This window comes from Tamandua tetradactyla, chromosome 11 (genome assembly GCF_023851605.1).
Source record: "Tamandua tetradactyla isolate mTamTet1 chromosome 11, mTamTet1.pri, whole genome shotgun sequence".
Taxonomy (NCBI): Eukaryota; Metazoa; Chordata; class Mammalia; order Pilosa; family Myrmecophagidae; genus Tamandua; species Tamandua tetradactyla.
Window position 1 is genome coordinate 63,809,179 of NC_135337.1, and position 114,003 is coordinate 63,923,181.

Below are 114,003 nucleotides of genomic sequence, written 5' to 3' on the forward strand. Positions count from 1 at the left end.
TGGGCTCAACACAAATTTGAGAAAAGGAATTAATGAATCGTTGTTCAGCTGCATGTACCTGACAGCACTTGTGCTCCACTCGTATTTTACTCTATTTGGGTCGCCTTCCTTTCTGTGGGCAGCCCGTGCTTGGTAAATAAAGCTCCCACAGAAGCCTGTGGGACGCTCTGATTGGCAAAGGTGGGAACCCCCCCGCAGGACTCCACGATGCAGTTCCAGAGGGCAAGAAAAGGAGGTTCCAACGCGACAGAGCCCGTTACAGGGTCTGCGGCCCGGCCACGCTCACCCCCTTACTTCGCCCTCCCTGGTAGAAGTGGGGCAATGGCTATTCTAGTTGGGAAGCGCTCACGCCCCGCACCTAGCAAGGTGGGAAACTGAGGCCCGGGTGCGGCAGCGGAGAACCCTTCCTCCTCACAGTGGAGAGCCCGAGCAGCGCGCCCCCAGCCGGGACGGCGCTTCCCAGCCCGCGCGCCCCGGCTCACGTGACCGGCGCGGCGGAGCCGGAGCGGGCCCCGGATCACCTGAACAAGGGCGTCACGTGAGCGGGGCGGGTGCAGGGGGCGGGGCCGGCCCCGTCACGTGACGCGAGGTTCCTGGGCCGCCGCCGCGCCGAGCCCAGCCGAGCCGCGCTGCTGCTCTCCGCTGCCGCCGCCGCTGCCGCTCCAGCTCCCCAGCCCTGGCGCTGCGAGCATGTCCCGGGAGCGGCCGTGAGCAGCCGCCCGCCGCCAGCTCCGAGCCCGCCGCGCCGCCCCAGCCCTGCGCCATGGGAGCCACCGCCGGCCCGAGCGCCCACCTGGGGCCCTGGCTCGTGCCCGCCGCCGCTCGGGGGCCGCGCGCCCTGCTCCTCCTGCAGCTGCTGCTGCTCGTCTCGGGCCTGGGGGGCAGGCAGGTCCCTGGCGCCGCGGCCCAGGGCGTCGAGTTCCCGGAGCTGTGCAGGTGGGTGGCCGCGAAGGCTGCGGGCTCCGCTGGCGGTCCCTCCCCACCCTACCCCACGCCCTTCCCCGGACGCCCTCCTCTCCCTGCCGCACCCCAGCTGCGTCCGCCGGCCCGGGGTGGGGGTGGCGGGTTGAGGGGGGAGCTCTTGGGGTCGGGAGCGGGTCTCAGGTGCCCGGAGTTGCTTCTAGTCCAGGTTTGGAACCACTTTTTCCCACCCCCCCCACCCCAGGAGGGAAAGTTGCGCGTGCCTTGGCCAGGGGGCAGAGACTGAAGGGTGCTGTAGGTCCGGGTGGGGGGCGGGCAGCAGGACGCGCGTCCTTGGCGCTGGCCCCAAGCCCCTCCAGTCCTGACCACTTGTGGCTGTCACTAAGTCAGGGGCAGCTTTGTATGCGCGCGGCCGGCTGCCCTGACCCATCTGGGTGACAGACTGGCTGGGTCACCTCAAGCCCAGTTCTACCTCCCCACCCATTACAACCCCCCCCCCCCCGCCCGCCCGGTGTAGCTGGGAAAGTTGGAGGAGGCAGAAACTACAGCTTTGCTTTGTTCCCATTTGCACGTTTTGATTAAAGTTCCACCAGCTTTGGGGTGGAACTTTTTTTTTGGGGGGCTTTGGGGAGGTCCCTAAGTTTGGAAAGACTTACCAATGAATGGCCTTCGAATGGGGAGTTTTGGGTTTCGTTTGATGATTGAGTTCCTCTACGTGGGGTTTCCATTTTCTTTTTTAAAGTCGCTGGTGGCTTTTCTGCAGTAGGTGTGCCTTTTTTTTCCCTTGGACTGGGGGAGGGCGATGGGCCTCATCCTGTATTCTGCTTTCAAGATTTTATTCTTTACCTCTCAGATCCTAACTTCCTGTCTAGTGGATCACATGATGTCATTGTCTCCGGGGTGGATTGTTCGAGTGGTGGATTCTTTGGGAACTATCGTTGTATAACCCGTGAGTCCTGTGGGCTGCTGTTAATTTCCTGCGGATTGCTAGGAACCTGGAGCATAGGAACTTTCAGTTCTGGAATTTTCTGATCAGTCTTGTTGGGACTATTTAGGATGATGTAAAATTCAGAGTTTCATGTGTTTCTTTTTAAAAAACTTTAGTAAGAAGGAAGCAGGGTGATGAAGAATTTCGAAAGACCAGTGAACAGTCAACCCCATGCGATTTCCTCTGGCCCTGGCACATCACTTCATAGAATGCAGTGAAGTGGATCCTAGCTTGAGTTGAACTTTGAATTTGTGGGAGGGTTAGTGGGGTTCCTATTCTTTCCTTGTATCCGTGAGTCTAGAACTTGCAGGAATGATCATCCTAAGGAGAGCAAGGCTGGGATCACAACCCTCTGAAAGGCCCATGCTCTTTATTTCTTTCCCTTTTTTGGGGGAGCTGGGTAACGAGGAAGAATTTGTTGCACATGCCGTGGGTTTGTTCTTGGGTAGTCACTCCAGTAACTTGTGCTTGATAGGGAGAAAAGGGTGGTATCTCATAGACAAGGTCGCCATGAGACTGAGATTCAGAGGTAGGGTTTTGGCATACTGGCTGCTGTGACCAAAAACATCCACCAAGAATGAACTCAGCTGGTCTTGTGGTGTTGAACTCTTGGTCTTGTAGAGTAAATTTTATTTATTAATATTTACAGGCAGAGGCTGCTCAAGGGCAGATTCAAACTCTGGTCGATACAGGGGCCCTTGCTTTTGCATTAGCACAGTCACCTTGGTGCCTTGAACCTATGCTCATAACCTCATGTCTAGGAAAAATCCAGCCTCTTGGTCCAGTGAGAAATGGCCTTTGTATCTTTTGAAGACTTCTAGTCACTGTCACATGTGGGTATATCCTTGGAAATGCTGAAAAGTGTTGTGAGTCTGATAATAAAATGGGTGCTCTGTAGCCTTAGACTCTCTTTAAAATTGTTGTATTTAGGATTTCTGCCAGATTTCCTAAGGAGGACAGATCTGCCAGTCCCTTCCTGGCTGGGCTTTGTCTTTCCTTTCTCTGCTTTGTAGGCTATTAGCACACTTTGGTTGCACCTTGAGCTATCTCCAGAGCCCCTGCAGCAATCACTGTCTCTACAGCTGTGCATTCCCGCAAAGTCAAGTTCTCCCTCTCTGTTCCTGTTTTAAATTTCTCTGCTCAAATACCTTTAAAGACTTTTACTTTGGGCGGTTAAAAATCTGCACACTTTTATGAGCTAAAACCAGCAAAAAAGATTTCTGTCTCTAGTGTACCTTTGAGGAATGTGAATATGAGCTGAACATTTTATTATCCAGTTCTACCAACTATCCACAAAGCAGGACGCATCAGACTACCCTTTCGTTAGCATCCAATCGGCTGAAGTGTAAGCCAGAAAAGTAGAAGTCTCTAAATCTCACTATTTGTGCAGCTTTGTCACATGAAGGGGGTCCCAAGATACACAGACACAAGGATCACATTTCCAATGCTTGTGAATTGGTTGTTTGAAACTGGGAGCACATTTCCCTTTGAAAACAGTCTTGCTCTTTGTGGTTTGCTGCCCAGGGCAGTCTCAGGAAACCCCTCCTCCATGCAGCAGTTTCCAGGTGCCTGGAAACTGTCCTAAATGTCCAGCTTTCCCTGGAGCGCTAGTCGTAAATTCTCATTGTCTCTTTAGAAGGTGGAGTTAGAATTCCAGGGAAACTACCTCTCCTCCCAAGCTCAGCTCTGCAGAACCTAAGAGGGTCTGCTTCATCTGCTCCTTTTCAGGCCCCAGGAGAGGGCCAGTTCAGCCTGCTTCCTTGGGGGACTGGGGTGCGGCTTCAGGATGCACTTTGGCTTTGACTGCCCTTGGAATGGTGGGATGGAAACGGATTGGCAAGGGTGCAGTTACTTGTCGAGAGGGATGAAGGACAGGGTGGAGGAGCTGTTTCAGCAGTGGCTTAGCTACATTCTTGTGCCGGAGACCAGTCTCGGTGTGTTGTGCGCTGAAAGTCAAGGAAATCCCTCTGCGAGTTTCCCAATGTGTGCTTGGCCCTGAGTAGCTCTTTGAAGAAGTGCTTGTTCTTTAGAGAGATGTGGTGGTGGTGGTGGTGGTGTGGGTGTGTGTGGGTGTGTGTTTATGAGCCAGGAGTATCCCTGGGCCAGGTGGATCCTGTGCTGTGGAAAAAGTTAGTGATTCGTAATCACCGAGCTATTTCTTGGGAGGTGGCACGCTGGTGTAGAAAGAACCTGTTCCCAGAAGCCAGCATTGCAGGGGAGGGAGTGTGGTGCTGGGGAGGGCTGGCTGAAGGTCAGGGGGCACAGAGGCCAGGGAGAGAGGTGGGCAGAGGCCAGGCCTTGCAAAATCCCCGAAAGTGATCAAAAGGGGATCTGTCAGTCAGGAGCTTTACTTAGTGCCGTATAATTTGAACTTTGTAAAGTGCCATATTACATATGTAATAGGCGGGTGTCCTCCCTTTATTTAGATGTTAACAACATCCTTATTAAGCGAGGTCCTAACTTTGCTAATTATGAAATAATGTGCTGGGCTGGTTTGATTTAGGTAGTTGAGTAGCTTAAAAAATTTTTTTCTAGTACATTAAAATTTATACAGACAAGTACACCCCCCGCCATTGTTTGGGTATAAATGCTGGAAAGTTTCTGTTATATCGAGGACAGGAGAATAATGAAGCCAGCTGGGATTTGAGGTTGGTTTAGTTGCTGTCCTAAGGAGATGCTTTTCCCCGGTGATTTTTCAAAGGAACAATGCTTACATGCCTAATTTGGGCCACATGTTAAGCTTGAGCAGCATCCATTTGTGTGTATACATCTCTCTCAACAACAAATGTGTGTCGAAGCCTAAGAGTGTTAATTATGTGTACATTAGGTCTCATTTATTAACTCTTAGAGCAGCATCCTGACGTATTCCCAGGAAATGAATTCCTGATTGGGTTTCACATCTTTATCAGTGTTTTGTAGAGGTAGGAATATATATATTTTTTTAAAGATGGGGGTTGAGAAAAATACTTTTGGTGTTGTCTTCTTTATTTGAATCTTGGCAAATGAAGCTGTATTGTTCTGGACAGTGAGAATTGCCCCAGGGACCCAGAGGTGGGGCTAACGGCTGCTCTTTTTTCTTTTTTTTCCTTTTGATTGTCCAGCCTCAGAGATACCTTATGAATAGCCCAGCTGGTCACGAATAGCTGGGTGTGGCTGCTCCTGCCCAGGGGGACAGAGGCCTGCATTGGGGCTCACTCCGCTGACAGTGTCTCTTCATCTTCAGTCCTGGGCAGTGAAGGAGGCATAAGCTCATTTATTCTCCAGGCCCTCCCCTGGGGGAAGCTGGGAGGGGACAGAACTGCAGTGGAGTCAGGGCGGACTCAACACTCCCCTCTACCCCAGGGGTCCCAGAAGACATACTGGCCCTGGTGCCTCCGTCTCATTCCCTCCCCTCCATCCCAGGGAGGATTTGGGTCCTTTCACTGTCCTGTTCTGGGCTCAGCACTCAGGGCACCTTCTAGTCCTGGAGAAGGGGAGTCAGGGTGAGGATTCTGATCACATTGTGGAAGTTCAAGTAGAAGAGTGACATTGACACAATGGGGGTGACTTCCTGGAAATTCTTTGGGCACCATTGCCAGACTCACTGCCACCCTTGCCATTCCCAACCAAGAAACACCCTCTTCTGCTTATTTTTGTTAATTTAAAAGAATGGGTAATGCTAATTTTGATTTTCTCTGAACCAAGAATGAGTTAGATGTCACTCGTTGTTTTGGCTATTAAGAATAAAGCTGTTGTGAATATCTTTGTACAAGAATGTGTGTGCACGTGTGTCCTTTTTCCTTGGATAAATACTTCGGAGTGGAATTACTTGGGGAATGGTGAGTCTTTGCTTAATCCTCGAGGAACTGCTAAATTTATTCCAAAGCGTTTCCACCAGCAATGTAGGAGAGTCCGGGTGTTTTACATCCCGGTTGTACTTGGTCTTCTCAGTCTTTTAAGTTTTAGTCTTTCTAGTGGGTTTGTAGTGTTGTGTGTGGTTTTAATTTGCATATCCCTGTCATGGACTGATGTTCAGCATCTTTTCATATGTACTTACGCAGATGGCAAATGGTGTTGAACTTCTTTTCATCTGCTCATTAACTGTTTGGATATCTTCTCTTGCAAAATGTTTGTTAAAATATTTTGCTTCCATCCCCTACCTGTTGGTTTTCTTTATGTGTGTGTGTTTGTGTGATCTTATTATTGACTTTTTAAAGAGTTCTTTATGTGTTCTGGAAACGACTTGTCAGAGATATATAATGTGGCTTATGAATATTTCTAGTTTTTTTTTTTTTTTTAAGAGAAGTGTAGGTTTACAGAAAAACACGGGACGCTTCATGAATCTGCACGTCATTCTTGCATAGGGGTCCTGCTTTCTTCCAGTCTTTGGTTTGCCTTTTTATTTTCCTAATAATACCTTTTGAAAAACACATGTTTTAAATTTTGGTGAACTCCAGTTTATCAATTTTTTTTTTTAATGGTTTGTACTTTTTGTAACCTAGGAAAATTTTCCTCCCGCAGGGTAATCATGGGGTCTGTCCTGTGCATTGTAGGATGTTAAGCAGCATGTGTGGCTTCTCCCCACTAGAAATTTCTCTCCAGTCCTCAGTTGTGGCAAATAAAAATATCTCTAGATGTGGCCATATGACTGGAGGTGGGGGGCACAGGCAGCCCCAGAGGAGAGCCCCTGGCCTACTCCAAAGGCACAAAGATTTTTTCCCTATGTTTGCTTCTACTAGCTTTATAGTTTTAACTTTATGTTTGGCTCTCTGATAAATTTTTCAAGGGTAGGGTGAAAGTCAGTTTCTTTCTTTCATGAAGATATTTAGTCTGTTTGCTAGTATTTTATGTAGGATTCTTGCAGCTGTGATTTTAAGTAAGCATGGGCTATAATTTTCTTTGCTGTTCTGTTCTTGGCTCATTTTGGTATGAAGGATATGTTTGCTTTGTATAATGAGCTAGTGCACTTTTAGTATTTTTCCATGCTATGAAACAGTCTTTGCATAAGATGAAAGTTTTCTGTTCCTTAAATTTTGGTAGAGCTCACCAGTAAAACTGTCTGGCCCTGGTACCTTTGAGTCTAGCTGTGGGAGGAATTTTGATTACTGCCTAAGTTTTATGGAGTTTATTTATTCAGATGTCCTACTTTTTCTTGAGCCAGTGTTGGTACTCTCTATTTTCCTAGAAAACTTTTATTTTAATTACGTTTTCATATATAAATATGTAGCATGCTACTCTTTGAGACTTTTGAAAATATGCTTTGTATGTGCAGGTACATTTTAAAAATTCTGGTGTTTATTTATGCGCTTTTTCCCTAAATCATATTTACTAAAGGTTTATTAATCTTATTTTAGTTTTTTAAAAACTTTTTTCGTTTACCACCTCTATCACCATTTATTTCTGATTTTATTAATTTCTGTTCTCTCTTACTAACTTCAACCTCATTTTTCTTTTCCCAGTATTAGCTGAAAGCTAGATCTTTTACTTTAAATCTCTTTTACGTAATTAAGAAATGCATTTCAAGTCGTATTTCTTTTTCCTGAGCACCCTACCATTCTTATGGGTTTTGATACATAGCTTTTTCGATTTCAATTCTTAATATTTCCATTGTGGACCCAGTAGTTCTAAGTATTTTAACTTCCTGTGCTCACTATTTTTTTTTTTTTAACTTTATTTTTCAGGAAAATTTATTTTTTAAAAACTTCTTTTTTCCCCCACGGTGACTAGTAAATGAGGTGGAATTTATTGACATTTCCTTTGTGGCTTAGCACCTAGTTAAGTTGTATGTATTCTATGTGTGTTTGGAAAAAATGTTTTCCATTTGGGTCAAAGTTTTATTAATTGTGCTGGTCAGCTTTTCTATATCCTAACTTATCCTTTGTCCTTTGTTTTATCTGTTTCTTTTATATACTTTGTATCTCATTATGACACTTTGTACAGGTTTCTAAAAGGATTTATCTTGTGGCTGTCTTCTTGCTTATCAGTTCTTTTGTTCATGTGTGTTTCCATTTTTCTGTTGTCTTTTATTTCAGCAAGGTCTTCAGTTGATTTATTTTCATGGCTGCCTGTTCTTTTTGCATGGATGCTACAGCTTTCATCGTCTCACTGAATAGAGATTTGAAAGTTTTGCTCTGACTGCTCTGTTACTTCTTTCCTTGGCCCCAATTTCTTTTGTTTGCTTTTATCTTCATCACCTTTTCATGGTGCAGGAGCCCCTCTACTGACTTATTGATTGTTTTCTTTGCAGGAAAGTCTCCTTATTGGAAGTTTGCTGCCTCTGCTTGGGCAGCTGTGAGGGTGGGGCTGGAAACAGTTGTCGTAGCTTGGCTATAAATTGTTAAGGGGGAGACAGGGGTGGGCAGGGCGTGCCTTTGGCTGATGTGTCTCTGTAACTGGTCTTTGGGGTTTAGGTGCTTTTCCCTTCATTCAAATATTTCTCCCTAACCGTGAGGCCGCTGCCTGGTGTTCCCACACCCAGGCACTTCTTCCTGCCAGGAGACAGCTGCTAACCCTTATTGATTGCTTTTGGCAGAGAGCAGCGTGGCTTCCCTGCAGTCCCAGACAGGAGATATAGATTACTGAGTTGGCACTGTCAAATCATTTCGTTTCTCTGGATCGCAGTTTGCTCTTGAAGGAAGGTAGGAGTCCAGTTTTAGGGTCACTGCCCTGGTTTAGAATCTGAACTCTTCTCTATACTAGTTGTAAGGACTTGGGCAAGTTGCTGAGCTTCCCAGCTCTTAATTTCCTTAGGTGTCAGATCAGGATGCTAACCATGTCTTTAGGGTTGGTATGAGAATTAGTTAAAATGTATTTAACTCAATGTTCCAAAAATGGATGTCGTGATAGTTACCGCTTTTTATTTGAAAGTTAGAAATGCTGCATTTAGAACGGTAGGTGATTTTTGTTTTTTGAACTGTCGCTCAGTACCTTGGAGGTCTCCATTAGTGCCTTGGGGGTTTCTGCCTCCACCAGAGATGATTTCTTTCTTTATTATAAGATTCCTGTTGATAAAGAATGCTTTCACCATTAAAAAAAAAGTTAAAATAAAACAATACTGGACTATGTAATTCTTGGGATCCCTTTCACATCCAGAATTCTGGGATTCTGCGCGTCTTGTGCCTGTTTTTGTATCTGCTCTAGTAGGGCAGTTGGGGGTCAGGTCCGCTTTGCTCTTAACGGGAAAAGTGGGGGAAAATCCCAGCCCCTCTTTTTCCTGTGAGGATGAAACTGTCCCTATAAGTCAGTTAGAGACCTTTGGCTCAGTCTTGTTTTTTCCCTTTTGTGTGCTTTTAGATGCCCTGGGAACAGCTACAGTTCAGATAGCATACAAAGGGCAAGCCCAGGGGTGAAGTTGCAGATTTCTGCAGGTATCATTCTCTAGAGGTCAAGGGCGGGTGTAGGAGATAAGAGACATTGTGAAAGTTTTAAATGTTCATTTTAATTTTAGACTATGGAGGGGAAGATGAAGGAAAGTGTCAGCAGTGGAAAGCCACCTTGGGAATCAGTTGTCAGTGGGAGACCCTGAGGAGGGGGTTAAGAACTGTCTTTAATTAGCACCTTGGTGCTAATTACACCTTTAAAGGTGTAAATAGCTTTCACTGCCTCTGTGTGTGTGTGTGTGTGTGTGTGCGCGCGTGCGCGCGCGCACGTGCACTCGCAGGCCTGATGAGAGGTGAGAAGTGGGGGGTGAGTGGGTGGGCACATTCAGGAATAAATTGACTAGGGTTTTATATTTTTTGCCTTTTGGGTGATTATCTCTACCCTGAAATCAGTGATACATTTTAAACCTTTTTGTTTCTTTTTCTTTTTTTTTTACTTAAAAAACTCCCCCAACGCTCCCTGCTTCTGGCCTCTGACCTACGAATAGAAAGGAAACCACAGGAACAGAAGTGCTAAAGCAGTGGGTTACCTTCCTGGAAGCAGGGAACCTGCCTCTGCTGTGACTCAGCCCTTGCTTCCCTTGAGGGCTCCCCCACCTGTTGTCGTCACCCACAAAGCCAGCCCCTGAAAGCCAAAAAGTCTCTTTCCCTGTCTCTTTAGGATTGACCCTAGGAGGAGGCTGCACAGTGTGAGTTAATCGTTTGGCTCCATGGGCTCGGGAGAGAGCAGGAGACATGGGGCTGGGCGGGTCCTCAAGGGTGGTGACAACCCCCAGCCCCTCAACGGGAACTGGGTGGACGTGATGGGGGCTGGGCACCTGACTGGGAGGAGAAATCCCAGGCAGAGGGACCCTGTCCAGGAGCCTAATGGGCTTGAGAAATGGGAGGGGGCCTGGGGCAGGATGAGGGGCTGAGAGAAGTGGAGGAGGGCTGGGGGCAGGCCTGGCAGTTAACTGGGGCAAAGCTGCACTAGGTCACTGTAATGACTTTGGCTTTCAGTCTGAGGGCCAGGGGCCCTTGGGGGGTGTTGAGCAGAGGAAGGCAGAAGGTGGAGAAGGTCCGGGGAACGCCGGGATTTCTGGTAGACCAGGTGGGAGATGATTATAGACTGGGCCAGGCTTGTAGCAGCGGATGTGATAAGAACTGGTCAGATTCTGGATATTTTGAAGGCATAGCTGGTAGGACTTGCTGATGATTGGAGAGGCGAGGCGAGGAGAAAAGAGAACAGATGGCTCTTAGGTTTTTGGCTTGAGCAATGGAAAGGATGGAGTTTCCGTTTTCAGACATATAGGGCTGTGGGAAAAGTAAGTTTAGGGGAAGAAAAGGAGTTTGGCTTGGCCATGTTGATTTTGAGGCATCCAAAAGTTGGCAGTTAAAACTATGCATTTAACATATAAGGGAGGGGTTTGGGCTGAGGATATACATTTGGCAGCTGCCATAGTATGGAAGGAGAACCACTGGGCTGGATGGGGTTTCTTGGCTGGGAATGTAGGCAGAGACATCTGAGGTCCTTGGTGTTTGGAAGTCTCAGGGTGGTGAAGAACAGGTAGAGGGGTCTGATTAGGAGGTTCTGGGGAGGCAGGATAAGAACCAAGAGGCAGTTTTGTCCTGGAAACCAAGGGAAGAAAGTTGTAAAAGAAGAAAATGAGCAGGCATGTCACATGCCATGCATTAGTGAGATAAAGACTGAGACTCCATTACTGGGTTTTGGAATGTGGAGGTCACTGGTGACATGGACAGACATTTTGATGGGCTGGGGGTAAAAGTTTGTTTAGATTCAAGAGAGAGTGGGAGGTTGGAAAGTGGAGACAGTGAGTTTGGACAACAACTCTCTTGAGGAGCTTGCTGTAAAAGGGAGCTGAAAAATGGAATGGTAGCTGCAAGGAGAGCAGTTTTAAAAAATGGGATATATTACAAAAAGTTTGTACTCTCTTGAGTGTGGTCTAGCACAAAGAGAAAATTTGGTGATACAGGGAGAAGGGATTCAGAGAGGGGGAGGGAGACTGGGGGGAGCAGGGGGAGGGGAGAGAAGGCATAGTCCTGGGGGACATTGCTGCAAGGAGGCGGGTAGATGTGATGGTGACGTGGACATTCAGAGTGCTTCGATTTCTTCAGAGGAGCAGGAAGCAAGATTATCAGCTAACAATAGCAGTTTAGTAAAGGGCTGCGCTTACTCTTCACAGTACTTTTAAGCTAGTGATTCTTTTTCCTGTAGCAGGCAGTGGAGACACACATGCAAGGCCTCATTCAGATCCCGAATCTCTCGAATTTTGCCCCTAGGCAAGATCTGCTGACTTTTATGTCTGTGGAGAGGGAACAGCAGGATCTGCCTTGAGAGGTTGAATGACAAAGTTCAAGGCCTTTAGTTTTGCTGAGCCCCATGTCCAGCAAAGCACAGATTTCCCTCCTGTGTCCACCTGGTTGGCTTTTAGGAAGAACTTGCCTCTGACTGTGGCCTTGTTAGTGTCAACCAGCTGAGCCACCCTGCCCAGAAATTGGGAAGACGAGACCTTTCCGTTTCCAGGGCTCTAGAGGAAGGGTGTTTGGGTCTGGGAGGGTTTCCCCCAGCAGAAGGGTGGGCTCGGGCACTGGGCTTGCGCTCCAGGCCATGGCTGGGGGCACTTTAAAGGCTGTTCAGCTCGGAGGCCCTTTGCCTTTCCTCAGCCCCTTTTCCAAGGCACTGAGCTTGAGAACATCCAGATAATTCCTCTGATACTTAAAACACTGCCGTGGTCCAGGGTTTAGGGTTGACATGCTGGCCTGTCTCTGGGGCCGTAGAGTTGACCTGCACAGGGGGAGGGTGCAGCGGGGAGAGGAAGGGGCCTGGCCGTCGTGAGGCGTCAGCTGTGGATGGACACTCACTAGTGGAAGGCCCCATGCGCCGCGTTGCAGTGCAACCTCTCTGCGGAGAGTCTGTCCTGTCTTCCTTCCCCTGTTTCTCTGCCAGGAGTTTCAGGTCCATCAGGCCTCCATGCTGGTGGCAGCTGGTGGCTAGACACGCAGAATCAGGCAGGGCCCTAGGGTGCTGGGCGGGGCTGGAGGAGTCCCCGGGAAGCTGCCACTGGCTGCTGTGGTGAGTTCCGTGGGCCCCGTGGAACTGGCCTTGGGCCAGGCCCTGCCTCTCCTCCCAACTCCAACTCCGAGCGCATGCAGCTTCCCAGCCTTTCACTTTGTCTCAGAGTCACTTCCGTGGGAAGCCCCAAGCCAACATAACCTTTTTTTTTAATACTTAATTTTTGAGCCATTTGAATCCTGTTCATCCAGATGAAGCCTTAGTCATAATTTCACTAAAAAGCTCTGCTGTCGCTGTCTCTTGCAGGGTAGCTCTCCCCTGAATTGTCCCTCTTTCTGCTGTGGCCATGACACCTTTCAGAGAGAAGCTCACTGCCCTCTATTTCACGATGCTGTTTTCAGGCCATCGTTGGCTCATCCATCACTGCCACCCCCCACCTTTGGCCTCTTGTGCTGGCCCCAGTGTCAGGTGTGCTTAGAGCCTTGCTTCCAGCCTCGAGCTTCCTATCCAGCTGTGGGCTTGCTCCTTCCAGACCCTGCAAAACATGGCAGTGAGAACAGTGACTGCTGCTGGGTGCTGCCTTGCCTTTTTCTTTTTCTTTTTGCAGGCCTCTTATCTTTATACACAGCTTTGTGGTTTGTTAAAATAGGAAGTGAATTGCTTCCTATACAAGCTTTGTTCATGCCGTGGTCCTGGCCCTCAGAGTGGGGCATGGATCCGTCGTGCCAAATCTGAATTTTCTTTTTGTGTCAAAGGTAGAAAGTTGCTGACAATAGTAGTTATGTTACGAACTTGACATTCTGCTGCAGATGTTGTTAGGGAGCCTTTTTCCATGCCCACCTTTTTCCCCATCTTTTGTGCAGTTTTTTTTTTTTTGCTTTGTATTTTTCCCTTAAGTTAGGGTACTGTCCCAGATCTTTGAAGGTTAGTGGACTAGATGTATGATCTGGGAGATTGCTGGATGGTCATGAGGCAGTCATGAGCCAAATGATTTCTTGAGTCTCCTGTTAGAGTCCTTGGATACACATCAAAACTAGGAAAATCTTTTTGGATGTTCAGGTTGGAAAGACTTAACATTCTCTTAATCCCCAAAGTTTTAGATTTGTTGCTCACTCAAGACTCAGAAAAACATTTCTCCAGTCAGTGACTCTGTATTATATGTGAATTTAGCTCATATATCACAACTGGGATTTTTTTTTTAGGAAACTGAATTACAGATTCACACATGCTTGTTAATTTGGTTACTCTATCCTGTTTTACATACTGACCTTTGTAGGCCAGTAATGAAATGTTTCATAGCTGCATGACCATTACCATCAACCAAGACTCAGAGGGAGTAAGGGAACTAAGATATATTTCAAAATAATGTGGAAATGTGGCAATAAAGGAGGCACAGATATAATTATAGTTCAGGGGGTTGTTTTGTCTTAGAAGGAAGGAATCTGTTTTCTAAGATTTTCTTTAAGAGATTGGGCATTCAATAAATTTTATAATTTTATATACTTTATTTTAGTTCTTAAGTCCTTTTAAAAACAAAAGACAAAAGAAGCCAGAATTACGCCTTGCAAAGTATTGCAATTTTTTAGGTGTTCAGAAATGACGTGTATGAAAACTTGGAAAGTACCAGAGGACAATACTGTCAGAGAGTTTAAAAATATACAATTGTACCTCTGGCCTTTTCTTTTGATTTTTTTTGGGAGGCAGGGTTGAAGCTTATTACTTACTCAGTTGAGACAATTCTGCATTTCTCTTTATTAAGTAAACTTTCTGAACCGTAGGCAGTTTGTGTTGGCCAGTTAGATTTATGTAGCTAAAAACTTGACATTTTTCACTCTCAAGTTTCTTCATTGTTGCCAGTGGATTGGTTTCGTCTGGAGCAGAGCAGGTTTTAAGGGTTTTAAATGTGGCGTTCAGCTGGAGCAGTTTTGGAAAAGTAGAAATGCCTTCCTGTTCCTGAGTTGGTTGACAGTATATTACTTGTGTGCTTCTTTCTAACTGGTGATCTGCCAACACCTTTCAGGATGTTATGAAATTTAAACCAAATGAGGTAAAAATGGAACTTCTGTGCCACCCAACAGAAGTGGACTGACTGCAGTACTCCGAGGGGGTTCAGCAGAAGCAGTGAGATTCCAGTTAGGAGCAAGACAGATTTAAGCTTTCCTTAGCTAGTGGGGAGGTTCTGTCTGTAGGCTGAGCTTATACAGTTACATTAATCGGTCCCTGTCTAGGGTGTGTTTCAACCATAGATTTTACTTTAAAATCAGCGATCTCTTGAAGCCATTTGTTTGGTGTGTAACGTCTGCCTCTCCCCCACCTTCTCCTGCAGGATCAGGTGGTCTAATTGCAGGATGTTTCAGAGTTATTGATGGCGGTTTTATTGGACTTTTGGTTGGGATTTTTGAATGGCGACTGTCTGCTGAGCCAAGCAGTTATTTTAAAGGAGAATGCAAATCTGTGACGAGGAAAACAAATATAGATGTGGCAGAGTCCACACCCCAGCTGGGTACAGTGAGGAGAGGGCAGCTGGCAGGAAGGAGGGACTGAGGGAATCGATATTATTTCCATAGAAACCAGTTGAGAGTGGGAAGAAAGGTTGCACAAGGGATGCCTCTAGTATTTGGCAATTCGAACTGTGTAGGAGAGAAAGCAGAACAGGGCTGGGAGTAAAGAGGAGCAGAAGTTTAAAACCTGAGGAGGAACTGGAGCGAGCAAAACATGATGTGTTGATTAGCATTGTACAGGTTCCTCAGACACGTCAGTTACTGAAAAGTCTGCCCTGCACTACCAGAGGAGGAGTTCTTGGGATCTATGAGTTATTCAAAATGAGAAGGGAATTTGTACAACTCTCTAGTCTGACAAGGAGCTGTAAAGGGGTGACTGTAAATTTTCTGTTCTCTTAGAATTTTATTGAATCAAGTTGTACTGTAGTACAGAAGGGACTAGGAAATCTCTAAGCCATATAGAAGCTGTCATTTTAATGGCATTTATTATGACAAGACTTAAATTCTAAAGTCTTGTGAAACGATTTACCAGTATCAGTGTTGTAATTGAAAGTAAATATTTCCTGCGAAGTCAAAAGACATTAAAAAAGAGTTGAAAATAAAGAAGGCAGTTGAGCTTAGTGGTTAAGCATTTGCCCTTGGGGGCTCAGACTCACCCAGGTTGTCCCTGGCTTTGTCAGCTAATAATTGTGCAATGTTGGACAAGGTGCTTCATCTCTCAGAAACTTTAACTTCAGAGGTGGGTGTGGGGGAGCTTGTGAGAGGGAGATAATGGTGCCAGGGGCTTGGCGTAGCTTTAGGCCCGTAGCTGAGAGTTGTGCTATGATGCTCTGTTAGTCCATCAGCCTGGTTTCCTTTCCAAGTCGTCTGTAGGTACTGATTCTGCCTCTGCCAGTCCTTGTTTTGGGGGAAGGCTGTTGGGTCGTCAGGGATCAGTGACGATTCATGGCTGTCCAGGAGTGCCGCCAATCAGAGCTGCAGGGTCCAGAAAAGGGAGAGCTCACGGGTTTGCCCGAGTTGCTGTGGTGGACACGTGCGTTTAGAATGGTCGCTGAGTTTGGAAGTGCCCTTGGAATTTCTGAGAGGGGAAGAAGTGGTGGTGGCTGATTTAGCTTCACGCTCTGTGAAAAATGAGGTGGAGGGGCAGGATTCCACTTGCTTTTGCTCGTTTCCGGAGCCAAGAGCATTCTTCCACCGTTGTTCTGTACCCAGCAAGGCAGTTTGACCTGAAATATCCTCCGAGGTCACCTGGATGTCACAGTGCAGGGGCAGTGAGGGGGACTGTGGGGTGATGTTTCCCCACACGTGGGACTTTGCAGTTCTCCCTGCTCCATGTCTTCGTGTCTGTTTAGCGTCTTCCGTGCTCTTGTCTCCATCCTTGGCTGGAGCACGACATAGTTGCAGTAGCTTTGAGAACACGGATGTGTGTGTCTGAGTGCCGAGGACCTGCCCATGAGTTTCTTATCTAACCATCCTGTGGCCTAGTGATATGTAATGTCAAATATATTTAAAAGTTTTTTTTGAATGTGTGTCAAGACTACTTTCCCACCCATCTTGCAGATATTTTCTTCCAGAAATTTTTTTTTTACTAACATTTTTAATTTTAATATTACAGCTTACTTTCTGTTTGGTTTTTATGTCTGTCCCTATACTGCCAGTCAGTTTTTCATCATCTTAAGTTTTTTACTTGTGGAAGCTCAGGTAACTTAGCCTAGAATGCAGACTCTTCTGTATTTCTGTATTTTTCAGCTCAGAAGTCTCATCGTTGTGGTATTTGCCTGGCCAGGCTCCTCTGGGATACAGTCTCAAAATTTGGGCTGTACATGTTCAATTCAAGTGGAATTTTCTAGTAGACAGACTTTGAGACAAGAGTTTAGAGCTACAAAGATATGAGAGAACCTTACGTACATATTTCTAAGTGGAAGAAACCAATCTGAAAAGGCTAAATGTTGTATGATTCCAGCTATCTGACTTTCTGGAAAAGGCAAAACCGAAAACTGTAGAGACCATGAAAAAAATCAGTGGTTGCCTAGAGTTCCCAGGCAGAGAGGGGGAAGGCCAAACAGGCAGAGGATAGGATATTTTAGGGCTGCAAAACTCTTCTGTATGATACTGGAATGGGAAAGCCATGATATTGTGGGTTTGTCAAAACAGTACAACAGTACAACAAACAGTACAACAAAGAGGGAACCCTAATGTAAACTACACCTTTAAGTTACTGAAACTGTATCCATATAGGTTGGTCATTTGTTACAAATATACCACATTAATGCAAGATGTTAATAATAGGGGAAATTTGGCGGGGGAGGGGTATGGGAATTCAGTACTTTGTGAAATTTTTCTGTAAACCTAAAACTGCTCTAAAAATAGTCTATTAAAATTTATTACTCCTCAAAGGTATTAAATTTTATTTAGTCTGTAATACTTACTTTTGCTTCCAAAACCATTCTCTGGTTCTGTAATATAATATGATGGTTTTAAGTTTTATCATACATTCAATTTTAAGAATGATTTCAGTCCAGGTCGATTTTAGTGGCTTTTCCTTCAGCCTGACAAAGGATCTAGAATCCTCTAGTTTCAAACACGTTAACTTTCTTAAAAAATGCTTTTGGTTGTTTATTCTGTATAGCATTCAGGATATGAAATGGCCTTTAAAAATACTTACTTGTGAGTGGAAACATACCTAGATGATCATCTTACCTTGCCAGGGCACATGCCGGAGAACCTAATAGTCTTTGGAACATGCTGCCTGAATTTCCAGAGAAATCATTTCATCCGAGTTGCCTGGGAGGGTGATCATAAGACGTTTGTTCTAATGCAGATGTGTGAAGTCCATCGGAATCAGAATGCTTCCAGGTGCTGACAGCCCATGGTGGGCTTGGGGGTGGAGTTGAGGAATACACTGAATCCCTTTGTTGTCCAGGCGGGCGATGGCTAGGACTTCTTGCCCGCGTGCTGCCCAGGGCTCATGGCGGGGAAGCATGGCTGCCCCACAGTGAGCTGTGAGTTCAGCCCCTCGACGGCGGAGCCCCACGCGGGGCTCTAGTGGGATCCCCTCGCCACTCCCTTCAATACACCTACACAAGGCAAATATGACCGCACATAGAGAAAGAAATACAAGTGGATGGCACATTTATCTTTCTAGGAATTCTGATATCCAGATAATCAGGACAGTTTCCCTCATTCCACTTTTTAAAAAATCTTTTCTGCTCCCCAAAGACACATGTCCTTTTACAGTGACTTTATTTAAATATCATTTCGGCAGAAACAGTGGTCAATTTTGGTTTGTAAGAAAGGTATAGTGGTTCAGGTCCCATGTGGATTTCTTTACAGTTGGTTCCTACCTGTTGACTCATTCTAAAATGGTACCTTTAAGAACCTCTGTCCTATACTTAGGGTTGTAAAATGATTTAATGATGCCACCGCTGAGGTTTTACATTTGATAATCCTGGAAAAACCTAGTCAGGGCTCCCTTAATGAACTCCCTTGACAAATCCTCATTAATAATAGAAAAGTTTTACTGATGCTTTGCAAATAAAAATACGAGCTTACACATTTAAGGAAAGATTCTTGGAGACTTCGAGTGGCCTTTCTTTGCTTGGAGTATAAAATCAAAAGACTGCTTCCGTCTAGTGTGCAAGGCTGTCCCCAACAGGGGCCTCTAGCTCTTGCCGACCTCATCTCCTGCTCCCTCCTCACCTCTTGTAGCCTTTTCCCTTAATGTGCCATGCCAACTTCATCCTGGCCCCAGGACCTCTGCTGCGTCTGCTCTCTCTGCTTGGGGTGTTTGTCCCACTGTGTCTCCACCCAGGTCACTCTTCTTTGTCAGGCATGTCTCAGAGCAAATATCATCTAAGAAGACCTCTGAATTAAAGGTGCCACAACAGCCATCTTGTCACATTATACTATTTTCTTTTCTTCAGAGCATGTATTAGGAGGCAAAATTGTCCCGTATATTTGCCTCCTTATTTTCTCTCCTCCCAACTGAACGGCACACTCCAAGAGAGGAGGAACTTTTTTGTCTCGTTGGTGCATTGTTGGACCTCCCACTGCCTGCCTCATTCAGGAGTTAAGAAATATTTGTGAAGCAAATAAGTAAAGATGAAGGAAGGGTAAAGGAAAGAAACCTTTGCTGATGATCCTCTGGAAGTACTTGGGTTATTTGCTCCTACCTCTAGCAGATAAATCTAAGGTGTTTGCACCGTCCCTCCCTGCCCCCCAAAAGCTGGGGTCAGTGGTGGCTGCTTTGAAGCCTGGTCTGACCTCTGGGCCTGGCACTTGACCTACCTGGGCCTGTTTTTCAGGTTTGTGTCAGAACTCCCAGGGCAGCATTCTTCCACCCTGCCTGAGTGCTGGACTGTGCTGAACCTTGACTTCCAGACCAGGCGAATTTGCTCAGTCCCCAGATCGGGGTAACGTGTGGTGTCCTGGCTGCCCACAGGGCCATTTTGGCTTCTCTGTCGATGGCTGGGGCTACCAGGAAAGCTACTTGTAGGCAGTAGGCAGGGAGACATGGGTAGCTTGGGAGTTCTAGCTGAGATCTTGCCAGATGTCCGTGGAAGGGTAGCCCTGGGAATTGGACAGCTTGTCTACTGGGGTGTGCCCTCTGTCATCAGGATGGCCCTCCTTTGGGCAGGGTCGCTTTTGCCATGTGCTTTGGGGTTCCAGGGCTTAGAGGCTGGGAGGCTGCTCCCCCAGGTACACCCATTCTGAACATATCTGGTTGGATTTCTCTTCCTTCTTTTCAACAATACCATTGAATTAAAGCCAATACAACATTTCTGCTTTTGCAAGGAACTTGTACTTTGCAACTCTTCTCTCTGCCCTTGCTGAGAAAATGATCCCCCTTTTACAAAATGGATAAAACATTCTCCCAGGAATGTAGAGAACTGAGAGTAATTGTTTCAACAGAACTAACAAAATAGTTATTTTGTGCCAAGTATACAGGTTGACTCATTAACAGTTACTCAGTGTCTACTTGCAAGGGATTTGAACAGTGAGTTCTAAGGCATGTAAAATGCTTTATGTTGTACATTTACCTAAAGTCTCATTGCACACCTTTACCTGTTCAGATCTGTACTATAGGTGTAAAGGGTAAAACCTTTCATGCCACAAACAGTTTTTAATACAATAAGTAAGTGTAAAGCAAGCCTTAAAGCATTTCACTGTGCTTAATGAAAAGTTACTATCTGATATTAACTGGATTCTTGAGTTATTTCTTATCTAGTTGATATTCATTTTTTTTTAAAGCTGTACTTATGTCCTTTCATTAAAAAAAAAATAAATCAGGGTGGTGCAACCGTGGCTTAGTGGCAGAATTCTCGTCTGCCATGCCAGAGACTCAGGATTCGATTCCCAGAGACTGCCCGTGGCCAAATAAAATAACATAAAATTCATTAGAGAAGTTGTAGGCTTACAGAAAAATCATGCATAAAATGTAGAGTTCCCAACATCTCTTCCCCAGTTTTCCTGTCATTAACATTTAGTATTAGTGTTATTACAATCGATTAAACATATTATTGTAATTTTACTATTAACTTTAGCTCCTAGTTTATATTAGGGTCAACTGCGTTTTACAGTTAGAAAAAACTATTCTAGTAACACAGTTACAACCTAAAATTTCTTTTTGACCACACTGAAATGTGTAATTCATAAATATAATATTTGTCCTTTTGTGTCAGGCTTACCTCTCACTCAACCTGATGTCTTCAAGGTTCATCCACGTTGTCACATGTATCAGAATCATTCCTTTGTAGAACTGAGAATTATTCCATTATATATATATATATCTATGTTTTGTTTACTCATTCATGAGCTGATGGACACTGGGCTGTTCCCATGTTTTGGCAATTGTGAATAGTGCTGCTGTGAACATTGGTGTGCACATATCTGAGTTCCTGCTTTCAATTATTTTGAGTATATACCTAGAAACAGGATTTCTTGGTCATATGGTAATTCTGTACTTAACTTTCTGAGAAACTGCCAAATTGTCTTCCACAGCAGCTGCACCATTTTACATTCCCAGTAGGAACGAGTGTTCCTATTTCCCCATATCCTCTCAGACGATTTAGTTTTTTGAATAGTAGCTATTCTAGTGGGTGTGAAATAGTATCTTATTGTGGTTTTTTTTATTTGCATATCCCTATTGACTAATGATGTTGAGCATCTTTTCATGTGCTAATTGGTCATTTTTATATTCCCTTTGGAGACATGTCTTGTTGATTCTTTTGCCCATTTTAAAATTGGGTTTTTGATTTTTTATTGTTGAGTTGTAGGATTTCTTTATATATTCTGGATATTAAATCCTTATTGGATATTTGGTTTCCAAATATTTTCTCCTAGTCTGTAGGTTGTCTTCTTACTGTCATTAGGAAGTCCTTTGCTGTGCAAAAGTTTTAAATTTTGATGATGTATCACTTAACTGTTTTATCTTTTGCTGCTTTTAGAGTAAAGTCTAAGAAACAATTGCCTAACATCCTGTCCTGAAGATGCTTCTCAATCATTTATTCTAGGAATTTTATAGTTTTGTTTCTTAGAATTAGGTCTTTGATCCATATTGAGCTCATTTTTGTGCTTAGTGTGAGGCAGGAGTCCATGTCATTCTTTTCCATGTGGCTATCCAGTTTTCTCAGCATCATTTGTTGAGGCAGTTATTCTTTTCCCATTGAATGGATGTAGCAATCTTGTCAAAGATCAATTAGCCATAGATGTGAGGGTTTATTTCTCAACTCTCCATTGATCTACTTCTGTCCTTGGGCCAGTACCAAACTATTTTGGTTATTGTAGCTTTGTAATAAGTTTGAAAATTAGGACGTGTGAGTCTTCCAACTTTGTATTTTTTTAAAGATTGTTTTGACTGTTTGGGGTCCCTTACCCTTCCATTTAAATGTGATGATTGGCTTTTCCATTTCTGCAAAGAGGGCTGTTGGAATTTTGATTGCGATTACATTAAATTTGTAAATAGCTTTGGGTTGGATTGACATCTTAACAATATTTAGTCTTCCCATCCATGAACAGATTGTCTTTCTATTTATTTAGGTCTGCTCTGGTTTCTTTCAGTAGTGTTTTATAGTTTTCTGTGTACAAGTCCTTTACTTCCTTGGTTAAGTTTATTCCTAGCCATTTGTTTCTTTTAGTTGCTATTGGCTATTGATGATCGTAGAATCCTGAGGTGGCTTCAAAGCAGATTTAACTAGAGCAAAATGATATTTAGTGGTTTCTGCCCTGGCTTCTATTAAACTTAACATATTTTGGCTTTGGTATTTTTGGCTAATGACAGTATGTCTTATAGTTTGTGGTAGTTTTAAGCAACCGTGGCTTGAATGTAAAACTAGAGAGACGTTTAATTATTGGCAGATCAATGACAGTGACAAATTATTTTTCTTCCTTTCCAGTTATACATGGGAAGCCGTTGATACCAAAAATAACACACTTTATAAAATAAACATCTGTGGAAAGGTGGATATTACCCAATGTGGGTCATCAAGTGCTATTTGTATGTACAATAAGAAGTTAAAGAGCTATCATTCAGTGGGTAAGTAAAGCCACCCTTAAATTACCCTATGGGCAATATGATCCCAATTTTGCAAAAATCACTGTACGTATATATAGTTCTGTGTGTGTCATGTTTGTTTATGTTTATAATATACACATTTTATGTTTTAGAAAGTGAAAAATGGTAGCACTTTAAATATCCAGTATGTGATTAAATTAGGTTATTTCCATCTAATGGACTCTATGTAGTCAGTCATGAGGAAGAATCACATGAGTGTGTATTTATTGACAAAGATATTCCTACTGACTGTCCTTGCCTACCCATTTTTTTAACTTTTTTTTTTATTGTATAGTATAACATATACACAAAGCAAAGAAATAAAAAAGCAGTAGTTTTCAAAGCACAGTTCAACCAATGGTTACAGGACAGATCCCAGAGTTTCTCATGGGCTATCATATAATGCCTACCCACTTAAAAAATATATTTTTATTGGGAAATCTTCATACATATACAGTCCATATATGATACAGTCATTGGCTCACAATATCATCACATAGTTGTGTATTCATCACTGTGATGATTTTTAGAACATCTGTATCACTCCAGGAAAAGAAATAAAAAGAAAAAAGAACTCATACATCCCATACACCTTACACCTCCTTCTCATTGACCACTGGTATTTCAATCTACCCAATTTATTTTACCCCTTATCCCCTCTATTATGTATGTATGTATATATATACGTATGCATGTATTTATGTATGTATGTATTAATTATCCATGTTTTTTTACTCATCTGTCTATATCCTGGACAAAAGGAGCATCAGACACAAAGGTTTTCACAATCACACAGTCACATTTTAAAAGGTATATTGTTGTACAATCGTCTTTAAAAATTAAGGCTCCTGGAACACAGTTCAGCAATTTCAGGTACTTCCATCCAGCCATTCCAATACACCATAAACTAAAAAGGAGTATCTATAGAATGCATAGGGTAACCTCCAGGATAACCTCTCAACTCTGTTTGAAATCTCTCAGCCACTGAAACTTTATTTTGTCTTATTTCTTTCTTCCCCGTTTTGGTCAAGAAGGCTTTCTTAGTCCCATGATGCCAGGTCTTGGCTTATCCTGGGAGTCCTGCCCCACATTTCCAGGGACATTTACACCCCTGGGAGTGATGTCTCACATAGTGGGGAGGGCAGTGAGTTCACCTGCTGAGTTGGCTTAGGGAGAGAGACCATGTCTGAGCAACAAAAGAGGTTCTCTGGGAGGGCTCTTAGTCATAATTGTAAGTAGGCTTAGCTTCTTCTTTGCAGGAATAAGTTTCATAGGGGTGAACCCCAAGATCAAGGGCTCATCCTATTGACCTGGTTGTCCGCACTGCTTGTGAGAATATCAGGAATTCCCCAGATGGGGAAGTTGAATACTTCCTCCTTTCTTCCCAGTCCTCCAAGGGGACTTTGCAAACACTTTTTTATTCTCTGCCAAAATTACTCTGGGATATATTTGGGTATCACATGAGCTTGTCCAAACTGACAAGATCTCACACCCTATTCAAGATTCCATGTACTTATCCACCCATGTTTTTCTTAAACCCAGTGTTTTAGTTTTTTAAAGTTGTCAGAAGGCAATATGCCAGAAATGGAACAGTTTTCAAAAAGGGAATTTTTAAAATTCTAAGTTCTAAGTCTGTGAAAATGTCCAAATTAAGGCACCAACAAGAGGTTATCTTCACTCAAGAAAGGCTGGCTTCTGCTCGATCAGCTGAGGAATCATGTGGCTGGCTTCTGCTGGGGTCTCTGGCTTCTGGACACCTCTCTCAGCTGGCAGAGCACATGGCCATCTCTCTTTTTTTATAAGGCTTCCCCGGAGGTGTTTTCCTTTTGCGTCTCCAAAGGTTTCTGGCTGCATGGGCTCTGTGGCTTTTTCCAAAATGGTTCCCGCTTAAAGGGCCCCTCCAGTAATCTACCCAATCTGGAATGGGTGGAGGCACATCTCCATGGAAGCCATCTAATCAAAAGTTACCACAATTGGCTGGGTCACATCTCCATGGAAATAATCAAAAAGCTCCCTCCCAGCAATACTGAATGATTAAAAGACATGGCATTTATGGTGGTATACATTTCTAATTTAGCACATCCAGTCCTTACTTTTCTCCCTCCTTTCCCCTTGTTTCTTTTAGTGCCCATCACACCTTTCTGCTTGTGTCTTTTGGCTTTTTTCTGTGTTCGTTTGATTCTCAGGCGGCGTGTCTTCACATGGGATCAAAGTTGGTTATTGGCTTTGGGCTTACGTTAAATATTAAACTGATAATCCGAAGGATTGGCAGGCAGTCTTAGAGGCAGTACCTCAAATGGATTTCTTTTGGGTCAGAATTCCTTTCTCTGGGGAGGAAGATGGGTCCAAGTGGACTGACAGCCCCCACTTGTGTGGTGTAGGGAAGGGGCCGATGCCTGGGGGAAGACAAGCAGGGAGGCCCAGAGGCAGCCGTCATCTCTGGTGGCACAGATGTCAGTGGCGAGGTCTGATGGAGGTGCAGTCATGAAGTGGGATCAGCACATGACTGGAGACACTGTCGTAACTAGAAGAGGATGCTAGGTTTTTGGAGTTCGAAGGGGGAGCTACTTGGCAGCTCTGCCCATCATTTTGGATGGAAATTCCTAAACACAGTGAAAAGAGCTTTTGAGAAAGTTTTATTTAGAGTAAGATAAGAAGGGAATTGTAGGTCTGTTGGTTGAGGCCCAAGCTGCAGTTTGGTTTTCTTCTCGCAGTAAGATTGCCAGTGATAACACTGGCTCAGGATGGAGATCTGAAAAAGTACCAGGTGGTTCTGAAATCTTGGGTCAAATTTTATTATTCTGGGATGTACTTATAAAATTTGCAGATGACATGGCCAATTTCCTGGTTGTGATGTTTTGAAGATTCACAGAGAGAGGTTGGGAGTGGGCCTATTGGCTGTTGTTATTTGGGTTTTCAGAAAGAGGAAAAATAATTATCTGTATGATAGAGACTAGTATCAGATGAAGAGAAATCACTGGTAGGATACTTTGTGAGATCAGTTTGGCTGTGCAAACTTTTGGTCTGACCAAGTTATGGTAGGCTTTGGAGGTCAGGCAGGAGAGTTGGTATCTCCTGGATTAGACAGTGAGTCTATCTTTTTTTTTTTTTGTGATGATATGTGATGTGATAAAATGCATTTTAGGAAGCTAGGCCCTATGGAATAGGACAGGTTGGTTCAAGGGGAGAGACCAAAGGCAAGTAGATGAGTCAAAATCAAGTTACAGGCTAAGTTGATGATTTCAACCAGCAGTTTCCAATCTCATTTTTAATCCCCCAGACACACATAGCAGATAACTTTTTTTAAAACATTTTTTCTGTGTGTGTGTGAAATAAAGCATCTACTAAAAAAAGCAATAAATTTCAAAGTATGTTGTAACAAGTAGTTATAGAACAGAGTTCAGAATTTGGTATGGGCTACACTTCCACAATTTTTGTTTTTTTTTTCTTCTAGTGACTTGAAGACACTGGAGACTAAAAGAAATATCAATTTAATGATTCAGCAGTCATACTAATTTGTTATTGAGTGTCTTTTCTGTTATAACTCCTTCTCTTTTGATCTTTTCTCCCATTCTTTAGGTTAGAATTGGGTATGCCCATTCTAAGTTTTATATGTTGGGAGGGGCTGTTGATAATATAGGATAGGTGGATGAAACTAGTTGATGTTCTTGGAAAGGCTGGCACCTCTGGGTTTCAGGAACCGCCTGGACATTATTGGAAAGTAATCTTAATGCGTGAAACTTCTGTAGAATCTCAGATAGAGCCCTAGGTGTTGTTTAAGGTTAACAGAAGTGGTTTTGGTTGGAGTTTGGTAAACCCTGGTAATTAGCAATGTCTTAGTTGAAGCTTGCCTAAGGGTAGCCTCCAGAATAGCCTCTCAAGTCTATCTGAACTCTTTTAGCCACTGATACCTTATTTTGTTTCATTTTTTCCCCCTTTTGGTTAGGAAGTGTTGTTGATCCCGTGGTGCTAGGGCCAGGTTCATTCCTGCGAGACGGATAACTGCCAGGGATGGTAAATTAGATGATGTGTACTTTCAGCACAAGCAATAATTGTCCCCTTTTTTCAACACAAAAAGGAAATTAGTATGACTAAATGAGAGTAACATTAAAATAAATAGGAGTAATTTTGAGACAGATCTAATTTGCTAATTTGTGTATGTAATAAAAAATAACTAAATTTGTTGTTCACTTATGCATCAGGTCTTATCTTTTTCCTTTTTTTAAGTATCTCATTTAATTCATCCAACAAGTTTTTGAAGTAGGCAGTTTCACTTTCCCTATTGTGTAAATGAAGAAACCAAAGCACAAAATGGGTAAGCAGCTTTCCCCAGAGGTTGCATGGTTAGGTGTTGGAGCCCAGATTTGAATGCTGATATGTCAGCCTGTGGACTTATTTAGGGTTGTGTCATTATGTGATTCATAGGCCACATCAGAATTAAAATGGGAGCCATGATGGGAAATCTGAACCCATGGCTCTGACAGGACAGCAGAGAAACTACTTGTTATGAAGTTGCTAGAAAGGAGAAAAGAAAGTGAACTTTGAAAACAGCCACAAAAATGAGATACAGAGGAGCTACTATAGAAATAGATCCAAATATACATGGGATCTGATGTATGATCAGAACATTGGATGTAATTAAGCTGTTCATCTTTTGGGGGAAAAAGACCCCTCTTTCATGTCATATACAGAAATTACAGATCAGTTAAAATTTAAGTGCAAAAAGAAAAGAGAACACTGAAAAAAAATTGGTAAAATATAAATATCAGCTGGAGGAGATGTCCTGAGAGAAACCCAGAAGCCATAAAGGAGAGTAGCGTTTCTGACTGCAGATATTTTGATGACAAAAGGTATCTCAAAGGCAAAGACGTGCTAGATGGAAAAAAAATTTCAGTGTATATGCCAATGTGCTAATAGGATAAGAGCGCCTGTTAAATATTGATAAGAGTGACAAACAACTCAGGAGAAAAATGACTAAGCCTTAGAATAGGCAGTTCAACAAAGAAGAAATTCAGATGGTTAATACAACTTTACTAGTAAGCCTGGTGTAAATGCAAATCAAAGCAATTCTGAGATCTACTCTTTCTCCCATCAGAGTGGCAGAAGTTTAAAATGGTTGAAACAGAGAGGGCTGGGAAAGGATCTGAAAACTGGCATATTCCTATATTGCTTATAAGATGATGGTTAACTATAACCGTTTGGGGAAGATAATTATTGATGTTTTATAGTGCTCTCAAGGACAAGTACTGTACTAAGAAGATGATGGAGACCTCAACTTTGGTTTTAAAAATGTTATTTTTAACAAGGAGACTAAAAGAAAAAAAGTTATTTTTAATTAAGACATCATACTTAGTTCTTCCTTAGGCAAAATGATATTATTATATTATTACATAGGTGGATCTAGCAGATTTTAGCAATTATTTTTATTGAGCCTGTGAATTTGGTTTGCTTTACAACTTAATCATCTTCAGACATTTAAAAATAATGCATATATTTTATATATTTGATTTCTCTTTCAAGTACTTAAGAAGCCTGGCATCAAAACTTCAATACTAATAGTGACTCTTATAAATGCAGTAGTTTAAAGTTATAAATATGATAAACTTAAAGTTCCCTTAGATGTTCTAAAACTGTATACAACCCTAGTAAATCAATTGCTCAGTCACAAACTTTGTATTAGAGTTGTAACATTAAATATTAACATCGCAAGTATGTAAAAATAACTACGTATTTTCATTTTCTTCCTAACATTTCAAATATTAATTTTATGGGTTTAATTTGATTTCTGGGCCTCTCTGAGGGTTAACAGCTGTACATCCACTTCAGGAAGACTCAGTAACCCCTTTCACTGGGGTAATATTCCCACATTAAGGGAGGAGGCTCAATTGACGTTTCTCACCACCCAAGCCTGGGACATGACCAGCTTCTTGTTGAAGACATGGAGAGGACATAGCAAATATCTATTATGGTTGCTGTGTCCAGTGAATCCATTACCCTAAGAACTCTGGTCCATGATTTCAGGTGATATTATATTGTCTGTCTTGTGTCCATTCACAGAAATCTACAGCAGCCATTTGGGCTGATCACTGGATTGAATTTTGTATCTGGTTCTTAAGATGTAAAAGTACCTTTTCCTTTTAAACCTGATATTCTTTCATTTTCTTAAGATTATATAATTCTTTTGGATATGTCAAGTAATATTTGATTGAGTTTTGGATATAACTCTTATCTGTTTGATTTATGGTCTGTCCTGATAGTCTGGCAATATCTGTTGATATCTGGCAGTATGGTTATACCTGTGAACTATTTTTGGGAATCTAACCAATAGAAGAAATAGTACTGTACATAGATAGTCATCTAAAAACTCTTTGTAACATTGTTTATTGTAGTGGATGTGCTGAACAACTTAAGTGAACATTGTAAATTCAACACATTGTAGTGTATTTTACTCTAATTTGCTTGGTTACATAGTATCTAAGAAGACATATATAAATTATATTTTAAAACACACCAAGCACTTAATATTTATTTATTCATAACAAATATTTGAATGCCAGCTATAAGTAGGCACTGCTCTAGATACTGGAAATGACTTAACCCCCCAAACAGACAATTCCTTTCCTCATGGAGTTTACATTCTAGAGCTAGAGTCTAGGAGACAGTATAAAACAGTGACTAGTATGTTAGATTGTGCTGAATGATATAAAAAAGCAAAGGAAGGGGAGCTAGGAGTGCTTGGGCTCAAGAGTAGGTGTTTAGGGATATTACATGTGGGTAAATGTCGCTGACAGTCATTCACGGGAAGGCTGGAGCCGAGGGAGTGAGCAGTCTGTCCTGGGGGAAGCTGAGTATTGAGGTGGCGAGTAGAGAAATTGCTTTTAAAGAGTGTTCATCTAAAGAGGAGCAGAGAAAAGATTCCTTAGGTGGATGGAAAAATGGGGTAGAGGGTTAAAAAAAAATTCAGGGGCAGTGCAACAGTGGCTCAGAACCTGAACTATCGCCTTCCATGCGGGAGACCCGGGTTTGATTCCCGGTGCCTGCCCGTGCAAAAAAGGAAAAGATTTAAAAAATTCAGTAAAAAAAATACGTGTGAACAGCATATGTCTAAGAGAATGATAAAATTAAAGAAAAATGGATGACAGAAATGAGAGGGAAGACTCGCCAGGGCGAGATGGTAGGCGGCCTGAGGAGGGCTCTCCTGAGTGCGCGCACTGTGGTTGTCGGTGTGGCTGCGGTTGCCGTGTGGCCGTGGCACGAAGGGGTGACGCGCCGAGGCCTTGGCGCCTCTGCTTTGGGTCGCCAGGACGCGGTGGGGTCGGAATCGCTGGCACTCGCGGCCTTAGGGAGGCAGAGCGGGGGCCGGGCTCGGCGGGGCTCGGCCGGCACGATGGTCGCGGACTCCGCCGATCCCGCGAACCCGGCGAACCCGCGAACCCGGGCAAACCCGCGAACTTGGCGAACCCGCGAACCCGGCGAACCTGGGCAAACCCGTGAACCTGGCCGACCCCATGAACCCAGCCAACCCTGTGAACCTGCGACCCCGGCCGACCCGGCGAACTTCCGCGACACTGGCTGACCCGGCGAACCTGGCTGACCCCGTGGACCGGATTGACCCCGCGAACCCGGTGACCCCGCGAACCCGGCCGACCCCGCGAACCAGGCAAACCGGGGCGACCCCACAAGCCTGGCCAACCCTGTGAACCTGCGACCCCGGCCGACCCCGCGACCCCGGCCGCCCTCACGACCCCGCCAACCTCACAAACCCGGTGAGCGCGGCCTGGAGCCCTCACGGGGGCACTGTCTCCAGCTTGTCTGCGAGGGTGGGTGGTTCCGCTTGCTGCGATCTTCTGCGGTCTCGCCTGGAACCCCGCTCTGTTAGGAGCTGGGCGCAGGCGGCTGTTTGGCTGAGGGGGAAAGAAGGGCGGCGAGCCGAACCAGCGGGCCTGGCGCGAGGAGGGGCCCGGCGCGAGGAGGGGCCCGGCGCTGCTGGCCCGCACGTAGAGGTCGCCCGACCCTTCCGCCGTCATCTGCTTCTCAGATTTCAACTTCAGGACGGGCTCAGCAGTTTAGAAAGGCTCACTGGATCCCTGCCGGCCACCCCTAAGGGGAAAGCGGAGGTACTGCGTGGGGTCCCACCCAGGCGTTTGGGCCGCGGAAAGCTCCGCAGCCGCAGCAGCAGGTCGGCACCCCTTCCTGGCCCGCGTTTCGCCGCCGACTGCGTCTCCTAGAGCTCAGTGTCGCAGGGTGTGCTGAGGCCCGCCCTTCTCCAGGCCCCGCCCCTCTCCAGGCCCCGCCCCTCTCCAGGCCCACCCTTGGGCCCGCCCATCAAGGGGCGGGGTCTTGGGCACTGTCCGTGGTCCTGGAGACGGCCTGCTGTGCCCGGCTTCGCTGAAAGGCAGTGCGAGGAGAGAAGGGGCGATTTTAGACTCTGGAAGTTTCAGCCAGAGAAGAAAAATTCCAGCACGCTTCGTGCTCAGGCCTAAGAAGGAATCCCCGGGATTCGATGTGCTGCCAGCCCTACCTGTCGCCCACTGGTATCTTACTATTCACCCACATCCCGGCCGTCTCGGCCTCCCCCACCTTAATTAGACACCTGACTTTTTTTGGTATATTCTATTTCTTTGTCATTTCCTTTTTTTTTTCTGGGTTGTTTCCTCGGTATGGTCTTAAAGTGTCAACTTGTATCTTTTCTCCTATTTTCCATCTGCTGTATGTTTTTAGAAATTCCAACTACAATTTTTTATGTTATTTCTGCTTTTTCTGTTCTTGTTTTAAATGGAAAATAGCACCAGTAGCTTCTTTTATCTTTTAAAATTAGCTTGAGATTCTTTTGTGTTTTCTCTTGTAATTCTTTTTTTTTTTTTTTTTAATATTGTATTCCTCAAATGTCATTATTTCCCTGCTGGCCTCATCTGCCCTTGGGATGAGTGTTAGTTATTCTGTCAGGCAGTGCAGATGGGAGAAGGCAGGATCCAGTTCTCATCAGTCCCAGAGACCTCAGGGGTGTGGGAGGTAGTAGGAGTGAAAGATAGCCTCACTGGGAGAGCCTCAGCACGGTAAGCACAGCTCCCCACCAAAGCACAAACATATAGAATGCTGTATCTAATTGAAAAAAGGAAAGAGTAAAGTAATCTAGGGAGAGACTGTAGGTATTGACTAATTTCCATTTTGATCCCCTTTCCCCTTCTTTCCACATTATTAGAATTTTCTTTGACTTAGGAATTTGTATGTTAAAGCTCAGAAATGTGTATCTAAAGCCTACATTCTAGTTGGAGAGAGAAACAACAGGTGGATAAACACACAACACAGTTTCCCATAATAGCGTGAAGAAAGAAATAAAATAGAGTAATATGAAGGAAAGGGACAGCTGGGGAGCTTCTTTATGGAAATGAAGTTACAGGGAGTCAGCCATTAGAACCTGTGTTGGAAGAGCATTCTAAAGAGATGGAATAGCAAATGCAGAGATCATGGGGCAGGTTGAAGGTTGGTGTGAGGTCAGATGATTGAAGAGCAGTGAGTCAAGGGGGAGAATGTAGAAGATATGGATAGATCCACATAGTTTATCATAAAAATTAGGGCACTTTTGAGTAAAAGGGAGAGCTCTTAATTATGCCGGGACAACTGAAATACATTAGTAAGATCCCAAGCTGAGACATGGTCACTCCACTTGTGGGCCATGCCAAAGAGTTCTGATTTTGTATCATGTATGATGGGAAATTACTGAAGAGTTTCAGCAGTGGAGTTGTGTGTACTGATTTATGTCTTTGAAGATCATGCTGGTGCAGGGTGGATGTGGAAGGGGAGGGATGGGTGAAGGGTTGAATAGAAGTGGAGACAAGGGGGCCAATTAGGAGCCTGTTGCAGGAGTGCAAGTCAGAGATGATAGTGCTACTAGTAGTATCAGAAGTGGGTGCATTTGAGATACTTTTCTCGTGGAGGTTAAACCAGTAGTCCTTTCTGATGTATTGAATGTCGTGGATAAGAGAAAGCTAGGACTCAGGGTATAGTGTTTGGAGCCTGAAGAGCTTGAACCATATACTGTTCCTGAAATGGAGATTCCTAGGGGAGGGACAACTTGTAAGGGTATAAGCATTCAGATGAATTCTAGTGCCACTTTTAATTTGCTTATCCTTGGAAATAGCTTTAAGGTTCTGTTGTATATTTATATTATGCTCATTCTCTTTTCTTTACAATTAGGTGACTCTTTTTTGAAGAGCAGAACCAGATCTCTTCTGGAATTCAACACAACAGAGAGCTGTGGGCCACAAAATGCACACCACAAAGTCCAGAGTAGCATCACCTTTCTGTGTGGGAAAACTCTGGTAAGTCCACACAAAGTAACTTTTTGAATTTCATTTGTTAAAAAATACTGTGACTTTGGTGAAGAATAAGTGAGAAAAATTAAAAACAAACAAACCAAATCTCAACCATATCAATGTCATCATCAAGAATCAATAAGTAAACAAATTGCAAGGCTGTAGTTAAAATTTTTAAGTTAAAGTTTTAAGTAACACTTGAACCATATACTGTTGCACATCCCAGGCTACAGTTCAAGATACAATCTGTTAAAAGTCAAAGTATGTTTAACATTTATGCTGCAGGCATAATTTTTTTTTCTTTTCTGTCTAAAACCTCTTCTAGCATTTTATTTTGATAGGTTTTAGGGCAGTATATTTATTTAGAAAATAATGTGTTCCCCCCCACCGTTTATGTTAAATGGGAGAAACTATTTTCTTTTTAGGAGTTGCTTTCCATGGATAACGGGATTCCCAAGCCTTTTAAGTATTACCTCATGTTGAAAGGGGACTTAGTTGTATAAAGCATAAAGTTTGTTCTTATTCCTTGCATATCGTATGTAATTTACTGGATTTAATTTTTAGTCTTTAGAAAGAGCCTTTCAATAAATAGTTACTAGCTTTTAGGAGAAACAATTTGTATACAAATCATATGAGTGCTCTGTAATCAGAGTAAGAACCCAAGTATTCAGAAAAATCAGATTGACTGAAACTCACGGGGCTACCAAATTGCTTTAACATATGATCTTAGGATTTGGTGCTGTGACCACTGTGTCTTCAGGCCCATAGCACCACATCTGTAGACCTTTCAAACTAGAATTTATTTTAATTTTTGGATCAGCTGAGACCTTAGAAAGGACTGTTTGCCATGGTATGAAATACAGAGGGCTCTCTTAGAGAGTAAGCTAGTTGCTATTTTAATTTTAACTAATTTCATTCTCCCCATCTGACAAACAGAATTTTGAAGGAGAGGTCCTTGGAGGTGCCCGTGGGAGCGGAGGGGTTAGTTCCAGCCGTGTCCCTGAGCAAGGCTGTGGGTGACCCGTTTGGAACCGGCTCTTGCTGAGGTTCCAGCCCGTGGGGCTGCCCTTGTATCTGTGTGTCTGAGGCCGATGCTCAGCCCGTTGTCCTTTAGGTGTATAAACTCTAGTTGGTTCCAGATGGGCCTCTTCCCTCTGCTCACAGGAAGCATGAGATCACATTTCCTGGCTTGGATTTTGTTAACATTTGGTTAAGAGAACATTTGGCGTTGAAGGACTCCGAGGATTAAGTCCCATGAGTTTACTGTACATAGTTAGGGCAGTAGAGCTGTTTTGGACCGGTTATATTGAAATTCCAACATGATTTCGTGGAACTTTTGTCTCAGGATTTTTGAATTTGGAAACTTCTTGATGACCTTGTTCAGCTAAAATGGTTGCATTCCGTTGTATTTTTTCCCTTTCTCCCGCCCTTCTCATTGCTGCTTTCTTTATTTTCATTAGCTTTTACTATGATTGAACTTTAAACAATAAAACTACACTGTGTGGTGTAAATTATTTTTGCTTATTTATTTATTTATTTATTTTTAAATAGGGAACTCCTGAATTTGTCACTGCGACTGAATGTGTGCATTATTTTGAGTGGCGGACCACTGCGGCCTGCAAGAAGGACATATTTAAAGCCACCAGAGAGGTAATGCACAGATGTTAAGGTCACCTGTGTGTAACGGGCACTCTCGGGACCTTTAAGATTCAAAACACTGATTCCAGTCCTAGAATCAAAATTTTTTTAGTTTTTAAGTTCCAGTTGATTGTCAAAATTGTTCTGGGTGGTTCTTATTTTTAGAACTGGGCATTTTGAACATTTTCATTCAGATCAGAAACTAAATGGCTCGCCTGTCCTCAGCATTCTTGGTTTCCGACCCTCTGCAAATCAGTAAACTTGGTGCGCTTGAGCGCAGTTTATTTACTCTTGCTAAGGCAGCCCTCCGTTTTGACCCTGACTCCTTTGTTCTCCTTTGTGCTTGCCTTCCTGCCTGTGATGCACTGCGCTTTGATTAAGTTCCCTCTGCTTGTTTCAGTTGTCACATCCCCCTCAGCCTTGGAGTGGCTTCTGGAAGGATTCTGGATCCAGGCCAGGCCCTCCTACCCCTTACATTCTTTGCCAGTTTACCTCAGAGATGACTTCACTGTTATCTTTCTTTCCACTCCTCTGTTCTTATCTGGGCAGCCTTCCTTATCTTGGTCCAGTCCCTCTTGGTGATTAAGGGCGTCCTCTTCCCCAGCCTTGAGCTCATTCCTTTCTGTCAACACCCAGCCTCTGAGGTCAGTCCTGCCCTCTGACTTTCCCCAGCCGTGGAAAAGAGCTGACTGCACTTGCCTCTGTCTCTTCTCTCTTCCTGCCACCCCCATTCTTTTCTTTTTTTTTTTTGGTGCATGATCCTGGAATCAAACCCGGGTTTCCTACATGAAAGGCAGGTATTCTAGCCATAGAACCACCTGTGCACTCTACCCTGGCTCTTAAACGATGCTTCCTGGTGTTGCCTAGACAACATTCTTAATTAATTGATTATTTTCACTCCTTACCATTAGTTTTCTGTTTTAAGGATTGTGTTCAAAGACTCTTAGGAGCTAGGAACTAGCAAAAGGTTGAAAATTTTTATTGATGGACTAGTGCAAAGCAGTTTGAGAAGGACAAGAGGAGAGAAGTTGTGTGTGTTTTTTTTTTTTTTGTAAGTACAAATCTCTAATATAAAAGGATAAATTATCATTGATTTATTTTATAACTTTTAAAATTGTATAATATAACATATACAAAGCAAAGAAATAAAAAAGCAATAGTTTTCAAAGCATACTTCCACAAGTAGTTACAGGACAGATCAACAGAGTTTGTCATGGACTACCATACGATCCTCTCAGATTTTTTCCTTCTAGCTGCTCCGGAATGTAGGAAGCTAGAAGGCTTAAATATATATACTTATCATCAAATCCTATGAGAATTTGTTTTCTTTTTTGTGAAAGATAACATATACACACAAAAGCAATAAATTTTAAAGCACAGCACCACAATTAGTTGTAGAACATTTTTCAGAGTTTGACATGGGTTACAATTCCACATTTTTAGATTCTTACTTCTAGCTGCTCTAAGATACTAGAGTCTAAAAGAGATATCAGTTTAATGATTCAGCATTCTTATTCATTTGTTAAATCCTATCTTCTATGATTAACTCCACCATCACCTTTGATCTTTTTATCCCACTCTTTCCCTAAAGAAAATGGGCCATGGCCATTCTAACTTTTTCATTTTGGAAGCTGTTGATTTCTCAAGTGTGATGAATTATAAAAGAAAAGATAATCTGCTATGAAAGCAGAAGGAGCAAAATACTGCCTTCCAGAAAAGATTCTAGGGAATTTTCAATAAAAAAAAATGTTTGAAGCATGGAAAGAATAAAAGCCTAAGAAAAAGACCTAGATATTATTAGGCAGTGGTGTCAGATTGAAAGTTTAAATTTTAAACTGTTTGACCATAGACTAGTAGTGAAAGGAAAAGCATCTGAAAAAGCTGAGATCTGTCTGGGGAGGTGGGTGGATTGGCATGGTGGATAATCTACAGCATCCATTTAGCTGCACCCCCCGAGCTTCAGGCCCTGATTTGAGATGTGCTAGCCTTTTTAAGACCTGCCCACTTTAGCCCCACACATGTTCTCTCAGGCTTTGATTTTCCAACCTGACAGCAATGCTCATTTTTCCTCTTTTATCTGAGTGTCCCTTTTACCTTGCTTTGCTGAATTGGCTTTTGTATCATCCACCCACCTGGGAAAAAGTTGCGTTCTTCAAAAATAAGCAAATGAGCATCTAGTTTTTTTTATTTACTTTGTGCTGTAGATCTAAAGTCGCCAGTGCAGCCTCTCGTTCCAGTCCAGCCCGGCCTGTTTTTGTACAGCCCTGGAACTAGGAATGATTTAGATGGTTTTAAAGTGTTGTCAAAAAAATAAAGAATAATATGCGACCAGAGACCATACGTGGCTCAGCTCACAAAACCTAAAGTATTTATCGTGTGGCCCCTTGCAGGAAAAGTTTGCTTATTCCTGTTCTCACTACTTTTTGAGGGGAGGGTAGGGAAGTTTTCTTACAACCGTAAATTTTACTTTCTCTTAGAATGTGATCTAAGCATGAGAAGTGTTTGCAGTTTGGTTTTTGTAATCTGTTTAGGAATGGTCGGTGGCTAGAGTCTATTCAGTTTTCATTTTACATTTATTTAAATACTATTGTGGGCTTAGCATTAGGAATTTCATTAATTGCATTTTGGGATGATTCTTTCAGGGAGGCCAGAAACAAAAGTATGGAGGACATATCCATATTCACTACCTCAATTTAGTGAGTGCTAAGAAAAGTAGTTCTCACCAACAGCAAATAATAATAAAGCATATTTCCTCTATTCTATCTTCAGTATGATTTAATTACATCTTATAGGCTGTGGTATTAACTGTTTTAAGGTACCTGTAAAACTCTCATCATTTCTTTAAAAAAAAAATCCAGGTTTGGCTTAGTATCAGTGCAGTCTTGCTTTCCATATCTTATTGAGACCTTCTCATTTTTTTCTCTTGTTTTACTTTGTTAAATTTAGAATGATCTGATGGAAAATGATCATGATTAGTTCCAAGCAATACCTTTAAAAGTTACCTGCGTAATGCTTGCTTATTCTGTGGATTCTGGTAGGGCTTTTTCCCTTCCGATAATTGTTTCTTAAAGACATTGTGGACATTCGTCCCCTACCATAGTATTCCTGGGAGTATATCAGATTCAGAAGTGGCATGCTAGTAGTAGTCTTACCAGAGTTGGATAAATAAGATGAATATACATTAAAACAATGTTAGCAACATTAATTTTATGTGTGGTATGTGAAGCTGACAAACCACCTTCTTTCCCAGACGGCTGAATTCCTTTTTGTATGAATGTCTCCATTGCTTTGCAGGGGTGGGAGAACTTTCTCTCAGGCCACTCCAGTAGCCTTGACCATGTTTCCGATGCAGGCTGCAGTCCCGTGATGTGCTGTGTAGGCGTCTGTTTTATTCCTTCCTGCGGTAGGGAGATAGCCAGAAGTTGCTCCTGGCCCTGAGCTGGGGGCCTCCAGGCCTCACTTAATGTGAATCAGGTCTCTTAGGAAACTGAGCTGGTTTTTGAACTGTGAGTTCTTTCTCATGGGGCCCCGTCTTTCCCTCTTGGGGTATGCAGCATCCTGCTCCCTTGGCTTCCGACAGCTCTCAGTTTGCAGACCCAGAGGGTTGCTTCTTATCTCCTGTCCTAATTTAGTTAGCAAATCCCTCCCCACTTGAGTTGGTGTTCCTGACTTATCTTGCTCTGAGGTGACAGGCTTTAGATTTATGGCATGATGGATCCTTGTAGTTGCTTTTCACTGGAACCTAATTGTGGTCCACAGTGACGGTTTTGTTTTATTTCAGTGGTGTTTCTGTGGGCATGTAGGCTTGCACTCTGACCTTCTGGCTATGTTCCTCTGATAGGTTGCTTTTTCCCAGGACTGTGTCCTCACAGCAAAGACATAGTCCAGCCTCCTCCGCCATTGCTGAACCGCTGACGTGTCTGCCAGGCGTTTTGGGTGGTGGGAGGCTTTGCTTTCAGGATATGGTAAAAATGAGTTCTTGTGTCCTCCTGGGCTGTGAGGAGGTGTGGTCTCATAAAGTTGTTTGATTTAATCTGTCAGCTCTCTGTGAAGTCTCTGAAAAACAAGATTGGGGGCAAAGATTAGTAGGTTAGAACATTCCTGCAGGTTTTATAGTATCCTTCTAAGAACAATTTGGAAACTAAATATTTAGCAGTGAAATTTTGTAAATAAACCTGCCTGTGAACAGCTTCAGGCTAGAAGGCAAAATTTTTAGGAAAATTTTCCATGAAAAGCAATAAAACTAACTACTTTGAAATGATTGGAGAGAACATGAATTTTTAGAAAAGTTCTTGGCAGGAGAGGATTAAAATGAATTTATGGCAGTGATTCAAATAAAGACATAGCATTCTTATTAACTAGATGACCAGATCCTTTTTTACTCTTGGTTCCGTCCCTGGGCTTGAATCCTTTGTCTTCAGAAATAGAACTTTTTTTTTTTTAATTTTATTTTATTTTTATTTTTTATTTTACATGGGCAGGCACCAGGAAATGAACCTGGGTCTCCAGCATGGCAGGCGAGAACTCTGCCAACTAAGCCTCCATGGCCCGCCCAGAAATAGAACTTTTAAAGCATAGAGCCTCACCTACTGTAATGGGTTCCTTGACATGTTTAAAATAAAAGGCCATTAGTTCAAAGAGATAAGAGTAGTCATACATTAGAATCAATTAAGGACGGATTAAGTTGCCCACGTGAGAAATAAATCTTCATATTTTATTGCACGAGTGCTTACTGGACTTCGGTTGTGTTCTAGGCATCGTCCTCAGCCTTGGTTAGGACCACAGCAGGGACACAGCCCTGAGCTTCTGGGGGCTCGCATTCTCTTGGGAGTTAATGGACAAGCAAACAAATAGTAATACCTGGTATATTACACATCTAAGTGCCATGAAGTAAAATAAAGTGGGGTATGGGGATGGAGAGGGATAGAGACTGCTATTTTACATTTAGGTTGCAGAAGACATTAAGCAGGTGGCATTTCATCCGACACCTGAGTGAGTGAGGAGGAGAGCCATGCAGGTTTTCTGTGTGTGTGTCTACTGCCGTGGAGGGATGGCACCCCATGTAAAGTACACATTGAGTTCCAAGGTGCTAAACTGCACCACGAGGCCAGTGTGACTGTGTAGAGGGAGGGGGTGAGTGGCAGAAAACGAGGTCCAGAGATCATGGAGGGCCTCCTCTAGGTACGGACAGTGAATAACAGCAGCAGAGATAACAGGAAGTCTACTAAGAGCTTTCCATGCACTAACTCATCGAGTACCATCATTGCAACCCCATGAAGTAATTCCCACTTGACATTGTTATTCCCACTTGACATCTGGGGAAACTGAAGCATGGAGATTTTAAATTTATTTATGGCCATACAGCTACTAAGTGTTAGAGTAATCTATCCCAAGATTACTCTAGCTTGTGACCACAGCTTCTACTCTGTGTTTGGCTATCAGAGTCTGGAATTCAGGTGAGAGAGTCCAGGGCTAGAGAGATGGACTTGGGATCACTGGCAGGTTCTGAAATGCATAGCGCTGTATCAAGGCACCAAGGGAGTGAATGCAGATGGGCAAGACATCTGACAAGGAAGCTGTGGAGTGCCTTTCTGCATTTAGAGTTAGAAGGAAGATGAAGCATGTTCCCAGGAGGCTGAAAAAGAGCAGGCACTGGGGCAGAAGGGAAACCAGGAGCCCCTGAGTGGCCAGGAAGCAAAGTGAAGAGTGCGTTTCATGAAGTGGGGCATGATCAGTAGGTCACATGCCATCGTGAGATGAAGGAAGATGAAGACTAAGAAAGAAACCTCACATCTCCCAGCAAGGTGGTTTGGGTGGAATGTGTGTGTGTTTTGGGGTGTGGGGTGGGCAGAAATCTCTTCAAGAGAACAAATGTGAGGAAGAGGAGACGATGAGTATGAGAAATTCAAAGAATTTTTTATAAGTTGTAGAGTTATGGATGATTGCCGCGGAGTATGTAGGGACAAGGGAGGGCATTTTTAAGATGGTAGATAAAGCCTGCTGATGGAAGCAGTCAGCAGAGAGGGAACCATTGGTTCACAAAGATGGCAATCCCAAAGATGATTGTCAAAGCCCAGTCCTTGAACAGGTGAGAAGAGACATTAAAACAATCTAGAGGAGCTGAAATATTTATCAATCTTTGCTTCTTTGCTTTTGCCATTAGGGGATGGGGGCATCATGGCCTGGAAGACCTCATGGTGTAGAGATGGATATTTATATGACATTTTCATTGTAAACTTTGCCAGTCCGTTAGTCTCCAAAAGATGTGTGTTGGAAACTCACTTTCTCTCTTCCTGTATTCTAGGTGCCATGCTATGCATTTGATGAAGAGTTAAAGAAGCACGATTTAAATCCGCTGATCAAGAGTAGCGGTGGTTACTTGGTGGATGACTCGGATCCAGACACTTCTTTGTTCATCAACGTCTGTAGAGACATAGGTCTGAATCGTTGTCTGGTTGTGGGTAGTGGTGGTTTACAATTTCCTAAAGGGCTTCTCTGTTTTAGCCCTTCCACACGTACTGTGCCACTGCTTATGTCCTCTAGGAAAGGTTTTGTCCTGAGAGAGGCTCTCCACAGCCCACCCCATCTTTCCCAGAGAGTTCTGGCTCCATGCACACTTATTCAGGCCAGTGGTCCTGCCCACTATGTTCTCTCTGCCAGACACTTTGGGTTTTCAAGGTTCTACAAGGTTCTAAGTCAGTCTTACTTCCAGTGAGATGGAGAGGAGAATGGATTTGGTGTGCTGGGAGCTCTTAAACAGGTGGAATGGAATGGAATCAAATCTTAGAGGGCCGTAGTGGGGAGGGATCCATTGAGCCTGCGGTGCGTATCAGAGTCCCTTGGCTTGGAGTTGTGGGCCGGGTGAAAGGAAAAGAGGGATGGCCGGATCTTATCTTGAGCACTTGGGTATGATGTGTATTTTGGCCCCGCCTGACGTCTTCCCTGGCTTTCTCTGTAGATACTGTTACTGTGTGTCTGAAATAAACTGGCCTTTATATAAAAGGGTCATGAGAAGTTTTACTAACCCTCTGCTTGCTCTAACAGTGATTTCTAAAACCTAGCTTTATGCTTCTCTTAAGGGCTGTGAAATTGCTATCCCCATAGGCTTGGATTTGTCTTTCTTCAGTGCTGGTAGTGACTGTGCCATGAGTACATGTCGCTGGTAATTAATTAATCTAATTAGCTAAATTAGTTCATTAGCTACAAGCTCATTTTTAGTATTTTTCTGAAGTGTTTTTTTCCTCTCACACAATACATGATACTTTGGCCTTAGAAAAATGGGAAAAAATATAAAAATAAGTCTAATTCATGAGAGCATTGTCAGGTGTCAGGTACATAAGCGTTAATTTCCAATTATTCTTTAAATTTCACATGTACATTATATACTATCTTGTTTGTAAATTACTTCTAAATAGTTTTTAAAAATACCACACACAGGGTTCACCAAAAATGACCAGTGATAATTTAAAATTTAAAGATGGCCTATAATATTCTTTTGGAAAAAGGCAGATTGATGAAGTCTTTATGCTAAATGGGGCTCAATCAAACTTGAGAGTTTGATTACATAAGAATCTTATAGATTATTGAGTTTTGAAATGATATGCCATTCTGGTTTGGAAAACTTCTAGATTTCTAGTCTTTTGTTATTTTGAGGTTTATCTGAATTTACTGGCTGTTTTCAGTTTGCTGGCAACATGAGTCACATTTCACTGACCTGATGCTTGCAGAAATGCCCAATTTTTGCCCAGATTTTCTCCGACCCCAGGAAATCACCCAAAGCCTTAAGCCAGATTTCAAAGGGATCACTAAAACCTCATGAATAGTTTCAGGTTGCTACTGTATGTTCACCTCCTTGCCTGTTAATTGACACAGGCCTCACATTTTGCCTTAAATAAATCAAGCTGTCTGTTGAACACTGGGTGTTCCAGTTTGCTAGCTGCTGGAACGCAAAATACCAGAAACAGAACAACTTTTAAAAAGGGGAATGTATTAAGTTGCTAATTTACAGTTCTAAGCTGTGAAATGTCCCAATTAAAGCAATTCTATAAAAATGCCCAAATTAAGACACCAACAAGAGGCTACTGTCACTCGAAAAGGCTGATGAAGTTCAGGGTTTCTTTCTCGACTGGAAAGGCACATGGCAACTTCTGCTAGCTTTCTCTCCAAACTTCTTGTTTCATGAAGCTCCCTGGGGGCGTTCCCCTTCTTCATCTCCAAAGGTCTCTGTTTGCATGGGCTCTCTGCTTCATGGATCTTAAAAGGGACTCTCCAAAATTCTTCCTGTTTTAAAGGATTCCAGTAAACTAATCAAGCCCCACCCGGAATGGGTGGAGTCACATCTCCCTCTAATGAATTAATACCCACAATTGGGTGAGTCACATCTCTGTAGAGATAACCTAATCAAAAGATTCCAATGTACATTATTGAATAGGGATTAAAAGAAATGGTTGCTCCCACAAGATAGGATCAGGCTTAAGACATGACTTTTCTAGGGCACATAAATCCTTTCAAACCTGCACACTGGGTAAAGGTAAGTAGCCTCATCGCAAATACTTTATGTGGACTACTGCAGTCCATTGAGTGAAATTTCATGGTTTCACTCTATATTGGGATGGTGCAAGAGGTGAAAGTCTCCTTTCCTATCAATTAGTTTATGGCAAGCTGGAGAAGATTTAATAATCTTTCCCCCTTTGGTAAGGCAGTTAAAGCACAAGGGCAGTGACATTGTCCTCTCATTCATGTGCAAAATAGTTTTTGAACCCTGGTAAGGCAGTTAAAGCACAAGGGAGGTGACATTGTCCGCTCATTTATGTGCAAAATAGTTTTTGAACCCTAAGTGCAGACACTAATCTAGGCCCCGATAAAGGTGACTGAACACACTGAAGTTCCTTTACTGCTGAAGTTTAGAGTCAAGTGGGGGAAGATTCAAAGAAAACCAGTAAACTCAGTAGTACTTAAGGTACCAGGTGTGACGCGTGCTAAGAACATAATGAAGGGTAAAGGGAAGCTCAATTCTAATAGTTGTAGCATCATGTGTTGGCATGATTCTAGGTACCTTAATATATTCCTCCTGTTGCTCCTCCCCCAAACCTCTGGGCAGCAAGTCATCAATTTGAGGAGTCCACAGTTAGTCCAAAGTTAGACCAAATCCACAGTTAGTCCAAAGTTAGACCATAAACCAAAGAGAGAGAGTAAGGGTCGGGTCTCGGGTTTGAACTCAGAACTGTCTGAGTTCTTTCCACTAATCTACTAATCCTCCCACTAAACTATATATTCTCTGTGTTTTCTGTTCTGTGTGTGGCTTGGCTTAAGTTAGTAGATCTCTAGGAGAAGGCAGGATGCATTTCCTTAACTATAAAGGACATAATGGTCACTGTTTCTTGGCGCGCATTGTATACCAGGTGTAGCATGAGTGTCTTATTCCTTCTCCCTGAGCTTCTGGCAGCCCTGGAAGGTGGGTGCTTAACTCATTTTGTGGGTGGAAAAAACCATGCTCGGAGTGGTTCGTGATGTGCCCAGGTCTCAGAATGGGATCTAATCGTAGTGGTTTTTTTTTTTTTTTTTGCTTCCACACCTCTACTGTCTAAGACTACTTAGAGAAGCTTTTAGTGCATTCTATACTTTTTTTTCTTAAAGGGACCCTGGAGCAAAGGATAAATGGGATTTCCATTGCCAAGACAGACTCCTGTTCTAGGCGATGTGTAATTGTTTTACAGATTCCCTACGTGACTCGAGTCTCCAGTTGCGTGCCTGTCCCCCTGGCACTGCCGCCTGCCTGGTGAGAGGGAACCAGGTGTTTGATGTTGGCCAACCAAAAGAGAGGCTGAAGCTGGTGAGCAAAGATAGGTGAGTCTGGGACCTCCACTGCTGCTTGTATGTATAATCATCAGCAAGAACCTGCCTTCCCAGGGAGATGCAGAGAACATCCCTTTATTTATTTATTTTTATATTTTTATTGACAAAGCATATCTACCCACGAACATGAACATTCTTAACATATGAACACTCCATTCTTGGTATATAATCAACGACTCACATAGTTGTATATTTATCACCATGATCATTTCTTAGAACATTTGTATCACTCCAGAAAAAGAAATAAAAAGAAAGAAGAAAAAACTCATACATATCATACCCCTTACCCCTCCCTCTCTTTGATTGCTAATATTTCCATCTACCCAATATATTTTAACCTTTAGAGCATCCCTTTTCAACAAGGGCTTGCTGCAGTTAACCACAGCATTACAACTTCATATGTGTTTCTAAAATTATTGGTCATTGCTGTGAAGTCACATGGCTGGCTTGCTTATTGGTTCTCTTCTAATTGTTTGTCAATTACAGAAGTAAAACTGTATTATATTCTATTCCTGGTGCCTACCCATGCAAAAACAAACGAAAACTATATATCATAATCCCATACATAGCCTTTCTCTGTATATGCTTACTGACATAATACTTGCCTTAAGGGGCATTTTGGTCTTTTCCACAACATCTGCAGCATTGATTTTGTGCCCATAGCTACCTGTAATTCTAAAAGCGCTGTCCTGGAGGGCATGTGATAGGAGGGGCAGTTTCCTAATGATGTATGACCGGGCCCCTAAATCCCAGTGAGGGGTTATTCATTCCACGGCAGAGGCGGTGCTGTTTGCATATATTCTTCTCCTGCTGTTGTACTTTCACTTGGCCGAATCATGCTTTTCTCACTGCTCACATACAACCACGTCCCGGTCATATATCAGGGATTTTGATTGTCTCCTAATTCCGAGCGCCTTCTGCACAAGCCTCCTGTCAGGAGTTTTTGTGGTGTGTTCGGGTGTGTGTAGGAATAGTGTGCAATTAGAGATTTCACTTCTGTCCGCAGGAAACATCAGGCATAACCTAAATTGACCAATGTTTGGATGAGGTTTGTGTGTCTGTGCCAGGATTCAGGCGATTCTTAATACTGGGAGGGTTTGGGGCACTGAGTTGAAAGTTCGAGCTTTCCTTTGGAGAAAAGGCGATCCCTCTGTCTTCAGTTGTCCTTGTAGCCTGTGCACCAGTGGCAATAGGTATGTCCCATGGCAAGAGTAGGGTCCCTTGAGGGAGACTTTCCTGGCCATGGGGAGGTCCTGCTCGCCAGGTCTCTGGGCAGTGGCGGAGAGCTGCCATCCTCTGACTGTTGCACATCTTCAGGGTAAAAGAAAGATCTTTGGCTGCACTTAGAAGTTGTTGTTTAAAGAGGAAATGCTTTGCTTAGCCTTGTAGGCCAAAAATGCCTTTGACCTGCTTGTCTTTGTTTGTTTTGCTTTGTTTTGTCAGGTCATTCACAATTATTTTTCTTAGATACTCAGACAGCTTTTGTTAGTCTTGTGAATTTGCATGTTGTTGGTTTTATTTATTTATTTTTAAGACAATACTTAAGTCTTACAGAACGCATAGGGGTTGATTTTTTTGCATTCATTCTTACAAATGAAAATGAACCAAAAGTTATTTTATGCTATGGCTTCTTTATAATTTGTTTCTCTTGTTGCCAGATCCCCAAGTGAATGTGCCAGATGTTCGGGGCAGCAAATGAATCTCAAGGCAGTTGATACTTGGGAAGTCATCTTTTCTCATTTTGTGTCTTCCAGGCTCGTCCTGAGTTACGTGAAAGAAGGGGCAGGACAGCTAGACTTCTGTGGTGGTCACAGCCCGGCAGTGACAATTACTTTTGTTTGCCCTTCTGAGCGGAGAGAGGTACGTGACTTATGGTGATTTCCCACTTAAGCCTGGGCTGCCTGAGCGGACAGAAGTTTGGGCTTGGGGCGGGGTGGTGGGTGAGCTTTGGAAAGCCGAAGCTGAAGCCCAGGAGAAGACACACTTGCTGGGGTAGATTCTGCTGCCCGTGCTGGGTTCTGCTAGCGGGAGCAGTTTGGGCTTTTGCTTTTCCTCAGTAACCCAGTGCTGCCTCTACATACATTATTGTGGGGTGGTGTTCTGTTCTCATGCTTTGTGAAGGTGATTTTCAGGGGTTCATGGACACATTTTTTTAAAAATAGTTGTGCTGATTTTAATGAATATTTGAAAAATCATGAGCATCATCTTAAACCTGTGATTATTTTATAAATACTGTTGCTTTGGAGGAGGCAAGGTAAAAATTGTTAATTGGTTTAATTAGAAGCACATTATGGCATGATTAGTACAGATGGTCTGCAGACATGATAGAAAACAAGGAATGGCCATCCAGGAGAATTATGGCCGGAAGGAGGCTTTCCGCAGTCTAACTCCCCCTCCCCCCTTTTCCTATCCCACTTCTGTCCCACTCCCCTCCTCTACTGCCTGCCCCCCCTTACTTACACTCAAGGCAGATTTATTACTTCTGTCCTCTGGCTATTTATTAAATTTCTGGCACAGATATCAACTCCTTGAGGGGAGGAGTGGGTCCTGCTCAGCGGCGCCTGCACATGGCATCTTACTGCTCTTGTGCTTTCCTTTTAACGAGGCAAGGGGTTGCTGCACAGAAGGCAGGCATTCCCCAGGGAGGAAGGGGTAGGGTTTCCCTTATAGTTATTTCTGCCTTGTTGTAGGAGAATGAAGTAGGAGGAGCTGAATTCTTTGGCCAGAGAGCCACACATCTCTTCCCCCAAAGAAATGTGGAATTTGCTCTGATTTCACACTGGCATTCGGCCTATTTCAGTGTGGGTAGGATATGGAGACAAAAGCACGGTCAAGGCTTGGCTTTCCCATTTATGTTTCCAGACTTCAGTTTGATGAAGACCTGACTGAGCAAGAACTGAAATTAGCTCTATGAATGTGTAAGAATGTTTGCTTATGCTTTCTGCCTCTACCTACAGATTTGAATTGACATCTTGTAAGTCCCATGAAACATTCTTAGCTAGCAATAGTCTTCTGTGCATTCCTCTCCAGCCCACACCATATATTCAGTAAGAATCATTTTGTACTATCACACTCGGGGGAATCTCCCTCCTCTCTCCTCTGTGGGGTTGGAGGCATTTATTGTTATTAGAAGAGGAAGCCCAGCCCATTATTGGTGGAGCTCAAGGTTCCATCTCAAGCTTGACTGCTCACTGGGCAGACCTGGAGTTAGGTGATTGTGGATATCTTAATGCCCTGGAGGTCTATTTAAGCATGTATGTGGGCTTGCTGAACACTTTTAGGAGTCAGTATTTTAGTAAACATGAACTTAGTCACGTACGTCTTTCCATAAAGGTTTTATTGAATTTATGTACTATACAATTTACCATTTTAAATACAATTCAGTGGTTATTAGTGTATTTACAGAACTGTGCAACCATCACTACAATCTAATTTTAGAACATTTCCATCACCTCAGAAAGAAACTTCATGCCATTTGCAGTCACTCCCCATTCCCACCCCTAGCCCCTGGTAACCGTGAATCTGCTTCCTGTCCCTGCAGCTTTGCCTTCTCTGGACATTTCATGTAAGTGGAATCATACAGTCCGTGAGCCTCTGGCATCTGGCTTCTTTCGCTTCACGCTCTGCGTTGCATCAGTGTGTGTCAGAGGGCACTGGGCCAAGTGGCTATAAGCTTTGATTCTGAATCAGGCAGAAGAAGGTTAGACTAGTAACCCTGAAACTTAGCAATGGTGTGATCTGTTTGTTTGCAAATCTAGCACTTAGTCCCATGTAGAATGAATGACTAAGCTCTGCCTGGTACTAAGACCAGTAAGATGTCTTCCAAGGATGATAAAAAAGTAATAGTGACCTCAGTACCAGCCTTCATGGTTCACACCCACAGGAGCCTCAGAGCTCAGCAGTTTGTTGGAACAGCTCTCCAGGAGCAATGTGGCAGGATCCAGGTTTGTCGTGGGGTCATAGCTTGGGTTCACCCAGGAGCAGGAGCAGGCTTGAGCTGTAGACCTGGTGGTGCTCTTTAGCGATCTTGTGAAAGGGGTTCTGAGCCGTTTTCAGAAGCGCATACACATGGCCATTTCACTCTGTATTGGGATTCTCCTAGCCCGGCTCAGTACCTCTGATTTAAAGGAGTGAGCAGACTGTGCAGTCGTCATACATTGTGGTTGCCAAGATTGTAATGGTTGTCGGGTAACACTGAGTTCAGGATGGGGCTCTCTGGCCAAAACTGGAGTGTGTAGGTTGTGCCCCAATGGTGATAATATAGATTGTGTTAAGTCACATAATCAAAATGTATTAGGGCCAGTTACAGGGGGAAAAAACAACCAGGAACCGAAAATAGTATGTCTTCAAAAAACTTTTGTTGTGGTTACATATATAAAATATAATTTTTTTGGTACATTTTAAGTGTTCAATTCAGTGGCATTAATTATGTTCATAATGTTGAGCAGACATCACTAACTCAAAATGTTCCTATTGCCCCAAACAAAAACTTGGTACCAAAGACAATAACTGCCCATTGCCTCCTCTCTAGCCCCTGGTAACCTTTCTACCTTCTGTCTCTGTTAATGTAACTGTTCTCCAATAGTTCAACTGAGTGGGATCATACAGGATCTGTCCTTTTGTGACCAGCTTGTTTCCTTTAGCGTAATGTTCTCAGAGTTCATCCATGTTGTACCCTGTATCAGAACTTCATTCCTTTTTACAGCTGAATAATATTCCACCTACGTATACACCACCTTTTGTTTACCCTTCCATCTCCTGATGGACCTTGGGCTGCTTCCACCTTTTGGCAATTGTGAATAATGCCACTATGAACACTGGTGTGCAGACAACTGTTTGAGTCCCACTTTCATGTCTTTATATACCTGGGAATGTGATTATCAGATCATAGAATTCTGTGTGTAAGTTTCTGAGGAATGGCCAAACTGTTTTCCATAATAGCTTCCCAGAAGCCTGTCATGAGTCATCTTTGACTATGGAAAAGCATAACTAAAATTTTTTTTTATCTGAATATGTATTATTTTTGTTGTTGAAATTCAGTATAGCATAAATTTCAGTTAATTCCTCTTTAACCCATCTGTGACATAGAAGAATTTTTAAACTATCTCCAAGAAGCAAGAAATACGTATTTTTTCATTTTGATACAATAGTCAAGCCACCAAATTAAGAACTGACAAGGAAAAATAATATATTTAAAAAATAATTTACTTAAAATAGGGCAGGCCACAGTGGCTCAGCAGGCAGAGCTCTCACCTGCTATGCCGGAGACCCAGGTTTGATTCTCAGTGCCTGCCCATGCAAAAAAAAAAAAAAAAAAAAAAAAATACAAGAAGCAAACCAAAAAAACTGAAAAATAATTTACTTAAAATGGTTTTTAAAATGTTACATTTATTTTTAAATAATTTATTAAAAGTCATTACAAAAATTGAAAACAAAACAAAACCAAACCCATTTTGCTCCGTTCACATTGCTCCCAATAGGGCACCATTCCCAAGCTCACTGCTAAATCCAATTGCCGCTACGAGGTGGAATGGATCACAGAGTATGCCTGCCACAGGGATTACCTGGAAAGCAGAGCCTGTTCTCTGAACAGCGAGCAGCACGATGTCTCCGTGGACCTGCACCCGCTCATGCAGGACCCGGGTAAAAGGGCGCCCCGCGAGGGCATCGGACCGCCGCTGGGAGGGGGGACGCGGAGATGGCTGAAACCGGGGCTGGGCCTTCAGAAATGGGGATTGAAGTTTGGCAAAAAAAAAAGTGGCTGCAGCTCGTTGACACCTATTGACGTGACAAGGCCTCATCTCGTACGTTTTCTTCCTCTTTCTTCAGCTTCATTCTACACCTCAGATGAGAAAGAATATATATTTTATTTGAACGTCTGTGGGTCAATTGGAGCTCGGTTCTGTAATAACAAGAAAGAAGCGGCTGTTTGCCAGGTGAAAAAGTCGGACTCGTCTCAAGTCAAAGTGGCGGGAAAATACCAGAATCAGACGCTCCGGTATGTGAGCAGCCTCTGTGTGTTTGCTTCTCAAGACCAGCTCCCTCCCCTCGTCTTCGTCCTCCTTCCATTTTCCATTAAGTACAGGAAAACCCACATTCCTTCCCATTTGACTTAGACAAGTCGCCATTTGTCACTAAACTAGTAACATTTGGGCGTTTTCTCTGGCTCCCCACCACAAATGAAAGTGCTTCTGCTGAAACTGCTGGTCTAGTAAATTTATTGTTTGTAAGGAACCACACTGTAAGAAAGCTATTTGATTCCTTTTACAGTTGATGTGGCACTTATATTTCAAAATCTGTTTTTGAGGAATTTTGTTATTTCTCCGGCAGCTTGAGAGTCTGAAATGCCATCAGCATTACATAAAAAATTTTAATCAACTGAAAAAATGCATTCAGCAAAATTCTCGGGGTCCTTCCGTTGGTGGTTATATGCACAAAAGCATTAAGAAAATGTCGTCTTTTGAAAGTTAGATTGCCCAGAATCCCTTAGGGCAGATCGTGTTTATGGCAGTTGCCCGGAATGCCGTGTGATTCTGGGGCATTATTTGTTTTGTGTGAAATCCAAAAGTGAGGGCCAGAGGAGAGAGTCTTTTCGTGCTCACAGTAAAACCTTTAACTCTTTTTTTCTAGCCACTTATTACTTTGAAGTAAAAGGATGACAAGCCTGTACATTTGGAACTCATTTCCATGAAACATTCCCCCCTCAGCTGGCTAGAGAGTTTGCTGTTTTATGTCAGTGGTGATTTGTGGATGATATGCAAAAGTCTTAACGTAGACATTTTTAAATAATTGAAGTTTCTCTCTGTTCTACCCCTTATATGTACATGTGTATATTCACAAACTCTAGATACTCTGATGGAGACCTCACCTTAATATATTTTGGAGGAGACGAATGCAGCTCAGGCTTCCAACGAATGAGCATCATAAACTTTGAATGCAATAAAACCGCAGGTGAGTACATACTGGGGTTTAGGACACACTCTTCAAGTTGATGGGTGCATGTGGGTATGTGCGTGTGTGAGTGTGTGCATGTGTTCCTGGAAGTGGGACCCTGACTGAGGCAGTGTTTTGGAGCAATCAGATGTCCTCCTTTGGAACTGGTCAGCAGTAATCCCCAGGCCGGATTTTTCTGTTGTCATAATGGGTCCAAGTGCTCCCTCTCTCCCCATCGACACATATATCCTGTTTCCATTTTCCTCTCTTCTCCGTGTTTGTTTTGGGAATGGTCCCAATACTGGTCTTTGCTAGGAAAGGATATCTATCTTGAATTTTAGCTCACACTAAAGTGAATGCAATTACTGTGTGTTGGGTTTACTCACCAACTTTCAGGGAGTGAGTGGTCTCTTCTTTTAGGTAGTAAGTAAGATAACCCCCTATTTTTTTTTTTTGCAAAGTGGTGGTTCTTTCATGGAGTTATGATTTAGAGATTGCAAGATGTTGCAGGGCAAGTTTAAGTTAGGATTTTTTCTGCCGAGCAATTAGGAAAAGCTTCCTTGAAGTCACAGGGGATTTGGCATTTCAAAACACCCTACTATATCTTACCTTGAAGATCTTATATACCAGTTTGCATCCTTAGAGAGGTGATGTGATTCCCCCTTCATCAGAATTCCATCCCATTAATTGACCTCTAACCTGTCACCCCAGGTGCCTCCCCCATCCCCCAGTGTTGACCCAACCATGCCAGAGCCTGGGTTGGATTTCAGTCCTGGTCTATGTACCTCCTACACCACCACACCTGGCTGTCCCACCTCTGAGGTTCTTTCTGATCCTTCATTCTTTTGACAGTTTGGTCATGGGGCAGATTTCTAAATGATTCACTAGAATATACTGTAGAAGTCTGAGCCTGTGATGGTGAAGCAGAGATCACCAGGGGTTCTGATTTTAGTTTTTCTCTGTAGTAAACTTTCTAGTGGAGTCTAGGGTTATACTGATGGAAATACTCTAGGTGAAAGTGTCCCATTTCCATGATTGTTAGATCTGCCGTTAGGTGCCTTGTTTGCAGGAGTCCTTTGTGGCGGGGGTCAGCCCTCTCTTCTCCCCCAGCCTGGACTCTATGTTATAATGCTGCACCTGTTGTTAATTCTCAGTTGGTTCATTCAGCAAACACTCGAGTCGCACCTCTTAATGCTTTCACTCTGCTGGGTCCATGGATGCCATAATGGATGAAATGGCTGTCTCAGGGCATGTACAGGCTAGAAGCAGAGAGAAAGGGGAGGAGAATGGTGGTTCTAGTACAGTATGTACCAAGATAGAACTTCTGTTAAATATTATCCCCCTTGTACCTTATCAGGAGAGAGGCGTGAAGTCAGCCTGGTCTGGGAGTTGGGACATGCCATGGGGATCACAGCAGCTAAGACGGCCTTGCCAGGAGGAGTTCGTGCTTGAGCTGTGTCTCCAAGGCTTGAGTAGGAGTAAGCCAGGCTCAAGAAGGGTGGCTGCAGGGCCAGTATTCCTGGCAGAAGGAACCGCTCACACAGCAGGCATGGATTTGGGTAGCTGTGAGCAGGTCCGTAATCTGGATGTGAGAATGTGGCCAAAGATGACCCTGGAAGTGTGATTAGGGCAGCATTGTGAAAAGCTTTGCATGGCTTGCAGAGGAATTTGGAACTTGATCTCAAAATCAGTGGGAAGGATTTTAAATAGAGGTTGGACGTGAGTCTGAATAGCGAATGAGAAAAATCAGTGTGACTTTCAGATACGTGGCGGGTCTGGTACAAATTTCCCTCCACTGTGCCCGGCTACTCCATCATTCTATTTTCTTCACCTCTTCCAAGCTTGCTCCTAGGAGACCATCTCTGAATGACACTCCTACCCTGTGGAATGGAGTGCCCTTCTTACTCCAAGCCTCCAGACCTTTAGGTACGATACTTGGCCCATGACTTGCCTCTGCTTGTCTCCTGGGCTCCCGCGCTTCATTGTGTTGCTGAGAGTCAGGCTTGTGTAGGCCCCGCCACCTTTCCCTCCTTAGCCCTACTGCCCAGGGCCTGCCACCGGGGACTGGCCTGCCGTCCTGGAGAGCCAGCTGACCTACTCATGGCTCTGCATGGAGCCAGCGAAGGCCCACAGGGGCCAAGGCTTGGGAAACACGCTGAAGACCATTTTGGCCCCTTTTAAAACTTTCTAGTATAAATTTTAAAAAAATATGTGAGTAGAAAGAACATTATGATGAAAAGCCATATGCCCACCACTCAGATCAGCAGTGGTTAATGTGCTGCCAAATTTGCCTCGTTCTAGCTGTATGTCACTGATGAGTGACAGCGCCTCACCCAGCTCTAGAGACAGAACGTTCCTTCCTGTGTCCTGAGCCAGCCACTGACATTTAACAGTGGTGCCCTCACATAAAAAATCTTGTGTTTTACTAGGCTATTTTTGTGATGCTTGTAACAAGGAGACTGGACAGATAGATGTTAGGTGTTTTGTGGAAAGATTTCAAACATCCTCTCAGGCAAGAGTTGGATTATAAAATATTTAAGATTCCCTCTGGCTCTGTGGTTCAGTCCTCCAAATACATTGGAGCACCCTGTATGGACTGTAACATTATTTCATTATTGCTTCATTCAGATTTAAATTTAGAGTTTCCAGAGAAAGTCCCTGGGTGGATTCTGTGTTTATTGAGTAAATGTAACATATTTGATTGTGAATATGTGTTAATTGGCCATGTAATATAATGTAATGTGTCTTATGGTTTGTCAGGTCTCTAGGAATTATACTTATGAATTTTAAGTTCATAGGTTTTCAGAACACGTAAGTATATAAAATTATTAGTCTTTTGGCCAAAATGTTTTTTTGCCATTAGTTTCAATAACTTACATATAAGTTGATGTAATGTGATGCATTAGTTAGTGGTGATCCTGTTAAATTAGGACATTAGATAATTCTTTGAAAAAGAGTAAAATGTACTAGGATAGGCTCATAAAAACTACTTCCAAATGTAAGTGGTTCAGCGGTTTATGCCTTGCTCTGTCACAGTTCATGTGAGTCGCTGGGGTCGGGGGCCGCAGGTGGGGACATAGTCTGCTCTCTGTAGTTGTTCAGGGACTCGGGCTCTTTTTCCAACTCGTATTGCTGCCATCTTTAACACTTGCATCCGAGGTCTCTGTGGAATGCGAAAAACAATTTATTTTTAAAAAATGTAACAGAAGTGCATTGCATGGACCCAGCCTGAATACAGGGAGGCTGGGGAATGTAGTTTAGCTACATATCTAGGAAGAAAATGAAACCTGCTTGGTGAATTGGTAGCATTGATTTTGCCTTGAGAGGAGAGGGAGCCGGTGCTGCTGCTGCTCGGGCCCGGGGCTCCTTGGTTCCACTGGAAAACTCCTCTTTCCTTTGAGCTGGTCGTGGAATCCAAATACCAGGAGGCCATGCAGGTTTCCCAAGGGTGCTACCGTGGGAACGGAAGAGCCAAGCGGGGGCCTTCAGGACCGTGTGACTGAAGGGAGAGAGGTGACAAGTCCGAACTCTTTGTGTTGACGGATGGGCACTTGCCATAGGCGCCAGGAGCAGTGAGCCCGAAGGCGGAGTCCATAGTGTACAAAAACAGCCAGAAACAAATGGGGTTCACCAGAGGGAAGTCACAGCTTCCTCTTCTCCCGAAAATCTTTGAGAATTAAATAATACTGCTGAGAAGTGTGCTGAGGGGTGTTTGCAATGGACCTGCCCTGCACCAGGAGCTCCTAAACTATTCACAGTATTATTGAATGTTTTGTAATCTTATCAAAACTGTTTCAGGTCTGCAGAAACACACATCTTTTTCCAAATAGCAAAGTACGAATCCAGTAGGAGGCAACTGTATGTAAGCTGTGTGGGTGAAGAGGAAAGAGTAGAGTGAGCCACACTGCTAGTGAAATTCAGAGATTCACAGCTAAAGAGCAAGGGTAGGGGTAACGGAACTGTGTCCCTGCGAGGGAACTTAGGAGTCACTGTTTCTTAAAGAGAATGGCTCAAAGTACTTACTTAAAAAAGAAAGAGAGAAGAATATTGATAGGCAGGAGGTATTGCCTTGGGGTTGAGAGCAGGGTCTGCTGCCAGACTTTTTGGATTTGATTCCTGGTTCCTCAACTTCCTGAAACCACAGGCAAGTTAATAAAGCCACCCTAAATCTACAAGATGGGACTGAAATCGTACTAAGTCATGGGATTAAAGGGGTAAATGTACAAAAGCACTTGAAACAGTGCCGTCTTTTGAGCAGCTGCCAACCCTCGCAAAGCACTTACTTAGATGAGCCAGGGATCGTGAAGGGCTCTGTTTAATGCCAGGCTCCGATTTTGCTCAGTTCTGGGTAACTGTTGTTGCCATTATAATTAAAACAAAAATAACATCAAAGCTCTACTAGAAATTGCAATTGAAGCATCATCTACCCTTGATACGGAATAGCATTTCCCCTTCCCTTAGTACATCTGCAGCTCAGGACCCCAGACCTCAAGAATGGCAGATACTGTATGTAGGAGGTCCAGAGAAGGATTATTAAAACCATCCAGAGGTGGAAAAAGGAGCTGCAGGCCAGCACTCCATCAGCTTGGAAGAGCCAGGGGAAAGTATTTCTAGTAAGGGTGAAGTCAGTAAAGTTCACTAAATCACAGCTGTGTGAAATAGGGATGCGGCCCCCAAAGGAGCTGGTTTTCATCCTGCTTGGAGCTGAAGTGTTCCAGTTACCAGATAGGAAACCTGGTGCCCAGTCCTGGGCTGGGGGAGGAGGGGATGGCTGATTAGAGTAGGACACCAGAGACTCATTTATTGATGAACTCATTGAACGCTGGCGCCATTTGGAGTGGAGGCCTCAAGCATTTGGAGGCTGTCTTAACCTTGGCCTGAGAGAACTGGGAGAGACTCTGAGCTCTATCCACCCTTTCACTTTAATTTTAAGGATGAGTCCCAGGAACTCATCTTGCTCCAGATCACATCGTTAATCATTAGAGCTCTGGGCTCTGTCCTCCTTTCACAAATCCGTTGTCTTGTCAGGCGGTGAGTCCCTGGCCGGGCCCTGGGCTGGTGCTGAGCTGGGTGGAGGCTGGCCACAGCCTGCTGGGCTGCTCACATGCTCCTTTTTAGTACTTTTTTCCCTCATGAACTATGTGTCTTTTAGAGCAGTTTTATAGATTTATAGAGAAACTGAGCAGAAAGTACAGCGTTCCCTAAACTCATACCTACCTACTTACTTTTATTTTTATTGTTTCACGTTAATCAAGGAAGACTCTTGACTGATGCATCTTTTTTTTTTTAGGTTTGACTCTCTTTTTAAATGCGGTTTTATGGAGATATATTCACACCCCGCATCCAAAGTACACAGTCAGTGGCTCGCAGTATTATCAGAATTGTGTATTCATCACCACATCAATTTTAGAACATTTTCATTACTTCAAAAAAAAGTCCCAGACATCCCATACCTTGTTATTCTCCCCTGTTATTGATCCTTGGTATTGGTGTGGTACATTTGTAACTGTTGATGAAAGAGTATTAAAATAGTACTGTTAACTGTAGTCCGTAGTTTGCATTAGGTGCATTTTGTCCCATATACCGCCCTGTTATTGACACCTTGTAATGCTGACATGGATTTGTTCTGGTTCATGGAAGAACGTTCTCGTATGTGTACTGCTAACCTCAGTCCATCATCCGCAGCAGGGTTCATGTGTTAGACAGTCTGTGTTTCATCCTCTGGCTTACCGTCCAGTGCATACCCAACCTTAGACTTCCCCCGTTCACCCACAGTCACACCCACCATGCAGTGCAGCTTGTCACACTCAAAGTAACGTGCACCCCGACCCTAACATCCTGTGCTCACGTGGTGCGTTTGTTACAGTAGATGATTTGGTGTCGGTGTGGTTTTAGTAACTAAACTCTGTGGCACCTGGAGTTTACATGAAGGTTCACTTTCTATGTCGGGCAGTTCTCTGGGTTTTGCCAAATGTGTAATGCCATGCACGCACCATTGCAGTAGCGAACAGAGTATAGTTCCACTGCCCTGAAGGTGCCTCCTCTTCTTGCTCCCTCCTCTGAACCTCTGACAGCCACTCTCATTCATGTTCTTTTCATGGCTCCCCCGAACGTGTTTTAAACAATCTCCCAACTGGCAGGATGCCATTTGTCCTTGCCATCCTGGAGTTTGGGAGTGCGTGTCTGAGACCCATAGACTGGTCATGTCTCTTACCTCCAGAGGTTTGGGACTTTGAATTCTTTAATTGGACCCTTGGCATTGGTGTCCTATTTACTGTTTTTTTCCTTTGCTCCTTTGATGTCCTGAGGTTTTTGTCACATAAGGAAGTTTTTGTTTTTCTTTCCTTTTCACACTCCACAGGCAACAATGGCAAAGGAGCACCTGTCTTCACTGGTGAGGTAGACTGCACCTACTTCTTCACGTGGGGAACCAAGTACGCCTGTGTCAAGGAGAAGGAAGACCTCCTGTGTGGGGTCTCCGATGGGAAGAAGCAGTACGACCTGTCCGTGCTGGCCCGCCACTCAGGTGTGTCCCCAGGCCTCGGGGATGTTAAGGCTGTGTGCTGGGGGGAATAGTCTCTTGTCTCCATCCGTAAATCATTTTGGAAATGCTGTCACCATTTTCTTCAACACTGTCAACTAATTGTGTCCTGGCCTTTTTCTTTCTTTCTCCTTTCTACATGGCGATACAGATGATGAGAAAGCTCTGAACTGAGAGGCCAAGTGAATTTGAGGCCGGCACTACCCTTTTCTAGTTGTGTTACTGTGGGTTGATCTTACAATAGTTTAATAAAAAATGCCAAGTGTCTGCTGAGTGCCAGGCCTTGTGCTTTGTGTTTAGATATATGTGCTTTTAATGAAGACTCTTATGGTGGCCTTCAAGTAGGTGTTATTACTCAATTTAACTTGAGTTAAATGTTACACATTTAACTCATAGGCTCAAGAGGGTTAAGTAACCTGGCATTAAGGTTGGCAGAGCTGGATCCAAATTTGTATCTTTAGGACCCTGTGTGTTTCTGACTTCGTCTCACTGCTTTGTGTCTGTCTCTAAAATGGGCTTGGCATTTCCTTTCCCGCCTCACCGTGCGCTGTGATTTTATGAGGATCACTGGTGCATGTGGAGGTGAGAGCTCTGGGGACACCCTACCTTGCCACATGAGTATAAGGTGAAGTTTTTCCTGGAGAGTACAGACCACGGCACGTGCCTGCTAAACTGAGCTCCTTTATTTTGTTGAACAAATGCTTATAGTCTTCTTTTGTGACAAGTACTCGACCCCTGCGCTCACAGGGCTTATAATTCAGCAGGAAACAGAGAAGGTTGACCAGTAAGTACAGATGCTTCTAAGGGGGCCAACCAAGTCCAGCTGGGGAATCCTCGATTTACCCTTGGATGGCTCCTAAACTAGGTGGATAGATGACAGTGGCGTCTGCTGAGTGGAGCTGGTACCTAGGGCAGGGAGGGTGACCTGCATGAAGGCACGTGGCTGCCAGCTGTGACAGCGATGTTGTTTTCTCCCACCTGGTTCAACATGTACAGGAGTAAAGCCCTGCCTCCTCTGGAGAGCATTTTCAAGCCCTCGTGGTGCGTGGGCCCCCACTGTGATGCACGGCCTCGGCGGACTGCCCCCTAAGCAAAGGCCCGAACAACGCCATGCTGCCCTCTGGCACGTGTGCTCCTGAAGAGGGGGGGTTCCTGCGAAGTGGAAGGAGCTCTGCCCTCCGAGGCTGAGGCCTGGCTGAGGGCAGCTGGCCGTTCAGCTGCGTTTTCTGGAGGAAGGCACTTGCCTTCTCCAGCTCCCCTCATCACAGTAGCCCGAGTTGTGGTCCTGGACCCCTTCATCCAGTACATTTGACCCGGACAGTCTCTGGCTTTAGGGCTGCACGAATCCATCCGTTTGTCGGCAGACTTGTGGCATGGCTCGGCCTGTCCAGGAGCCTGTGGCATCTCCGTAGCCCCATCCCCAGCCTAGCTGTAAAGAAGCTAGGAGGTGGGGGGCTAGATCCTGTCCTGCTAGGCTAGAAAGTCCCTCGTCCCCGCTGGCTTAAAACATTTCCTCCTCTCAGGATGGTAACAACAAGCTGGCCCCACCCCAACCAGAGCTTTCAAAGCGGTGCTTAGAGTGCATCCTGCTTACACACGCACAGCCTCCTTTATGGCATTTAAGTCAGTAGTTAGTTCTCTAAAAGAAATTGTATTACCCGCGTGAGCCGAGGATTTTACCTTCTAGCCCCCAGCCCTTAGTCTGTAAAGGGGGCGTTTTCAGATAAGGTTTTTCCCCAGATATGTTTTTCTGTCTTCACCTCTGCCTCCACTCACACACACTCCTTCTAATTTCTGCCTCTTGCATCTGCCTGGGGGGGGTGCATTGCTTCTCGCAATCCCTCCTCTGATGTGCTGGGGTGCTCTTAGCATTCAGCCTGCGCTCCCGCTATTGAGTTTTGACCCATTTCAGTTCCTGGGGGACTGGCTTCTGGGCCTTCTTGGAGCAGGGACCGCTTCCTGTCCCCTGCATGGGACCCCAGGCTCATGCCTGCACCTGAGCTGCTGTGAACGTTGGGGAGCTGGGTGGCAGCCTGGAGCTGGAGTGTGCTCAGCGCTGGCCTTTCCCCCAGGTCCCCAGCCATGTGCTGGCCTCCCGAGCTGCCTTAAGCATCTGACGTCATATGACGGGACTTGGGAGAATTTGGCCGTTTAATTCTCTGTTCCCCTTTTAAGCCTCCTCTTCTGCAGAAGTACTAGAGGATGCTGGAAGTGTGTGTGTGTGGGGTGGTTCATTTCTGTTGCATTAAATGAGGACCCTGAGAGTCTCAGGGCATTCCTGTGCCTTTGGCCTGCTCGGAGATGGGGAGGAGAGTGCCAGGAGCTTGGGGCATTTGCCTCCCCCTCCCCCTCATCGATGCTGTGATGCACGGAGGCATCATCTTTGCCCTTGGCTAAAAGAAACTTTTTCTGTTTTAGAGCCAGAGCAGAATTGGGAAGCAGTCGATGGCAGTCAGGCAGACACGGAGAAGAAGCACTTTTTCATTAATATCTGCCACAGGGTGCTGCAGGCAGGCGAAGCGAAAGGCTGCCCCGAGGACGCGGCTGTGTGCGCTGTCGGTGAGCTGTATCGAGGCCCAGAATCTGGGACGGGTTTCCCACAATAAAAAACTTAGTGGACCCTTCTTTCTGGGATGATTTAAAAAAAAATTAAAAAAGCTTTTAATGCCTCAAATGCAGGTAACTGCTTGGTGCAATTTGGAAAATGTAGAACTAAGGTTGTCCTGAAATGGGCCAGAACCTCCTGGCATTGGCTGAAGCTGGCCTGGGACTTAGAGCATAAGAACTACCTTGGAAAGTACTGGATTATCTTTCCATTTTGTGGCCCAAAGACTGACTTTACCAGTGCTCCTGAGTAAAACCGAGTTTACTCTTTTGATAACTGCCTGGACTTATTGTGAAGTTGCGACAGAGTCTTGACAGGAAACCCCCTGTCATAGCCTTCCTAGAGGAGTCCTTGTACTCTCTTTTGACTCCGTTTGCTCCCCTGGGTCATGTGGGCCTGCAGAAACTTCTCCATTTATGTAGATATTTAGCATGTTAGCTCTTTGTCATTTAAATGCCTTTGAAAATGCTAGGAGATTAGCAGAATTAAAATCTGTTATAAACATTAAATACGGAATTGTGGACCTTGGTTGGATTTTTTTTTTTATTTTGCATGGGCAGGCACTGGGAATCAAACCCGGGTCTCCGGCATGGCATGCGAGAACTCTGCCACTGAACTGCCATCACCCCCCTACCTTGGTTGGATTTTAAGACTGTTTCCAATTTTTAGGATCAATTGTATCTCTTGTTCTTTATGAAAGTCTCTCTTACTTGTATAAACCACCACACGGTCCTTTTAAGAACATGCTCAGAAGCCTACTGGGGAGGGGCTTTTGGCGGAGCGTTAATACATTACTGTAGAAAGCAGCTGAACCAAGCATCAAGTGGTCAGCTGCTTGGGTTGCTGAACAGGTTTAGTCAGTTTCCACTTTATTCATAGGACAAACTATAATCTCTTGGTTATGCTTCCAGAAGAACTTCTGTCCAGGGTTACTGAGGCTCCTGAAAATAGGGGAATGGTATAACTTTACAGGGCCAGCATGCTTGCCATTTCTCTTTCCCTTGTTTGCGTGGAGGATGCACTTACTGTCAATGGCTCTTTCTCATACTGAGCCTGGACATGGCCCTGGAGCTTCCTCACTGTGGTCCTTACTGCCTGGTCACATGTGCCACTTAGAAAAACCCAGTGTCATTACTGCCTGGTCACACTTAACCCACCCGGCCTGGCGGGTGGGCTGGGTGGGTCTCAGCACACAGGCTAGGCGTTAGCTGGTATTTGGTACCTCTTCATCTGCAGCCTGACCACTTTTAACCATGTCTTCTGGTCCCTGACCTGCTTCCCCTTTTTCCTTCTCTTTTCCAGATGATAACAGAAGTAGAAACCTGGGAAAATTTATTTCTTCTCCCACTAAAGAGAATGGAAACATTCAGCTCTCTTATTCCGATGGTGACGATTGTGGTCAAAACAAGAAAATAAGCACTAATATAACGCTTGTGTGCAAGCCAGGTACAACTTTTTTTTTTAACGCATGTTTGCCAGAGGTATGCCTTCATTTTTCATTTCTCTGTTCTTCCTCGGACATTGTGAAGATCAAGTGGGAAGTGGGTGAGGTTGAGTATTTGAGGTCCCAGAAATCTTTCATGCTGACAGGTGGGTGAGGTGGATTTGTCCGTCATCTCCTCTTTTCCAATCCAGAAACGGAAACACCACAGGGCAGTTGTGTTGTAATTTTCCTTATGAGTTACATGGCTTAGCACCGCTTCCCTTTCCTTACGGCTGATATGAAGTTAGTTAGGGGGGTTGCTTAACTTCCTCCAGAAGGAAAAAGAACATCATGAATAGTTTTAAAATGTTGCCCATAATTTCACCACTTAAACACAATGTTCATTTTCACTCTTCTTTATGTGTTAGGTATGCATTGTTTTTATAGAGTCAAAATCAATCCATCTGTCTGTCTCTATGCTCATGTATTTTTGTTTCCTAAAATGTACTTTGTGACTACTCTTCTGTATTTCATAATTATATGATTTTTTAAGGAATTCCTTGCTCATACGGCTTGGTTTCATTATTTTTAAACCTTTTTCCTATTGTTGGGTGATTAGCAAGAATCCAGTGATGGGGATTATGCTTTTTGTGTTCCCTGTCTACCTCACATTGAAATGTTTCCTTTGGATAAATTCCCAGCTGTGGGGTAAGGTCAGAGGGCATGACCATCTTTTGACTCCCCAATGTGTCTGACCTAATTTCCTGTCCCCCTGCCAAGTCTAATTTTAAACAGAGTAAGAAAAAGTGGAGGTTTTCAGGAATGGATTAGTAATAGGTCTTTTCCCCCCATAACAGGTGATTTAGAAAGTGCTCCAGTCTTGAGAACCTCTGGGGATGATGGTTGCTTCTACGAATTTGAGTGGCACACGGCTGCTGCATGCGTGCTGTCTAAGACAGAGGGAGAAAATTGCACAGTGTTGGATTCCCAGGCAGGTAAGTATCTCAGCAGCACTTTTGTGGTTTAGTGTAATTGGAACTGCTTACTATATATGTATTTTTTTTTTTTGTATGCTGTATGGTGGGGTCACATTTCATTCTTTTTCATGTGAGTTTCCCATTATTGCAGCACCGTTTTAGTTGAATTTTTTGTTTGCTGGTTTATTTTTGTTGATTTCATTGTTAGTTTTGAGAAGTGCATGGGCCAGGAATCGAACCCAGGTCTCCCACATGGCAGGCAAGAATTCTACCACTGAACTACCTTTGCATCCCTATATATGTATTTTTAAACACTTTCTATGAACGTTTACCGGTTACCTCCATTAGGATTATGTTACTACCTTTTGACTAAAATTCTGAATATCTGATGTTTGGGGCTTGTTTTAGATACTGAAAAAATTTTCTTAAAATTGTCGTTGAGATAGCTTTGACAAAACCTGCAGGCCACAACGAGACCCGTTGAGAGACTTTATAAGGTCGTTGTACTGTGGTCAGCCTGTAAACATTGAACATTCTGGTTGTTTATTAGACCAGCAATTATGGGCTTTGAATAGAGTTTTTGGTTAACACAGTAAGAGGACTTGGTGGTGTGGAGTCCACTTCTAAGGATGGTCAGCAGTGGCAGCTCTGGTGGCCGGAGGGAACTGTTGGATCTCCTCCTGCTAGGAAGCACGTCTGTCTCCTTGAAACAGCAGGCTTCGCTTGTTGGTCAGCTGCATTCCAGTGGACACATGCTAATGGCTTTTATTCTTGCTTAGGGTTTTCTTTTGATTTGTCACCTCTCACCAAGAAAAATGGTGGCTACAAAGTCGTAACGGACAAGTATGACTTTTATATCAACGTCTGTGGCTCTGTGTCTGTGAATTCCTGCCAGTCTAACTCAGGAGCATGCCAGGTAGCAAAAAGGCAAGTAACTGCTTCCAGTTATAGATTGATGCTTTGGGGTTTTGCTAGTAGATAATGTTCCCCAGAAATAGGTGTGTCCTCTCACTGCAATGTCACTGTGCTAACGATGAGGATTCAAATGCTAAGAAGATCTGTCTTGCACACTGCTGTGGAGGTGAGTTTCTCAGAGAAGGGGCAAGCCCTGCTCCCCAGGAAAGAAAAGATCACATAGTGCTCTGAGCCTGTGTGTTTTGGGCTTCGTGTTTGTTGCCTCCGCATCTGTGTGCTCATTTCCCCAGTCTTGTGGCATCTGTGCAGTTGTAGCGAGTTGTACCTCCAACAAGCAGTCCCTCTGAGGGGCCTCAAAAGCCCTCTTACCCCCTGCAAGAATGGCCCAGTTAGACACCCTCACACGATATCTGCCTGATATGCAGCATGGTGTGTGCTGGCAGCAGCAGCCCCAGAGCCCCCCATGCTGTTTTCTTCCCTAAACATGGTATTTGAGTATTTCTGGTCTTGGGGTCTTTTTAAGAGGCATTTATGCATTTGTTTTAGGGACATGAAAGCTTGGAACTTGGGACTGAGTAATGCTAAACTTTCATATTACAATGGCATGATCCAGTTGAATTACAGAGATGGCACACCCTACAATGACGAAAAGCGTACGCCCAGATCCACCCTCATCACTTTTCTCTGTGACCGCAACGCCGGCGTGGGTTTCCCTGAATACCAGGTAGGAATTCTGTGTGCGTGCAAGGGCGTGTGTGCCAGCGGGGACAGAGAGGACAGGACGTCAGCCTCTTCCAGGCAGGGGAGAAGACACACCCAGTTGCCTGCAGGCCTGTGACTGTCTTCAGTGCGAAGGGGTATTCCCAGCGGGCGAGGGGCGAACGTGACGGTTCCCAGGGTGGATGGCCCCTCCTCTGGCTGCCTGCCTCCCCCTCCAAATTGACACCCGAGCCTGCCGCAGACCTTTTATTTAGAAGAAGAGCTGGTTGTCTGGTTCCTGACCAGGCCTTCATCTCTGCGTTCACAATTTTCATTATGATTTTAATGATTCCTTTTGGGTTTGCCAGGAGACACGGGCAGTGTTCGTTCCCAAAGCTGTAATGTCTCAGCAGTAAGCCCTCAACCTGGTTGGTTTCGCGTGCAGCACCGACAGGAACTTCAGAAATCATCCCTCACCCTCACTTTGCAAAGGCTAGAATTCCATCGTGATTGGTTGCTGGGCCATCTTCCTTTTAATAAAATGAAGGAGATGGGCAAAGAAAATCAACTCTGATTACTTTAACTTAAAATGCCACTGTCCATATTTTCTTCCCTTTTTCTTTGGGATGCGCATGGGCTGGGAATGGAACCTGGGTTTCCCTCACGGCAGGCGAGAATGCTACCATTGAACCACCCTTGCACCCCCGACCATCCGTTCTTAAATGCCGGCTCTGTGTGACATTTCCCTTTCATTTTGCCATCCCTTCCCGTTTCTCTCCTTGGCATGCGATCAGGAGGAAGACAACTCCACCTACAATTTCCGGTGGTACACCAGCTACGCGTGCCCGGAGGAGCCCCTGGAGTGTGTGGTCATTGACCACTCCGCGCTGGAGCAATACGACCTCTCCAGGTGAGGCCAGCGTGACAGCTGATCACGCTGTGGTCAGCCCTCCCTCATCCCTGCTTTGGGTCCAGCATAGCTGCCGATGCCGTCCGGGCGCCGTGGTGAGCATGCCTCTGGCTGTCACGTTAGCTTGGGGTTGCATACCAAGAAGGGGAGCTTTAGGTAGAGTAAACTCTAAGCAGGAAAGGTTGGTAGCCTTTGGGATAATGATCTGTATCTGCAGCAAAGCCTCTTCTTCACCGTCATCACTGAAGACAGTGAAGGTCAGTACAGAGGTTGCCAGGGATGGCCTTTGGGTCTGTTGCATGCTGAGTTCAGTGAAGTCACTTAGAATCCTGGCGAGCGAGCGGGTTCCCGTAGGTTCATTGGTAGGTAGGTCATGTTTCATTGGCTGAGCCTGCGTAGGAGTGAATCATCAGGCTGAAAACATGGGAGTTGCTTAAAAGTGCGCACTTTGTTTTGCACTTTCAGTCTAGCGAAATCTGAAGGCAGTCGTGGTGGAAACTGGTATGCGATGGATAATGCCAGGGAACATAGCATGCGGAGGAAATATTATATCAACGTCTGCCGGCCCCTGAATCCAGTGCCGGGCTGTGACCGATACGCTGCCGCTTGTGAGATGAAATATGACAAAGTTCAAGTGAGTCTGCCTGCTGCAGCTGGCCTGCATTTCCTTGGTGCGTGGTGCGTAGGTGGCGGTGGTTATTTTGGGGCTCCCAGATCCAGGATGGGCTGGCTGCTGGATGAAGTCCTTGGGTCAGCACGGGACCCACATGGTAAACTGATCTGCCTCCCGCAGATCCTTAGCGTGCTTGAATCATCGTTCAGGTTTAGCACCTCTCCCCCATCCCCCAAATAAATTCCTTATTGTTGGGGACCTTTGACTTTAACTGGGCAGAGGAGCCTCTTCATAATTTTGTCTACCCTGAATCCAGAAGTGTCTGTGAGTGATTCAACACACATCTCTAAAAATAGAGATTGGATTTTGGATTAATTAGGAAAAAAATTTTGACTTGGGAGCGCTGCTGTGGTGGAGCTAGATCCAAGCATTAGCCGCACTCTGGGTTGCTGAGCTGAACTTAATCAGATTGAATTCGGTGACTGCCAGGAGATTCGCATGTTCCTTGTGGTGGTTGTAGGTGGCGAAACCGTAAAGACATGCATGTGTTCTAGAAACCTGCTGCTTTCAAAACCACCTGCGGGGAATGCAGTTTTTCAGGCATGCGTTCCACGCTGTGCGGACAGCTGCTGAGAAGGAAGGTGGAGGGCGCGCTCTGCTGGTGGAGAGCCGTGCTCCCTGCTGTGAGCTGATGCCGTGGGTGTGATTTCTTCATCAGAGCTGTGACCTCCACCTGCGAGTAATGGAGGGCGTTGGACCCTGGCTGTCCAGAGGGGAATGTCTCACAGGATGCTCCTTTTTCCAGGATTCATTTTCCGAAATCGTCTCCATCAGTAACTTGGGCGTCGCCAGGACGGGTCCCAGGATCGAGGAGAGCGGCAGCCTCCTCCTGGAGTACACCAATGGTTCGGCCTGTAGGACGAGCGACGGGAAGCTCACCACCTATACCACGAGGCTGCATCTCATCTGCACCCGGGGCAGCCTGGTAAGGCGCGTGGGCTCGTCTGTGACCCAGCACTGCCTGCCTGAGCTGTCTCGCAACAGAAACGAATGAGTCTTGGGGTGGGTAGAGGAGTCACGCAGCTCAAGGTCAGCGTGACCTTGTTCACGGGAGCAGATGAGGAGCACCTCGTGGCTCTCATTTCTGAAGCTTCCTCCTAATCTTTTACTGCTGAAGTCAAGGCTTGAGTGTGTAACATGCAGCTGTGAAAGTGGTGTTCCACAGACTTGAGCTTTCTCTCTGCAGTGTGAGACCTCCATCCTACCCCTCTGTGGTTGGGGTTGGATACAGCTAGTTTGGGGAAGACAGCACCCTGGGAGCAGGCCTTGGGGGGTGGTTTGTCCAAGCCTCATGTATGAGCCTCATGGTCTCAGCTTCATGTATGAGGAAGCTGAGGCTTTGATGCATCTCAGGCCTGTGGGCAAACACTGACAGACAGAAGTATAGTAAGATGGGAAAACAGGAGTGAAAAATTAAGGCCAGAGAGGAGAAAAGGCGACTGAGGTTGCTTTTGGTCCTGAATTCCTTAGCCAGGGAAGGACAGAGTAGAAAACTCCAAATAAAAATAGCTTGAAGTACAATCTCAGTTACTTTCTTATCTGAAATTTTTTGCGGATATCAGGGTCATGTGCTTTGAATAGTTACCATAGTGTTAGATAAATCCATAGTGAAGATCCTAGAAGTCATGATAAGTATTTCAAACTCCACTTTTAAGAGTCTGTCATAGTTTCCTCTAGGTCCATTGAAGTAGCAGGATGTATTCGTTGTGCACTAACAGTTCAGTGGGCTCATTAAATCACTTAAATTCCAGAAATCTTGCAGATTCCCAGTTATGTGTGTTGTTTGTCAAGATACTGTTTTTTGCAAAGCATGATTAGAGTTCAGGAAGATCTCTGATGAGTGGAGGGCATTATTGGCACATAAGCACAGGGCCACATCATACCACACAGGTGTTAATGAGCGTGAAGTCATAAACCCTGAGCTCTGGATTCCCATCGGCTTCTTGGCCTTGGGAAGGAATTGCAGACTCTTGGATTCTACAGAAACATGCTCCGATAACCCACCAAGCCAAGCACTTCCTGGATTTAAGCCCACCCCTCCTTGGAGTCTCACCCATGGATGCCTCTTTCTCCTCTCTGGCTTCCTCTTGTCATCAGGATATTGGGTAGTTCCAGGAACTTCTCTTGGCTCCTTAGGTTTTCACCTCTTCTTTGACACTTTATTTTGACCATGTTTGTCTGTTTTCAGAGTAATTTCACTGACACTGTGTCTCTCAGTGCTTGGGCAGGGCCCAGAAAGTTCCTAGCATGAGCTCAGTAAATGCTCATGAGGTGAATAAAGTATGTCACATTTGTAGAGGTTTTGTATGTCACAGAACTTTCAAAGGTTAAAGCTCATTTTATTTTTCTTTCTTTATTAGAAAAAGTTGTGGGTCTACAGAGCATGCATTAAATACAGGATTCATGCATCAAAAACAGGATTCATGCATCAAATTCAGGATTCATACATCAAATACAGGATTCCCACACACCATCCACTACCGATGCCTTGCACGGGTGTGGAACATTTGTTACAATTGACAGCAGCACGTTTTTCTAGCTGTACTATTAATTGAAGTCCATCGTCTAACTTGATTGTCACAGCCACGTTGTGAGGAAGAATCGATGGGTGTATTTGTAGTTCACTCTCAGGGAAGGCAAGACCTAGTCCAGGAGGGGATTTACCAGGTGGAGGGCTCATCAGTGGGTGTGGGCTCCTGGGCCGAGGACCGAATGGGAGCCACGGTTTTATCATGTCCGTAACTTTGTGACCTGGTAGGTGTCCTAACTGCTCTGTGCCTCACGTTTTCTCACCTGTGGAACACAGATAATTGCAGAACCTGGTCCAAGGGCCCTTATGTAGGTTAACGGAGTGCAGCACTGCAGTGAGCTGCTATTGCACCGTAGCGGAGGTGTTGCATGTGTGGGCAGGCAGCACGGAGTGCTCTGGAAGAACTTTTTTGAAATCTACACGCACACATTACAAGTTAATAAGCTTGATGGATTTTCAGGAATTGAACACACCTCTATAAACAGAATCCAGATAAACCCAGATTTGCAGCCCCGGAAACTCTCCCTGTGCCCCCTCTGGTCACTTGCCCACCCCTGCCCCAGCACAATCACCACCAGGCTCTCCGGCACCGTAGACGAGGTTTGTCCGCTTTCTAATGTACCGAAATGAAATCATATGCTCTCTCACCTTGGCTGTCTGGCTTTCTGCATTCAATTTTTGTGGTGGAGCTTTTTTTTTTTTTTTTCTAAAAAGCAATTTTGTTGCGCTATAGTCACATATAATACAATCCATCCTAAGTGTACAGTCTGTGGTCTACAGTATCATCACATAGATGTGATCATCACCATGATCAATTTAGAACATTTTCATCACTTACTCCAAAAACAAACCATCCAACCCAAACATTCCGTACCCCTTGTCCCCCCACTTAGTACATTTTTTACTGTTGATGAAAGAATATTAAAATGTAACTGGTAACTCTAGCCCGTAAATGCAATTTTCCCCATATGTACGATGTACCTTTGTCCTTGTCCGTGAAAGGTCATTTTTGTATCTGTTCTGGTGATCGGTCATCTTCTACCACAGGGTTCACTGTGTCAGTCCCATGTGTTATCCTCTGGCTTTCCTTCTAGTGGCATACTTAGCTCTGAACCTTCCCTTTCACCCACAGACACCCCTGTAATTCAGTTCTGCTAATTACAGCCACCATAATGTGCTTCTGGATGGAGTGTTTTTTAAAAGCACCAACTTAGGGCCAAACCTTGGTTTGGAGCCGAATTAGATTGCTTACTTTTGGCACGGTCTCCAGTAAATTAATGTCCAAGAATAAGAGAGACTAATTCCTTCATAGGATAATGAGGACATTAAGTTAACCTGGTAACCTTAGTATTACGTGTCATTACGTGGTAACCTTAGTATTATGTGTATTAACCAACACATAGTAAACAGTAGATTTCAGCTGCTTTTGTGTATCAGGCTGATGTTTTGATTACATCTTGTGCCATGGCATTATATTGACCATCATCCTGAATTTGACTTTTCAGAATACCCATCCCATATTTTCTCTCAACTGGGAGTGCGTGGTCAGCTTCCTGTGGAACACAGAGGCTGCCTGCCCTGTCCAGATCACCACAGACGCGGACCAGGTACGTGTGCTCGGCCAGCACCAGACCCAGCTGTGCCCTGCCTGAGGGCACGACGGCACCCGGCTCTCAGCTGACCGCCTCCCCCAGTGTCTCCCATCTGTTACAGCATCGCCATGTGCCCTCTGTTTGTTTGCTAAATGCAACATACCAAAAATGGGTTGGCTTTTCCAACAGGGAGTTATTAGGTTACAGATTTACAATTCTAAGGCCATGGAACCTCTGAATTAAGGCATCAAGAGGAAAATACCTTCTCTCAGGAAAGGCAGATGGCACCCAGGGCCCTTGTCTCCTGGTTCTGGTTTCACATTGGCTCTCTTGGCCCCTGTGGGTCCTTCTGGCTTCCCCTGGGGCATTTTCTCTCTAAATTCTCTGGATTTTACTGCCTCTTATCCTCTCACAAAGGTCTCCAGTGAAGGATTAAAACCTACCTTGAATGGGCTGGGACACATCTCAATTGAAATCGCCTAATCAAAAGGTCCCCCCCCACAACAGGTCTGCAAACACAAATGTGGTCTTTTCTGGGTACATAACAGCTTTGGGCCAGCACACCGTCCGTCTTCCTCACAGCTCTCCTGCCCCACCCCTGCTCCAGCTGCCACCCCCCAACCTGTGAGAAGCAGTGCTTTCAAGTTCACTCCGAGCCTGCTCTCACGTCCTGCCTCTCCCTCCCACGGCCCTGTCGCAGTGGCATCCCCGGCAGAGTTCTTCCTCTGCGTGGTAGACGTGAGTGGTGCATGTGTCACTCTGATATTCAGAACATTTCGGTGGCTCCTGTCACCTAGAGGGTAAAGCTGTAAGTTAAGGTGACAGTCGAGGCTCTTGATCCGATTCCAGGCACATTTTCTGATGTCTTTTCTGCCTCCACCATATGAAGCTGCTCATGCCCCCTGAGTATGTGGGCCCCTCCACCTGTGGCCCCTGCTGCTTCCCACGCTCTGTGAGCCTTGGTAGCTGTTCCTTCCCCTGCTTGGGTCCTGGCCTGCAGATTGTTCCCTTGCTCCCCTGAGCTATCTTCTCTGACCTCCCGAGGGTAATTAGTTTTTCCCATAGCACTGTGCACATTCTCTTCTGCTAGCACTGGTTTCCTTCCCGCACACCCTGCCTCCTGACAGATCTCTGCTGGCTTGCAGCCTCTGGTTTACCCAACTGCAGTTCCCAGCACAGGGCTGGCTCGGCAGGCGCAGGGTGGGGGTGGGGTTGTAGGCTGTGGCTGTGCTCTCCATGGCCCTTGCTCCACTCCCTGTCTCTGGGGGACAGACAGCCCCAAGGGAAAGGCTAATTACATCTTCCAGAAGAGGAAGGAATAGTTGGTGAGTTAGCTGATTATTCTTCCCATCATGACCTTTGAGAGAGGAACTGACACCAAAAACTGGGTGTGAGATTTAAGCTTTGTGTGTGTGTGTGTTTTAAATTAATTCTGTTCTCTCATGATTCCTGCCTAATTTTCCCCTTAGAGGTTGGCAGTCCCTTTCTTGTTCAGGTAAACGCAGTAGCCATGGGCGCTGCCCTGTAGATTTCATCCCTGCGCTGACACCACATGCGTGGGGGCTGCATCAGCTGCACCGAGGGCATGGAAGGCGGCTCCGCGAAGGGTGCTCTGTGCTCGGACACCAGCACTCAGGGCCTGGGCACAGGTTCTCAATCCTTCTGTCTCACCAGAAAAAAACATTAACTTATAGAAGTTTTTAAGATAAATGAAGAAACAGCTTTGTGAACGCACATGTGCCGCTGTGGAGGGCTTGTGTTCACTGCGCACTTGTGGAGTTCGTTCGAGTGCACTTGTCCGTGTCTCCCTCCTGGTGTCTCGCAGGCCTGCTCTATCCGGGATCCCAACAGCGGATTTGTGTTCAATCTCAACCCACTCAATAGCTCGCAAGGACATATTGTCTCGGGCATCGGGAAGACGTTTGTGGTGAGTTACCGGAAGCATGCCCAGTTTGCTTTGAAGCGAGCGTAAGGGTGCCTTCCTGACCAGGAGCACTTACTCATCTTGTAAGTGCCCAGGGACGCTGATGGCTGTGGTCACTTAGGAGAGAAGAGAACTGTGCCTGAAGAAAATGAAATCAAGCCATCATCACCCTCCTGGTGCTGTTCAGGTGGGAGGGTTGCTTATATTCTGCAGAAAGCAGGTGACCCCTGCACTCTCGCTGGGTGTGGGGAGCAGTGTTCTCTTTATTAGCAGCTTCGGCATCCTTGGGGAGCTTGTAGAAGTGCATGTTCTTGGACCCCGCCCCAATCCACCGAGTCAGAAACTCGGGTGGGACCATCCCTCTGCGGTTCAGTGAACCCTCTCCACACTGTGGAAGTCCCTGTGTTCACTGTCTCTGCAGGGGTCTGGATGCCCCAGATGGGAGAGATATTCAGAGGTTGGGCAGCCAATTTAACCCGTGCCTGCAATGTGACATAGCAGCTCATATTTCTCTCCAGTCCGTGGAGACCAGACTTTGAAGGAAAATGGGACACTGATCAGATTTCTATCACCAAGGACTCCTAAACACAGCTCATGTGACTGAAAACTTTTGTGTGGGGTTTAGTCCGCATTGGCCATTTCTTTAGTAGAAAACTTTGGCCTTTAAGACTAACACTTGTTTTATATACTTTGTCCATTAACACTTAACAGATACAGGGAAGCCTTTCCTTCATATTTGCTGCAAAGATATGGAATGGAATGGAATGATATCATTGATAGTGTCTTCAAGAAATATAGGGGCATCACATTATATTTACCTTTGTTTTTTTTTTACATGGGCAGGCACTGGGGACTGAACCCAGGTCTCCAGCACAGCAGGCGATTACTCTGCCACAGAGCCACCGTTACCTGCCCTAAGTTATATTTACTTTTAATTAATAGGATGTCTATAATATAATTAAAAGCATTGTAAAATTATGGCTTACATATATCCCTTCTTTTATATATGGTGCCTTGCTATATACACAAGATACCTTACACATTTATCATTCATTTTAATTTACAGGCCTGAACAAAGAAAGCCATATTTACTGAACCTTAGAGCGATTACAGATATTTCTAGTTGGCCCCTGTGGTTTTTGCTTTATGTACTAGCTTTAGGACTTAATTGCCAGAACATGGCTAGTTGGTAAACTGAATAATAAATAGCAGATTTTTAAGTGAGCGAGGATTTGAGTTGCTGTGGATTTCGCTTGTGGTGAATTCTGCAGCCTCAATGAGTTTGTGTTGGTTCTGACCTGCAGTTTAATATCTGTGGAACAATGTCTGTCTGTGGGACCTTTGATGGAAAACCAGCTTCCGGCTGTGAGGCAGAGACCCATATAGAAGATCTCAAGAATCTAAAGCCAGAACGGCCAGTTGGACTTGAGAAAAGCCTTCAGCTGTCCACGGAGGGCTTTATAACTCTCACCTACAGAGGACCTCATTCCCCTACCAAGGGTGAGCTCAAAGCCATGCTTCTTTAGCAGCCAGAAAGTGTCCTGGGGAGTCTCTGCATAGCATATATTTGGCTTTTTTGCCTTCTCAAAGGGTCTCCTCACCACCAGCCATCTGAGTTGCATATGCTCACTCTTACTTTTTGTGTTTTGACCACGTAAAGGTCCTTTCAAATGTCATTCTTTAACTCTAGGGAAATTGCATCACATTGCTGGTTCCCATTTTTGCTCTCCTCTTACCTTCCCTCCTCCATGCATTCTTGCAGTTTAGTTGTTTCTCTGACTCAGGATGTTCTCCCTTGGCCTTTTATCTCCTTTCTTTTATATATTGAAGAAATGATGAGTGACGGCAGTAAAAGTTATTTTTGTTTTTTGTAAATTTCCTTCTTTCCTCAAATCTTCCACTCAATCTTTATTGTATCTTTTTTGTAAACAATTTTGTATGTATACTTCTTGCATGTATGCAGTTGTTTCTGTATATGTTGTGCATATACAGTGCTGCTGTGTCATACAGCAGAAACATAGTTGCCATTTTCTGTATCCTAAAGTGCAAGGTCAAGTGCAAGCCCTATCTGCTGAGGGTGCAGTGTAATAGCTGCCCCATGTTCAGAGCTTCCCATGTGCTGTATGTGCGCTATCTGGTTGATTTTCACACGAAGCCTCAGAGACATAGATCCCTCTTTAGAGCTCATGCCTTCCTGCTCGGCTGCTCCTCGGTTTTGCAGGTGAGGTAGTGAAGGCACAGAAAGTCGTTGTGCCTGGTGATAGAAAGCTCTTTAGTTGGCAGAGCCACGGTTAAGGTCTGGGGCTCTTGTTTTCTAGTCCTGGCTCTGCCAGTGAATGCTTTTTCTCTTTTGCAGATAAGGAAACTGCAGACCAGAGAGATTCAGTAACTTTGCCTAGGGTCACTCCTGGTAGGCAGCAAATCTGGAAATTGAATCCACGTTACATAACTTTACAGCCTATACTCCTTCCACTGTGTCGTGGTGAAGCCACAAGAGGCGGTTGTGTGATGTGGTTGCCCAAAATACTCAACACTTGTGTTGACCTGTTCATGGAGGCTTAGCGTCTGAAACAGAGGGGGTGATGGTTCTGCTGTCCTGGGTTTGTTAGACCAAACCCTACAGGCATCTGTTAATTTTGTGCATCATGCCTCAAGCTAACGGCTAATGAAAATTTTGTAGGACATCAGTGGGAGAACTAGAGGTGGTAAGGGATAATTTTAAGGATTCCTTTGAGGACAGAAAGCACAGGTCCAGGTGCTGCCAGAACTTTGAAGGGCTGCTGTTTAGAAAAGGAATTAGAGTTTTCTGTGTTGGATTTGGACCAAAGGGTGGTAATTTTAGTTCATTAAAGAAGAACATTTTAGGTGAGCTGATTAAAGATGGATGTGTTGGTTGCCTTTGGAGGAAATGTGCAGCTGCCTGTAAGCAGAGATGGAGGAGAGAGGGGGTGAGACTGCTGGTTCCTTTTCACCCCCTGTGATTATAGTGCACGTTCATTACATCTTAAAGAACTTTATAAGCATATTGTCTTCTTTTAGTGAGTACTGATGCAGAGGAGCTTCCTTAGCTGAGCTCTGATTTAGTCCTTTCTTCTGATAGTACTGACAATTGGATGCCAAAGCCAAGGGGAGAAGTAGTCCGGAAGGGAACTCTGACATGGGAACGTTCCTGATCGGTGTTGGTCAGGGTGGAGATGGGGTGGTGATAATCCTTTTGGATGGAAAGCTTTTAAAACTCATGGTCATACTGTTTAACCTCAGTATCCAAAAGGTGACTTGCTTCATTTTTTTTTTTCCCAAATAGTTCTTTTGCTTTCCACTTTCAAAGCACTGCATTGCAAAAAAATGGGTTAGTCTTTATATATGATTTCTTTTTCTTGCTCTAACTTGGAAAATCATCCTCTCTTGCAGGGTTACTAATGGGGGCATGTGGTTAACCACAGTTGGCATTTATTGGCTGCTGGGTTTGAATTTAGATGCAAGCACTTATAGTGGTGCTTCCCAGGCTCCTTACTTCACTTCTCTTTGCTTCAGTCTCCTCATACAGAAATTGGGAATACAAAAATATGTAGCATGGCACTGTGCTAATGTACGTGTTTTGTGTTTTCCTCAATGACAAGAGTAGGTATGAGGCATACCTGCCATCCCCATCTCCTAGATATGGAGGCAGAGCCCCTGGGCTGCGTGCTCGGTAGCCAGGATGTAGTGCGCTGGAAGTTAATGTCCCACCACTGAACCCCGAGCCTTCCCTGCCCCCTCCGGGGCGTGCTGTACCCCCATCTACGGTGGGCGGAGCTGGGAGCAGAGACTGCTTGCTTCCTGCCTGGTGCCGTTCCAGGCCGTGGGCGCCCACCTGAGATGGCTGTGTTGTTGGAAGGCGCGCCTCCTAAGCTGCCAGCCACCGCGGACTTTACCAGTGAAGTCGTTAACTGTAATTGGACTGTAATGAGTGGTTTTAGGGACTGCCCGCGTCTCTCGTCCCCCTGTTCCTTATATGCAGTAACTTTATATGTTTTTCTCCTTTTGGGGTAATTAATTTGCTGTATAAATCAGTTGCCTCTTTCACTCTGCGCCCCTGGGGGCCTCCCCTGAGCGGCTAGGGCTGGGTCCGACCTGCTGCCCACCCTCCCCGCCTGGGCTTTAGGAGCCACCTCGGTGTTGGCGACCCCCAAATGCCCACTCCAGCTGTTCTCTAGACTCCAGACTTGTAAATCTCACACCCCACCTTGGACGCTCATAAAACATCTCGGGCCCAATACCCCAAACCAAAATCCTACCCTCTGCCCGCCAGCCCCGAGCTGCTTCCCTGCTCTGCCCACCTTGGGCCAGGGCTCACTTGGCTTCTGGTGCTCCTGCTCCACAGACACTGGCCATCAGGGACTGTCCAGCTCCCAGTCGGCCACTGCAGCCACCGCCTCCCACCTTCTGGCCTCCCCTTGCTCACCCCCTCCAGCCCCAGATTCTCCCAATTCAACAGGCAGCCAGAGCCACGGTATTGGGGCTGCTGGACGCTGCCGCCCCCAGTTCAGAACCCTCCTGTGGCCCTGCGTCGCCCTGGAGCAGGTGCCTGGACACTCAGGGGCCCACACCCCTGCACTCCTTGCCTGAATGGCCTGGGCATACCGCCAACCCCAGCCCCCCGAGCCTCCGTGCCTGCTGTTCCCTGCGGTGGGCATGGGTCCTGTCCCCTCCTCAGGTGTTGGCTCATGCCGCCCTCTCACACGGCCCCCTGCCGTCCTCATCCCCTTCCTTCTTGGTTTTCCCTTATTGCCCTCACCCCGCAGGTCCCAGCCAGGAGGGCAGGGGTTCTTCTGTTTTCCCCGCTGCCAGACGACACTTGGCTGAGTGACCCCACACACGAAGGTCTCCCTCATTTCCAGCGTGAAGGTGGGCGGGCTGACGCGGGATTGGGGTACTCTCTGGGGTAGCAAGTGCCCAGATGGATTAAGCCCTCCTGACGGGGCACCGTGGCAGGAGCTGGGCCACTGGCAGTTCCAAGCAGGTGCCCCGAGAGGGGGCTCGGCCCCGCATGTTGCCTGAGAGGACAGCTGCGGGGCCCTGTCTCCCGGCAGCAGAGCTTTCCTGCCGCGGCACTGTGCGCAGTTGCATTCCTGATTGTTCCTTGAAATCCAACCTTCTTGCTCCACAGGCACCTCTGATGCTTTTATCATTCGCTTTGTTTGCAATGATGCTCTCTACCCGGGGATACCCAGATTCCTGCATCAGGACATCGACAGCCGGCTTGGAATCAGGGACACCTTCTTTGAGTTTGAAACCGCTTTGGCCTGTGTGCCTTCTCCAGTGGATTGCCACGTCACTGGTAAGGGGCCATACTGGGAACCGGGCATGGGTCATGTGTGTGTGCTGTGTGTATGTAGAGTGCATATGTATTTATATGCATATGTGTGGTGTGTGTGTTTGTGGTGTGTGTATTGTGTGTTACACATATATATGGTGTGTATGCTGTGCAGTATGTGTGTGTGCTCTGTATACTGTGTGTATGTGATGTGTGTGTATTTGTATGTGTATGCATGGTATTGCTGTGTGTGTGCTTGTGGGATGTGTGGTCTTTGTTGCACACTGTATGTGTATATGTTGTGTGTGTTGCATGGTGTGTGTATGCGCTCTGTGTGGTATGTGTTTATGTGGTATGTGAGTATTTGTATGTGTATTTGTGTGTGTTTGTGGGATGTGTGGTATGTATTGTATGATGAGTGTATGCTCTGTGTGGTGTGTGTATATGGTGTGTGTATTTGTATGTGTGTTGTGTATTGCATGTGTAAATGGTGTGTGTGCTGTGTGTGTGTGTGACGTGTGTGTTCTGTAGGCAGCATGATGTTCCTGTCGCCTGATTTCTTCGAATGAGGTTTAGGGGTGTCATCTTTCTTTTGAAGAGAATCAGGATATAGAACCAAAGGTCTGAAACTATGTTTTGGCATCAGTTGCTATTTGAGAACAGAGTAAAAAACTCAGGAGAGAAAAATCACACATACCCTGGCGGAGCTTCTTACATGAGAAAGGAAACTAGTGCGTGCTCCGTAAGCTGTCACCCAGAAGCTCCACAGCGAGCCTCTTCTCGGCATGTTGTCCTTGCCGTGCCCACATGGGTGCTGTCTTCTGTGAAGGCATCATTTAGGTGGACAGCAGCGGGACATGGATTTCTGCGGGATGAGCCCCGGGCCTCTGTGGCGTCCTTACTTCCCGCACACCTGGGTGCCAGTTTACACATCATCAGCCCTTACCCGGCCTGGTGCCCCAGAGCCGACAGGAAAGCAGGGTTTCCAGCGGGCTTCCCTTGCTTTTCAGACCTTGCTGGAAATGAGTATGACCTAAGTGCCCTAAGCAGAGTTACCAAGCCCTGGACCGCCGTTGACACCTCAGCTGATGGGAGAAAGAGAACTTTCTATTTGAGTGTTTGCAATCCTCTCCCTTACATTCCTGGCTGCCATGGTGAGTTCAGTTTGATCTCTCAGTTTGTCTGCATTGCAGATGCCTTCGACCAGGGGCTGGCTCCCTTCTCTCCCCACCCCCCACCCCAAAACGGATCCTCCTGTTCTTCCAGGCCTTGCGTCTGGGTCCTGTTTAATCACTGAAGACGGTAGCTTGAACCTGGGTGTGGTCCAGGTTAGCCCTCAAGCTGCAGCCAATGGGTCCCTGAGCATCGTGTATGTCAATGGTGACAAGTGTGGGAACCAGTGGTTCTCCACCAGGATCACGTTGGAGTGTGCGCAGACCACGGTAGGCGTTGTGGTGCCCGTGTTGCCGTCGGCCACGTCCTTTCCCTTCCGTTGCCCTCGTGTAAAGCTGGTCTGCCTGTGCAGGGGTTTGGGGCTGTGGATATGGCTTGACCAGCACATACTGTTTCCCCCCAGGCTTTAGGGATTTAATAACAGCTGGTCATTTTTGCTCATGGAGGCTAAACATTGGGTATTATTAGAGACTATCTTTTGACTGGTTTTTTTTCTTTTTTTTTAATAAATGAGAGCAAATATAGAAAAAGCTCTTGGCTTATGTTCTAGGGATCACCAATGTTTCAGCTTCTGGATGGTTGTGAGTATGTGTTTCTGTGGAGAACAGTGGAAGCCTGCCCGATTGTCAGAGTGGAAGGTAAGTGTTGTGCATGCACCAAGTAGCAGAAACTCTGCGCATGAAACCTGGTGACAGCGCGCTCTGCAGCCTTGGCAGTCACTAGTGGACTGACCATGCTTACGCTTTTGGTTTTTTTTTTTAAACTCCACTGTAACGTTCATTTTTTCCAGCAAAATTTTCCTCATGTCCCTGTATAGGTTTTCCACATTTGAAAACAGAGAGGTGGGCTTTTGTTGTTTCTGATTATGCAGATCTTAATCAGAGTCTAACCTAGGCTTTTCTTTTCATCCTGTGACCTAGGCTTTTCTAGAAAGCTGTTTTGTCAAGTCAGGCAATTTGTATTATATATAAATAAAATGGTGTGGAAATAGTTGTTAATGCCTACTGTAAGTAATTGATGTGGAAATAATTGTTAATGCCTACTGTAAGTTATTTTAAGCCAGTCCTTACTTGAATAAAAATTGTAAAACTTCTTTCTTGAACATGTGAGCATTTGCAGTTGTCTGTAACTTCTTGTTTATTCCTGAAGGAGATAACTGTGAAGTGAAGGATCCGAGGCATGGCAACTTATATGACCTAAAGCCTCTTGCTGTGAATGACACCGTCGTGAGTGCTGGGGAATACACCTATTACTTCCGCGTCTGTGGAAAGCTCTCCTCAGATGTCTGTCCAACTGTTGATAGGTCCAAAATGGTCTCGTCATGTCAGGAGAAACGGGCACCCCAGAGTTTTCAAAAAGTGGCAGGTACCAAAGTTTGTTCTTCTGCTTTTGGTGCAAAAGAATGGAATTATGTATTTAAGATATTATGCTAAAAGATAGTCTCTTTCTTACATGGGAAGGACTGCTGTATTCTGGTGAAACAATGTCCTAGTGACATCTCTGTTTTCGCTTGACTCCCTTAATCAGAATACAGACTGCAGATTGTTATTAGGGTGTGTTATTTTATTTTTATTTAGCAATACCTGCAACTGACTGTGGGATCCCATTTCTTTCCTTTATTACTTTAGGACACACTGGACTATATTCAATAATGACTGTTCTGAAATAGTCCTATTTAGAAACAAATCATAGAGGACACATCTAATTCAGGGTCTGGCTGTAAAACCATGTGCAGGCTGTGCATTGTTAATTTTGTCTAAGCATCTGAGCAAGTGATAATGAGTTTAAAACCTTCTAAAAGTGAAGTACCCGACACGGTAAGTATGTGAGGGTAACTTAGTGCCATTATCGTTGCAAACCAGGAGAGGCGTGGCTTGTCTCCATGGTTAGTCTGTGCAGCCTGGGGAGAGAGCAGGGCTGGTTTTATTCGTCCTACGGTGTAGCATGACAGTGAGCTGGTGGCACAGCGCGGGTAGACCAGGGACATGTAGTCCTTGAAACATCTCTTCCAGGTGCACAACTCAAGTGTCTGCTGCCTTGGGCCTGGCAGCGTGGGGTCATCTTGTACCCAACCATGTTTAATTGGCTTGCTGTTTCTTGAGCAGGTCTCCTTACTCAGAAGCTGACTTATGAAAACGGATTGTTAAAAATTAACTACACCGGAGGAGACACCTGCCATAAGGTGTACCAGCGCTCCACCACCATCTTGTTCTACTGCGACCGCAGCACTCAGAAGGTCAGCATGTGCCCGGGCCCCTGGGGAAGTCCACCTGGAGGGGAGGTGTTTCACACTCACTCGTGCTGGTACCGACTTTATAAAATGAGTCTACTCTTAGATCTTATGAAATCTCCTCATGTGTCGTCCCAGGTTAACTTAGTTAACGTGCTTTGTGGGAAGTATGTTGAATAATTGATCAACTAGTGTACATTTTTTTAAAGATTTTTTTTTATGAGAACAGGTGTAGGTTTGCAGAAACACCATGTAGGAAGTACAGAGTTCCCACACATATACCCTCTCCCACACACATTTTTACCTATTATTAACCCTTTGCATTAGTGTGGCACCTTTGTTCCAATTCACAAAACAATGTTGTTATAATCGTGCTGTTCACTTCAGTGCGTGTTGGTTACATTGTGTTGTAACTTCTAACTTGTCTAGAGTTTAATGAACCCAGCCTTCCCTTGCAATCTTCATGCTTAACACTCAGAGCGTAAGTAACTGAAGTTTTGCTTTCCCTCCCATATTGACATACGTTATGTCTTAATTTTTGCAGCCAGTGTTTCTGAAGGAGACTTCAGATTGTTCCTACTTATTTGAATGGCGAACCCAGTATGCCTGCCCGCCTTTTGATCTGACCGAATGTTCATTCAAGTAAGTTGAGTTATACATCAACTCTGTTGGACAATCAGATTAACTTAATGTGATTTTGCTTCAATAGTTAGTGGTCTGGGTGATGAAGGATTATGGTAGTCTGTTAACTTCTCTAGGCTTTGGCTCCCTCAAAATTAAGATGAGAGGCTGGATTAGGTTCAATCCCAAATCCTTCACATCCTTGGAATTCTATGACTGTTTTGCATTAAGATGCATATGGGGAAATAATTGGAGCTGAAGCAGAAAATTTAAACCTTATATACTTCACAAATTAAATGCAGCCACAGTGAGCCTGGAGCTTGCCTGCTTCTTTGATGTGCTGCTCAGCTTGGCTCTGGGGTACAAAGCTGAGGAAGGCTTCTGCCTTTGTGCCATCACATTGTGGCCGGGGCCTGGTAGGCGTGCATGGCACATCGGGGGCATGGGGAGGGGGCCAGAGAGCCCCATGGATGCGGCGCCGCTAGACCCCAGGTTCCTGCGTGCGCTCATGGTTTCCTTTGCTCCCCATTTGGTACCCGTGCCAAAAACCTCTCCTGGGACTGGGTAAGGGTGCAGCTCTGGCTTCAAGATGAGGCCTGCATCTAGTGTTAATTCCACCAGACATTATGATTCAGAATCAGGATCTTAGACAAAATACGCTAGTCATTATTTATTCTACTATTAGATGGGCATTAGGTGACTTCCTGATTTGGGCCATTGCAAAAAGAACCATGGTGAACGTTCTTGTACTTGTTTTTTGGCACTGGGTGGAGACCTAGGAAGGAAGCTCTTGGGTTGGAGGGTCTGCACATTTTCTGCTGAGGCAGGTTGTGCCAGTCTTCCACAGTCCATGTCCTACTTCTCCGTCCCCCCTGCACTGTGTGCTGCCCTCCCCCCAATACTGCTGTCTCCGTCGTCTTCACTCCAGTGCTGTGGAGTTCGTGAGCTTTACAAAAGTATTTATGTAAGCCTTACCAGGTAGGGGAGGAAGAGCAGCGTGGCCTAGTTTTCGTATCATCTGAGACTTTAATGGTCCAAATCTGGTCTCCTGTTAGTCCACACCCCACACAGCATCTGTTCTTCTTAACAGTGTCCATCCTTTCTCTTAGGTCCATAATAGAGACCTCCAGTTACACAGTCCATGTCTGAAGTTCTTGAGGGCCTAGTCCTGCAAACACTTGGGGCTCCCATGGATCCCTGCATCCACTCATGAAAGGAACTCTCTTCTTTGCTCCTTTCTCTCTCACTTCTCATCTCTGACCTACTTACCTTCAGATACAACTAGAATTCGATACCTCGGGACCAGTGCTCCACCTGGTTTCTGCTCTCCTCCCATGTCCTCTCTATTAGTCTCCCTGCTTCTGTCCTGGGCACACACTAGACTGTCCAGTCCGGCAAGTACTTAGAGAGGTCCCATTAATGTGTAAGTCAGATCATGCCATATTTTGGTGGAAACCTTTAGTGCAATGATTCTCCAGTCTCATTCAGAACTAACACCTAAAAGCTCTTCCCGTGTACCAAGACCCTACATGATGTGCCCGCATATTCTCTACCTATGACTGCATCTCCTGCTTCCTGGGCCTTTTGTGTTTACTCAGATCCAGCCACACTGGGTTCCCGGCTTTCCTCAAACACACCAGGCCCGTTGGTGCCTCAGGCCCTTTGCACTTGCACTTCTGCCTGCCTTTAGTGTTTTTTATCAGGTGTCTGATGGGTGGGCTGCTCCACTTCTTCCAGAACTTTCTTCTGAGGTCACCTTCTTAGTAAGACCTTCTCTGGTGACCACTCTAGCTAAAATCTCAACTCCCTCTCCCCAAACCTCTGCAGCTTATGTCCTTCTCTCCTGCCTCTTTTTCTCTCCAACTCTTCCTGCCGTCTAATATGATATACATTTGTTCAACTTTTTAACGGTCTTTTTCTTTCACTAATAATTTCTGTAAACTTCATAAGGAAGGTGATTTATTTCTCTCCTGTTGAATCAATCATCTCCAGCCCAGCATGCGGTTTTCTGAATGGCTTTTGTTACCCTCTGATACTAAGGCCTCCTAAAGAAGTGGTGTAAGCAGCTGTTCATCGCTGTGCACCTTAGGCCTGGAGCTTCTGGGGATAGGAGCTATTCATGTTGTGCCTGGTGCTTGATTGGTTCTCAGTAAGTCTCTCTGTTTGGGAATTGTGTAGTGAGCACAGCTGTAGTCTGAGCAGCCCATTCCCATTTCCATGACCATTGGTGGGCCTTAGATTCCACAGCAGGCGCCCAGCCGTTTGTGCTGGGCGCCTTCTCTGTACCTGAGCTGTTTCCTCTGGTCAGCACGTGAGCGTCCTTTCTCCCTGGCTTCAGCACAGAGGACGCTTCCTTTTCAGACATTTTCTTTAGGTTAATCCTTGATTTTGTTAAGCAGGTCTGAAGTCCCTGTCGTGTGGGTGCTGATTCTGACCGGTGTGGGAGGGATCCCATTTAAAGCTCCATAAGGACGTCAGGGGCCGGCTTTGTGTTAAAGATGTGAACGTTCTCAGTTGGAGCGCCGCATATGACGGCAGTGTTCTCTTCCCTTTAGAGATGGGGCCGGGAACTCCTTCGACCTCTCGTCCCTGTCGAGGTACAGCGACAACTGGGAAGCGGTCACAAGGACAGGGGCCACCGAGCACTACCTTCTCAACGTCTGCAAGTCCCTGGCCCCGCAGGCTGGCACGGGTGAGGGGACCCCTCGGTTCCAGGCCGTGGAGAGTTTACTGGGGTGGGTGGAGTGGAGAAGGGACTTGGTGGTGGTACATTGCTCTGCACCATGTAAGTGGTTTGGCCAAGAAGCGGGAGGAGGAGTTATTCAGAAGGTCTTGATGGCTGTCCCCGCTGTGGCCCAGGATAAATGAGTACTGCAGGCTCTGCCAAGGAGACCAGCCTTACAACGTGTTTTGAATCTGAGGAGGTAGAAGTAGGCATCTTGGAGCGACTGAATAAAATGGCCATCAGGTCCAGTAGCGTGCCTGCCCTTCCTCGCCAGATAAGGTTATAATCCTAGAGCACAAACTCCCATCGGCAGCTTTGAATTGTATCCCGTCCTGTTGCAGAGCCGTGTCCCCTGGAGGCAGCCGTCTGTCTGCTGAGTGGCTCCAAGCCTGTGAACCTCGGCCGAGTGAAGGACGGGCCCCAGTGGAAGGATGGCGCAACTGTTCTGCAGTACATTGACGGGGATCTGTGCCCAGACAAAATTCGGAAAAAGTCCACCACGATCCGATTCACCTGCAGTGAGAGCCAAGTGGTAAGAGGTGGATGTTTCTTAGCCCCCAACGCTGTGGCTTTGGAATTGGGACAGGTCCAAGGGTCCAGTCCAGGAATATCAGCATTCCTATTTGCCCTTGGGATGTAGTCGAAGAGCCCAGAATGATTGACTCAAGGGGCAGAGTCACCTTAGCCCTCGGTCCCTGGGCAGGAGTTTTCTCTGGCTCCCTAGTTGCCTGGCTGGCCTGGCAATTCTAGGTGAAGGTTAGCTGGCAATCTTGTTCAAGTTTGACTCAGTTGTCCTGAGGGCTGTGCGGAAAGCTGGCCTTTGACAGTGTGCCCGTCTTCTTGAAGGTGACCTGGACAGAGCAGGAGGGTTGGACAGAGTGGTCCCAGGGGTGGCTGCCTCTCCTCCCAGCCACATGTCTCGGTTCATCACTCACTGGCCCTGAACTATTTATTGACCCCTCGGTAGCACAACGTAGACCTGTCTTGCCAAATTGCCAGGTTTAAAGAGAATAGGTCACACCAGGGGTACATGGCAGCTGCCTGGCAAGTGGGGCTGGCCTTCCCTCGACACTTGGTCCCTCCCCCTGACCTGCTAGTGTGTGCAATTAGCAGGTTCCGATGGAACTGAAGTGAGATGCGGGTGAAGACCTGGGTGCAGTCAGGGTAGTGGTTCAGGTGGGGAATGATTGGACCAACCCCTGGCACATTGGGACAGATGGCTGGGGCTCTCTCCATTCCCTGGGGGTGGTGGGAGGAGCCCAGGGTGATGGGGCTCCGGGGCCAGCCATCCACCCTCTCGGCCTGGCCAGTGGCTGAGCCTCCCTCTGGGAAAGGTGTACAGAGAATTAGACTAAACCACTGGGTCCTGGGGCTCTGGAAACCCGGCCCAGAAATGCTTTCTCAAATCTGAACTTGAGCAGAGACTGGGAGAGGATGGGCCATGAAAGGAGGGACAGGGAGGGGAGGGTGTCTCCATGTAGATCAGTGCCTGGAGGGGTGGGGGAGCTCTGAGCTGCTGAACTCAGCTTACTGCTCTGTAACGTACTCCGAGCACTTTGGAAAGCCTGAAACAGCTGTAGCCAGTGCAAGGGGATGGCTGATAGCAGAGCTCTTTGTTTGGGCAGACTTTCCTTCATTGATTACTTATTCGATAGCCCTTTGGGCATCTGTTGCCCACCTTCTCCCCTGTCTCAGGCTTTAGCCTATGAAAACCTTCCCAGTAATGGGTAGGAGTGATGGGTAATGGAGTGAAACCCTTACACAGTCGCACTCCATTGCCACATATGTGCTGTGTCCCCGGGTGATACATATCTCCGGAACCCTTTGCTTTTCTGAAATCCTTCCATAAGGCCTGAGACAGACATTTCCACGTGCATGGTATGTTGCACAGGAGGTTCCTCTCGCTATCTGTTGAGCTTTTGTGCTCACTCTGGGGCTCTCTGTCCTTTGCTTGCAGAACTCCAGGCCCATGTTCATCAGTGCCGTGGAGGACTGCGAATATACCTTCTCCTGGCCCACCGCGGCCGCCTGCCCCGTGAGGAGCTACGTGCACGACAATTGCCAGGTCACCAACCCCGTCACAGGTCAGAGGCCAGCAGCAGCTGGATTGCCTGGGTGTACAGGCATGTGTGTGTGCTGGGGTGCATGTGTGCGGGTGTGTGTGCATGTGCAGGTGGGCGTGCAGGCGTGTGTGCAAGTGTGTATGTATGCGTGTGCACATATATGTGTACTTGGCTCTTCCTTGCATCCGCCCAGCTGCATTCACATGCAAGTCTCCTCCACTGGGAGAGGAGAAAGCCACGTTCTCTCCATGCTGCTTTGTGGGTGCTGCTGGCTTGGCTTTGCCGGTGGGGGCCCCTCCACCAGCCCTGGGCTCTCAGACCCACCGGTCCAAGCTCAGAGATCCCCTGGTGCCTTTGGAAGTTAACATGGCAGAAAACAGGGCACCTCCGCCATCCCTCTGCACTAGAAGCACAGAAATGCAGACTGGGCAGTCAGGCTGAGTCGGGGGATGCTCCCTGGTCCCCCTAGGCCCACAGGAACCTTGTGCCTGCCTGAGGGCCCACCCAGGAGGAGGAGGAGGCTGGAGCCCCACTTTGGGGGAGCGGTCTCATCTGTTTGTGGGTGGGGCCTAGTGACAAGGTTGTCGGGAGCATTTTCGGGGTTGTGTCCACGAAAGGGGCAGTGAGTTGTGGTGGGTAGGCAGAAATCCTGACACCATGACGTCATCCACATGTGGGTGCGCTACTGGGGGGCTTCCTGGAGTCACTGCATCCCTGGCCCCTTCCCTTCCAGGACACCTGTTCGACCTGAGCTCATTGAGTGGCAGGGCTGGCCACACCGCGGCTTACAGCGAGAAGGGGCTGGTCTACATCAGCATCTGCGGGGAGAACGAGAACTGTGCTCCCGGTGTGGGTGAGTCCCTCCCCTGGCGGCTCCCTCCCACCCCTGCCATCATCTTCCCACATCCCCGTGGCAGGCTGGGCCTGGGGAGACACGGTGGCTTCCTCCACTTCCTTCCCCCGTCAGGTGGGGCAGGTGATGAAAGGCCAGCGTGCAGCATGGCCTGAGATTGCCCTCGCCCAGAACTGCACATTCCCCTGCAATTTTGTTGCACTGGATTGGCAGAAGCCCCTGACGAGCACACGGGTTGCCCGAGGCCATGACTGTGTGCCTGCGTCGCTTATCCTCTCCCTTTGCCTTGGGTGCAGGCGCCTGCTTTGGGCAGACGAGGATTAGTGTGGGAAAGGCGAACAAGAGGCTGACCTACGTGGACCAGGTCTTACAGCTGGTTTATGAGGAAGGGTCGCCGTGTCCATCGAAGTCGGCCCTGCGCTACAAGAGCGTGTTCAGCTTTGTGTGCAAACCAGAGACAGGGCCGAGCGACAGGCCCGTGCTCATCTCCCTTGACAAGCAGACGTGCACACTGTTCTTCTCCTGGCACACACCTCTGGCCTGCGAGCAGGCGGTGAGTCCAGAGCTGGCCGGGCCGCATCTGAGCCCCCGGCACACACCCAGGTGCCCCTGGGCCCTGCTCTCCATCTCCCGGCTGATAACCGAGCGTGTCTCAGTTGCTCCTTGGTCTCAATAACAGAGTGGGCAGCAGGATCCAGGGTCACGTAGCCAGGCCTCTGGGGGCACCCTGCAAATTTTTGTGCTTTTTTGGGTTGCTGTTAAACTTTTAGGTTCCTAAGGGTGACTTAACAGTAATGAGGTAAATTTCATCCTGGACTCACCCAAGTCCTTTTCTCTGTAACAGATGGAATGTTCTGTGAAGAATGGAAGCTCTGTAATTGACTTGTCTCCTCTCATCCACCGCACGGGTGGTTATGAAGCATACGATGAAAGTGAGGACGGCACTTCCGACACCAACCCTGATTTCTACATCAACATTTGCCAGCCGCTAAACCCTATCCCCAAAGTGCCCTGCCCCGCTGGAGCAGCTGTGTGTAAAGTTCCTGTCGACGGTGCCCCCATAGTGAGTAGGGGGGAAATCCACAGGGCGAAACCAGTTTTACAAGATTTTTAGCAAGAAACTTCGTGTTGCGTTTCTCGGTTTTACTGGAGAGTTAGTTACTTGCACAGAAAGAACCAGTAGAGAAGCTGGGCTCTAGATGCTCAGGGTCCGCTAAGGGAAGACTAAAGTAAGGACTTTAAGTTGACTGATCAGCCTTTCGCATTAGCCAGAGAGTCTTTGAGCTTTGGGAGAAAATTTGGGAACTCGCATGTATCCGTCCACATGTGTTAGGAGCTGCAGGACTGGCTCTGATCAAGGAAAAACTTTTACTTCCAAGGGGCAAGAGAGGAGTGGGCAGAACATAGCTTCTTTCTTTGATATGCATTTCTCGGCTGATTAAAACTCTTTTGAAATGCAAGCACTTTCTTTAGTGAAGAGCTTAATCAAGGATAGGAGCAGACTTGCTAGATAGAAAGCTCAATATTTGGGCTTGAACGTTTTAGTATAATACTTACATTTTTGGTACTGATTTGAGTGTTTTAAAATTGTCTTCAATATTATACTCATATTTTTCAAACTTTTGGTACATTTGATTACTTTGAAATGCCTCTCAGAAGTCATCTATTACTCTCTTTCTATCTTATGCTTTAAATGGCGAGTCCTTTCATAAGATCCTCAGCTGCAGGTCATTTTCTGAGCGTACCCGGAACCACGTTTGCCAGATTTTCAAAACTGTAATAGTTCTTTAATCGGTGGCTGTTTTCTGAACATCAGTACTGGTCTCCCAGGGATGAATGAAGAGCACTGAGGTTGAGAAAGACATTTTGGGGCAGAGGCAGCTAAGATCCTGTTCTTAATCTCTCACCTCTTTCATGCATTTGCTTATTCACTCAAAAAGGTTATTGAGAAGCCACAGTGTATCAGGTGCTGTGCTACGCAGTGAAAACAAGCAAAGAATAAGAGCACTCTCTCCTCCAGGATGGTGCAGTGTGAGTGTTTTGATGAGTAAACAGGCGCAGTGCTGGAAATTGCAACCGAGGACAGCCCAGCGGCCGTGGGTGCTATTTTATGTCCGGCATGGTGGACTCTTGCCATCCACAGTCAGGCAACAGAGGGACCAATGTATTCTTGATAAGCCTGGAGAGAGAAACCAGTTGGTACAAAGCTGATAACCACTGACTGCCGAATTTTGGTGTAGCATCTAAGGGAAGGCTCCTCAAGTGCATTGATATTATTTCTTAGGTGTTACCTCAGTTTTCAAAAATGATGCTGTATAATTTCTGCAGTTCTACCTCAGTCCTTTGATTCCACTGATTAATTCCCTGAAATGTCATTTTCTTTTGTCTTTTGTTTAGGATATTGGACGAATCACAGGACCTCCAATATTTAATCCTACAGCTAATGAAATTTACTTGAATTTTGAAAGCAGTACTCCTTGTTTAGCAGACAAACACTTCAACTACACTTCCCTCATCGCCTTCCACTGTAAGCGAGGCGTGAGCATGGTGAGTGCACTGCCTGTGTGTCATGGTTAGTAATCAAGAGCCAAAAAAAGACTGGTTAACCCACCATAAAGAGTATTTCAGGTTTAAGGATGCCCTTATCTGGAGCATCTGCCCCGGAGAACATGGGACCTCAGGGGTGCATCTGAATGGTGTAATGCCAGTGATTTAGGAGTGAGTGGGCTCACGCTGAGTTGACAGGGCAGATTTGGCACATGCAGGCTTGCTGTCGCTTAACAGTTTATAAAACTTGATTATAGAAGTGGCGCTCGACTTTGCCTGTGATGTATGAAAGTGTCTTTTTATTTTACTGCCACATTATGACATTGTTCTCACTGGGAAGTCAGACAGGCTTTTGGCAGCTGTCACCATACAGGCCAGCGCCCCAAGTTCAGCAACACCAACAGCCTTCTGGAATCAGAAGAGCTACAACAGAGTACGTTTTACTTAACAAGGAGGTGATTAACTCCTACTTTATGTGCATTTTTAAAGTAACACCAGCTTACATTAGAATCCTGCTTCATTCTGAAGAGTTTTTGCATGTGTTTTCTCTTCCTTTAGTAGTGTTAGTAGTGGCCCATCAGTCCATGTCTGAGGCCCAGCGCCCCTTTCCCACAGAGGAGAGCTGTGTGCGGGTGCTGCTGCAGTCCTCCCTCCCCCTACAAAGGCACAGAATCTCCAAATGTGTTCCGACAGCCTGAGTCCCACAGCTGAGGCCTGGGAAGGCCCCAGGTTTCAAAAATCTCTGCTCTTCTTCAAAACAGGGGACCCCCAAGCTTTTGAGAACCAGCGAGTGCGACTTTGTGTTCGAGTGGGAGACTCCAATCGTTTGTCCCGATGAAGTGAAAACCGAAGGCTGCTCTCTGACTGATGAGCAGCTCTATTACAGCTTTAACTTATCCAGTCTCTCCAAAAGCACCTTCAAAGTAAGGCGGTTCATCCAGAACATTGTGGCTTAAGTGTGTCTGTCATGGTCATGACAAAGTTTATAACTTGGTGGAAAGCATTTTGGTATTTTTGCATTCACACATCTACTCTGGTAATAGGCTCTCTTAACCATTAGAGGACATACAAAGGTGTTGGCAGTCCATGGAGGGGGCAACGGCTCTAGTCCTGGTGTTGCATCAGGGAGCTCTCTGGGTTGTGTGGTTAACTAATCACTGCTCCTATATGCACTGTACCTTGTGCTTTTGCAGAGTGTTTGGGTACATAGGATTTTGTGAGGATTAAACAAGTTGGACAGTGGAGTCCCTTCATACCGCAGATGAAGGACAGAGAAGTGGTGGGGTGTGTAGAGATGCACGTGACAAGGTGCCTAGAAGAGAGCAGGCCAAGTCTAGTGCCCAATCCCACATCCTTTCCTTTCTCCCTAGTGGCAAGTGTTTCCCACACATCCTGGTCCACTGTTATGTGTTGGCTGAAGTGGCCCCATGAAGCAGGCTGTGCACTTGTGAAAATCATTGAGAAATGTCTTTCTTTAATGTCTCTGTTGGTTTCTACCTTTTAGTGACTATGTCTTGAGGTGTGACCCACAATGCACTTCCTTTGTTGGCCCCGAGTCTCACACGTGGAGATGAGAGGCTGTCACACATGGGCGAGGCCTCCTTCCAGCTGGGCCCACACTCTGGGCAGCGTAGGGGCTGGCAGAATTCCACATGGAATTTCCCCTCTGTCCCTAGCTTTGCTTTAAGATCAGGTAGATATTTTACCTGCCATGGAAGTGATGGATGGAGGAAGATGTAGAGCCCCACCCCCACCCCAATTGAGAAACATGGGAATGTGCATGCTGGAGACCTGGCCTGGTGGGGCCGTGGCCCTGCATTTGTGATGATGATGAGCTCTTTCATGGTTGGGAGATTTTAGACCTCAAGCCCAGTGATCTAGATATTGTCAAATTCCACCAGTGCATGAATCATGCCTGTAAGACCCCAACAACTCCGATGGACAGCAGTGGGGAGCAGTTGGTCTCAGAATTCTGTGCTCAGCTCTCTGGTATTTCTAATGGTGACCTTCATGTGGGTATAGAGTTCCCTCATGACTGGAGGGCAAGGAAGGTTTGATCCTGGCAGAGGATGGAGGGTGAAGAAGGGAAGGTCCCAGTATAATGACTGGCATTTACTCTCTATTGCTTAGCTCATTGAATCTTCAGAACACCCCATTTGACAGGTGAGGAAGCTTGGGCTTCAGTAGGGGAGGATGAGTTGCTGGAGATCTCACAGCTGGCTCCTTACAGTAGGTCCAGTGCCCTTTCTGCTGCAGCCTTGGGCCAAACTGTCCATTAGGCCAGGGTCAGTGGTAGGTGTGGCTCTTCAGTGAGGCTGAGCAAGATGCCCAGAGAGCCAGCTGGGTGGTGGTGGCAGCCCTTGGCCACCTCGGGTGGAGAGAGTCTTAGGACCCGGAGAGGATGACAGGTGTGTACTAGGGTTCTGCTACACCATGGATACGTTCCAGCCTTTCTTTCCTTCATGACCATTCCCCATCCCTTTGCTGATGGTTATTTCTCCTACCTGGCTGCAGTGCTGTTGACACCTGTGCTATGCCTATCTGTCCAGGTGACTCGGGACGCACGCACGTACAATGTGGGGGTGTGTACTGCGGCCGCAGGTGTGCAGCAGAGTGGCTGCAAGGACGGCGGGGTCTGCCTGCTCTCAGGGAGCAAGGGCATCTCTTTTGGACGGCTGGCATCCATGAGGCTGGACTACAGGCACCAGGATGAAGCAGTCATCCTAAGTTATGTCAATGGCGATAGCTGCCCTCCAGGTAAATCTTTGTAACGGATGAATTTGAAATCCCTAGCGAAGGGGGACTTGAAAATGGGAAAAAAACAAGGAAACTCCCAACACTGTGCATGCCGAGACCGTGGATTTGAACATGAGCCCTTAGGCGGTAACACTTCTGCAGGTGATGTGCTGCACACTGCGATTTACTTATAAGACTGTGGTGGGTGATCCCTGGGTGTGCTAGTATGGAATGGACGGCCTCTGTGGGTCCTGTTGGACATCCCTGGGTGGCCGCTCAGGCTTGACAAGGCGCCGCTGGTGTGATACTGTACCCGGGTTGTTGGGCTGCTCTTCTCGCTCCAGAAACGGACGAAGGAGACCCCTGTGTGTTCCCCTTCACGTACAACGGAAAGAGCTATGACGACTGCATCTTTGAGGGACGGGCAAACCTGTGGTGTGCAACCACCGCCGACTATGACAGAGACCATGAATGGGGCTTCTGCCAGCACTGTAAGTGGGGCACCCGTGTGCAGCCCTGCTGGGAAACCCCAGGGCTTGCCGCCCACCCGTGCCGTGGTCGTGACTCTCCAAACGGATGCGCATAATTCCGTTGCATGGAATCCTTTCCCAGAAAGTGTATTTAGGGTTTAGCCTATTGGCTTGCTCATCGGGGCAGTCCCCCCCTCACCATGAACGTGATTATTTAATCACCCCTTGGGATTTACCACGCATCCTGCAGGCGGAGTGCAGCAGAGCTGAGCCCACTCACTGGCCTCGGGGCCTCTTGCCCACCGGTGACGTTTTCAGCTCTGGGGATTCACATTCGGGCCTCAGCTGAACGCCTGCCCGTTGCGGGTCTGCAGGGTGGCTAGTGAGAGCACAGGAAAAGCAGTGGCTTCGTTCACTGACTTTCGGGGGCTGAGGATGTGGTGGTGAGCCTGAACTTTGCCTCCTGGTCCTGTACTGCTTCGAGCCCGGCGATGTGGGAGACTTTCCAAGGCGCGGGTCCTCAACGAGAGGAAATAAATGCCCCTGAGTTATTTAATTCTTGTAAACAACCATGGGACACGTTGTTGAATCTACAAGGAACTCCCCTAGTTTTGTTTTGGGGCCTGTAAGGGCAGAACATTTTTCCTGGTCTATATCGGAAGACACATTTTTAAACTAACAAGTATTTTGTTGTTATTAGTTTTATGTTTTTGATGTCATTAGTATATTGCTCAGAAGTCACTGAGTGCCCCTTTGTGTGCTGCAGCTGTGGGATTATTGAGAAGCACAAGTTGCCCCGGGGGAACTTGGTCTGTTTAGCATTGGCAGACAAATGAATGACACAAAGCACCGCTGGCGGGGCACCACTGGGTGGAGGAGTGGCGAGGCGACAGATGGGCCCCGTGGGTGCTGAGTGTAGCAGAGGGGAGAGGTGTGTGGAAACAAGCATCAGAACCGAGGCCGAGGTCTCACGGTGCCCATGCCACCCCTCTCCCCCCAGCAAACAGCCACCGGACCTCTACCATCATATTCAAGTGTGACGAAGAGGCCGATATCGGAAGGCCACAAGTCTTCAATGAGATTCGTGGGTGCGAGGTGACGTTTGAGTGGAAAACCAAAGTTGTCTGCCCTCCAAAGAAGATGGAGTGCAAGTTCATTCAGAACCACAGAACCTACGACCTGAGGCTTCTGTCCTCTCTCACGGGGTCCTGGCTCTTTGCCCACGAAGGCACCTCGTGAGTGCCCGTCACCATTTGCCAGGGTTGCATTCTCCTTGTGAGCTTCAGATCCACCCTTGGTGGTGGGTTCCGCGTGTGAAGGGCTGGAGCACGGCATACCCGCGGGACCCACGGCAGCTTTGGCTGCAGGGGCCGTCCTGGGAAGGGGGCCGGCTGTGTGCTGTGTGCGGCGGGGAGTCCTGGGGAGCAGAAACAAGCCCTTCCGGATCCCGAGACCCTGGGCGTCCACTGTCAGCCTGGGGGACTTGCTTGTGATGGGTCCGTGTTCCTGTCTGGGGAGCGGGGGTTGCTGCACAGGGTCTCTGGCCTGGCCCCTAGGCTGTGCCATGGCCTGAGGTTCCCGTGACTGGCTGCAGGGGAGCAGTGCACTTGGAGAGGCCCAGCAGCTGGCCTAAGTAAATGGCTTGCCAGGGTTTGAGCTCTGCCTGCCCTGCTCCGGGGCCCTGCTTTCGGCCAACCCGCTTTCCTCCCTGCGCACCTGCTTGATAAAGTCACCTGTCCCGTCGTGAAGCAGTCTCTGGTTTGTCTGTATCTGTAAACCTGTTTTGTGATAAATCACAGATGATACAGAATGCTTAATCATCAGGCTATCCTCCCCCTCCCCCCAAAAGTTAAGTATGAAAAGGTCTGTCCTCTCAGTGTGTCAGGGTGGACACTTAGTGAGGCCCTCTCCCGCCCCTCCATGTCCTCTTACAGGTACTTCATCAATCTGTGCCAGCGGGTGTACAAAGGACCCCTCGGCTGCTCCGACAGGGCCAGCGTTTGCAAAAAGGACGCGACGGGCCACGCGCAGGTCTTGGGCCTTGTTCACACCCAGAAGCTGGATGTCTCGGGTGAGGCCTGGGGGCGCCAGGCGCTCTGTGGGTGGCGGCTGGGGTGGGAAGACCAGGGGTCCGCGGGGCAGCGGAGGCTGTGGTTGGACCCCGCAGGTGGTACCCCAACAGCTGTCTTCTGGGCTCCTGGCAGCTGCAGGCGCTGAGACCCGTTCTCCTTGGCGCCACCCCATCCCCGGGGAAGGGGAGCCCCTGCGTGTGCAGGGCCTCGCCCTTGCACCTGCATGTAGGCGCCTGTTCAGGGAGCCCAGCAGGGATACAACCCTGTAATGTCGTAATTAACAATTTGGGGAAAAAATGGTTCATTTTTTAGCAGTTTTAATGGAAAATTCATCTTATAGTTGGCTGCAAGATTTTTTCTTCATTACTTGAAGGAGGCAGACAGGACTTTCTTAGTGTGAGACCAGTTGGGGTGCAGTGGGGGGCCCAGTGAAGGAAAGAATCATCTTTGCCTGTTAGACCAGGGTGGGCTTCCCTGGGCCATCCTGATGAAGCCAGAGAATAAATGTAAATTAATTTAGTCCAGGCTGTTTGCAAAGAAGTGGAGAAAGGGCCTCCTGGGAAACCACTATCGCCTGGAGTAATGCCGGTTGGCGGGCAGTGGAGGGAGGACCTCCCGGTGGGACACGGTGGCCCCACCTCCAGCCCGGAGTGTCCCGCGTGGAGAGCCTTAGCAGTCACCATGCCGTTGCCACGTTGTACCAGAGGGTGACATGGGAGGTGGTTGAGGGACGCCTTCCTCTGTTCTCTCGTGGTGTATGTATGGGCTGTTGGACGGTCTTTCCCTCAGTGTCCCATTGCCAGCTGAAGAAAGACTGAAATATTTAAGGCTTCACTAAAAGTTTGGGGTGGGAGGAACAAGAGAGGATAGTAGATCTAATGACCACCATGACACTAGATACAGATGGGGCATTAAATTGCACAGAGTTTCTGCTTGGGGAGATGGAAAGGTTTCGGCAGTGGGCACTGGTGATGGGAGCCCAGCACTGTGCAGTGATCCACAGCACTGAATCTTATATTTGAGCGTGGTCAAAGGGCAAGTTTTAGGTTGTATACATGTTACCAGGATAAAAAACAGCAACATGATACTGACAACACAAATAGTGAATCCTATTTTAAATGATGGAGTAGAGTTAACATGACAGTTATAAAAATGTTCTTTTGTGAATTTTAACAAATGTTCCGTGCCAGTGCCAGTTGTTAATAATTGGGCACTGTGTGGGAACTCTGTGTTTTTTTAATGCAGTTTTATTGAGGTATGTTCACACAGCATAGAAACTCCCCGAAGTATACAATCGCAGGCTCACAGCATGGCTCACACATGGTTGTGCATACAGCCCCATGATCACACATAGGACATTTTCATTACCCCCAAAAAGGAATAAAAATAAAAAATAAAACCCTGGTCCTCCCATAGTCTTTATCCCCCCATATTATTGACCCATAGTGTTGGTGTGATGTATTTATTACTGTTGATGCAAGAATATTAAAATATTACTGTTAATTATAGTCCATAGTTTGCAACAGGAACATTTTCCCCGTGTATATTCCTCTATTGTTAACTCCTATACCAGTGCCGTACATCTGCTGTAGTTCATGAGAGAACTTACAGCTTATAGTTAATCATGGACATCGTCCACCACGAGATTCACCGTGTTACATGTTCCCGTATCTTAACCTCCAGCTTTTTCCTGGTGACATACATGCCCCTGAACCTCCCCTTACACACCCACCTGCCACTCAGCACTGTTATTCTCACCATAGCATGCTCCCGCCACCTCTGTGCATTTCCAGGCGTTTCGGTTCACCCTAACATTCTGCTCCCCATTCTTTAACCTTTTTCTATATCATGGTAACCTATAGTGTAGATTTTGTGCCTATGGGGAATTCTGTATTTCTTCTCTTTTGAATGTTAGAAATTTCTTAGAGCTATATTTTATGCATGATTTTTCTATAAACCCACAACATCTCTAACTTTAAAAAAAAAAAAAGAGAGAACGCTGGGATTGTTTTCCAAGACAGAAATTACACACTAGACAGCCAGAAGCCCTGAGAAAGCCAGGGTGTGCTCTGTCTCTGTTTTTCTTTTCCTTTGTGATGTCTGGCACCCGCCCCCTGCGATTGCGAGGGAAAGTACCAGAAGCCATAATGAAATTGCAGGGATGTGGAGTGGCGAGTAATTGAAGTCCTGCCCCAGGCACAGAGTGCCTGGCTCTTTATGGGCTGCTGGGAGCCCTCCCATTTTGGGTAGTGTCTCCATTTTACAGATGAGAACATTGAGGTCAGCAGTGCACCCCCCATAGCCCAACCCCAGGGGGAGTGGGAGGGCGTGGATCTGAACCTGGGTCTTTCTGTGAGCTGGCAACCGTGGAGCCAGCTGTGTGGCAGTCACGGAGCTTGGTGTGCTGGGGAAAAGTGGGCCAAGGGAAAGGTCTTCATCACATCTTTAGAGAGCCACACATTTGTTCTGTCCTGGTCTTTAACATGAAATTTTTTTTATTGTAATTCATTTTATTCATTATTGATGCTAGTAAAAGCTCTAGAATATAAATTTTAGAATTGGGAAATGAAAATACTTCCAAGACCTAAATTTCATTAATAGAATACTAGGAAGATATTAAGAAAGGTTACTTCTTGCTTATACTTAGTCATTAGATTTTTTTTATTAATTTTTAAATTAAAAAAAAATAATAACAAACACAAACATTCTTATACAAAAATTCATACGTACCATACCCCTTACCCCTCCCTTTCATTGATCACTAGCATTTCAATCTAAATTTATTTTAACATTTGTTCTCCCTATTATTCATTTTTATTCCATATGTTTTACTTGTCTGCTTAACATGAATTTTGACTTATGACCTCGTGGCTTTTCTTAATGAATTAGAAATGATGCTGGTTCAATAATTTGTATGTTTCAGATGACAAGGTGATTGTAAGTTACTCAAAAGGTTACCAGTGTGGTGAAAACAAGACTGCATCCACGGTGTTGGAATTGACCTGTGCCAAGACAGTGGGCAAGCCCACATTTAAGAGGTAGCAAGGCTGTTCTGTCACAGTAGGGCTAGGGAAAGAGTGCTCTGGGAAACTCGGAATCCTCCCAGGGGCTTTCACTCGGGGCTCTGGAGAGTGTGCAGTGGGGGAGGATGCTTGTCATCATAGGGAGGGGTCCTGGTTCCTGATCCTTACGGCCTGGGGGCCAGGTTACTGATTGCCCTTTAGGGTGCAGGCTGACCCCACACAAGGACAATTTCCCAGACTTCCCTCTTGTGAAACTCTTTTATTAGACAAAAGCAGCTTCTTTGGGACTGTCTTACCTTGGAAGATATGCTTTTGTACTAGGTTTGGCACTTAGAAAATATACCCTTGAACTAGGTTTGGCACTTAGAAAATATATTCTTGAACTAGGTTTGGCACTTAGAAAATATATTCTTGAACTAGATTTATCACTTAGAAAATCTACTCTTGAATTAGATTTAGCGCTTGAAAAATATGCTCTTACACTAGGGTTGGCGCTTAAAAATATATACTCTTGCACCAGGTTTAGTACTTTGTATGCTGGCTGAGCAGTATTTAACCAGCCTTTCCTCTGAATGTCATAGTACAGTCAAAGGGGTGTTGATTGGTGCCACGCAGGGCGGTTGCTCAAGGGACCTGTTGGGACCCATGTGCAGATGGGGCCCATTCTGGGCATGCTCTTGGATTATATTAGAATTCCCCAGGCAACACCGTGCATGATGCTAGATGGAGTTTGGCCTACAGAGGGAGCATTTGAGCTGATGTTTGAACAAACTGCTTCCTTCCAGAAGCTGGACTTAGAAAAGGGGAGCTCTAGAAATTGTCAGAGGATTTAATCAGTTTATGAGTCCTAGAAGCTGGTAAAACAAAAAACATTCAGAAATCTAGGAGCAGAATTTTCCGTCGTTTAAATGTTGCACGGTTTCCAAATTAAAAGCAAACAACAAATTGCATTAAACGCTTGCTGTTTTTTCATGTTACTGATATGCTGGTTAGACCATCAGCTTCCCTATAGTCTTGGCCCAGAATTGCCTCGTCCTGTGTCGGGAAGCTCTGGGTGGGTCACAGCAGGCCTGGGAGCTGGGGAGGGCTGGCTGCAAAGGGTTTGTGGGGAAGGTGGAGCTGTTGGGGGGGAGGGGTCTCCGAGCCCCAGAATCCACTGAGCTGTTGCTGTGTCTTTATTGAGGGGGCCCTGTAAGTCTTTGCTTGTTGTTGCCTTCATCCCACACTCCCATGTCTGGCTGGGGTTGGTGACCGTGTCGCGTTCACCTTTGCTTCTTCCACTCTGTGTCTGGCTGGGGTTGGTGAGCACTGGGCCACACCCTCTGCTGTGCCCGCCATGCAGGTTCGACATCGACAGCTGCACCTACTACTTCCGCTGGGACAGCCGCGCCGCCTGCGCCGTGCGGCCTCAGGAGGTGGAAATGGTCAATGGGACCATCACCAACCCTGTAAACGGCAAGAGCGTCAGCCTCGGAGATATCTATTTTAAGTAAGTTAAATGTTTCCCTTTTCAGTGCAGAAAGGTATTTGAAATCAAACCAGCAATTCGTTTCTCTCACGTGGAGCCTTGCAGGAGAAATCAGCCTGCATGTTTTAGCGACTGTTGCTAGGGCTAGTCATCATATTTTGTTTGACCTGAGGGGGATGCATTAAAAAGTTTTAACACCAAAGATGGTGAATTCACTTGAGTGTAAGAATAAAGCTTCCCCTTCCCCCTCAACTCGTAGTAGGCTCAGGGGTTGAAGCCAAAGCCTTCTGGAAATAATGTTTGCGCTGGAATCTTCTGGGCTCATTAGATTGGGAATGGTCAGTATCCCGGCAGGGCCACAGGGCTGTGGTGACCGAACCTGGCCACAGAGTGTGGCTGGCACACAGTGAGGGGCGCAGTGACCCCTGGGCCATGGGAAGGACCAGTGAGCGGCAGAGGGCTGAGTGGAAGCACCGTGGCGTTGCAGAGCTGGGCTCCCACAGGTGCTTCCTCAGATTGGGAAATTTGGAAGAAAAGCAGCATCTGGAGCCCTGCGGGGACCCTGGGACTTCGGGGTGATGTTGTAAATGACCTTGAAGGCAGCCAGGGTCGTCACTGCGGTCTCTTCTGTCTTCTCAGGCTCTTCAGTGCCTCTGGGGACATGAGAACAAATGGGGACAAGTATCTGTATGAAATCCAGCTTTCTTCCATCACGAGTTCCTCAATCCCAGCATGCTCCGGAGCCAACATATGCCAGGTTAAACCCAATGACCAGCACTTCAGTAGGAAAGTCGGGACATCTGATAAAACCAAATACTATGTTCAAGGTAACCGTTTCCCACAAACGGTCGGTGTTTGACTTCCCCGGAGGGAGTACTTTGAAATGTTTATGAACAAACTGCCTTCAGTTGAAATCTCACATCAATTTTAAAACCAAAACCCAAGTCTAATTCAGTGTACATCCATCCAAGGGGAGCAGACAGCGTGTGCAAGGCGTGAGCCTTCCACTGTGGGTGAGTGAACGAGTGATTCTCAGGCAGATGTGTAGGGGAGAGGGCGGGAGCAATCCCAGTCATGGTTACCGTTCGCTTGCCTTTAGTCACAATACAGACTTTATCTGGAAACTTCCAAATAATATGGAAGGGAAAGAGGGTTTTGTATTTATTAAAAGGATTAAAAGAAAAGGGTGGGATGCACTGGCCTTCCACTAATAAAAGTGCTGTCATTGCTCCTTGCTGACCTTAAAAGAAAAAGGCAGCCCACTGGTTTGCTCTTTTAAACAAAGACTCACCTTAACTTTTGTAAAGTTAAATGTGCTTTTGGCCCTGTTGCATCTGAATAACGTTAGGGAAGTTAATGCTCGGCTTCCTGGGCGTGGTGGTACAGGGAGGTCAGGAAAGCTAATTTGCTTTCATAATTCCCCAGCAGTATACATCTTGTGATTCTCAATTCTTTCGCTTTCCTTAACACTTTAACAAACCCTCCCGTAATACAGAATGTCAGGCTGCGTAGAGTCAGAGCCTTTCCATTCCTAAGCTGTGCATCCAAAAGACCCTCTGGAACCCCCAAGCTTCAGTGTGTGTGTGCACATGCATTTGTAATCGCTTTTCTGATTCTTTCAGTTTCTTTAAGTATGAGCAGCAGAATGTAGCTTTAGTTTTAAGACACCTCTTTTTACATTTCACGAAGAAGTAGAACCACTATTAGATCTTTCCGTGAGGTATTCCATTCCTGCTAAGAGATCAGAAGGTAGCAGGGCCCTGTATATAGTTGAGAAATCAAGCTGCCACCTCGACTCCATCATTAGCCAAGGGCTTCGACCCACACACCAGCCTCTAAACTGCCCATCCCAGTCATGCCTCAGCTGATCACAGGTGAGGACACAGAGGCCCCTTCCCAAGCTGGAGTCCACTCTAGTGGCCATACCCACCTCCTACCAAGCTCTCTTGGTTCTCCCAGAGCCCCGCCTCAGGACCAGCCGAGGGCAGGGGCTCTAGAAGTGTGCATCGAGTGGCCTTTTACAGAAGAGTGCACGTGGGACACTGGATGAAATAGTCTCACGTCTAATCTTAGCTCTGTGGAAACTTTTTATAGCCTGCCGAGAGGAACTCAGTCTGTCATTGTCAGGATAATGGTAATAGAGCTTGTGGTTGTGTATCTTTCTTTTTTGATAGATGGCGACCTAGATGTTGTGTTTGCCTCTTCCTCTAAGTGTGGAAAAGATAAAACCAAGTCCGTCTCTTCCACCATCTTCTTCCATTGCGATCCTCTGGTGAAGGATGGGATTCCCGAATTCAGCCACGAAACTGCCGACTGTCAGTACCTCTTCTCCTGGTACACCTCTGCTGTGTGCCCTTTAGGGTAAGTGCTGCGTCCTGACCGTTGTCCTCCTTGGATGGCTGTTTACCAACTATACCGCCATCTGCTCTCTCAAAACTTTGCTCAAGCATAAGTTTTGCTTTTCCCAGTGTTTTATTATGGGAATATTCAAACATGCACAAAAATAGAGGGTAAGGTAGAATTATGCCCCACAGAGGCAGCATCCAGCTTCAACAATGCCACCACCAACTCTTCATCTAGTGGACTCGGTCATCACTCCTTGGTACACCCACTGTGCCCCCAGCAGGTTCCAGTCAGAGCACTTCCAGCACCTTCCATGTAGCTCCCTAGCTGTCATTCCTTCACTGAACATCAGCTCCTGGGAGCAGAGGCCGTGTTGTCTTTGTATTCCCAGATACCTCTTCTTGGTGTTCTAGTGCATATGATTGCATGGTAGAAAATTTTTTATTTGAATGAAGTCTTTTCTGTGTTTGAATGAACAGTTATTTCTGCAGCTCTTGGAGGTCAGCCAAGCGACCAGGTTTTCGTGGGAAACAAGGGGAAGATGTTTCTGCTCTGGGGGGTTCCCTAGGAGGGAAGGAAAGGTGGCGGCTCCTGGGTGGTCCTGGACAACTTTCCTTTTTGAGGTGTCTCACCTAGTTGTTACTTTGCCCAGCTACCTTGTCATTCTGGGGCATCTCATCGAGCGAGTCAGAAGTGCTTTCCTCTCAGATTAATTTTCTTCGTTTTTCTTTCAGGCTACCACCTCATATAAGCTTTTCATTCTCTGCCTTCAGACTTTAAGATCAGGAGAAAAAGGAATTCTTGTCATGTAATAGTTTCCTTCACTTCCTGAAATAGGGATCCTGTAGTCAGCAAAGGATAGCGGTAGGGACATTTGGGGGGGGGGGGAAAGAATTCCAGATCACACTTTTTAGCTGTTAAATTAATTTCCATTCTTTCTGACATGGACACTAGCCCAGCAGGATACAGTCAGCCTCGCTGTAAATTATTGTAAGGCCAGGATGTAAATTTTCCCAGCTGCGCAGTCAGTGAAAGGAGGCTTTTGGTTCAAGTTTTCACTGAATGGCACGTTAACTTTTGCATATTTTTGGTATTCCACTGACATAATCGGAAAATAAAAGTATTACGACTGGAAGCTCTTTGAGAAAGAAGCAGGGTATGAACCAATTAAATAAAACTAAAGTGAACTCTCTTTGCATTTTTTCTGTGTGCCATTGAGAGGCTAAAAAGGTTATAAGATAAAAATCCCATCACCTGTAGTGGGTTGACTGGACTTTTCTGTCGATGTGGAGGAGACTCACACAGGCCCGAGACCATGGCAACTGGCATTTAGAAGCCAGACTTCCTGTGAGTGGGAAGGACACGGTTTAGGGCACAATTTAAGGAACTCTAGGATAGCACTTCACAGACTGATGGGGAGATTCCGTTGGAGACCCTTGGTTTTCACAGGGAATGCAGGTAGAAAATACCATGAAACAGAAATTGCTTAAATCCTGTAATTTGTCAATAAAGCAATAAAGACTTTAAAAAGTGAAAAACATTAAAAATAATAAAACCTACCTGCCTTGTGCCTGGCGTCTCCCTCCTGCTGGCTGTTCCAGATCGTAATGTATTAAAACGGGTCAGGTGGAATAGTGGCTTAAAGAATGAAAAAAAAAATTATCGGAGTTTTGTATACTTTTAGCCAAGTGATATAATTATGACAAAGAAATAGCAGTCTTCCACTATAAAAGGTAACCTTTTAAAAATCTTAATTCTGTTTTCTGGAATTTACCTCAACATTTAAAAATTAACATTTATGCTCCTCTTGCAAAGTTAGATGAGGATCTAATTCTTTTATCTCCTCCCCCTAATTTCCTGAAATGGTTATTGCACAATTTTTTAGTTATTTGGCAGTAATCAGTGTTTGTGTAATAGGATGTATATAAGATAACATAAAGGTGTTTATCCATACTTAAAATGCATGTATCTCCACACGGGTAGAGCCCACTGTCTGACCACAGTTAACAACAACAAAAAACACCCACACAATTGTGAAGTTTCAGAATAGCAGGAATAAATAAAAGTCTGTAAAAGTTTCAGGGGAAGCATATTTGTATAGTTAAAAAATAATTCAAGAAAGATCTAAATTACTGGACAACAATTGTATGTAAGCTGGACTGGGATGTAATTAGACATTCTTATGTTGTTTGGGAGAGAGTGATTAATTTCATAACTTTTGCCTTAAATATATAGGTGACCATTTCAAGGATAACCAGTAAAATATTGGAAAGATAATATAGAACTTCTGAAATAGAAAGGGGGAAATTGAAAAAACCCCACCTAACATGCCAAAGAAAACAAAAAAGGAGAGAAACAAAACAAAATCAAAGCTAAATAGAAACCACAACATAAAATGGCAAAAATAAACCTGAACTTATTGTGACAGGCACAGAACTACACAGGAAGGAAAATACAAGTCTGTGTCTAGTGGTTGTTGGGTCAGACGGATGAGGCTTTGGGGAATCTTGGAACAACACATTTAAGAAGCTGGGTTTAATAACCCTATCAGAACACTCTTCCCAGCAATTGGAGAATACTCGGTTTTCTCAAACTCACGTAGAGCATTTACAGAACTCAACCACGAAATGGAAATTTTGAGTTGTATACATGTTAATAAATCGGTAAAAAAAATGACAACCCTGCTCCCACAAAGGGAAGTCTCAGTAAATTCTGAAGTGCTGGTATCATATAGACTAATGTACCCGATGCAGGTAAGTTAGGAATCACTAACAAAAAGTTAACTGAAAAAAATATCTGTTCATTTGAAAATGGAAACACCCTTCTGAATAATTCATGGTTAAAAGAGGAAACCAAGAGTAGAAATTAAAATCTACTTAGAACTGGGTGGTAATGAAAATATCATTAATTATAACCAAAACATTGGAATACATCTGAACTGGTGCCTGTGAGTGCCTAGGCTGGCTCTGACTCACTGGGTTTCTGGCTTTGTGGATAGAGAATCTTGGAATTCTCATGAGCATCTGTTTATCGTGGCGTTGATTCCACTGGAGCAGAGGTTTAAAAATTGCCGTGGCCGTAGAACTGAAAGCTGGAGCTCTTGCCTGCTGTCCCACGTCTTTCCCTTGTTTGTCAGGATTGTTTAGCTTAAACTTAAATTTGGCACAGAGCAATTGCCTTTTTGTGGCCAAGCCATTGGTTGTCCTTCTAACCCAATTATTTGGAGTATTTCAGGAGCCAAACGTGCCATAATTCAATGATTTTCTATTTAAAAATCGGTGCTGAATTTCATGACTCTTTGTATGGCTTTTTGAGGTTTTCACTCTTTTGTCCTCAGCATCTAAATATTTCTGCTTCCTGCCCTCTGCCTTTCAGATAGGCAGTCTGGGGGTCATGAGAGATTTTTAAAAATCTGATTATATTATGTATGACTAGTTCGTTATTAGTGATTGAGGGCCACAAAGATGAGAAACATCAAGCTGATCACACAGAAGTCTCGTTCTCTGAGCTGCAAGGGAAGTCAGCCACATTGGGGCTGAGTTTAAGTTACTGTTATTTCCATGAACTCTCTTTAAATGTTTAAATGTCATGGAAATTTGTTTCTTTGGTCCATAAGTATGTGATTAACCATGGCTCCCGATTCTGCAAGCTTGGAGGAGGCGAGCCTCTGTGGGGTGTCTGTGTCTGTGTGGAGGGTTGTCCAGGGCCTGTCCCCGGAATTTCCATAAAACCTTGAGGCTGTGTCCCAAGTGGGGATGTGGAGAGGGATGAGCCGTGGCCTGGGTTTTGCCCTCTGAGCGGCCCCTGCCCTCACCCCTGTGTGTGGACGGATGGGAGAAGCCCGTGTCCACGAGCACGGGGCTTTTGTACTGTCAGTGCTGTCTCAGTGTCATCTTGTGAGGCTGGAGTTGTTTGTCTTCTAACCTGTTTTCCAGGATGCCTGCCTTAAACTCATTATTGGGGGAGTTTTCAGTGCTGTCTTCCATGTCGCTGGACCTTATTTCACTAGATGGAAGGAGGACTCTTGCTAGCAGTTTGTGATCGAAGGCGCTTCCTGTGTTGGAGACTCTCGTGTCCCCCTGAAGCCGAGGAGCGCAGAGGGCCGTCTCAGGGCCTGTGCTGGCTGGCACGGCTTCCTGCCTACGGGTGACACTTCCTGTGCTGTGACTTCCTTCCAGGGTGGACTACGACAGCGAGAACTCGGGGGAAGACGTGCAGCAGCACAAGGGGCTGTCCGAGAGGAGCCAGGCTGTCGGGGCACTCCTCAGCCTGCTGCTGGTGGCCCTGACGGGCTGCCTGCTGGCGCTGCTGCTGTATAAGAAGGAGAGGAGGTAGGAGCACAGCCGGCGGGCTGTGGCGAGCGTGTACCCTGAGTGGCTGTGTTTGTCTGGATCAGGAACCTGTCCCCGGGCCCCAGGTGCCTCCCTCGTTCCCCACTGCTGCTGCCTGTGGCGTCCTCAGCCCAGCCTCCCGGTTTCTGGGACGCGCGCCCCTCAGGGTGGCTGCAGATACATAGGAAATTAAAACACCTCTTCTTAGTGAGCAGATACTCTTGTGATCAGCTGGCTTCTCAATAGCGAGCATGTATTAGGCGCCTACTGTGTGTAAGGTATGACACCAGCCTTTTGGCTCCACTTCGCTGGGTGGAAGGACTTGGTGCTCTTCCCGCGCAGCTGTCAGGGAGGCCTGAGGCCCAAGGACACGAACATGGTGGGCACTGGCAGGAGCCAGGTGGGCTCTTCATTTGCACGTGCCTGATGGGCCATAGGCGAGAGAGAGCAGCAGAGCCAGGCTGCAGGGGAGGTGCCGGGGTGTTGTCACCGAGGCCATCCAAGACCCGAGAAATGTGGATGCTCCGGGTCCTGGGAAGGGCATTGAGCGGTGCCTGTACGGCCCGCGTCACTGGTTGCTGTCCAGCGTGTGTGTGCTCATATAGCCTTTACAGTGTGTGTGTGTGTGTGTGTGGGGGGGGGGGGGCGTTCATGGCAGGATGGCATGGTCCTGCATCCCTATTTATATATGAAAAAGTTGAGGCTCAGACGCTAAGTAACTTGCTGCAAGTCTTGCTGCTAAGTGTGACGGAGCAGGATTTGAACCCAGCTCTGGTTCCTGGGTCCAGGTACTTCCTCCTGAATCGCTAGCGGGTCTCTCTGTACAGCCCCGCTGCGTGTGCTAGTCCTTTGTTGTCGGGTGTCCGTGGACAGAGGGTGGTGCTTGGGGTAGCGGGCCTGCCTTGTTAGCCCAGCATCTTCCTGCCACCCAGACTGACACGTCAGGCGGGTCCGTGGCTCTTCACAGGCACACCAGCTGCTTGATGGCTGGGATGAGACCCCTGCCTCATGCTCTTCTACCAGGGAATAATTATGCTGTCCTTTTTCATAGGGAAACGGTGATGAACAAGCTAACCAACTGCTGTAGGAGAAGTTCAAATGTGTCATACAAATACTCGAAGGTAACTCTCTGCTAAGATTCTCTGGGGTAACGGCCCTGCCCCCCACAACTCAATATTGCATTGTTTGCATCATTATAACATGTGTAAATAAGTGTAAAAATGCCATCATGGACAGTTTGAAATGTAAAAGCAGAAACATCATTACCCCACTGCCCCAGAGTTTGCTACTAACGTATTTTTTGTATGTGTTTCTGATTTCCTTGGAGTATTTAATATTAGCTTGCTTTTTTTTTTTTTCTGAAAAAATTAAGCACAGTAGTGAATGTCTCTGTTGCATCTAGCATTTGGATTATTTCCTTCAGGGAAATTTCCTGAATAGAGGCATTAGATGGGTTGAAGTGGGTTTGCAGCTGTCCATACGTCTTACCAGTTGCCTTCTGAGAAGCTTAAGGGACTCTGTGCCATCCCTTCTCTGACTTGCCTTGCACACCGTGTCCCTCCCCTGCTGCCTGGGACACTTGCTTGCGATGCAGAACCCAGAGGACTGTCTCCTCCCACAGCACTGCTGACTTGTCACTTGGCTGTTGTTTTAGTTCCCTCCGGCAGCCCTGACAACGTACCACAAACTACGTTGTTGACTTAAAACAACAGAAATCCATTGTCCCACAGCTCTGGAGGCCAAAAGCTCCATATCAAGCTGCCTGCAGGACCCTGCTTCCTCAGAAACCCAGAAAGGAGCGTTCTTCTTGCCTCTTCTAGTTTATGGGTCTGCTCACAGTCCTTGGCTTTCCTTGCCTCGTAGCTGCAGCATATTTTCTCTCTGCAGCCGTCTTCTCTCTCTCTCTCTCTTTCTCTGTCCTCTCCCCTTTCTCTCTCTCTCTCTTCCACATAAGGTTATGTTCATAGGTACTGGGTGGGGGTTAAGAACTTCAACACAACTTTTTTGGGGGTGCAGTCCAACCCATAACACCATAAAGCACTAGCCAGCTTGCCCCAATTCTAGCCCCTCCTAATCACCTTCTCTGCTTGGCTCACCGCAGAGCAGGGCAGGTGACCGTTGCTGGTCCAAGCTTTCCCTGTTTGGGGTTCTGGGGCCAGGACCCATGGTGACAGTGGGAGGGAGGAGGAGCAGCCCCGTCTCCCCGGCTCGCGGCAGCTGATTTGGGGGCAGGCCATGAGACTGGGGTGGGCTCACGTGGTCTCTGCCATTGATCCCTGGCAGGTCAACAAGGAGGAGGAGGCGGACGAAAATGAAACCGAGTGGCTGATGGAAGAGATCCAGTTGCCAACTCCGAGACCCCCTAAGGACGGGCAAGAGAACGGGCACATCACCACCAAGTGCGTCAAGGCTGAAGCGCTCACTGCCCTGCACGGGGATGACCAGGACAGCGAGGATGAAGTGCTCAGCGTCCCAGATGTGAAGGTCCACTCGGCCAGTGGGACTGGGCCGGAGGGCAGTGCACACCAAATGAGAAACCCACCGAGGAAGACGTTCAGGGCGAGAGATGGCGACCGGGCGGGGCTGATACGAGGGGAGAAGGCAAGGAAAGGGAAGCCCAAGTCGGGGCAGCAGAGGACAGTGGGCAGTGCCAATCTGGGGTCCTTCCACGACGACAGCGACGAGGATCTGTTAAACATCTAACCCTCTGGTGCCTACAAGAGAACACGTCATGGTGGGGTGGCAGAGCTCCTCCAACCAAATCAGACTTCAAGTCGGTGATGCTTCGTGATTTTTGCCTTTAACAAAACTGTTTCAAAAGGGAAGAGTTTTTGAGCTGGGGGAGAGGATGGGAGAGGTCAGGCGCTGCTCCTACAGGACCGTTTACAGTCACTGGGCTACCTGGGGCTCGGACGGGCCACGGGGCTGGACTGGGCGGGGTCTCGGCTGAGCCTCCGTTTAAAAACCAAGCCGCCGTGTGCCCCGTGCCATGTCCCCAGGCCTGGCACTGAAGGGAAGGCTGTCTTGGAAACAAAACCCTTGCTGCTTTAGGCCCTGTAGGGTGTTTGACCAGTATATTTAGCATTTTAATTCTCTCCCCCTATTTATTGACTTTGACAATTACTCAGGTTTGCTAAAAAGGAAAAAAAAAAAAATAAAACAAAAAACAAAAAAAATAAAAACCCAGCAGCAGTTTCTTCCTGCCAGCAGGGAGATAATCTTTGGTTCACCCAATCTAAGAAGGGAAGGCTGTTGCTGCGTGAGAATGGTTTAATATGAAATTTTAGAACTGGCGAATCATTTATCCCCTATGTTAGAATATTCTATTCTATTTTTTTTTCTTTCATTTTTGCTTTCTGTTTCTTAAGCGAACACGCGTGGCGCGTGCGGGCTGCCCTGCGTGCCTAAGCCTCAGCTGGCTCGCCTGTTCTTTGCCTTTTAGCCAGTAAAGCTGCAGCTTTTCGCATGACCTCACCAGCCCCGGGGACACAGGGCCCGTTCACCACTTTTTCTCTTGCCTGCTGGCAAATCCAAACAATGCACCCAAAGATTGATTTGCGTGTCTGGTGGGCTGCGCGGAGTTGAGGTGTGCTTCCAGGTCAGAGAAAATAACTTTTTGTTTTTTTCCCTCTAGATTTGGGGTTAAAGATCTCATCTCTTTAAGTTTTCTTGATACTATCTTCACTGTGCTTGTTTTGTTTTTTTTTTTTAAGAGAAAAGTGTTTATCAACTATTCGACCTATAAGAAGCCTTAATTTGCACAGTGTGTGACTGGTGGAAATCACACAAAAGGTGATGCTCCCCCTCGCCATGTCGCCAGGACGGAGGGCAGGGTGTACCATGTTCTCTCCACCATCTGTCAGCTCCTTCCTGGAAGTGTTTCATGAATGACTTTCTGGGAATCGCTCTCTCATATAGAACTGTACATAAACTCATGGTATTTCATATACTTAAAAGCAAGCTACTCGATCGAATTCCCCGGTTTGTAACCTGGTTTGGCTGGCTTATTTGATTTCCACATGAGTGTATTTTTTAAACTTGATTTCTTTCCTCATTTTTTTTTCCATCAAATTTACTGTAATATAAAGTATTCAATAATTTCAATAAAATATAAATTATTGATTGGGTGTTAATAATTTGCCACCCCCATGATGGTGAAAAGTTGCTGAATCGTCGGCGTGCAGTCTGCTTTTTCACTCCATCTTTTTTTCTTCTCTAAATTACAGAGAAATGTTTGTATTTGGGTTGTAACTTCAGAGTCCTAGTTGGCCCATGACTCGGCAGCACCTTCGTTTTCTCTCTGGAGCCTTCCTGGTCTGCCTGGGCTGAATCTGAGTCGGACAGGCCTCTCCGCCCAGCTTTAACGAGAGCTGTTTCTTTTATGCCTCCCCGAAAGCGGACCCCAGGCTGTTTCCCGTCTCCAAGACAAGCCTGTGAGGTTGGGATCCCAGTAAGTGCTCTGAGCATCCCCGCATGGAACCTAACAGGTGTTTGCTCTCTGTCAGGTCACCGAGACTTCCACCTGGGAGGTCTGCTTAGTCATTGAGAGCAGAGTTAGTGCGATGTTACAGTAACACCAGGATTCTTAGAGCAAACAGCCTTCCTTCCTTCTCGCTTCAGAATTACCCACTTGGAGTTGTGGTTCAGAGAGGGCTTTCCAGCAGCTCTCCTGAGACGCTGGGACACGAAGGCTCCCCTTGCAGCTGGAGGGTCGCTGGCTTCAGGCCTCATGTGGATGGCTGCCGTGCCCGAGCCCTCCCCGGCTCCCCCCCGGGGCTGCAAGGAGGTTGCTCCCCTCGCTGACCGGGGCCCCAGGGACCAGCCGGCACCCTTGGTGGCAGGGCTGGCCGCCTGCACGTGGATCTCTGCTTGAGTCTGCTGCTCACTGTCTCACTCTCAGAGAGGAAGTGGTCACCTGTGTTTGGTAAAAAAATATCTCTGGAAAAAAAATAGGGTAACTGCCCTTTCAGCTGCTGTTGTGGGTGGTTTCTAGGAAAATGTGCCATGACAGCTGCTAGGAACTGGAATCTCTTCAGAGAAGTTGTGAAGAGTACAACCCTGATTTTTGGTTTCCTTCTAACCAGGTTTTCTGTGCCCCCTTTTTGGGGACAGTCCAATGAATGTCAGAGAAGTGGAGTAAGACAGGGGCCTTAGGGCACTCTGGGTAAGCCCCATGTCAGGGAAGAAGCCCGAGTCTTACCAGGGAAATTGAAAAAGTCTAAACCTCACCACACCACCACAAGTGTCATACACAAGGTGACTCCCTTAGAGCGGTTGACCACCAATGCTGGTCTCTTAAGAAGTACTGTGGGGTAGTCTGATCCTTTGCACAAATTTAAGAACTGGTCACATGTGTGGTCTCTTCTTGGGGTTCCATCCTGAAGGGCGTGGCGTGTGTGTTGGGGCGGGCAGCACGGACAAGATGAGATTCGTAGAGACTTCTTTCATCAGCATGTGAAGAACAGTCCTGACTCGGGGCCGTGGCCCCCACACAGGCCTGCTTCCTTGGCATTACCCTGCTGAGCTATGCTTGCCCAGCATGCCCTTGAGCAGGGATTGCAGAACCCCCTACGTGCTCTCTTCCGGGATGGGGCAAACAGGTCAGCGCCCGCGGTGGTGTGAGGCCTGGCCCCAGGGCACCTGTCAGAGTTTGGGTTGGTTGGAGGCGACAGTTCCAGGCCGAGGGACACAGTGGCATATTGAAAGGGGGAGGTGCTGACCCCAAAGCCTTTTACCCCAAGGTTGTCCCAAAGCAAATCTTAGGGCACTGCCTGGATGACAAGCAGACCACTCAAGTGCCCCTTCTCTGTTTTCATCCTTCCAGCAACTCAGGCTGGAGGAGAGCTTGGCACCATTGGCATCTTCCCCCTTCCTCTTGTGCCCGGCATCCAGTCTGCCAGCAGATGCTTGCATCGCTACCTTCAGCCTAGACCCAGATTTTGACTTGCCCAGCCCTTCTGCCACTGCCCCCTGGGGCCAGAGCCACCGTAGTGACCTCCAAGTTGCCCCTCTGCCTCTGCTCCTGCAGCCGTTCTCTACAGGGGGAGCTGGCAAGCCCTTCTAACCACGGGGGCCACAGGGCTGCACGTCTCCACCCTCCCCGTGGGGCCCCATTCCTCCAGAGGAGGGACCAGATCTCAGGGCCGCCGTCTGGAACCCGACCTCGTCTTGTCCTCTTTCTTCCTTCACAGCTCCCCCGAGCCACACCGGCTGCCTTGTAGTCCCACACCCTGTTGGGAGGCACCCACACTCTCTGGAGCAATCTCCCTCCAGATGTCCAAGGCTCACCTCCCACCGTCCTCTCTCAAAGCTCTAGTTTACCTCCTGACTGCTTGCCTTAAAATCGCAGCCCCCCTCTCTTTCCTCCTGTTCTGCTTGGTGTTTTCCCCTCGCACACCTACTATCCTAGAGTCCACTTACTTATCTTGTTTATGATGGATCTATACTCTCTGCTACATAACATCTGTTTTGCTCACTGCTGCATTCCCAGAGCCAATTGCAGTGCCTGGCAGATGGCAGATACTGTGCATCTTTGTGGCATGGATAGATGGATGGAGAGCTGGTCTTGTGGTCCCCTGATGGGGAGCAGGGTGGGGTGGGTGGAAAGTGGTAGTGGAGAGATGAGCTGGTTCCTACCAGGGAGGAGCTGGGCCTCTTGGGCCAGGCTTTAACCCTGATGCCTGGAGAACATCAAACATGCTTCCAGGTCCTACAGTGCTGGTCATCCAACTGAGAGTAGAACCAAGACCTGGAAATCTCAAGTGTCCGTCCCGACTTCACCTCCCACTCCTCCTTTCAGGTGTAGTGGACTAGAGGCTGCAACCAGGGTCCCTGCAGAAATGCTGGACATCTGGGAGTTGACAGCTTTTGAATGCTGGAGGTGGAGAGGGAGGCCAGGTATAGAGATAAATATGGAATTGAATTTATCTCTGGCCTCTGCTTCATATTTGCATTCAAACAAATAGGGACAAACTGATCATCATGGGCAAATAAGATCATCAGAACTACATGAAGGTCACTGGATCTGGATACTTCCAGAGCCTGGGAGAGGAAACTGTAGGTGTGACCTCATGAAACAGGAGTCCTGCTGCTTTGTCGTCTGAGCAGAACTGGGAGGGAAGTTCTGCTGGAGAAAGCACTCTTTTTTTTTCTTTATTGTAAACAATAAACACAAACATTCTTGACATGGTTACAATCAATGACTCAAAATATCATCACATAGTTGTGTATTCATCACCATGATCATTTTTTTGAACATTTGCATTGCTAGCAAAAGGAATAAAACAGAAAAAAGATAAAACTCATACGTGTCATACCCTTTCTCCCTCCCTCTAATTAACCATTAGTATTTCAATCTACTCAATTTATCTTAAACTCCGTTCCCCCCCAATTATTTATTTCTTATCCATACTTTTTACCCATCTGTCCATACCATAGATAAAAGGAGCATCAGAACAAGGTTTTCACAATCACACAGTCACATTGTGAGAGCTATATCATTATACAATCATCTTCAAGAAACATGGCTATGGGAACACAGCGCTACAGTTTCAGGCACTTCCTCCAGCCTCTCTAATACACCTTAAACTAAAAAGGGGTTATCTATAAAATGCGTAAGAATAACCTCCAGGATAATCTCTCAACTTTGTTTGAAATCTCTCAGCTACTGACATTATTTTGTCTCTCTTCCCCCTTTTGGTGGAGAAGATTTTCTCAATCCCCTGATGCTGAGTCCCAGCTCATCCCAGGATTCCTGTCCCACGTTGCCAGGGAGGTCCACACCCCTGGGAGTCATGTCCCACATAGGTGGGGGAGGTCGGTGAGTTGGAGAAGGAACTCTTGCCTGGGATGAGAAGGGAATTTCTGTCTTGTTTTTGTATCAGGGCAGAGCCTTGGGGCTGGGGAAAGCAGCATCCCCAGCTGTCCAGTCAGATGCCAGCATCAGAGACAGGGGACAGGCTGTGCCCCTGAGAAAGGCAGCCCTTGGGCTACTTTGGTTAGGAGACTCCATAGGCCCTCGAGCTGCTCCCGTGCTCTGATGATTGCCTCTCTGCACTGTTTGAACACGTATTCCTAAGACCCAAAAGAAAAGGAGCTACGTGTTGGGAGAAGGGGTGGGTGGTGGGTCGGAGGCTGGGAGGAGACATCTGCTCCACCATGGTGGTCCCATCCTCAGGCGACAAGCAAC

At 46.1% G+C, this 114,003-nt stretch overlaps 1 protein-coding gene across 2 annotated transcripts; it reads left to right on the forward strand.

The window, feature by feature from the left end:
* The first annotated feature begins 763 nt into the window (after positions 1-763).
* IGF2R (insulin like growth factor 2 receptor) lies at positions 764-109,935 on the forward strand. 2 transcript variants are annotated; one of them, XM_077120771.1, is made up of 48 exons: positions 764-936; positions 22,176-22,315; positions 32,531-32,655; positions 34,201-34,299; positions 40,592-40,724; positions 44,004-44,133; positions 45,897-46,002; positions 49,623-49,785; positions 49,972-50,140; positions 50,990-51,093; positions 57,437-57,601; positions 60,035-60,175; positions 61,524-61,667; positions 62,502-62,639; positions 63,401-63,548; positions 64,083-64,260; positions 65,030-65,145; positions 65,611-65,779; positions 66,564-66,743; positions 69,854-69,955; positions 71,766-71,867; positions 73,169-73,364; positions 77,014-77,184; positions 78,171-78,314; positions 78,427-78,602; positions 78,884-78,971; positions 79,483-79,698; positions 80,439-80,569; positions 81,108-81,205; positions 83,740-83,876; positions 84,251-84,441; positions 85,867-85,993; positions 86,706-86,825; positions 87,122-87,378; positions 87,670-87,888; positions 89,223-89,372; positions 90,134-90,295; positions 91,922-92,129; positions 92,453-92,599; positions 93,579-93,813; positions 94,513-94,649; positions 97,574-97,688; positions 99,016-99,162; positions 99,781-99,968; positions 101,316-101,502; positions 105,663-105,815; positions 106,867-106,936; positions 108,099-109,935. In XM_077120771.1, exons 1-48 carry the CDS (start codon positions 764-766, stop codon positions 108,516-108,518), a joined length of 7,515 nt encoding a protein of 2,504 aa, XP_076976886.1. In that variant the 3' UTR covers positions 108,519-109,935. The 2 variants fall into 2 exon arrangements, with proteins under 2 accessions (XP_076976886.1, XP_076976887.1); XM_077120772.1 differs by lacking the exons at positions 764-936; positions 22,176-22,315 and adding an exon at positions 30,677-30,867.
* The last annotated feature ends 4,068 nt before the right edge of the window (positions 109,936-114,003 follow it).

What these genes read in the sequence shown, in the direction of transcription:
- IGF2R (XM_077120771.1), top strand. Translation starts at nt 764, where the DNA reads ATGGGAGCCACCGCCGGCCCGAGCGCCCACCTGGGGCCCTGGCTCGTG. An exon ending in GAGCAATACGACCTCTCCAG is followed by an intron (nt 65,146 to 65,610) that starts GTGAGGCCAGCG and finishes TTGCACTTTCAG; the next exon opens with TCTAGCGAAATCTGAAGGCA. An exon ending in TCTGCTGTGTGCCCTTTAGG is followed by an intron (nt 101,503 to 105,662) that starts GTAAGTGCTGCG and finishes ACTTCCTTCCAG; the next exon opens with GGTGGACTACGACAGCGAGA.